This window comes from Schistocerca piceifrons, chromosome 7, assembly GCF_021461385.2.
Source record: "Schistocerca piceifrons isolate TAMUIC-IGC-003096 chromosome 7, iqSchPice1.1, whole genome shotgun sequence".
NCBI classification, from domain to species: Eukaryota; Metazoa; Arthropoda; class Insecta; order Orthoptera; family Acrididae; genus Schistocerca; species Schistocerca piceifrons.
This window is the reverse complement of record NC_060144.1, coordinates 425,663,237-425,807,415: the sequence shown is the minus strand read 5'-3', so window position 1 is coordinate 425,807,415 and position 144,179 is coordinate 425,663,237. Positions and strand designations below refer to the sequence as shown.

Below are 144,179 nucleotides of genomic sequence, written 5' to 3'. Positions count from 1 at the left end.
ATACTCGTTCGAGATGACTGCATTCTTGATTAGCCACTGGTAGCCATCCCATGGCTGACTAACTACCTTGTCGCGGAGTTGCAGGGCAGTCAGTTAACGAGTGACTAAGATTTAATGACTGATATCAACAAGGAGGTGAGCACAGCTGTGGAACTACCATGCAGTAGTTCTCCCTCAGCTACTCCAGAAACGTTCCATACATTCAGCTAAATTCCGGGGCCGACACAGTGTAATTAATGTACAATAGCTACTTGTGCACTACCAGAGGTGCCACACTGTTTGTAAATTTTCGGGTTCATTGAAAGGTATCAGTAGATAACCCCTTTGTTAGTTTTATTGTATGACAGAAACTATTACAGTATTTACGCCTACGCTGAGTCAATTATGGACAGGTTTTCTCACGAATTCAGTGTAAAGTCATAGGCCGAGTTGTTGTTGAGGTCTCCACTCCAGAGACTGGTTCGATGCAGCTATTCATGCTACTCTATCCTGTGCAAGCTTCTTCATCTCCCAGTACCTACTTCAGCCTATATCCTTCTGAATCTGTTTCGTGTATTCATCTCTTGCACTCCCTCTACCATTTTTACCCTCCACGCTGCCCTCCAATACTAAATTGCGTGATCCCTTGATGCCTCAGAATATGTCCTACCAACCGATCCCTTCTTCCAGTCAAGTTGTGGCACAAATTTCTCTTCTCCCCAATTCTATTCAATACCTCCTGATTAGTTATGTGATCTACCTATCTAATCTTCAGCAATCTTCTGTAAAACCACATTTCGAAAGCTTCTCTTCAGAAATGCTTTCCTTGCCATTGCCAGTCTACATTTTATATTCTCTCTACCTTGACCATCATCAGTTATTTTGCTCCCCAAATAGCAAACATCATTTACTACTTTAAGCGTCTCATTTCCTAATCTAAGTCCTTCAGCATCACCCGATTTAATTCGACTGCATTCTGTTATCCTCGTTTTGCTGTTGTTGATGTTCATCTTATATCCTCCTTTCAAGACACTGCCCATTCCGTTAAGCTGCTCTTCCAGATCCTCTGTTGTCTCTGACAGAATTACAATGTCATCGGCGAACCTCAAAGTTTTTATTTCTTCGCCGTGGACTTTAATTCCTAATCCGAATTTTTCTTTTTTTCCCTTACTTCTTGCGCAATATACAGATTGAATAACAACGGGGAGAGGCTAGAACCCTGTCTCATTCCGTTCCAGACTACTGCTTCCCTTTCATGCCCCTCGACTCTTATAACTGCGATCTGGTTTCTGTACAAATTGTTAATAGCCTTTCGCTCCCTGTATTTTACCTCTGCCACCTTCATAATTTGAAGGAGAGTATTCCAGCCAACAGTGTCAAAAGCTTTCTGTAAGTTTACAAATGCTAGAAACGTAGGTTTGCCTTTCCTTAGTTTATTTTCTAAGATAAGTCGTAGGGTCAGTATTGCCTCACGTGTTCCAGTATTTCTACGGAATCCAAACTGATCCTTCCCGTGGTCGGCTTCTACCTGTTTTCCCATTCGTCTGTAAGGAGTTCGCGTTAGTGTTTTGCAGCCGTGGCTTATTAAACTGTTCGGTAATTTTCACATCTGTCAACACCTGCTTTCTTTGGGATTGGAATTATTATATTCTTCTTGAAGTCTGAGGGTATTTTGCCTGTCTCATACATCTTGGTCACCAGATGGTAGAGTTTTGTCAGGGCAGTCTTTCCCAATGCTATCAGTTACCACTAACCCGTCCTAAATCCAGATTTGCCTATTAATTACAGAGGAATTAACAATTTGGCTGAGATAAAAATTCCTACCATCTACCCGTTTGATCTCTTTTTCTTGACGCAAGTGTAATGAAATTTGTCTTAAGTAGTTATTGTAGGGAACGGACTTACCATCAGATGAAATCATCTCACGCATTGTGTCTTCAGTGCCATCTTTTGCGAGGACTATTATTGAAGAACTGTCGTCACATTCTTGGAGCTGTGGGGATGTACTCCAAAATATCTGTGGGTATTTACTCCGTTTCACCATTTTCTGACAAATGTGCCAGTTTTGAGTGGGGACCAACTGAAAAAATTATTTCCAAGAGAAAGTGAAGCTTAAATGCAGTAATATCAACGAGTAACTTGTTGACTCTTCTTTTAAGATTCTACATCCCATAGTGTTTAAGCATATCATCATAAAACTTACACACATGAAGTAAAAAACCTATTTACCTCAATTTCTCGTCTCTGGAGCGACTTTCTTGGACGGACTTTCGTCGAATAGTAAGTCACAATAAAACAAACGTGCGACCCGGTGGTCGACATCCGAATCGATGACTGTCAGTCTTACCCTATTTTACTGCAACAGTACGTGCACAACATCAAAGAAACATTCAACTCAGGACTTCTGTTTTACTAGAAGATCAAGGGATGTCATGCAGTTGTTTAGATATTAGTCTTGAATTACGGAGATGCACGATTACAGTACATGCACCACCATTAACATGTAGATTGTCCAAAGTTTTCATAAGCTAATTTAGGTAAATACTGGTGCGGTGTCGCTATGGTTAGCAAAGGATTTCCTTTCCCATCAGTTCAAGCTTGTAATCCGCCTCTCATGAGACATACATCGACGGGAGTCGTGGAAATCATCTACACTCCGCAAGACATAGGTACGATGTCAGGTGAGACGAAGGGAATTCTGCATGGAATGAACAACAGCCGGTATTCCTCTGAATGTAAAGTCTCTTATTTTTCGACGAGGTCATTTCGTGAGATTTGTGTAAGGAACAAATATTAATCTAGTCTTTCACAATATTCATCGTAAATTTCTTCGTGATGCGTAGCGTCCCTCTAACAGTGTCTCTCACTGGAATTTTATGAGCATCTATCTGTACGTGCCGAGCTTGCTAAACGAACCCATGACAAAACACGCCGCTCTTCGTCGGATCTTTCTTATCTAGTGCGCAATATATCGAGGTTGCGTATTGCAAGTAATTTTTTTCGTGGAATTGTTTAACGTCCTTATCATGGTTTCAACGAAATGTAGTCTCGCACCCTGGGACGTTCGCAATTCTTTTATACGCCTTTGAGTATAACCATTACTGTCAAACATGCAAATAAATCAGAAATACGTCCGGCTGTTATACGTAACAAATTGGAAATGAAACACTGATTTTGACTATATAAAAACAAATCATAATCAACTTGAAATCGGTACTGAGATTTGCAATAAAATATTTAGTTTCAATCAATTATTCCCTGTCTGTTTCATTTGGGAATGAGTTAAGTTTCTCATGCAATTCAAAATTTGCAGTTGCTGATAATGTGGGCACAGACTTTAGTAACTGGTATTTCGTACTCACAAAAAACATCAGAAACTTTGACATGAGAATTCACCGGCTATGTTTTCCGCTTACCACAGCCGGAAAGTAGAGTTGGTACAATGCTTATGTGGCGTAGGTGCTGCACAATCTGACAGAACTTCAACTGTGCTACCGTAGCTGCAAATTTCCCTCTACATGAGAGCCCACTGGACCGTAGGCCGGTTATAGTACTCGTGTTATATGCGCATTGGATTTTCCTTTAACTGTCTGAAGTGTATGTCACTCTTTGTCCCACTTGTTCCCAGTACTCCTCCTGTAAATTGGTAACTGAACCAGCTGGCGTCTTCTTTCCCTACTGATGGTTTTGTGTGAACGTTGAAAGCGCCCTTTAGAAATGTGTTTCGCGTTATTTGTAACTCCAAGATTTGCAAAGCCACTTGGATGAGTCAGTGACTGTGTATTCACTGTTTACGTCGGTGAGGGAACTCACACCTCCAGCTGTGTAGTGAAACATACTTAAATGCTGTATTTCGAAGAAAGAACCCTGTTGTACAATAAGGTAGAGAAGCGGTTAGGATTGGTGCTCGCACGGCCCATTAGACGTGGAGAAACACTTGGATTGCTGTTTGTGAAGTTGGACTTCCGTGCATGTCAATGCAGCTGTTCGAGTGCTCGGCGAAAGTGGCCGCTCTCTTAATATATGTGTTAAAATCAGGCCTAGAGTCCTGTGCAGTACTGGAATAGGCATTTCTGAATCCATTATCTTCAACAATGGAGAGACTGTTGATTGGTAGCTTTTTCAACACTGGCTTAATTCTACAATACATGTCTTTCAACTCTGCAGATGTGTTTTCATTGTACGCGAGATTAGATCTCTTTGTTGCGATCGAGGATCTTCCTACTGTACGAGGATCAGTGTCGGTGTATCATTAAGTCTCTTGTGAATATACGTCGTGTTCACGATGCCTTCCACACATTCAATAATAGTGCGGGAATTTTAGTATATATGTGGGGTTCCTTTTCTATTGATCTTTGAAAATATACACTCCTGGAAATGGAAAAAAGAACACATTGACACCGGCGTGTCAGACCCACCATACTTGCTCCGGACACTGCGAGAGGGCTGTACAAGCAATGATCACACGCACGGCACAGCGGACACACCAGGAACCGCGGTGTTGGCCGTCGAATGGCGCTAGCTGCGCAGCATTTGTGCACCGCCGCCGTCAGTGTCAGCCAGTTTGCCGTGGCATACGGAGCTCCATCGCAGTCTTTAACACTGGTAGCATGCCGCGACAGCGTGGACGTGAACCGTATGTGCAGATGACGGAATTTGAGCGAGGGCGTATAGTGGGCATGCGGGAGGCCGGGTGGACGTACCGCCGAATTGCTCAACACGTGGGGCCTGAGGTCTCCACAGTACATCGATGTTGTCGCCAGTGGTCGGCGGAAGGTGCACGTGCCCGTCGACCTGGGACCGGACCGCAGCGACGCACGGATGCACGCCAAGACCGTAGGATCCTACGCAGTGCCGTAGGGGACCGCACCGCCACTTCCCAGCAAATTAGGGACACTGTTGCTCCTGGGGTATCGGCGAGGACCATTCGCAACCGTCTCCATGAAGCTGGGCTACGGTCCCGCACACCGTTAGGCCGTCTTCCGCTCACGCCCCAACATCGTGCAGCCCGCCTCCAGTGGTGTCGCGATAGGCGTGAATGGAGGGACGAATGGAGACGTGTCGTCTTCAGCGATGAGAGTCGCTTCTGCCTTGGTGCCAATGATGGTCGTATGCGTGTTTGGCGCCGTGCAGGTGAGCGCCACAATCAGGACTGCATACGACCGAGGCACACAGGGCCAATACCCGGCATCATGGTGTGGGGAGCGATCTCCTACACTGGCCGTACACCACTGGTGATCGTCGAGGGGACACTGAATAGTGCACGGTACATCCAAACCGTCATCGAACCCATCGTTCTACCATTCCTAGACCGGCAAGGGAACTTGCTGTTCCAACAAGACAATGCACGTCCGCATGTATCCCGTGCCACCCAACGTGCTCTAGAAGGTGTAAGTCAACTACCCTGGCCAGCAAGATCTCCGGATCTGTCCCCCATTGAGCATGTTTGGGACTGGATGAAGCGTCGTCTCACGCGGTCTGCACGTCCAGCACGAACGTTGGTCCAACTGAGGCGCCAGGTGGAAATGGCATGGCAAGCCGTTCCACAGGACTACATCCAGCATCTCTACGACCGTCTCCATGGGAGAATAGCAGCCTGCATTGCTGCGAAAGGTGGATATACACTGTACTAGTGCCGACAATGTGCATGCTCTGTTGCCTGTGTCTATGTGCCTGTGGTTCTGTCAGTGTGATCATGTGATGTATCTGACCCCAGGAATGTGTCAATAAAGTTTCCCCTTCCTGGGACAATGAATTCACGGTGTTCTTATTTCAATTTCCAGGAGTGTATATACGAGGTGTGGCTAGAAAAAAAAAAAACCGGACTAGTACTGGTGAAACAATAAAACGAATGCAATAAGGCTGAAAGTCGCGTGGCCTGTCACGTGACTCTCGCTCCGCCTACTGCTCGAGTTTCAACTGCCTCCTGCACTCAGTCTGCCCGTGGCGTCTGTTTTAAGTAGTTGACGTTTTGTCTGTGCGTCGGAAAATGTTGAGTGTACAGAAAGAACAGCGTGTTAACATCAAATTTTGTTTCAAACTAGGAAAATCTGCAAGTGAAACGTTTGTAATGTTACAACAAGTGTACGGCGATGATTGTTTATCGCGAACACAAGCGTTTGAGTGGTTTAAACGATTTATAGATGGCCGCGAAGACACCAGTGATGACACTCGCAATGGCAGACCATTGTCAGCAAAAACTGATGCAAACATTGAAAAAATCGGTAAACTTGTTCGACAAGATCGCCGTTTAACAATCAGAGCAGTGTCTGAGTTAACAGGAGTTGACAAGGAAAGTGTTAGGCAGATTCTTCATGAAAGTTTCAACATGAACAAAGTGTGTTCAAAAATGGTTCCAAAGTGTCTCACAATTGAACAGAAGGAACGCCGAAGAATGATTTGTTCAGACATCCTGGAAAACATTGAAAGTGATCCCACCTTCTTACAAAATGTTATGAATCGTGGTATTTTACTTACGATCCCGAAACTAAACGCCAATCGATGCATTGGAAAACTCCTGGTTCTCCACGACAAAAAAAAGCACGAATGTCAAAATCGAAATTCAAGGCAATGATGATTGTTTTTTTTTTGACATCAAAGGGATTGTGCACATTGATTGGGTACCAGAGGGACAAACAGTGAATCAGCATTACTACATTAGCGTCCTGGCTACCCTACGTGAGCGAGTACGGAGAAAACGGAACGATTTGTGGAGAAAAAAGTCATGGATCCTTCACCAAGACAATGCCCCAGCTCACAGTGCGTTGTCGGTGAAGACGTTTTTGGCAAAACACAACATTCCCATCTTAGATCATCCACCCTACTCACCTGATTTGGCCCCCTGTGACTTTTATCTTTTCCCTAAACTCAAGTCAGCTTTGAAAGGAACTAGATTTGAGACTGTTGAAGCAGTAAAAGAAAAAGCGACGTAAGTAATGTATGGACTTACCGAAAATGATATGCAGCATTGCTATGAACAGTGGAAAATTCGTATGGAGCGGTGTAGAGACCGAGGAGGAGAGTACATTGAAGGAGATAACATGAAATTGTAAATAATTGTAAATAAATGTTTTTCCCAGCATCAGTCCGGTTTTTTTCTAGCCGCACCTCGTATTATTGAATTTCCACGTCATGCAATGGAGGACATGTGTGACCCCTGTGTGTGAACTTTCGTGATAATTTTTTGAATAATGACATGAATTACTTCTCAAAGGTCAAATTTAAAATTAAGTTTTCCGTAAATATTTCTAGACGTTCCGATTTTTGTGCTCATTTTATGTGTGCTTACATGTCTTTTGTTGATACGAGTACAGTTCAGTGAAAACAACCTGCCTTCAGCAGAATTAATAGACCAAGAAACTGATTTCAATAGACAGATTATCTTCGTAATTTGCGCAACAGTGTTACGAGAAGGACAAATTGCTACTCGTCATACAGAGGAGTCTTTGAGACGCAGAAAGGCACAACATCTTAGCTTTCGACCAACAGGACTTCTTCTGTAGCAGAAACCACACACTAATTCACACAAGCATAGCCTACACACACATTAGCACTGTCCCTGGCCGCTGTGTCAAAACACATCGGTCAGAAACAACTGTCCTTCAGAAGGAGTATTTTGGCCGCAAGCTATGGTGTATAGCATCTTTTCGTTGTGGCTGTCCAGGACTCAACCTCTCCTCTGTGTGGTGAGTAGCCATCTACCATTTTTATAATTATATTGTATTCTAAACCTGGGCTTTCTTCTTTGTACGCAACTTTTAACCATTATAAGGAAGATTTGTACCGCGTGTTGCAGTCCTGAGTACACCAAAAGGTTGTGTTAGAATGAGTCAATAGTTTTAGTTATAGTTTTGCATTATCTTAACATATGGTAGAAGCCCCCATTGCGTGGCGTCATAAAAGCATGCCTACTATCTAATACTTCACTAACACAAAATAGATCACTTAACTATTCACTCATGGGTTAAAATTTCCTAAAACAAGACGGATATTTTCAGGGCGCTTGAACCAGACTCATATTATTTATGTATCCAGTTCAAGGGCTAGCAGGTAGTAGGCAAACTTTCAGTGATACACGTTAGATTTCTCTAGGTGGTTTCTTCCAAATATTTCACGCTTATTACTACTTTCGGTGCAACTCAACAGTGTTGGCTTTTCCGCCCTTTCATGCGCTGTATATTACTTTGTTTATGTGCACCTTGCTTTGAGACTCCATCTTCTGCAGGCCTTCTCCTCTTTACTACAGTTTTCTGACATTTGAGACGTTCCTATGTACAACATTGTCACTCGTGAATGACCTCACCGTGGTTCCTACGTTATAAATCAGATCAGACCAACCGCCCTATTACAAAGGATTATTCACAACATTACTTTTAGATAAGACGATTTCATAAATTACTTCAAGATCGGACGATTTCTTCCCGTTAAGAATAACATATGCAGTTCTATCTGCTAGAATCCATCATACAGCTGGTAAAGTGAACCATGAATTCTTATATTGTTTCATAATTCACAGTGCGACAACTTATACAATGCTTTATTCAGATGAGGGAGCACGACGTTGTAGGCTTGCTTCCTTCCGTGTAAAGTGTGGTTCAGACAACGACGTCGCTTGTAAGAAGAAGTGTACGACTGGAAGACGGAATAACGTCAAAGGTATGAACATAAAACGGAAAGATTTGAAGTACAAATGGACAATATTTCGATGATAATCTCAGCGAAGAAATCGACTCACTGCTTTTCCTTTTTCCGGAGTGTTTGGGTGTTCTGTACACTGATCTTAAGCTGTGTCATCGTCGTTTGGTAGTTCAGTCGCAATCAAAAATTGTGATGGATTATGAGTGAACTCTAAGAAATGTAGAACCCTAGAAAGGTAATACGTGTATTAATGAGTCAGGGTGTCCTGAACGCTCTTTCAGTGGAACAGTTTAGTTTATAATATGTAATCAACAGTCTACAGTCAAGTGAGGTGTTTCTGACAAACAGCCACCATGAATAGACGTATTTTTTGTATAGTGTTTTAGAGTATATTTTTCATATACTTACAGATTTTAGAAGTATTGTATTATGCAGAAACGCTTCTGTGGACAGGTTACCATCGATATCGGTCGAGGAGGGACGTATGAAACGAAAACAGAAGAAAAGAAACAGTCTATGCTGAAATCAATTGAGGTGGGAGCGACGCATGCTCTTTGAGGGTTGGCAGGCACAGAGAAAGTAATTCCTTTCTCTGAAGGACAAAGTACAGGTGGAAATCTTTTGCGCCGGGAACAATTCTGTTTCGACAGAACATCCTTCACAGTAGAAACAGAAATGTAGAGCTGTTCTGTTTCTACGCATTTTATAATTACAGGAAAAATACATGCCGATGATTTCCCAACACATTTCAATGGTTAAAGATTTGACTTACAAACATACAAACTTTGGTTGAAATGCAGAAGCTGCATTTGCAGTAGACACACATGCGAAGACATCTATAACATTACCTTCATAGTTAGTATAAAATGCAGACAAATAATAAAAATGAGTGGTACCTTCATGTGGAAATTGACTTTGATATGACAAGTACGGCGTGTGAAGTTACTTCCATTGTAAATCGCTGATGAAACAGAAGTTGGATACATCCTTATTATCTGGCACAAAAATAGTATGAATGTGTACAAGTTATTACTATTATTCCTATAATTATGCTTTTCAACTGTCCACGACATACACAATATGTATCAAAAATAAAATACCATACCTGTTGTTTCATTCTGAGTTCCATACAGTGTAAAACAAAATTTAGACTGAGTCTTACTACTCCTCCTTTTAAGAGTTTGTAGCTTCATTGCCACGTTCGCACTCCTGACATTCCGAGAAGCGATTCATAGAATGTTACCCTTTTGTAAGTTATCAGTCTCTCTCTCATGGTTACGTGCCCTTTGGCAGTTCTCCCCAGGAATTCGAATGATGGACTACTCTCGAATATTTATCCAAAAGAGAAATTATCATGGCATCTTCTCATTATTCCGATGATATTCGACTAAAGGCTTAGTGTGGCAAACATTCAGTCTTGATCCAGCATCATGTAGGAAGCATGAGAACAACGCAAAAAGATAAGTAACTGAACCAAAGCGTATACAGAGTTAGTTTCACTGAACTCCTTATCTCAGTGGGATAGGCCACTTCATCGGAACCATTTGCGAAGGTGCTCTCCACATTCTCTGTTCCTTTGCTTTCGGAGTACGGAGGTAGATGGGCAACGATGACCTTGTTGTTGACTACTAATCGACATATCGTAATAATGTAAGGGCACTGATATCCACTATTCACACTGGCACTGTACTCTCAGACAAAGAAAAGAAAGACACGCCATGAACGAATTATCTCTATGACCCTATGAGACAGAAATCTATAAGTTAATGTCAACTACCCATCAGTCCTCTTCTGCCTAGTAGTGCGTCAGATCGTCGAAATACAGTGTTGGTCGGAGGGCCCTACCATTAATGCTCCAAACGTTAATTGGGGAGAGATCCGGAAACCTTTATGGCCAATGTAGGATTTGGCAAACATGAAGACATGCAGTAGAAACTCTCACCGTGCCTGGTGAGCATTATGTTGCTGAAATTTAAGCCCAGGATGGCTTAACATGAATGGCAACAAAACGGGTCTCACAATATCATCGACCATTACACCCCAGACCATCACTCATGTCTGTCGGGCCGTATGGCTGGTGACAGTCAGAATGATATTCCACGCGGTCCAGAGCGTCTCCAGACATGCGTACACTCATCATCGAGACTCAGTTCGAAATGGGAGGCATCAGCGAAGACTCCAGCCAATGAGATTCCAAGACAAATCTGCTCAACACTACTCCAAACGGACATCTTTGTGTCCAAAGACCAATGGTAGTCGGCGCTAGGGGCACCGTGAGCTCAGCCCCTTCCTGTGAGTCTTCTCTGTAGGTCGACCGCTTTCCTGCTGAATTTGCGTTCGGCCATTGTTCACTCATTCCTGCCAACATGGTCGAACAGTGACGTAGCCCCTATTTATATGTAGAGCGAAAGTATATGAATTGCTTTGACTGCATGGTATACAGAAAAGGAACGATCCGGAGATGATGATTGTATCAACAGTACAACACACCTTGCCATAAACCAGTATTTGTGGGGAAATCGTTTCTGATTAACTTTCCTGAAATGGACTGGCCTGCCCAAATTCCCGACCGGAATCCAACGGAACACCTTTGTGAGGATGTAAGTCTGCAGGCTTTTGTGGCCGTTCTCAATAAAGTTAAAATCTTCTGGGTTGTCAGGCCGTGTCATACGAGGATTCGAACTTTAATAATGGGAACTATTTATCAACAGCTTGTACAAAGCAGATACGTGCCTCAAAGTATTACTGACCTTCAAAGTAGTCATCAGAATTGTGTATAACTCGTTGCCAGCGATGTGGAAGTAGTAGGATACTCTTAGCAGTGTCAGTTCTGTTGACAGTTCGAGCGGCGCGGTCTGTTGCCCGACGAATTTGTAGCAGTTCTGAAGCGAACGCCGTGAAGTGTTTCCATCAGTTTAGAAATCGAATTAGCCGGCCGCGGTGGCCGAGCGGTTCTAGGCGCTTCAGTTCGGAACCGCGAGACTGCTATGGTCGCAGGTTCGAATCCGGCCCGGGGCCTGGATACGTATGATGTCCTTAGGTTAGTTAGGTTTCAGTAGTTCTACGTTCTAAGGGACTGATGACCTCAGATGTTAAGTTCCATAGTGCTCAGAGCCATTTGAACCATTTTTTTTTAAATCGAGTTGAACTTAAGAGGACTTGAGCCTGGGGAGTGCAGTAGGTGGTATAGCACTAAGCAGCCCCATCAGTCAAACAAATCAGTAACAGCCTGCACTGTACGTCCTTGAGCGTTGTCCTGCAAAATGGTGGTCAGGTCATGCAGAAAGTGTCATCACTTCTGTCTCTAAGCTGGTCATAGGTTGTGTTCCAAAAATGAACAGCATAGAGACAGAAGTGATGACACTTTCTGCAGGACCTGACCAACATTTTGCAGGACAGTGCTCAAGCAAGTTCAGTGCAAGGTGTTTCTGATTTGTTTGACTGATGGGGCTGCACTACCCTGACTGAAGACCTCGTAAGTTCAACTCTATTTCTAAACTGAAGGAAACACTTCACGGCGTTCGCTTCAGAACTGCTAAAAATTCGTCGGGTAACAGACTGCGCCGCTCGAACTGTCAACAGAACTGGCACTGCTAAGAGTATCCTACAGCTTCCACATCACTGACAACACCTTATACACAATACTGGTGACTATTTTGAGGGTCAGTAGAACTTTGAAACATGTATCTATTTTGCACGAGCTGTAAATAAATAGTTGCCACTATTAAAGTTCCAACCTTCGTATTTCCTCTAAAATTCTTCTGCTGGGATGTTCTTCAGGATCTTCCGGTGTCCAACACGGCTAAAATACTGTCAGGAAGCAATGTCGCGTCCTTTTATAAACGGGAGTTTTCCCACGTTGGCACTGGAGAAGTGTATTAGTTAAAATTCTTGTGGCTACCATTCGTGGGTTATCGTCATAGGCTAATATTCCCGCGCTGATGTAGAAAAAGGGGCGTTATTTGCTAAATTCTTGTGTATACTATTGGTGGCCCATAGTCGTCGGATAGAAAGATACTATTCCACACTGTCGCTGGAGAAGGGTTATTGATTGAAATTCTTCCCACTGCTATTGGTTGGCAGTCATTACTAGCTAGATACGAAACGGACAGAGCAAGAGAGGGGAAACGTTTACCAAAATTATTATTGTTCGCCGAGTTGACTTGCTGCGCGTTGTTTATGTTGCTCGCACACAGGTGCCGCAGTCCGCCTGCTTACCTGGGTGGTAATATGATTGCCTCCCATGCACTTGGCCCGGGCTGGATTCCCTGCCGGGTCGGAGATTTTCCGTGCTCCTTGACTGGGTGTTCATCATTTCATCCTCGTCCACAAGTAGCCCCATGTGGCGCCGAATGAAATAAGACTTGTACTTGCCGGACGAACACGCATGGGACATCCCGGCCAACAATGCCATACGATCATTTAATTTTTACGGCTGCCTTATATTCACTTCCTTGATGGCGGGAGCCGCGATGCCGGAAGCATATAGCCGTCGTCTCTATTGAAATTACACGAATTCTTGGAGATTTCAACCGCTTTTAGGACATTTCTTCTATAAATATTTGTTTTCTTAGCCAGCACACGTACTTTATTGAAGTCGGTATCAGAGCCACAGTTCTCATGATGTTCCGCTACCGCCGATTTTACGATTAGTTTCAGGCGCGTGTGGCTTTCCAGTCCTTAATACGTTTTTTAACAGTTCTTCCCGTTTCGCCTGTATACAATTTGCCGCAGTCACATGTCACTTGATAGACGCCTGCATTTTAGAGGCAATCAGGTGCATCCGTTTATTGTCGGAAAATTTTTTTATGTTATTTTGGCTAAAGAAAGATAATTGATGACCATTTTTCTTTAAAATTCTGCTTTTGCCGTCACAGACCCCAGAAACGAACGTTAACATAACCAAGTGAGAAGGCGGTTCCTCGTGATTCTCATTGCGTGATTAATATTCTGCCTATAGGCTCTGTCGATTGAACAACTATCATACCCATTTGCCTTAAATTTCCTCTTTAAAAAATCCAACTCCGATTCCAGGTTGTCGTCATCGCTGACACGGAAGACACGTGAAGGCAGACTGTTGAGCACTGCTAGCTTCTGGGCTGGGTGGTGGTGCGAAATGTAATCTATATACCTGTTTGTGTTAGTCGGATTTCTACACACTCTGTGACCTACAAGATTATCAGATCTTCTGTAGACCAACACATCCAGAAACGGGAGAACGACCTCGCTCTTAACCTCCAAGGTAAATTTAATTTTGGGGTGAATTTCATTTTAGAAATTGTTCAAAATGGCTCTGAGCACTATGGGACGCAACTGCTGTGGTCATAAGTCCCCTAGACCTAAGAAATACTTAAACCTAACTAACCTAAGGACATCACACACATCCATGCCCGAGGCAGGATTCGAACCTGCGACCGTAGCGGTCGTGCGGTTCCAGACTGTAGCGCCTTTAACCGCTCGGCCACCCCGGCCGGCTTAGAAATTGTGGAACGCATGAAGTTCTTCTTCGCAGTGTGGCCATATAACGAATGTATCGTCCACATAGTGCTTCTTTGAAGCGTTCTTGTTGGCTCCGCTATGTAGGCTACCCTTTAAAAGGAAATTCGACACTGGTCTCTGACAGTGTTCTACCAGTGTTGGACACCGGAAGATCCTGAGGATATCACAGCAGAGGGATCGATTATTTCACAGGAAACATGACGCGGCCAAACATCCCAGAAGATTTTAACTTTCGTTACCTTTGTGAGGATCTGTAACGTCGACTTCGCTTCAGACCCGTAGCATCCAGACTACATTTTCTATGCAAGATGGCCGCCTGATCTGTTGTATCTTCTTGTCGGCTCCGTGTTTTCGTGTGGCAAGTGCCGCTTTTGGGAAATGGTTCCTGTACTCACAAGTAGTGAAAGTGCCAGTTAATCGAGTGCGCGCTTTCTCGAACAGATATTAAGTACACTAGTGGCCATTGAAATTGCTACACCAAGAAGAAATGCAGATGATAAACGGGTATTCATTGGACTAATATATCTTGCTAGAACTGACGTGTGATGTCATATTCACGCAATTTCGGTGCATAGATCCTGAAAAATCAGTACCCAGGAAAACCACCTCTGGCCGTAATAACAGCCTTGATACGCCTGGGCAGAGCTTGGATGGCGTGTACAGGTACAGCTGCCCATGCAGCTTCAACAAGATACCGCAGTTAATCAGGAGTAGTGACTGGCGTATTGTGACGAGCCAGTTGCTGGGCCACCATTGACCAGACGTTTTCAATTGGTGAGAGATCTGGAGAATGTGCTGTTCAGGGGAGCAGTCGAACATTTTCTGTATCCAGAAAGGCCCGTACAGGAGCTGCAACATGCGGTCGTGCATTATCCTCCTGGAATGTAGGGTTTCGCAGGAATCTAATGAAGGGTACAGTCACGGGTCGTAAGACACCTCAAATGTAACGTAAACTGTTCAGAGTGCCGTCAATGCGAACAAGAGGTGACCAAGACGTGTAACCAATGGCACCCCATACCATCACGCCGGTTGATTCGCCAGTATGGCGATGACGAATACACGCTTCCAATGTGCGTTCACCGCGATGTCGCCAAACACGGATGCGATCATCATGATGCTGAAAACAGAATGTGGATTCCTCCGAAAAAAATGACGTTTTGCCATTCGTGCACCCAGGTTCGTCGTTGAGCATACAATCGCAGGCGCTCCTGCCTGTGATGCAGCGTCAAGGGTAACGGCTGCCATGGTCTCCGAGCTGATAGACCCTACTGCTACAAACGTCGTCGAACTGTTCGTGCAGATGGTTGTTGTCTTGGAAACGTCCCCATCTGTTGACTCAGTTATCTAGACGTGGGTGCACGATCCGTTACAGCCATGCGGATAAGATGCCTGTCATATCGACTGTTAGTGATACGAGGCTGTTGGGGTCCAGCACTGCGTTCCGTATTACCCTCTTGAACCCACCGATCCCATATTCTCCTAACAGTCATTTGATCTCGACCAACGCGAGCAGCAATGTCGCGATACGATAAACCGCAATCGCGTAGGCTAGAATCCGACCTTTATTAGACTCGGAAACGTGATGGTACTCATTTCTCCTCCTTACAGGAGGCATCACAACAACGTCTTACCAGGCAACGCCGGTCAACTGCTGTTTGTGTATGTGAAATAGGTTGGAAACTTTCCTCATTTCAGCCCGTTATAGGTGTCGCCACCGGCGCCAACCTTGTGTGAATGCTCTGAAAAGCTAATCATTTGCATATCATAGCATCTTCTTCCTGTCGGTTAAATTTCGCTTCTGTAGCACGTCATGTTCGTTATGTAGCAATTTTAATTGCCAGTAGTGTATAAACAGGGAAAGAGAGTGAATTAAACTGAAAAGTAGGATCTGTCGCAGGCAGCTTGAAGGGATTGTCTCTCTCCCGTTGGTGCAGATTGCGCGTCGGTGCTTGCTTCTCTGACGTCCCGACAAGCCACACCCGACGCTTAAGGCGCCACTCCTGGCGACTCAGCGGAAAGCGATTTAAGTCAGCGGCGCGGCTTGGCGTGGTGAGGCGGTGCACTGCAGCGTATTCCACATCAAATGGACAAACAGATGTAGTCAGTGTGGCTATCCGGAAAGGAACGGTGGCGACTGACACAGCTAATTCCAATGATAATGTCGAACGGAGAACCACAACAATTAAAGGAACAGAGAATATACAACAGCGATCCGATTTGATGACAAGTATTGAACATGAATTTTCTGGGCAAAAAGTGGCAGAGGCAAGAGCAAGCGAAAGAAAAGTCGAATTAAACGAGAAAATATCGCAATGTGTGATGGAGCAGGCGTTATTAGTTGCCAGGTTGGAACAAATACAAAGAGAAAACGAAAGCTATAGAAAAAATTCACAAAATCCAGCGAAAGCGTTTGCAAGTGCAATGCTAACTGTGAGTTAGCGAGCACTGCGCTCTCATTCAAATATATGGTCGAAAGCATCAGCGGACAGGAACTGTGAAACGAAGAAAGTCGTACGGGACTGTGTGCCACAAAGGGCGCAGATTCACCACGAGGTGGGAAAACTCACAGGCGTCTATTGTCTATTGAGGTCTAAGCGCTGTAGTGAGCGAGTGAGACAGACGAGAACCTACGTCATACGGAAACACAGTAGAAGGCGTTTATAGCCAAGGAGATGTAGCAGTGCGAAATATATCGGACCTAACATCGGCCATAAACGGAAACATTTATGAAAACTACTTAATTCTGTAGTAATGCAGGGAATCAAGCCACAGTAATTTTAATCAGCCATCCTTTATAACTTTTCATGGTGATGCCTAAAAAATTGAATATTGATCATATCTATAATAGTTTAGGATTTGCTGTTAAAGTAACAAAGACCTGAATGCTAAAATCGGAATGCTTTCATATAGAACCGCACCATTAAAATGACAAATGTTGTAAATATCAACTCTGTAACTCTATTTGTATAAAAGATATAGTAAATTTAAATTATCAGTATTTTCAGTTAAGCATCAGCTCATCATTTCCTCCACACAAAATACTCTGAACGATGGTAGCATGGCACCTTATTGAATCATTAGGTAATAGAATATTTGTTGTAAAGTTTAGTGCATAACAGTTACTTTTGTTCTTTATTTATTCATCAGAAAGCACATTGGTGCAAGGCTATTGGCTATGACATTTAAAGTTAAGAAGGAAATTATATTGGTTTCATGTAAAAGAATTTAACCTTTATAATGTAATGGCTATTATCGTTCCTTTATTTAGAGCGGTAAAGTGTTAGAGCTTTGATTGTTTAAATGTGTTATAATGTAAAGTAATGTAGAATAAGCTGTAGCCAGTCAGATGGACGGCTTCAGGATAGGGAACTGCGCCAGTCAGTTGAGTGAAGATGTTCGGCGCGTGGGGAACGCGGTCGGAGACGGGCTGTGTGCAGTTCTGGTCGAGACACCAAACGGGACAGTTCGGATGCAGACGCGAAAGCAGGCAGCTAGGAAGTGAAACGACTTAGAAAATTACACGTTGTGTGGTATCTCCGGACGTAGTCTCTAAACGGTGAGCAGCCACGCACCTGGTGTGAACTCTTACCTTTTTGTGTAGATAACTTGTATTTCGCGATGAGATTGTGAATGATCGAACTGTGTCAAATGGATACGCGCTCGAGCGTAACAGTAACTCTAAATACGATCACTTTCGCTATTGGTTTGCTTTCTGAATAAACAGTATTTTAACCAAATCACAATTGTGTGGCCTAAATCATTTACAGGTTGTTAATTTAGTTCTCGATATTATTATCACTGTTTTATATGTTATGTTAACTTTGTGTTTCGCAACCTTGCAATCAGCCAGACAATTTAACCAAAGGGTCACAAGTGTCTAATTTAGGGCTTCTGATGCGACAATTGCGGTTCAACACCTAGACGAGTTTGAACCAAGACATTTCGACGAAGAGGAACCGAATGTGAGCCCGAATATTTTTGGGATGTTAGCTTGCATAACGACGCCACCTAGCAGAGATGCAAGGAAAACAGCTCCGACAACTAAAATAGCGGCAGCGCAAAAAATGCAACAAAAGTCAAGAACAAACGAAGAGGAAAAAGTAGTGGAAGAACAACTAGCGACCCTAATAAACCCCACCAAAGAGAAAATTTGTATAAGGAAGATCAAGATAAGCAATAATATAGTTACCGAGGAACCTGAAAGAAAAAATGACACGGAAGAGATAATGAACAACTAAAAGGTGGAAGCGACACTGAGCGGTGAACAGCCTAAGGAAAAAAGACCTTTAATGATACATCACGACACCCCAGAGGACACAGATACAAAGGTACTAGAAGACACGATATACACGCAGAACCTTGAAAATGAACTAAGGAAAGCTTCGAAAGCGGCTGCACGATCCGATCCGGAACAAGACCCAGGGGAAGAAAAGTGCTCCATAACGTTACTGAAGTGAGCCCTGAGGCTAGAAAAGCTCTCATGAAGCGGAAAAAGGCATGCTTAGGTTTCATTAGGTTTCAGTGAAAGATTATCCAGTAGGGAAGCGGTGCGGTCAATGCCAAGACCTCGGTCATTTGTCAACATATTGCGATAAACTTGTGGGGACACTGTGGACATTGTGTGGAAGTAGGCCATGTCAGGAAACACTGCAATAAAATCAAACAAGCGGCAGTATGTGTTCCATGTAAACATAGGGGTAAAAATGCACAGGGAACAGAAAGGAATGCCACGTGTGTGACACCCTCCTAACAAGGTTCGTTTTAAGAAGGGATTATACGCTATGTGATCAAAAGTATCCGGAAACCACCAAAAACATACGTTTTTCATATTAGGTGAATGTGCTGCCACCCACTGCCAGGTACTCCATATCAGCGACCTCAGCAGTCGTTAGACATCGTTAGAGAGCAGAATGGGGCGGTCTGCGGAACTCACGGACTTTGAACGTTGTCAGGTGAGTGGGTGTCACTTACGTCATACGTCTCTACGCCAGATTTCCACACTCCTAAACATCCCTAGGTCCTCTGTTTCCGATGTGATAATGAAATAGAAACGTGAAGGGACACGTACAGCAAAAAAACGTACAGGGCGACCTCGTCTGTTGACTGACAGAGACCGCCGAGATTTGAAGAAGGTCTTAATGGGCAATAGGCAGACATCTATCCACACTATCACACAGGAATTCCAAACTGCATCAGGATCCGCTGTAAGTACTATGGCAGTTAGGCGAGAGGTGACAAAACTTGGATTGATGGTCGAGCGGCTTCTCATAAGCAACACATCAGGCCGGTAAATGCCAAACGACGATTCGCTTGGTGTAAGCAGTAAACATTGGACGATTGAACAGTGGAAAAACATTGTGTGGAGTTACGAATCACGGTAGAAAATTTGTCGATCTGATGGCATGCTGTGGGTATGGCGAATGTCAGCTGGCAGTGTGTGTAGTGCCAACAGTAAAATTCGGAGGCTGTGGTGTTACGGTATGGTCGCGTTTTTCACGGAGGGGACTTGCACCCCTTGTTGTTTTGTATGGCACTATCACAGCACAAGCCTACATTGATGTTTTAAACACCTTCCTGCTTCTCACCGTTGAAGGCCAATTCGGGCGATTGCATCTTTCAATACGATCGAGCACCTGTTCGTAACGCACGGGCTGTGGCGGAGTAGTTACACCACAATACCATCTCTGTAATGGACTGGCCTGCACAGAGTCCTTACCTGAATCTTATAGAACACCTTTAGGATGTTGTGGAACGCTGACCTGCCAGGCCTCATCGACCGACATATATACCCCTCCTGAGTGCAGCCCTACTTGAATGGGCTGCCACTCCGCAAGAAACCTTTCAGCAACTGATTGAACGTATATGTTTAGGGGAGTGAAAGCTGTCATCCAGGCTCAGGGTGGGCGAACACCATGTTGAGTTCCAGCATTGCCGAAGGAGGGCGCCACGAACTTGCAAGTCCTTTTCAGCCCAGTGTTCGGATACTTTTGATCACATAGTGCAGGTAGGTGTCTCATAACAGTAGAAATCTATGAGGAAGCTAATGACTCCACCAAGTGACGTGTATGTAAGAAACGTAAATCACCATCCAGGAGGAAGTGTGACGCCGGAAGACCGAGGAGCTTCTGGCAAAAAGTGAGCAGTGAGTTCCATAGAACAGACCATACGACACAGACCGAAGAAGAGCATCATGCACCTACGAAAAACCAGGAACGAAGTTTACGGCGAAAATTCAGAACTATGCTGTTCAACAGAGAGGCAAGATCAGAGACCGGTTTAGGAGTGACATATGATACAGGCGAAAAGGACTTGGTGACACGAACTCGGCACCTGTACGCAGAATGTGACAGCACAGTCTGAGAAATACATTGCGTTACCTGCAGAAGTAAAAAAAGATTCGCCAATACAGGAAGGGGAAAACCTGGAGAAGTTATTGAAGCAGGTTTCTGCTAGAAGATGAAACATTCTCCTTAGATAGTGTTCACAAGCAACAAAAACAGTACGAGACACAGAGCCAGCTCGTACAGGCAGCAAATACCTTGTACAAAAAAGTAAACAATAAAACACAGACCAGAACAACTCCGTTACAAGTTTATGAAAGCAAAGAGAATTTTTTGCAACCCATTAGACTGGAAGAGAGGATAACGATTACTACAGCGTTAAATCATCTAGCAAGGTATAAGCATCTAGGGTGGGAATCTATTACTTTTTCCATAAATGATTTCGTAGACAGAATCCACCTCAGAAAGAACATCCTCCCAACACAAGGGGGGAATCCGGAGAAGTAATTGAAGCAGGTTTCTACCAGATCAAATGAACCATAGTCCTTAGATACATTTTATAGGCACTTTGTGATGGCGCATGGTCATTCGATTACATGCGAGTAGGGCAAGACTGTTGAATATATACCTGCAAACCCTAAGGGAGATAAAGACAGGACATCTTAATGCCATGAGATGTGTCAGCGTATTGCGTGAGGCTGAAAGAGTGGCAGAGGAATTGCAATTATATGTATTATGCCTCCAAGAAACGTAAACGAAGGTCAATAACTGCCCAGGTAGGCACGCAAGGGCAGCGTCCTGTGGCAGCAATTATACACTACAAGCCATTAAAATTGCTACAGCAAGAAGAAATACAGATGATGAACGGATATTCATTGGACAAATATATTATACTAGAACTGACATGAGATTAAATTTCACGCCATTTTGGTGCATAGATCCTGAGAAATCAGTACCCAGAACAACCACCTCTGGCCGTAATAACGCCCTTGATACGCCTGGGCATTGAGTCAAACAGAGCTTGGATGTTGTGTACAGGTACAGCTGCCCATGCAGCTTCAATACAATATCACAGTACATCAAGGGTAGTGACAGGCGTATTGTGACGAGGCAGTTGATCGGCCACCATTGACCAGACGTTTTCAATTGGTGAGAGATCTGGAGAATGCGCTGGCCAGGGCAGCAGTCGAACATTTTCTGTATCCAGGAAGGCTCGTACAGGACCTGCAACATGTGCTTGTGCATTATCCTGCTGAAATGTAGGGTTTCGCTGGGATCGAATGAATGGTACGGCCACGAGTCGTAACACAACTGAAATGTAACTTCCACTGTTGAAAGTGCCGTCAGTGGAAAAAAGAGGTGAACCAGACGTGTAACAAATGGCACCCCATACCATCACGCCGGCTGATACGCCAGTATGGCGATGACGAATACACGCTTCCAATGTGCGTTCACCGCGATATCGCCAAACACGTATGCGGCCATCATGAGAGTGTAAACAGGACCTGGATTCATCCGAAAAAATGACGTTTTGCCATTCGTGCACACAGCTTCGACGTTGAGTACACCATCGCAGGCGCTCCTGTCTGTGATGCAGCGCCAAACACGTATGCGGTCATCATGATAGTATAAACAGGACCTGGATTCATCCGAAAAAATGACGTTTTGCCATTCGTGCACGCAGCTTCGTCGTTGAGTACACCATCGCAGGCGCTCCTGTCTGTGATACAGCGTCAAGGGTCATCGCAGCCATGGTCTCCGAGCTGTTAGTCCATGCTGCTGCAAACGTCGTCGTACTGTTCGTGCAGATGATTGTTGTCTTGGAAACGTCCCCATCTGTTGGCTCAGGGATCGAGACGTGGCGCCGGCCAGAGTGGCCGAGCGGTTAAAGGCGCTACAGTCTGGAACCGCACGACCGCTACGGTCACAGGTTCGAATCCTGCCTCGGGCATGGCTGTGTGTGATGTCCTTAGGTTAGTTAGGTTTAAGTAGTTCTAAGTTCTAGGGGACTTATGACCACAGCAGTTGAGTCCCATAGTGCTCAGAGCCATTTGAACCATTTTTTTCGAGACGTGGCTGCACGATCCGTTACAGCCATGCGGATAAGATGCCTGTCATCTCGACTGCTAGTGATACGAGGCCGTTGGGATCCAGCATGGCGTTCCGTATTATCCTCTTGAACCCACCGATTCCATATTCTGCTAACAGTCATTGGACCTCGACCAACGTGAGCAGCAATGTCGCGATACTATAAACCGCAATCGCGTTAGGCTCCAATCCGACCTTTATTAGAGTCGGAAACATGATGGTACGCATTTCTCCTCCTTACACGAGGCATCACAAGAACGTTTCACCAGGCAACGCCGGTAAACTGCTGTTTGTGTATGAGAAATCGATTGGAAAGTTTCCTCATGTCAGCCCGTTGTAGGTGTCGCCACCGGCGCCAACCTTGTGTGAATGCTCTGAAAAGCTAATCATTTGCATATAACAGCATCTCCTTCCTGTCGGTTAAATTTCGCGTCTGTAGCACGTCTGCTTCGTGTGTAGCAATTTTAATGGCCAGTAGTGTAGTATCACAATACTGTTCAGAACACGTAAGGGAAAGTGGCGTCCTCCTTTCCTTGTGTTTTCCATTCACTGAGAAGATCGACGAGAATGTGCTAAGACGACGGGTTCTTAGTCACCTAGGAAGAACTAAGCCTCTATCGTATTCCACTGATGCTAATGCGAAATCTGTATAGTAGCATAGTCGTGTGACTGATGATGGTGGAAGATAATCAGAAGAAGCCATTACGGAACTCAACCTACAGTTATTGAATGCACCTCACAATCCGCCATTGTTTAGTAAGAATTACCTGGGAGAGGTACGCGAGTTATCCTGTCCTTCGTAGTCCTACGCGATGAAGTACAAAAGTACGTTGTTGTTGCAAAGTCATTGCTACAGCCCTATTTCGCCCAAGTAGCATCATAATTAAGCCACTGCCACCGAAATAGACCCGTATCGCTAAGACGGTTTATGTGGCGATAGTGCGCTTGGTTCCCATTGACGGCGCCTATTCAGCTTGTCTGTGCTCGACAATGGCGACCTTGTTCCTACTTCGCTGTGGATCTGTGCGATATCAAAGGTCGACGCGCGTGTCCTGAAGCAAACAACATGCTGTTTCAAATTTTATTGATTACTAGTTTCGGCTAACAATATAGCTATCTTCAAATCATAAAAAAATCGAGAATTTTTGCGATCTTAAGTTTACTAGATCTTAACTGATAATAGTAATCAACCCAAATAAAGAAAATTTGATGTAAGTTCTAGACTTCATGGGTTTTCAATCTCTAACATAGATAAATGCTTCCGATTATGGCCAATTTCTGCTGACTAAGGAGTGGAACGAGCCACGACACTGGAGGAAGCAACACAAATGACCCCACAAACAAACAAACGTATGACCCGCCATTGGTCATCGGCTATACAGCTCAATCACTTAGCGTCGTAAGCCCTCTGGAAGAACACTTTACTTAGGCACTGGATATTTAGTTCTTATTCAAGCTAAAACGAAACTTTGATACACGCTAAAGCTTCGAAAGTCATAAATGCCTTTTCAAATGAATGAATGAATGAATGAAACCCACGTAACTCTTCTATCAAATCGCACTGACAGTCGTTTCCACTGTTCCTACCAGGCGTGTTCAAATGGATATGACGATCCCAGAGCTAGCCAAGGCGACATAGCAGCGCTCTTAGAAGTTAAATTCGCCGTTAATTAGAGGGCTTTTCATCATCTGCAGACCACAAATATAAAGATACAGATTTTCTTTTAGCTTTTTTATTTTTTGTTTTGGAAAGTTTATACAATTTGTGTAAGTGACGGTCAAATGAAAATGCGACAGATGTAAGAAAAAGATAACCCTGTATTATTTCAGAAGCAACCGCCATAACTGTTATAAATTTATCTTACTACGAGACAAGGCGGTCAGTGCCTCCAGGGAAAATAACTTTGCGGTATCCTACGGAGCCATAATTGTATTCACCTCTTCGTATCAGGCAAATCAGCGGCCCGAATTTCTTTCTTCATGGATCTACATCATGCAAATCCCATGGGGAGAAAGTTTGTGGTAAGTTATTATGGGCAAAACTGCTAAGGTCATTGGTCCCTAGGCTTTCATACTACTTAACTAACTTAAACTACCTTACTCTAAGAACAACACACACACGCATGTCCGAGGGAGGATTCGAATTTCCGACGGGGAGAGCCTCAAGAACCGTAGCAAGGCGCCTGACACCGCGCGGCTATCCGGCGTGGCAACCTCCCCCATATGAGGCGAGATTGAACTGTATAGAACATGTGTAGGGCCTTCCCAGCCTAAAGCATGCAACGTAAACATCCTTGGAATTATGTTGGTGGCGTTATCGCGCAACAGAATGATGTCGTCCATCAACATTCTTGGCCATATGGACTTGATGGCGCGCATCAATTTTTGCAAAGTGTCCACGTATCACCCCGTGCGTTAACTGGGCCGTCCACACGTTGCCAACGTCGTTTCATGCACGTTGCAGAAGTGTCACTGGGAAGCTTTTATACATACTCCATACCGTCCCTATCTCCGCCCATAAGAATTCCATATCTTTGGAACCCTGAAGAAATTCTTATCTGCCGATTTGCTTCGGAAGAAGAGGTGAACAATCTTAGCTTTGTAGACAACCGCAAGGGTTTTTCCTTGAGGCCACTGACCGTCTCGTCTGAGAATGGGATAAATGTATTAAGAGCTATGGCGATTATTTTTGAAATAATAAACAGTTTGCTTGCATTACATTTTACTAGTTTTCGTTTGACTGCCCCTTACAATTTATTTGCTACAAGTTGATTATAGTTAAAGTTCAACTTTCAGATCGCTGTAGAAATAACACCAATGGTGAGAACGACGTCAAACTGCAACGGAATATTATCGGAGAAGGGAGAAAACGTATGGCAGAAGAAAAATAAATAGTTACAATATGTAGCAATTCATATCGCTGTAAGCATCACAATTTAATAGTGGTCGACTACAAGTGACAAATTGAGCCGTGCATGGCTCTCCGTCCCACGATTTGGTATTTTACACCCTGTTTTAACGTATTTCCATCTCACAACGTTGATTTAAATTACTGGCGTTACTTAGTTGCTGTTTTGCCTGACCGTCATCGGCGCTAGTAGCGCGTATCGATATGTCCCCTCTGGTAGGATCTTTGCTAGGCTGCTATTACTTCCCCGTTGTCATCTGTCGTGGAGCCAGTCGGAACGTGCGAGGAGGAGAGTTCACGGCGGCAGTTCGGCTCGTGAGTTGGGCCCTGGCAGTCAGTTGCAACGCGTCTGGAGCGCAGCCCGGGCCAGCCAGTCGCCGGCTTGCAGCAGCAGTGAGCCCTGCGTGGACATCGCCCGCCCCACCGTTGCCGCCACGCATCACTTAGGCCGGGCCTGGCTTTTGGTGGATTTTTGGTCGGTCGGTTGGTCCGAGGACATCTTTCCGCAGCGTAGTCGACTGAGACGCTGGCGGTCTCTGCGCAATGTTGGAGTCTGTCTGTAGCTGTTCGATCGGTACGAGCATCGTTGTACGCCGATCCAGGACGTGAAGGTTGAGTCGTTTGTAGCACTACAACGTTGGTTCCGGCGTTGCTGTTGTGGAGGTTTTCCTGTGAGCAACAACGAGTGAAGTGTTCGAGATAGCAGCTGGCAGGTGGAATTGATCAGATTAATTTACCCATACTCAAGTACACCAGCGGAATTTTCTGCCTTGTGGCCGCTAGTATTCTGGTTACCTGCCGTGGCCGCTAGCGTAAATTCCGGCAGTGTTCATTTTGGGTGAAGTTAACCGTATTATCTTGTTTCATACTTAAGTCTACCAGTGGAATTTTCTGCCTTGTGGCCGTTAGTGTTCTGGTTACCTGCCCTGGCCGCTAACCTAGTTTTTAGACAGTGTCATTTCCTCACCTGTTGTTGCTGCTCAACGTGGTGTGTAATTTCGGCAACTCAGTACATATACGCGTTTGTTTGGGAATAGTGATATTTATAATTTTTTTGGGGTCTTGAATTCTCGTGTACTCCATCGTGGCTAGCAAGCGGATGGTCGGTCAGTCCGTGACTGTCCCTTAGTTGGGTTCGCCTAAGTGAACGAGGGCAGACCGACCCACTGGTGACTCCTGAGTGACGTTTTCTTAATTATCCTTTTGGTAGTGTTAATGTTGTTGTAATTTAATTGTATTTTATATTTTTAATTTGGCAAGGTTAGTTGTGGGCCTTCAGCCCTGGAAACATATTGTCAGAGTTTCCTTCAAGTCCAAACATTATCACCTTCTGCTCTCGAAAGGTTATTGTAATTTCCTCTGAAATTTTTTACAATTTACTGTGGGCCTTCCGCCGATGGTGTTGCAAAAAGGAAATTTTTAAACTTAATGTATTGTTTTACCGATTGTTGCTATATATATATCCTTAATTTGCCGAATTTAACTTTGCGGCCTTCATCCATCTTATTGCATTTGGTTATCTCTTTCTGTGCACCTTTTGGGCCATGAGCCCTGTTTGCATCTTAAAACATTGTGGCCTTCTATCTTCAGAAATCATCTTAGTAAATTTGGAATTTTGAAGATTTAATCTGATGGCCTTCAGCCACTCCGCATGCTGATCTCGTATATGTATACTACACTCCTGGAAATTGAAATAAGTACACCGTGAATTCATTGTCCCAGGAAGGGGAAACTTTATTGACACATTCCTGGGGTCAGATACATCACATGATCACACTGACAGAACCACAGGCACATAGACACAGGCAACAGAGCATGCACAATGTCGGCACTAGTACAGTGTATATCCACCTTTCGCAGCAATGCAGGCTGCTATTCTCCCATGGAGACGATCGTAGAGATGCTGGATGTAGTCCTGTGGAACGGCTTGCCATGCCATTTCCACCTGGCGCCTCAGTTGGACCAGCGTTCGTGCTGGACGTGCAGACCGCGTGAGACGACGCTTCATCCAGTCCCAAACATGCTCAATGGGGGACATATCCGGAGATCTTGCTGGCCAGGGTAGTTGACTTACACCTTCTAGAGCACGTTGGGTGGCACGGGATACATGCGGACGTGCATTGTCCTGTTGGAACAGCAAGTTCCCTTGCCGGTCTAGGAATGGTAGAACGATGGGTTCGATGACGGTTTGGATGTACCGTGCACTATTCAGTGTCCCCTCGACGATCACCAGTGGTGTACGGCCAGTGTAAGAGATCGCTCCCCACACCATGATGCCAGGTGTTGGCCCTGTGTGCCTCGGTCGTATGCAGTCCTGATTGTGGCGCTCACCTGCACGGCGCCAAACACGCATACGACCATCATTGGCACCAAGGCAGAAGCGACTCTCATCGCTGAAGACGACACGTCTCCATTCGTCCCTCCATTCACGCCTGTCGCGACACCACTGGAGGCGGGCTGCACGATGTTGGGGCGTGAGCGGAAGACGGCCTAACGGTGTGCGGGACCGTAGCCCAGCTTCATGGAGACGGTTGCGAATGGTCCTCGCCGATACCCCAGGAGCAACAGTGTCCCTATTTTGCTGAGAAGTGGCGGTGCGGTCCCCTACGGCACTGCGTAGGATCCTACGGTCTTGGCGTGCATCCGTGCGTCGCTGCGGTCCGGTCCCAGGTCGACGGGCACGTGCACCTTCCGCCGACCACTGGCGACAACATCGATGTACTGTGGAGACCTCACGCCCCACGTGTTGAGCAATTCGGCGGTACGTCCACCCGGCCTCCCGCATGCCCACTATACGCCCTCGCTCAAAGTCCGTCAACTGCACATACGGTTCACGTCCACGCTGTCGCGGCATGCTACCAGTGTTAAAGACTGCGATGGAGCTCCGTATGCCACGGCAAACTGGCTGACACTGACGGCGGCGGTGCACAAATGCTGCGCAGCTAGCGCCATTCGACGGCCAACACCGCGGTTCCTGGTGTGTCCGCTGTGCCGTGCGTGTGATCATTGCTTGTACAGCCCTCTCGCAGTGTCCGGAGCAAGTATGGTGGGTCTGACACACCGGTGTCAATGTGTTCTTTTTACCATTTCCAGGAGTGTATATATGTTACTTGTAAATTTATCTGTGTGTCATGTCTTTCCAAAATTGAACTTATTCTGAAGCATCTGTTTGGAGGCCTTCAGCAGCGAAGCAAATTTAATTCTTTCAAAAGTGTATTTGTGAACTAAATGATAATAAATTACAATTGTGAAATAAATCCGACCGCAACTCCCTTGGCCCTTTCCATAATCGTAATTACCTGTTAGTCCTGCGTGATTTAGCCGGTGTTTCACAAATGTATCATAGAACAATGCCTACGTGTACTTTTGACGTTAAGCCAAATGTTAATACTCAGTGTGCATGAGTGTACAGGTGTGATACTCTTTGTTACGTAAGCCTATCCACCACGGCAAGGCCTTATTACGTCGGATGGGAAAAATCGGTTTTTAATAGTGCCGAGACCAACAACCGCATAAAAAGCGTCAATCACATCAGTTTTTAATCGTCCTGAGGCCAAAAATCACACAGAAAGCACAAATCAAAACCAAATACGATTTTTAATTTCAGGTTGACTGGCGCAAAACGTTTTCAATGTGCTATCCACCGTTTTCTGCACCAAGTTGAAATCGAGAAACATCATGTCCCACAACTGATGAAGTTCTTCTGGGTCACGTTCAGAATAACTTCAAAGTAGCTAAGTTAGCCATCGGAACACTGACCACAAGATCTTTCAGATAGTCCCACAGCCATAAGTCACACCGATAGAGGTCAGGCGATCAGGACGGCGAGGCTGTAGGGAAATGGCGGCTGATCTATGTCTACGTGATTGCTCTGCTATTCACAATAAAGTGCCTGGCAGAGGGTTCAATGAACCACCTTCGATCTGTCTCTCTCTACCGTTCCACTCTCGAACGGCACGCGGGAAAAACGAGCACTTAAATTTTTCTGTGAGAGCCCTGATTTCACTTATTTTATTGTGATGATCATTTCTCCCTATGTAGGTGGGTGCTAATAGAATGTTTTTGCAATCGGAGGAGAAAACTGCTGATTGAAATTTCGTGATAAGATCCCGTCGCAACGAAAAACGCCTTTGCTTTAATGATTGCCACTCCAATTCACGTATCTTGTCCGTGGCACTATCTCCCCTATTTCGCGATAATACAAAAAGAGCAGCCCTTCTTCGTACTTTTTCCATTTCATCCGTCAGTCCCACCAGATACGAATCCCGCACCGTTCAGCAATACTCCAGAATAGGGCGGACAAGCATAGTGTAAGCAGTCTCTTTGGTAGACCTGTTGCACCTTCTATGTGTTCTGCCAATGAATCGTAGTCTTTGGTTTGCTCTACCCACAATATTATCTATGTGATCGTTCCAGTTTATGTTATTTGTAATTGTAATCCCTAAGTATTTAGTTGGATTTACAGCACTCAGATTTGTGCGACTTACCGCGTAATCGAAGTTTAGCTGATTTGTTTTAGCACTCATGTGAATAACTTCACACTTTTATTTATTCAGGGTCAATTGACCCTTTTCTCACCATGTAGATATCTAAATCATTTTGCAAGTCGTTTCGATCATCTGATGACTTTACAAGACGGTAAATGACAGCTTCATCTGCAAACAATGTAAGACGGCTACTCAAATTATCTCCTATGTCGTTAATATAGATCAGGAACAATAGAGGGCCTGTAACACTTCCTTGGGGAACGCCGGATATTACTTCTGTTTTACTCCATGACTTTCCGTCTATTGCTAAGAACTGTGACCTTTCTGACAGGAAATCACGAATTCTAGCATTTCCGAAATTGCGCTTCAGCAACTGCTTCACTGGATTTTCAATGTGCGGAGGTGCGGCATCTTGCATAAAAATTATCCCATCCACACATCCACGCACTTGGAGAGCTGGAATGACGTGGTTGCGCAAAAGACACTCATAGCGCTTACCAGTAACGGTACAGGTAACAGTACGGGAAGCACCCATCTCTTCGTAAAAATATGGCCCTATGATAAATGATGCCGTAAACCCGCACCACAGAGTAACCTTTACAGGATGAAGTAGTACTGGATGATACGCGTGTCGATTTTCCTTTGCCCACGTTCGGTAATTCTCTGTATTAACATATTTCGTAAGATGTAAGTGGACTTCGTCTGTCCACAAATTCTTTTACGGCGAATCATTGTCCATATCCATTGCGAGCAAGGAATTCCAAAGCAAGGGTCTCTCTTGCTGGCAGGTCAAGTGGAAGCTACCCGTGCACATGGGTAATTTTGAATGGATAGCAAAGAAGGTTGTTTCGTAGGATTTTACGCACCGTGCTCACGGGTGTGTACGTTGTTTGGGCGATTCTCCAAGCACTAGACATTTGCACAGCACCACTTATCTCCTCCTGCATTGCTATGGCCACTACTTCCACTGAGTCGAATCAATTCGTTTCCTCCCCCTACCGGGTTGCACACCAAAAAAGCCCGTCTGTCCGAATTTCCGAATCATTTTCTACAGCTCCAGGGCAGTCATCGGAGCCACGCCATTTTTCAAATCCTTCAGTGTCCGGAACTTCTGCAGAGCAACGTGCGCACAGTCATCATTCTTATAATACAGCTTTACAAGCAGAGCGCGATCCTGCATTGAGAGAGTCATGGCAAACGTCGCAGACGCGAAAGGAGGAAAATCCGTGTACCCAGCGTGTTTATACCAACTTCAATAAGTCGTGCGCGTAACAGGTGTTTTCATTTACGTATTCTGACACATACAGAGCCATCCATTCATCAGCTTTCACGCCAAGAGTTGTTCCCAGTCACAGGGGCGATGGGGAATAGTATGAGGAAAATTCTCTGTGTGCACGTGCAAAAGGCCTAGCAAATTCCTAACAGAAAACATCAGCCATCTCATTAGTGTAATAGGGGGGCGAAAGCTGGTAGTTCAAGCTGTAGCGTCAGAAGCCAGCTGACATACCTAAAAGCTGTTCCCTTTCTGTTCGAACACATACTAAAACATGACACTGACACATTCAAAACTCACACCTTTGCTCGAATCTAAAATTATCCACTGTGAACCAGTCCCGCCCACTTTGTACCATGTTGGCCGACTTGGACCCGGGCGTTAAAAACAGAATCACATCAGGCGATATGCATTTTGTGGGTGGTCTATTGTGTGTGGCATAAGAGACGTAAATAGCTTTGAGGTGGTCTATTCTTTAATAATTTTAACTGGTAGTTTTAATATATTAGATTTTATGAGTCATCAACTTTATTGGCGGTGTATTATTATTTCTTTTACTCTGACCTTAGCTTGTTTTGATTCTTGTTCAGCTGAAAGTAACCGAACTCCCTTTGATTTTGCTGAAAGGGAGTCTGAGTCAGTTCATGGGTTTAATGTTGAGTACGGTTCAGGTGGTTTTACTTTAATTTTTTGGGTGGAATATACTAGTATTGTTTTTATAAGTATGTTATTAGCCTAAATATTCTGAAGAGCTGTTGGTAAACCTTTCGGGATGTGAGACCGTGGTCCAACAAACTCTTCTGCTCCTGACGTTTCGTCCAGGACTGCGCTGGACATCCTCAGAGGCGCACCTCCGCTGAGTCTTGCGTGGTTGAAGTAACACGTGATGAGCACAGATAATCCTTGTCAAAGATAAAACTTAACTCTCTATTCATAAAATACATTTTCCTTTGACACCCATAGTTTGTGCCATCAATTTTCCCACGTACGAAATAATGAGATACCTGGCAACTTGTTTACAACCATATATTGGCAAAACTGACTCATATGTAAAATACTCGTTCTTTTTATGGAGGAACTTGAAGTACTTATTCTGGCTGCTGAAGATATTCTTGTAAGTATTGACACTGTGTGCTCATTCACTATGATTCCATTTAATGAAATTATGATTTTCATAACGGACATTTTTCAAGGAGATTTGATTGCTCTTTTTAGACATTGCCTTACTTCGAGTCATTTCCAGTGGGACGAAGAACGTTATGAGCAACTTGACTGCATATCATTGGGTAACCCATTAGGTCCCGCGATCGTTAATTTATATATGCATAAACTCGAACAGTCGGCTCCGGACAAAGGAAATTACAAACCCTCTCGTCGGTATCGGTATGTAGATGACGCATTTGTGGTTTAGTCCCATGGTAGAAAGGCTTTGGACGAATTCTTTGATCATCTAAATAAAATTAATCCAAAAATCCAATTGACCATGGAAATGTAAAATGATAACAGAATATCTTTCTTGGATGTTTTAGTTATGAGACTGTCCGACAGAAGTTTCGAACATAAAGTTTTTCGGAAAGTAACACATACCGAAAAGTCTTGTCGTTAGAGCCGAATACCTGATATAAAACACCTGAAGCAGCCCTTCGAGAAAAATGGCTGCTCAGGGGAAGAGGTAAAGAGAATTTTGCGACCAAGGAACAGAAGACCGAATGATAAGGATGGACCAGAAAGACGGTAAAATACAGTTTATCTCCCTTTTATTAAAAAAGTAATGGATCAGGTCGGTAGGATTTTACCGAAACATGACATCACACCGGACTTTAGATCAACAAAAGAAATAAGTACAAAGAAAATAAGTCAGGTACACTGATCTACGAAGGATAAACGCCCTCCTCCGTCGACGTGTTGTATACAAAATTCCGTGCACGCATGGTATAGTTTACCTTGGAACTACCGAGAGCAGCGTAAATACACGGCTAAAAGGGCGCAAAAGTCTTTGCCGACTAGGAAAAATAGGTAAATCAGCTGTAGCAGAGCACGCTGTTCAGCCAGGAGACCACGAAGAGAAGACTTGTGAAACATAAATTTTATGTACAACGTCAGATGACTATCCACAACTATGTAGAGAAACCACTGAAACTTATATGCATCAGTATAATTCTAATATGAAAGAAGAGGCAATGAAACTTAGTGAAATATGGACAGTAGCTCTGCAGAATCACTAGACAATTGTATCTTTGACAATACGACAATCGACAGTTAAGTTTTTGGCTTTGACAAAGGTTATCTCTGCTGATCACGTGTTACTTCGATCACGCCCTCCTTCTCTACAGTATATATGTCGCTCTCGGACGGACCGGTCAGTCGGCTAGACTCAGCGGAAGAGCGCCTCTGAGGATGTCCAGCGCAGTCCTGGACGAAACGTCAGGAAAAGAAGAGTTTCTTGGACCATGACCTCACATCCCGGAAGGTTTACAAGCAGCAATGTCATTCCGTCGTGAAAGCCTTCATTCTATTTTTAGGAGCTGATTTTTATTCGTTTATGTTTTTTATTAAGCTGGCTATTATATCTTTTATCGCCTTATGGAACCTGTGGTAAAGTCCAGATAACCGAAAGAGGGGAATGATGCCCGGCTGCAAGCATTCACCCTGCTGCAGTATTCCTCTGGTTCGGCAGATCTCTCCTGTCAGTGTAGTGACGGCAATAGCCGCACTGCTCTTAAAACGTGGTCACGCCCGCCTCGTGTCGGGGCCGATGCGCTTTATTACCGGTCGATGGTCACGTCGTCTCGCCTGTGCTGAAGCACACATACACACACACACACACACACACATACCACGCAGATACGAAGAAGTGATTATACTGCGGACACACGCCTGAGCGAATAAGGATTTGATTACCGAGGCAGTGGAATAAACGTGCCAACAAACCGAATATTCGTAATTGTGGGTCTGTATGCAGACCTGATCTGGCCGTCTATGCAGACCTTCGTGGATATGAATCTAAATTTCTGCAGGTCGATATGAATCTAAATTTGGACAGCTTCGTAGTTAACTTGGTGACCTACATAGCTCTTCTCTTTCAAATATTGCTTGGTACGTTAAAGATGTTGGTGATCCGATGTCAGTGCGTAGGCTTTTACAGCTAGAGACAGTTTGAGTAAAATCCTGTGGGGCATTAGGAAAAAAGCCTATATTTCAGAGCCGTCACGAAATCCAATATCGAAAGCCAATGAAGGATTCCACTTTACACTCTGTAGCCGTCTGCAAATCTCGGCGTCAATGCGGCAACGTTTAAGTTGTGTGCTCTCAAGTGCCGGAGCATGAATACTAAGTTCTAATGGGGCAACTTACAATCGAACAGAACGTGGACTGTAGCTGACCTCTTAGTACCTCAGACGTCCGTGAGTTCTTTTCGACATTCAAAGACACAGCAGCCGAAAGTTAGAGACGTTACTGAAATAATTAAACGCCTCCACAGCATGAACAGAGTGAGTATTCTGTGAAGTTTCGGAATTTTATGCAGATAATGTTGACTTCTTGCCACACTATTTCTGTTGGCAACCGTCCTGTGTCTGCGAGCACTTACCTGAAGATGACTAGAGAGCTGCCAGGCGAAATATAGTGGCAACAAGTCAACGTGATACAGTTGCAATCCCGAAACTTCATAGACTATTCACTACGCCGGTAAAACTTCAAGAATCACAACAGAGTGCGTGGTTGAAAGCTGCCTACGGCTTGGCTGGCAGCAATTGCAGTCCAGTGGGTCACGTGTGTCCATCAGTCATCAGCTGCTCAAGACCAAGATTCTCAGGAGAAGCAAGAAGCCACAAAAGAACTGCCGTGTGGTTCTGTCATTTCACTACAGAAAAACGCAGACATATGATTTTTACCGGCCAGTCTTTTCCAAGATTAAGAGAAGTAAATATCCTGCTCTACAGTCATCCACGTAGAGGCGTCTGTATTTTGAACTTTACCGTTATTCTGCAGCATAGTGATATAGGTTGCAACGTGACAACCGAAACAGAACAGTATAAAGCGACGATCATCGCCAGGCATCAACACTTTAGCGATGATGAAGGAGATAGCTGCAGTGACAGACGAAACATAGTTTTAATAGCTGTTTTTGATTTCAAAATGATGCAGCCTAATGCCCAAAATGATTTTACACACATATTGATAACCTGATACACTCTAGGCAATGGTGCTTAAGAAACTATAAGTAATGTACGTTCTTCACTCGGAGAGCGTATGGAATCACTAGTTGTTATAAGGTGCGACCAAAAAGTTTCGGTTTAAGGATGTTGCTGCAACATATATGCAAGACAGAGCGACTCCAATGAGGGAATATAAGTACGGACACATGGGCAAGGGTTCAGTGTTGCATTCATGTCTTTCCGACCTACGTGTGATAAATGCAGATCTATGGGCGACACCGACAGACATCCATATGACAATGAAGAATGTGTGATAACGAAACAGCCCATAGCGCTAATGCCGAAATATAATAGTTCTTATCTCTGCCCTTAATGCCTTCGGTCACTTAAAAATGGCCTGGAAGAGTCGACGTTTCCTGTCGGACGAAGATGTGTAGCAGGCGGTTATGGTGTGCTTCATGCAGCAGTTTCAGGAAACGGAGATCATTAACCTGTTGCATCGGTGGGATAATTGCCTCAAAACGCACGGTGGTTTTTCCTGATTTGCATACCAATTACAGGCTGTACGGCCTTCTAACGGAAACTGTTTGACCGCCCTTACACATATATTGAGAAGTCGTCACATTTACCGTCGACTTTTTCAAGCTACTTAATGCATATTTCGCAGTTAAAAGAGAATTCACTGTTGTACTCACGAAATTTCTATTAACAGCCGAAAAAGTAAAAAGCAATCTCAGGAGATAGCACAGCAGCCTTGAGTCCAATTAAACTGGTTAAATTTATTTTCGAAATATATTCTATAGAGTGACAGCAATCAAAATCACGTACAGCGAGTGGCACGGTGTACATCGTACCACTATTTGCAGCGGAAAGTCATGACAATGAAAGCTGACAAAACACTGTTACGTTAGAGATAAGTAACAAAGACAGCTTTTTTATAGTTCTATTGCCGCGTGCGTTATTTAGTCTATTACCAGCAGATAAATGAGCAGAGCTTTCAACTCCATATTTAGCTTAATGTCAGACCAAGAAAGAAACACATGTTCACATAACATGCTGTAACCATTGCTCCTACTGGTTGTTGTCTTTGCACATTATGCGTTTTTATCTATCGTTACTGAGGTTTTCACCTGGAAAGTGAACATTTTTGTACCTATTCACTCTAGTAACGGATGTATTACAGATACTTTGTGTTATTCTATCAGTAACATGATTCGCTGTGAGCGCGAGAGGGTAATGAATTGAATGAACAGTTTACTGGAAGACGAAAGTATTAGGCAGAAGCAAAAATTAGATTAATAATAAATTTAATATTAAAATTGGGGAGTAGCCTGGAGAAAAAATGAACGAGGTCTTCTACATAGGCTACAAAATAACGATTGACGAACGAGTTCATAAGAAGTAGATCAACACAGGATAGTAGGGAATTTCGTGCCAGAAGAAGTCTGTTGAAGTTTAAAATAGGTCTTAACTTGAGAGACGTCTCTTACAATCAAAGTCTCTTGTATGAGAACCATACTCAAAGAGTTCGACATGTATTCCAGAAGGAACTAGTATGTTAAAAGGGACTAACGACGCACGCTACTGATATTGTCAAATTTCTTCCATTTCTCTGTCTGATCAGCAGATCACAGTATTTGATCTGAGCAAGATATGCAATTAATTCCATATTTGACATCAAAAATTATTTCAATCTTACGTCAAACGTCAACTATGTATTGTATTTCCCATATTCAGGGTGTGTCACTAAATTTTGCCACCAAGAATAACTCCGAAAGTAAGATAGGTGCTGAAAAGTCGGTGGGCCAAAAATTGCTTGGGACAACGTTGGCTATTTGTTGCTAGGTGGGGTCGCTTCGGAGATATGAAGGACAATTTTTTTTTTTAATGGGATGCTATGGTTTGGTACTTCTTTTCTGATAGCGGCTATCAAGACAAATCCAATGTTATGTAACAGTAAGGTCTTAGAAGGTCAACGAAGGTCACAAGTCCGCAACTCGTGGTCGTGCGGTAGCGTTCTCGCTTCCCACGCCCAGGTTCCCGGGTTCGATTCTCGGCGGGGTCAGGGATTTACTCTGCCTAGTGATGACTGGGTGTTGTGTGATGTCCTTAGTTTAGTTAGGTTTAAGTAGTTCTAAGTTCAAGGGGACTGATGACCATAGATGTTAAGTCCCATAGTGCTCAGAGCCATTTGAATTTTTGAAGGTCACAAAGGTGGCATGACGTCCTTTAACTGAAGATGTAGAAACAGACCAAAGAATCAGTGCAATGCTGCAACCTTCTTATCATGGATTGAGTGGTATTACTTATCACATTGAGACTTATCGAAGCACATGACCTAACACTCCTCTCTCGCATATCTTCAGGGGTAGTTGGAACGTCTTTATAAACAATGTCTTTTACGAATCCCAAGAAGAAAAAAATCCAGAGGCGTGAAGTCTGACGAACGAGCCGGCCACGACACATCTCCGTGTCCAATCCAACGTTATGGGAATCTGCAACTCATTTCTAGCCATCAGCAAAAAATGTGCCGAACACCCATCGTGTTGACACCACATTCTTTTCCTTGTTCCTAAAGGTGTTTCTTCCTATAACAGACCTAATGTTTCTTGCAGGAATGTGGTGTACTTCCTACCATTAAGATTTCCTTTGATGAAATAAGGGCCTATAATTGTGAGCTCCAGATTCCCACACCATACATTCACGACCACAGTTTTCGTGTGCAACTTGGTGCGGCCAACATGGATTTTCAGTTGCCCAATAATGCATGTCATGCTAATTAACATGTCCATGGTTGGTGAATGTAGCCTCGTCAGTAAATGGAATCAAATTAATAAATGTGTCATCCCACTGAATCTGAAGTTGAACCCGTCGGCAGAATTCAATGCGACACATGCAATCCGTACCAGTTAATTCTTGATAGAGACTGATCTGGTAAGGATGATATTTATGGTGATGCAGAACACGAACAACACTACTACTCTGTCTCATGGCAGATTCCCTTGTGATCTGACGCAAACTAACACAAGGATCTCGATCCACGGTGGCCAAAGTACCAAATTCCGTTCTTGTTTGTAACTTTCCTTAGCCTGATTTGTTTCCAATGCGTTAAAGATCCAGTTGACTCAATTTATCATACAGATACGTAAATGTACGACGTGTAGGGTGAGTACGTTGAGGATATCTTTCTCTAGTTCTCACTGAATTTCGTTGGCATTCTCCGTAAATGAGAAGCATATCGACTTGTTCCTCGAAGGAATACATCATTTACATTCGCTTGATTTGACGATACTAGTCTTACCGTTCCTATTAGTGTTGTATTGTGAAACCATCTAATGGTGTTTTCTTATCAATGGCACGTTAGATTGATACTCCGTATTCAGCGAATATTCATTATTTGCACGATATACGAGAGAGAAATATCAGAGCATGTGCTTAGATAAGTGCCAAAGTGATAACGAATACCTCTCAATCCATGATAAGAAAATTGCAGCACTGCAATGATACAAATGTTCATCACTTTGTACACCTTTTGTAAATGGACGTTCATGCCAACTTTTTAACCTTCGTTGACCTTCAAAGACCTAACTGTTACACATCATTGGATTCACCTCGATGCCGCTATAAGAAAATAAGTACCACACTACAGCAAAAAAAAAAAAAAAAAATTAAATAAAAAAAAATTTAAAAAATTGACCTTCATATCTCTGAAGCGATCCCACCTAGCAACAAAAAGCCAACGTTATCCCACGCAACATTTGTCCCACAAACTTTTAAGCTTCTCTCATACTTTCAGAGTTATTCTTGGTGGCAATGGTAAGTGACTCACCCTGTATGACTGTCGCCCTGAACAACTGCATGCTTCAGACGGAAGAATGTAAATCATTCAACACTTCAAAAATAGGGCTTAATTATTTCACTTTGTATGATCAATAATGTACCTCATTGAAAAGTATACAGGGAATCCACATACCAGAGTAAAGCATGAGACAAACTTTACAAAGCTTCATGTATCTACCGCCGTTTTGACGAAAATATGTAAAGTCCGTTGTTTTCTGCGGAAAAAACGACTGCTGTAATCATGTACCTAGTTGGAGATCTGGTTTCCTATCTATCTACATGATAATCCGCAAGCCACCTAACGGTGTGTGGCGCAGCGTAATGTGGTACCTCTAAGCGATCCCCCATTCTCTGTTCTACCCGCGAATGACGCGTGTGAAGAATAATTGTCAGTAAGCCTCTATATTAAATAGAATTTCTCGAATTTTCTTGTTGTGGTCATTTCGCGAGAGATACGTTGGACGAAGTAATATATTCTCCATCTGCTTCGGAAAGTGGTCTTTTGAAATTTGAAAGCCATTACGTGATGTACAACGCCTATCTTGTAGCGTCTGGCACTGGAATCTTTTGAGCATCTCTGTAACGCTCTTGTACTAACTGAACGATCACGTGACGAAACCCGCAGCTCTTCGTTGGATTCGGAAAGCATCACTCGTGAAAATCAATTTACCCTTTTCTCACATCAAACACAACCATGCCCGAGGCAGGATTCGAACTTGCGACCGTAGCGGTCGCGGGGTTCCAGACTGTAGCACCTAGAACCACTCGGCCACCCCGGCCGGCGTGGTAAGTTTCATCGTCAAGCAAGTATTCCGGAGATCCAACGATTTCTTTTGTTTCCTATGCTGCTTGCTTTATGCACAGAGTGAAAACGATGGCAAGTAGACAATAACTCTGTCTCACTTCTTTGTCTGTCACTATTCTCCATTCATTTCTTGCTTCATATCCTTCGAGTCTTAGAACTGCAGTCTCATTTCTGTACATTTTTAGAAAACTTTCGCTCCCCGTGTATCATTACTGACGCTTTCAGAATTGCGCAGTGTTTCAAAAAGTGTCGTACTGATGTCGTTGCTGCAGAACTTACGTATCGTAGCGCGACTATTTTGTGTGCAACGTAGAGCGACTACAGTGCGTGCATATAAGCACCGACATGTTGACTGATTAGTGTGGCATTCTGTCGTTCTCGTGTCCGTGCAATTGCGACATTATTACCAATGCGTCCAAAAAGCAGCAACTTGTACTTATTCTTCTCTTGGGTGCCTAAGGAAAAACACCGGAAGACATATGTCTGAGAATGAAGATTGTGTATTGTCTTTCGGAAACCACCGTTATAGAAAGTTACCCCAGCTGAAGTTCTCCTGATCTCTCAACCTCGCGATTATCTCTCATTTGGTTCCTTACAAATGTCCTTGAAGGGTCGACGATTCCTGTCGGAAGAGGATCTGCAGCAGGCTGTCACGAACTTCTGCGCACGGAAGGACACGGTATTTTGCTACACTGGTATCGTCGACCGCTAAGGTGGTTGCCTCAAAGCTGACGGTGATTTTGCCTGAATGGCATGACAATTCCGCAACTCCGGACTGTACGGCCTTCGAATACGTTTTAGATCGCCCTTTGTACTTATAGCAGTGAGTCACGGACCATGAGGCGAAATTCGTTCAGGAACTGCTAGCTGGACGACAGCAAAGAAGAGATGCATGGTGGAAAATAGAAAAAGAATAAAATAAATCAGAAAACTGACTAGAGTGAAAGAGGTAATTATGAATGTAATGAAAATTACGTAGAGTTTACTTGCAAATTTAATAGGACAATGCGTGTCTGTTGAGTTTTACCACTCTGAATGGGAATGAGTTTCTATGGTGAAGAGGGAAGCAAGTCCCGTTGAAGCCCCGTGCTGGCCTCATTACCTGGCGAAGAACGAAACCGCTGCTGAGTTTCTGGGGCACGTGGCGGGCAGAGCTACGCGAGAGTCGCACGCAGCCGTGTTGTACGACCAGTGCTCGCCAGTCGTTCGCCGAGTGAGTTACACGTCTTACGTTGAAATCGTCTCATTCTGAACGGTGAGTGGGCATGTGCTGTTAACGTCACTGGATACCATGTCGCTGTGAATCGCAGGACAACGTCTCAAGGCAAACTGGCAAACTCTTTTCAGCTTTTCTGAGAAAAGATTTCTGCTCAGTCAGCTGTTAACGTCTCTGGATAACATGTCGCTGTGAATCGCTGGACAACGTCTCAAGGCAAACTGGCAAACATTTTTCAGCTTTTCTGAGAAAATATTTCTGCTCAGTCACTTTCTACTTTTGGAGAATTCCAACACACCATACAACGTGAGTCGCGTAAGATGTAATTTCCCTGTTATTTCATGGTTTAAAGCATCTAAACTTAGTTGTCGGTAAAAGAGGTTCTGCAGAGTGAAACGAAAGTGTATTATATGTCACTACCCTTAACTCCTATATGCGATATGTAGGAAAAATGTGGTTGGTTATTAATATGACGATATAGTGTTTTTAACGCCATTCAACAACCCTCGAAACGAGGAAACCAGAGATTAAAACGAGTCAGGAAGAATTTTCAATCTCCATCGAAGTGCGCACTGATTTGAAACTTCCTAGCAGGTCTGCATCGTTCTGGGACTCGAACCTTAGCGCTTTTCCTTTGGGAAGCAAGTACTCTACGGAGCGAGCTGTCCAGGTAAGCTGTCGGCGAGAATACTTCTTCTCTAACGTCTAAACGCCACACAATTTCACCTACATATCTTGCGTAATTGGCACGCCAGCAAGAAAGGATATTGCGGAGAAACGGACATTTCTCCTTCCAAGCTCTAAAGCAGTGCCGAAATAAAAAACTGTGACTTCATTTTACTTGGGGCGTGATGAGTATGCTCGTCGTTACCAGCAATGAGTTACAGAGAAACCTGTATCTTTCATCGTAGTGACAGCGCACCCAATTTATCGCAGTTGCCCAGATGAGTTCGATGTACGTCTTCTACGTGAAAAATGTCCCATCTGCATCTATCATCCTTATCTTCCTCTCACTAAGACGGAGTTGCGGTTTATATTACAACGAAGGAGATAAAGATTTGCTATTCAAACTATCTTCCGAAACTGTAATATATTTATTTAAAAATCAGCAACCTATTGCACAAAAGAAATTTAATATCCAGGTTCCTACTGCAATTCTCCAGAAGATTTGGCGAAGACATAGACGAAAATAACTACAGTGCCATGCTGCAAACAGTGCTTATTTTCGGCTCTCGCTAATATACGATAATTCTAATCTTCTAAGGAAGCGCACTAGGTGCCTGAAACCAGGAAAGAAATAAAATTTATTTTATAGTTGAGTCAGGAAACTTTGTATCAGAGAAACGACCATGGTAGTATTAAAATGTAGTGCTGTATTGGAGGTGAATAAGTCGCTTCAAAACATACAGCAGATGAAAAATTACTTTATTACTCCAACTGCTCACTGGACGCGATCCGGATTTGTTTCCAGATTTTCAGATGTAGCAGATGAAGTAAAATGAGAACAAATTTATACACACAATATGAAAAAATATGACAGACACTAACAGAGTACAAAATTCAATACATGGAAACCAACCGAAGTCCACAGAGGGTCACAGGATACGAGCGTCACAAGATGTATATGTAACGTAAACTAAGACACTACCAGCTATCGAAGAAAGACGGAGGGAGACAGAAGATAGTTGGACATCAGAGGGCAGGGATGACATGGTGGCGTCATGAGTATAGTACCTAACATTACGTATACAAAAATGTCAAACCACATTCAACAAAGATTAAAAACTTAGTACTAGCAGGAAACATGAAATTTACAAATATCAACGGATAAGTTTTTGACTCATAAGGTGTACATAAGCACACATAACAATCATATACAAATCTTAGATTCCACGTGGAAATGATGCTGGCAGTGAACAAATAGGAAAGAAAAATGACTGGGTCAAATATTGCAAAGACGACTATGATTTATTACTAACTGATATTTATAACCATTGCTGGGTAAGGGATTTCCAAATGTAAACAAAGATTGACTTTATACGCACACAGGTGAAGGGGCTGCACGAACAGGTTACGTAATTTTAGTAACAGTACTGAAATTATGTGAATATTCATATTTTAGCGGCTCAATGGCTGTTCCATAAATTATGTTTACATGATGAACGCACCTAGTGTACAATAACAAAGACAAATTATAATTCATTGAAATGGGACGGTTTAACTAAAAAGTTGTTGTGACAGGAGAAAGTAATAGAGGGTCATGGCGTGCAGATATAAACCAAAGTGACATAAGATTGAGAGATTGAGGAATGTGTGTGTGGTGGACGTGGGGGGGGGGGGGGGGGGGGAGGAAAAGCGCGTGGAGGAACGTTAACAAACCAATTTGAGTAACACAGTCATTTTTCATCGGCTGTTTGAGTTTTTTGAAGTGACGTACTTAGCTCTAATACAGTACTGCCTCATAAAATTTATTTTGTGCAACTGGTTGCTAATTTTTTCAACAATTATAAACATTTACGTTAGCTGTGTGGCATATCATTCCTGATTCAGTGCTTTTCATTGTTTGCTACTGGCAAGAATCGATTTCTTGAGCCATAATCATAGAAGAAATCGTTTGAGTAGATGCGTCTGATGTTACTTTAATCGTTTCAAATGCATGTTACGAGAACTGTCTACAAGGTAAAACCGGTAACAATCGATAAATTTTCGGAAGCTGTTCAGGTATACTTCCTAAGTATTTTCGCATTAGGAACTCTGTTCTCTTCGGTGGCATATTGTAGAGTAATTGCATTTTGTTTGATTTGTTGCCACTATGAACTTTGTACCTGTATTACAATGTATCACAAAAAACTGGAAATGTAGACGTCATATGCTGTGTGTATTACCAGGAAACAAACTAAGTCCTGTCAGTCACATTACTTGCTGTTGGCAACAGAAATGCCCATTTTAGTCTTCATCCTCAAGTTTGCATGAAGTAGAGTACCGTCCAGGGTTTCATGTTACTGTAGAGATGTTTACTGGTGAGGATAGTTGGTTTTTAGGCATCTCATGTACAGGTTCACTGAATGAACGAAAGAGCGGAACAGTGGTGTCACAGTGCTCTGCTCCCACATCGACGGCAACCGCATCATAGTACTACTTTATCGGTACCCAGACACACAAAAAATCACAATTCCTCCCCAGTTAGAATGAGGGCATGTTGCAGATTTATCCACTGACGTAAAGATATTATGACAGAAACAATAAATCATAATTTGATTATTACTCTATAACCACTACCCGGAAACAACAGTTCGCATGGACTAAAATGGTCAGTTTCAATCTTTAAACCATAATGCACCTTGTATCCCTAGAGACAAAAAATACATTGTCTATTAGCTGAAACAGTGCACTGGTCACATCTGTCCATAATAAGTGTAGCAGAAATGATCTCCATGACTACCGTTCAATGTAATAGACATTTCTTTGTTGTAGAATCTTAAAATACATTGTTAACTCTAACTCGACGATGTTTTTCGAACAGAATAATCTCCTACGTGCCAGCCAGAATAGATACCGAAAACAGCGATCATATGGAACACTGCTCGCACTTTTCTCACATTACATACAGAAAGCCACGCATCTAGGCTTCCAAAAAGCATCTGTCTCAGCAACACGGATATTATCGAAACAACGATCGTATGAGGTTATCAACCGATAACTGAGACTTGATTGACGATATCTTGGTATGATGGCGCAAAGTGTTATCCTGGATACAAAGTCATCCAAGATGTAGAAATAACTCGAAGGGTGCCCCAGGGAAATGTATTGGGACTCTTGCTGTTCATACTGTATGTTAATGTCGTAGAAAATAAAAATAGAAACCACACCCGTTGTTGATACGATTATCTGTAATAAAGTACTGTCTGAAGAAAGCTGCACAGATATTCACTCGGATCGTGTTGAGATTTCACTGCGGTCCTAAAAATGTCAACTTCTTTAAATTGTAAGAAATATACAATTGTTCATTTCTTGAAACGAAAAGACTTGGTATACAAAGACAACAACATCACTGAGTGACGACTGGATTCGGTCAACTCACACGCGTGCCTATGTGCAACAATTTGCTGGTACATGAAATGCAGCGATCACACACGTTCAGTCGTAGGTAAAATAGGTGCTAGCCTTCAGTTCCTTGGTAGACTAACGGAAAAATCCCATCGATTAGAGATTGCTTACAAACCACTCGCGCCATACATCCAAGAATATTAATCAGATGTGGAAGAACAGTACCTAGTAGTGCCAACAGGGGATACTGAAGAGCAGTATGAATAGTCACAGAAGTTCTTTGATTAGTGGGAAACAGTGACCGAGATATTGAAGATAGAGAACTGCCAGATCCTTCAAGATCCTGTGATATTGAGAAAGCCTGCTTACAGTGCTTCAAGAATAAGGTTTAAGTCATGAATATAGGAATAAACTCTCTAGGATTGTACTGCATAGAATGCCTATTGCCACCGAAATGATCGTAAGGACAAGATTAGGCTAATAACAGAGCGTACAGAAACATTTACATGTATTTAATGTGCCAGCGAAAAACCTAAATATGGCCAAAATCAATTGTTTGCGAGATGGAAAGGATTTTCAACAGGTAATGATGTTTAAATACCATGTCACTTAACTGTTCGGCGATAGAAATGTCGAGAAGGCAGTTAGAGAACAAGTAACAAAAAAGATAAAAGTGGCAGGGTATCTGAATGATAAAACTGAACCGCTCTTTTCTAAAATGGGACGTTTCACGACTGATAAACCATTCAGGAGAAGGAAAAAAATACATTCCACAGCAACTGTTTACTAATTTAATGTCGATTTTCTTCCGCGGTGTGAAACCATTAATATTCTGGATTCTGTAAATGTAATATTGCCTGTCCTCAAAAGTATTTGTAACTGATATCGTGATTCTTATCACCGGTAGTTCTCCCCCTGTAGGAATAAATATTTAAGAAAATGTATTCTACTGCACTTACTGAAGTTACATGAAACTAAGAAGTTACAATTAATTAGTTATATACTTTCTAGCGCAATACATGGAATCTAAAGTAAATACGTGTGCCCTGAATGTAGTATTATGCAGGAACATGCATTATTACCACATGTAATTACGTTACGAAGCACTTTTAAACGGTAACTAAATAATCTAAAATTTCTCAATGCTTTTGAATCTAAAGCTCTAAATATTTTTAGGAATAATAATATAACTCTTAAATATTCAGAAAATTGTACTCAGTTCGGACACAATGAAAACAAAATATGCAACAAAAAGTGATAGGCCACTTGCCGACAAAACTTTCATACGTGTATACAGAAGTCAATATAAAACATATTAAAATGTGACTGACCACTTGCTGACAAAACTGCCTTACGTTTATACAAAAATGAATACAGAACACATTACCAAAGACAACTGGGTAGTTGTTCAAAACTCTGAGCAACTCATCTTAATATTACCTGTCGTATAGTTAATTACAGTTTACTACCAAATCCATCAACGGGTTAAGTATAATTCCAGAACTGAACCATGTTTATTTCTTAAACGTGATAACTCCAAGAGTTTTTCTGTGTTAGAAACAATTAGAAACAATTTTTATTGATCTATGAGTATGTCATTTAATTTATGGCTTTGTATGTCAGCATTAATTGATAAATTAGACTATGTGGCAGTCCTAAGCTCATTGACTATACTATCGTAATATTTTTATATCTTCAGGTAAAATTGTATTTGTGCATCGTTATTACACATTTTTGGTGACAAATGACATTGTTGGCAAGGCACTCTTGACATAAATATTCTTCGAAGTTCTTATTTATGGTTACGTGGGTGTATATTCTTTGTTAATTTGATACCCTATTTGCAGATCACTTTTGAAGAATTGTTCTCTAATTATTCCATGTGATAGTCCACTGTTGTTATCGTTTCACATTACTGTGACTATGAATAATTCTGGTTGCCTTTGTTGAAGGTGTTTCAGCAATTGGGTTTAAAAATTAGTGTACTACTACGTTGTATTTTTCCCCTATCAGTCCCTAAATTGGGTCAGTTCCTTTTACATGTGTATATTAGCATGAATTGGATATTTGCAGTGTGTCATTAACCTCATTCTGATAGCTTTGTTATATTTTATTGGAATTGTGTTACTCTTCAGTCTTTACAGTGATAAGGAATACTGTTACCCTATAGTAATTAAGTATGAAAGAAAAAGAAAAAACCATCCATAAAGTAATTTTAAATGTTTAGTACTTTGTCTTCTTGAAAATATTGGTTAGTATACATATTTACTACAAGACGTTCAATTAACATTACCTTCACCCATGGATGTAATATTTTCGTAATCGTTGACATTTGGATTGTTTACTATGACTTCTGGTCCCGTAATGGCAGTGTATGTCTCGTGTTGGTGGTCTTCAGTTAGTTGCTCTTCACATAGATATCATACTTGTAATATTCGAAATGAATGATATTCTTAGTTTTGACTTGAAATGTTGACTGCACACTAATTTTGCAAGTTAATGTATTTTATTGTTGTACTTTCGAAACACTCTTGTGACTGTTTAAAACATCTCCTTTCTGAATATGACGTGATTTTTGATTTTTTATGATGGGTAGGACCACTAACATGGTCTATGGCCAAAATAAGTGTGAATAAAATATTAATAAAGTCACCATTTGTGTTTGCCATTTATACTGCAGTGCTTACTCTTACGTACTCTCTAATGGAGTACATTTTGTAAAGCACGGTCAACTGAAAGCGAGACAAATGAAAGAAAGTTGCATATAAACTTTTTACCATCAGTCAAGCCCTCACTTGACGGTGCTTTATAAACTGGACTCCATTAGTGAGTGCGTAAGAGGAAGAACGAATAAAACAAACACATAGACAGGATAGATGAACAGAAGAGAACTCAGTGACTTGCTCGTATAAAGAAAAGAAATTATTATGTGTCTAAGGAAAGGATAACGTGACACCATCAAAACGGGTCTGACGAACTGAAGGAATCAGACTATCCAATGAAGGATGGAAGGAAGGAAGGAAGGAAGGGAAGAAGAGAAGACAGAGCACACAGAGGCACTCTAGCAGTCATTCTTCCCAAGCGCCATACTTGAACTGAAGGGGAAGAATACCTGACAACTGTTACAATAGGAAATACCATCTGCCATGCACTTCAGAGTGGTCTGCTGAGTGTGGAATTAAATGTAGATAAAACTGTAGAACCGCTTCCGAAAATAAATACTTGAACTGAACATGAAGAAGCCCTGGTAACTTCTGTAATGGGAATGGCATGCGCTTTAGTGTGTTTTGCTGGATGTGTATTTAAATACAGATAAAGCTCTAGGATCAGTTTCGAAATTTTGTCAGTGGATTTCCGGTGCACAGTTTATAAAGACACTGTGAGGTATCTCAATAGCCACGAACTGGAAGACGGCCGCTTGTCACTGTGAGCCACGACGTCTACTGTACACAGAACGGTTGCGGCTATTAGTGCCGCTTAGCCGGCGCCAGCTAAGTGGTCGGGTTGACTGCCGTCCCGTTGCCAGCGGCGGCCCTCCTTCTCGTCACACCGACAGGAGCGCTCACAGAGACGTCATTAGGGGATCCCGTTTCCTGTGGAGCACATCCGTTTGTATAAAAGGCACACAGGAAGCGAAGGACCCTAGCGACCTAGCGAGCGCTACCGAACTGCCGAAGTGATTGGGCTGTTCGGAGCTAAGTGAATTTCGGAAAAAATAATATTCACACAGTACAAAAGAAAACTGGGTGAAATATCTGTCGTACAGTAAGCTTAACAGCTCATGCATTTAAGCTGCCATCAAGAATAATACGTAGAAGAATGGAGAGGAAAATTAAGAATCTCTAAGACGATGAACACTTTGGCTTCAGGGAAGGTAAAAGCATCAGATGGGCAGTTATGATGTTGCACATGACTGAAGATATAGCAAGAAGTTTTACTGGAAACTAGCCTTTCCCCATGGCTTCACTCACATATTTGTACTCACTCCCTCCTCCCCCACTTGTGTCCACCTCTTCCCCCCCCCCATCTGTCAGCCCACCCCTTCCTGCCATATTAGTATATCTCTTTCCCCCACTCTCTCTGCTTCTTCATCTCTTGGATCATTTCCTCCATCCCCTCTCTCTGACTATATCTTCTTCCACTTCACTGTGACCATATCCTCCTCGCTTTCTCTCTTCTCATCTCTGCCTCCCCCTCTTTCCTTACCACTTGCCCACTACCCCTATACACCATGCACATGCCTCACGCATTTACCCCACCTCCCCTCTCTCTGTCCATTTCCTCCACCCCATCACGCTGTCCATCAACTCCTCTGCCACTTCAATCTACAACTGGCCATGCTCATCGGAATATGTAGCCCCTGCAATACAGTTCTGTAAAGTAAGTTGGTATTACTCCCACATCACACCTATCTTTAACAGCACGTTTTAGGTCAGGCGCTTGAAAATCATTTATTTGCCACTGACTTACAGGTCTCTACGTGAAGCACGTCAATAAAACAGGCTTATACTACTACAACAAAACAAGTCTCTTGTGCAGGGCGTCCTATGCTTCTGGACCCAGAATACAGTTTTTTCCACATGACACATTATCTGCCCTGTGAAACTGGTTGCTTTGGTAGAGTAACAGAGTTTCCACACAATATTGCCTTGCTTCAGGGCAGCCTGTATGCCACTCCTATTGGAGCTAGGATATTATAAACCTCACAGTTCCAATACTCAAGATGTCGTTTCTGTGCTGAAGTTTGGTACAATTGATTCAGGGGTTCGCGAGGTGACCCCAGTTGTGCACACAAACATACATGCTGCTTTACGTATATAACATAATACATTTATTTTAGACTATGTGAATGAAGTTTGAGAAGTAGATTCGTTCAACAACAGTTTCCACTAACATTTCTACGATATCCGTTCAATAAGCCTGACAATGCTACACCAACCTCACAATAAACGTCATCCCTTAAGAGATTTGTTGTTGATGATACGACGTTGTTTGAAGGGAAACAGCTATATTCATTCATTGAATCCATTTGAAAGTAATGATTCTTATGTTGACAAGACGTCTTTGATTACTGTTTTAAAAGGTCTAGGTGCAATGCATCACGCATTTGCAATAGGGTACTACAAGAGCTAGGGATAAACAGCTGGTTTTCATACTCCAGTTAAAGTATTTTTCATGACAAATTACTTCTATTGTCCACAGGAGTATTACAGCACTATCTTGTTGTGTTATGAATTGATTAGTAGAAAATACTATCCTCAAACTATTCAAGATACAGGTATGATTAGTACCGATACATAAAGTATACCATATTCATACGGCACTAGCAAAAATTAATATTTGCAAAAAAATAAATACGCCATGTTATTAAAAACTTACTGTGTTATAAGTAATAAATGAAAAGCACCAGTTTGCTTTTGTTCTACAATATTACTTTTATTGTTAACTGGTTTTCGGCTTACAAGTCCATCTTCAGACATTTACTGAGTACTATTACCAAAGAAATTAAATGTTAGGAAACAACATTGGAAGAGAATTAACACATCTAGAGTGAAGTAGAAACATACAGTAAGTAACATCTTTGCAATGAAAAAGTAAAAACTGAACATTACATAAATAACAATGGAGTAGACAGGAAAACCTTTAGCACAAAATAGGAATAGCATGCCTACATAACAGTTTCTATTAATAAACAAAACTAATAAAATTAGTACTAGACGAGGCTGCATCAGGAGGTATGAAACATGGAGAGTGATACACAACTAATTAAAAGAAGAGACAGTTATCAATGTAAATACACAATAGATAATAAACTTAAGCAATATTAATAAGATAAACAGAAACAAATAAATTCAGGAAAATGGAGCTGTTTGAGGGAACTTACAGTTTGAGAGTGTGGTGGTATTGCATTATAGCATTAACATTATAATCAAAGCAGTGGCTGTGTAACAGTTTTCATTAAATAAATGAGCAAAGTAAAATATGAACAGTATTTGATGAGACAACTACAAGGGGTGTTAACATGGACAGTAATACAAGTAACAGTTAAAAGAAAGCCTTAACTATTGAAACTAAAGTCTTTGTGGAATACAAAAACAACTTCAACAAAACAAAACAACTTAATGAATACAGGAAAAAATGGGAATATGTGGGAAGAGAGAGAGAGTGTGGAAAGTAGTGAACAACAAAGATGATTATATAAAGTTTATGAAAGGGGAAGTGTTGAGCTGTGTCTGGTCATTTAGGATGAGATCTGGACTGTGAGTAAGATGTTTGTTAATTTCCAGGGCTTCCAGCAGGTTGCGTTTCGCCTTTGTTTGGTAAGTGAAGTACATGGGACACTGGCTGGTAGTCGTGACTCTCACTCAGTACATGCTCAGCAAATGCAGAGTCTGAATTCTGTAACATCCAGCTGCGTTCAGGTACAGCCAGCCTAGTTGATATGTCTCTGCCTGACTGACCAATGTAAAATTTGTCACAATCAGAACAGGTGATTTTGTATACCCCACTGTTGGCTAATAACTGGATCTTGTCTATGTATTAAAAACACACTGGGCTGTCATTTTCCTGACATAGTAGGAAAGCCTATACTTGCAGTATTTCAGTGCTTTGTCTACAATCTGTGATACCTGACCTAGAAATGGTAGTGTACACCATTTCTTGCAGACAGTGGATGGGGAAGCAAGTGGGCATAGAGGAGGGGTTTAATTTTGCGTTTTTGTTTCCTGTGCAAGATGTGGTCAATAAGAACTGGATTGTAGCCATTAGCTGTGGCAATAAGTGTTATTGCATCTAACTCTGCTTTAAAATCATCTCTGGACATGGGGATAGATATGAGACGGTGTACCATTGAGTGGAAAGCTGCATGTTTGTGAGCTATGGGGAGTTGTGAGCAAGAAGGTATTACTGTGTCTGTCGTTGTTGTTTTTCGGTAACTTTTGAAATTATATGTGTGTGTGTGTGTACTGATGTCAATGGTAAGATCTAAGAAGTTTATGGATTTGTTGCCAATCTCCATAGTGATCTGGCTATTTTTATGTTGACTATTTAGGTTTTTCAAGAATGTGTTGAGTTGTCTTTTAGTACCAGTCCACATACACAGGACATAATCCACATATCTAAACCAGTATTTGATGTTTGCACTCAAACGTTCTGTTTTTAGAAACTTTTTTTCAAAATGGTCCATAAATATTTCAGCTAACAGTGGACTAAGAGGGGAACCCATAGCTAAACCATCTAATTGTTTATAAAGAGTCCCTTGGAACTGGAAATAGTTCTGTGTGAGAGATATCTGTGTGGCCAGTCTCAAGTCATTCAATGCCACAGGACTGACATTAGACTTGTGCAACAGCTCTGTCAGAATATCAAAGCATTCTACTATGGGTATGTTAGATAACAAACTGCTGACATCAAAGGATACTAATTTATCACTGTGTGAGACAGATATCCTTTTTTTAACTTGTTTACTAGGTCCACAGAGTCTGAAATACCATGCTTTGGTTTGAATTTAGTCTTGCTCTTAATTAGGACATCCAGTTCACTGGCTAGTTTGTAAGATGGAGCAATGAATGAATGATAAAGCTGGACAAATAGGAACATCTTGTTTATGCAGTTTAGGAAGCCCATACATTCTAGGAGGCACTGGGTTCATAATAGTTAACAGTTTTGCTTCAAATTCACAGAATATGCTTTTGCATGAATTGATTGCATATTTAGCACCCTCTTTGAACAATTTAGTTGGGTCTTTAGGAAGGACTTGGAAGCCTGTGGTATTCAGGAAATCATTAACTTTATCCACATAATCACATTTGCTCAAAAGCACAATACTGTTGCCTTTATCGGATGTTGTGGCAATGATACATTGGCGTTGTAATTTCTTTTTTAAGGACTAGTGGGTGTGAAAGTCAACAGACCGTGGGATGTTCCACACGAATTTGGTTTAGTGCACTAAAGGCAATCTATTCCTATTTTGTGGTAAAGGTTTTCCTGTCTACTCCATTGTTATTTATGTACTGTTTAGTTTTTACTTTTTCATTGCAAAGATGTCACTTACTGTATGTTTCTACTTCAGTCTAGATGTGTTAATTCTCTTGCAGTGTTGTTTGCTAACACTTAACTTCTCTGGTGACAATACTCAGTAAATGACTGAAGATGGCCTTGTAAGCCGAAAACCGGTTAACAATAAAAGTAATATTGTAGAACAAAAGCAAACTGGTGCTTTTCATTTATTATAATGTGGTTCTACCAAGAACCGACGGAAGATTCTGTTAATATGTGTTATAAGTCGTTAATAGAGGAATTTCACTTGGATTCATAGTTACTTTCTATTTTGTAATGGATATATTTCATTGGTTTATCGTTCCAACTTTTTATAGTTCAAATTAGATAGTCTTGATGTTATATTATTCTGTTCCTCCCATAGGCAGCCCTCAAGAACAAAACGAAAATGAATAAAATACATGATAATGGGAAAACAACCCCTAAAAATTTTTATGTGAGTTAAATAGTACAATGAATATTGAATAAAGTCAGTAGTAGATAGGCATTACATGAAGACTACTATACTAAATTAATACATATTCATTATTACTTCTTTAAATTGTCTCAGAGATTGATATAAACTCTAATGTGCGGTACATCTCAAGTTTTCTAGGAGGTTAAAACTGTGAGCAAGAACTATATTCCAACAGAAATGTTCAGGTAATTTGAGTTCAGTCTGCTCCTTCTACAGCATATGTTAGTGACTGTACAGCATTAAATATGTCGGAACTTTCCTAATGTTCAGTGTTCTCCCTTCAAGTACTACGTGCGTATCATCTGTATGTAAATACTATTAAATATAAAAATTTCAGGTTTTCTTTTTGATAAAGGGTTTGTTACAAGCTATATCCAACAGTTGATAAATAAAACTCTTTTGCAACTATGTATCGTTAGCGAAGATGTCGTTCAGGAAATAATTTTTGTATGTAAGCTATTGTGCCACGCTTTAATAATATCCATGGAAATATGTTGTTAATCCTCATGGAGGCACTTTTTCTTTCCTTCAGGCCGAAGATGTGTGTGTTGCGATGGATTATCTTCACGACCGCGGCAGCGCTGCTGTCGCTGACTGTAGGTCCTGCTGCTTCTAGCGAGAGGAGGTTGTCTCGTCACAGACGATATGCAGTCTTCCCTGAAGGCAGCACCTGGTCGGTAAGGCACTGTCATTGTTACTGACCTGCAGCTAAGTACTCTCTGTACTATACTAGTAACTTTGGTGGTGAGTAATAGCATGACAGTGCAGGTGTGCGATAGCCACGACGAAATAACGATGCTAAACACTTACTGGACTAAAACATTTGGAAGTACTTTAATCTGTTTCAACTGCCTATTTCTGTGTAACAAGAGAGACCTTCTTCTGTATGTTAAGAGATGTAAACTGCCGATATGCATAATTTTCGAAAATGTGTTCCATATTCTGCGTGATTTTTATATGGGCCAAACCAAGAAAAATAAATCATCTTAACAATGCTCAAAATGCGTACCTTGAGATCTTCGAGCAATCAGAACGTGAACATGTGCAAGCTCCATGTACTTGAAAGGTTGCGATTAGCGGTATTTGGTCAAAAATTCACTCGGAAGAAATTTTTATAGTTAGGTGCAATCCATTGTAATAGATATGAATGCACGTAATAAACGATCACAGTGAAAAGTATACAATCCTTGTGAGGATTTATCACAAACAGGCGAACCGCTTCATCCTAGGGTAAGTGCCTTTTTAAAACGCTTTATTAGGTCGCTATCTTGTCCGCTTGGCGCAAATTTTGCAGTTGATTTTAAAATAAGTTTTTCGATAAGTAGGAAACCTGAAACTCTGAAAATAGCTCAGAAAAGGATGCCAATTCAATATCAGCTTGCTTTCTTTTTTGGTGTGTGGCGGAGGGTACTTTGTTTGCCATTATCATTTTCCGACGAGCCATAGACCTGAAACTCTCAACGTAGAAGTGGACAACAATTCAGCATTAACTCGCTTTCTTCTGTGGTGTCTGGCGAAAGGTGCTTTGTTTCCACAATCATTCTGTAAATGACTTAGAGCGTTGATACTTTCAACATAGCTCAGAACGCGATATCAGTGCAGTATTAAATTGCTCTCGTCTCTATTGTGTGACGTAGGATACTTTTTGTACCATCAGTGTTTACTCTTTTTTCTGTTACACTTGCGAATGTTTCGTGGTAAGAACAGTTGCTGTTAAGACATTGTGAGTCCGAGTCTCTCGTTCGAGGTCTTCTCGTGAGAGGATTGTGCGAGCACACAGTATATTGGTTGACTCAGACGAAAATAAACTGAAATAATCCTGAAATTTACAACATGTATCTGTTGTAATCTCGTGGAAGTATTTGAAATCGATTAAATATTTGACACATACAAGACTAAAAATCAGAAAATAATTTTTAAATAAAACCTTTTTATAACGACGCCTACTTAAAATGGACTGAATGGCATAAAATAATTTCCCCTAGACTTGTATATATTCTTTACCCAGTTCTGACAGTCTCGAAACTTTCTGCTTGTGAATTTTGAGTAGCTGTGAAAAATCTTTGGTGCTTGCAGTACCTAGTGGATACTTGAATAGGTCGTTCACCTTCTTACTATCTACTGCATGCAGCCCAAGTTTTTCGTTTTAAATTCTAAAAATAATTTCGTATCCATTAAAAACTCACACGCACAAATTACCATGACTATGTGTATTGTGTTAGAAATTTGTATGGGGCTCTGATAAACTGTTTCTCACTTTTAGTTCGGTTTAAAGTCGAGTTACAAGAAAAGTTTTTAGTCTAAATAATTATTGGTGTTCACTCAGTACAGTCTTTATTCTGAAACTTAGTGGGCAATGTTGTCTGTTGTGGTGTAAGTGGGATGAGTTATCCAGTCCCTCGACTAGAGATGAGTTAATAATTCTAGAGAAATTTGTACTTTATTTAATGTCTGATTATTCCATATATCAATACAGTGGTTGCTGCCATGGTGGAGCTAGCATCATTCATGACTACATTACGTCCAAATGGTGAAATGGTCTGCTGCATGTGGTTTGCAATACGCGCCAGCTTCCGGAGACATTGAGTCGGCCACAGTTGAACTAAGGACCCTCAGAGACCGTCCGATGTGTGAGGTGTTGGCAGCCACTGATTGGCTTTGCTCTAATGAATCCCACTACACCCGTAGTCATCGCTGCTCAGTGAGGGCCGGTGTGGACTAGCGGTACGTTTGATCGATAACCGTGGTGGTGGTGGTTAGTGTTTAACGTCCCGTCGACAACGAGGTCATTAGAGACGGAGCGCAAGCTCGGGTTGGGGAAGGATTGGGAAGGAAATCGGCCGTGCCCTTTCAAAGGAACCACCCCGGCATTTGCCTGAAACGATTTAGGGAAATCACGGAAAACCTAAATCAGGATGGCCGGAGACGGGATTGAACCGTCGTCCTCCCGAATGCGATCGATAACCGTCCAGAAGACTGCGCTAGTAGAATACAGGATTTCAAAGAATTTTGCTGGCTGAGCCAAAAACTTTTGTGTTGTTCCATCAGTGTTCTGGAATATGGGAGTTTGACGTACCATCAATTACGAGGTTATTTAGAGACAGAGCATGACGCTCGATGTAGGAAAGGATGGGGAAGGATATCGGCAGTGTGCTTCACAAACTAATAATCCTGGCACTTGTCTGGTCTGATATAGGGAAACCACAGGGGAACAAAATCTATACGGTCGGACAGAGATTTGGAACATTGTATTCCTCAATTGAAGTAAAGTGTGCTAGCTGCTGCTGCAGAAGGCAGGATCGCGTCACATACTTGGCTGTGGAACTGTCACACTATGCTGCACAGTGTAGTTGTGCGGCGAGTCAGTGATAGCAGAATGCAGGTCTGCTGGTTTTCTGATGGCCAGACAGCAGCAGCTAATACTCATCTCACAAAACATTGCGCAGATGTGACATTTCGACTTACGAGCTGTATAGAAGACGGAAAGAGGTGTCTGTAAACCGTCCTGATAGTACAGTTCACAATACGTGAGGCGAACGTGACGTTTCAAAACCACACCATTCCATTCAGTTAGCGAGAACTGGAGGTTAACCATTTTCTTTATTGCAGGATGCGTTAACATCGAAGTTAATTGTTTATAAATGTGTAAAATTCAGCACTGGAGTGTAGCAGGTGCAGAAGTATGAAAACGGAATTAGGTTGCAATAATGACACATCTGTTGTTTGAAACTGATCGACTATATTTTATTCAAAATAATCTCCATTGCTGTTTGGTTCAAATGGCTCTGAGCACTGTGGGACTTAACATCTGAGGTCATCAGTCCCCTAGAACTTAGAACCAGTTAAACCTAACTAACCGAAGGACATTACACACATCCATGCCCGAGGTAGGATTCGAACCTGCGACCGTAGCAGTCGCGCGGTTCCGGAATGAAGCGCCTAGAACCGCTCGGTCACCGCGGCCGTCCCATTGCTGTTTATACCTTTCTCCCACCTCTCCGGCAGGCTATGTATGTCACTCCAAAAAGGTCTTCTTTTGAAGCTAACCAGTCAGCGCGCAATTTTCGTACATTTTCGTACTAATTGTAACGTTGTTGAGCGAAAGTGTATCCCAGTGATGCAAATAGACGATAATCGGACGGAGCCAAGTCTAGAATAAGCTGCATGCCCTAATATTTTCCAAGTGAACGCCTCGATCGTTCCCCTGACCTGCTTTGCTGTGTGTGATTGGGTCTTATCACGGAGTAATAAGACTTTGTGCTGCTTTTTGCATATTCCGCTCGTTTTTCACAGTAATGGTCGATTTAAATCGATCATTTGCAGTTGGCAGCGATCAAAGTTAACGGTTTCACCAGATTTTAGCAGCTCATAATAGATTCTATCCTTTTGATTCCACCAACACAGAGCATTGTCTTCTTTCCTATGCGATTTGGTCTTGCAGTAGATGTCGATGGTTTGCCTGGATTCACCCATGATTTAGAACGCTTAGGATCCATTTTTAATCAACTGTCACCTATGCAATGCAGAAAGGACCTTCTTTTGTATCTGGCGAGCAGCATTTCACAAGAGGTCTTTCGATTTGCTTTCTGTCTTTCACTCAGTTCATGCGGAATCCATTTTCCCACTTTATGCACCTTTTCCTTAGCTCTCAACCGAAGAGAAACGGCTTCCTGCGTAACATTCAGTTGTTATGCGAGTTCTCGTTGAGTTTGAATATCATCTTCATCCAATAAACCCTGTAATCCGTTGTCTTCGAACTTTTTCCGTGGTTTCCTGCACTCGTCGTATCTCCCATCACAGTCACCACTTCTGAATTTTTTGAACTACTCGGAAGACTGTGTTTTCCCAAGAGCATGTTTGTCGAAAAGTTCGACAAGCATTCGATGCGATTCTTTAGCAGTTTCATTCAAATGACAACAGAAAACCAATGTTGTTAGTAAATCGTAGTTCGTAGGCACAAAAGTTGGCATGTTTAGGCGTTTGAAACAGATGCCGATGTATGGAACTTCCATCACTGTGTGCTGACATTCGACGGCAGCCGTGACAGGTAGCAGATAGCGCTACAAACGCGGTCTCACCGGCTTTACCCTGACGACTAGCACCATCTACAGGGAAACTCCGGCTTCATACTTCTATACCTGGTATTGGCCTGTGTATGAAAGAATTAGTTTCGAGACTTGATGAAAAGCTATATTAACTAATTTTCCTAATACGCCTTCATCAACACCGAGTGTGAGATGGCTCGCTGCTTCACAAGAAAACCCGAGTCAGCACTAAAGACAGTTAACGTATATATTCAAAGTCGTTCATTACGGTTGATTAACAACACCAGTTTGTTTATAGAAACTAGAAATTCTAGTCTCAGGCGTTCTACTGTAATTAAATATGGTGAACAGCCATTATAACGGACAAATTAAAGAAGTTTTTCATTTAACTTATATTCGGTTGATAAATGCTGCTTCAAAACAACAGCACTTTGAGGGTTTGTGGAAAACGCGTTGGAATTTATACCATTTGTTGTAATAAAGTGACGAAGCACTTCATACTGGTGGCTAAAGACGTACTTCAGTTGTAGACATTCTCGAAGTGTCCTAAACGAACTACGTCCTTAACTTTGTCGACGGCAGAGTCTAAGTTATAATTTAATGTGTTTGCAACTCTATCAGTCTTTTTTATGGATGTGTCAGCCATGTCTCTGTTGCAGAATTGCGGCTGCGACTGGTTTTGAAGGCAAATCGGCAGACCGGACTGCAGAAATGTGTTTTCCACTTCCATTGCTGAACACCTGTCGTGTCTGCAAAGTCGAAGACCCGGGCTCAGCTCTCAATAGTGAAAGAGACTGATTCTTAGTTAGAGGCTGAAAAGGAGCTCAACGATGGCAATTGAGAGATTACTTCAATACAGTGTAATGCACCCAACATCTGGAACTCTGACATTCTCTGGGCGATCATTGTGTTTATCTCATGCCCCTCCACTCCGAATGATGCCAATGACAGAGAATGTCCATAACCAATTATATCACGGGGCGTGCGGGTTCAAAAATGGCTCTGAGCACTATGGGACTTAACATCTGAGGCCATCAGGCCCCTAGTCTTTGAACTACATAAACCTAACTTACCTAAGGACATCACGCACATCCATGCCCGAGGCAGGATTCGAACTTGCGACCGTAGCAGCAGCGCAGTTCCGGACTGAAGCGCCTAGGAAAGCTCGGCCACAGCGGCCGGCAGGGTAGCGAAGTACTTGTGGCGTGCACATGGGGCTTTTTTAGGTTAGGTTAGTGCTTAGAGCCATTTGAACCATCCGCTACCCTAGTAGCCGCTTCCTGCGTGTAGTGCACGCCTAACCTATTACGGGAAACCCTACCGTTCTGTACCCGATAGCGGAGGTCGAGAAATTCGCATCCGATGTCGTGGTAGAGCCGTTTGAGCCTCTGGTTTAGACCTTCCAGTCTTGTCCAAACTAGAGGACCACCATCAAAATTGGGTACGATGCTGCAAGTAGACAGCTTAGCCTGCACCCCGAGTGCGTTGCTAATTGTCTTCACAAAATCAGCCAGCCGGAGAAAGGAGCCGAGGATGGCCTCAGAAACCAACACCAAATGTGTCACAGGTCTCGTCACTGGCGTCCGAAAGCCACCCCAGCTTCGAGCATTAGCTAGAAGCTTGTCGACAGTAGCCATCGCAGCTTCCAGCTGTTTACGGACAGCAGCCAACTCTCCTTGTGTCCGCTCACAACAAGCACAGTGTCTAGCCATATCGTAGTGTGTATAAAATAGATATAAGGTCTCAAATTGCGCTACTGAGTTTGAAAATATACCAAAGGAGAAGAAAGTAACACTAAAAGTTGGTGTGTGTATTTGTCACTGAACTCTGAGACCGTGAGTTATTAAACAGAAGTAAATCTCTCTACATGGAAAACTTACACTAGGAAGACTCCCTACACAAGAATATTCTCAAGACTTAAGCAAAATCAAAAAAATGCGATTAATTCTCTAAGCACTAGTTTACAAAGTAAAATACACACGTACAAAAAAATGGTTCAAATGGCTCTGAGCACTATGGGACTCAACTGCTGAGGTCATTAGTCCCCTAGAACTTAGAACTAGTTAAACCTAACTAACCTAAGGACATCACAAACATCCATGCCCGAGGCAGGATTCGAACCTGCGACCGTAGCGGGCTTGCGGTTCCAGACTGCAGCGCCTTTAACCGCACGGCCACTTCGGCCGGCTACACACGTACAGTTAACTTCTTTGCAGAAGGATGTGAACAGAAAACAAAGACTAAATTAATTTACAGTTTATCACGCAAGTGCTGCTGCTGTTCTGCTGCTGGTTCTCTCGGCTCGGCGGCTGCCGCTACACTCTTATTCTATTTCTAGTGACTTTGAGCTTCCTGTTGCCAACTGGATCCAGCTGTTTTTCTTATGTTTCTGTCCCATATATCCGGTGGTCTTCCCCTCTGTGTTTTTTGGTAAACTGGGATCAAGTCTAGTATTTGTCTTGACCGTTTACCATCCTCTCCTCGAGCGACACGCCAACCCGCTGCCATTTCAAGGTATTTATACTTTTCATTATGTCACTGAACTTCGTTCTACATCTCATATCTACTGCTTTATTTCTGTCTTTCTATGTGTAGCCCAACAATGATAGCTCCATTTCTGTCTGCGCTACAATTAGTAATATAGCATTGAACTCACTTGCCCTGAACTCACTTAATGTCCATGCCTCACAGACATAAGTTATTACACGTAGTATAATTTGTTCAAAAACTGTTTTCTTCGGGTCAGCCTAAGTGATGATGTCTTACACGAACCATCATGATAATAGAATAAAACGGGTGACCCACCGTTTTTGGAAATCCCACCTGTTTGAGAAATATAAACCTGACGTACAGGTTTTAGAAGAATTAAATGATATGATTTGTAGTTTGTTTAACGCAAGTAATATTGGAAACACAATAACTGTGGAGTGATCAGAATTGAGAATTGTCATTAATCAGAGGACTGAGACGTTTTCTACATTTTGTCTGATAAACAGACAACAAATTGACTTTCCATAGCAGTAGATAATGGGAACACAGCCATGTGATGATTTATAGTTATTAATAAATTGGTCTCTGGCTGCAATGGTGGTTCTTAAAGTCACTTATTGCTTTGTTACCATACACGTTTGTTCATGACGAAGTAAATGGATGATGTTTGTGAAGCGTGGCATGCACACTTGTTCTCCACATTACATTCAAATATAATTAGTAGCCAACATTATACAATGACACGTTAAGGAACGTAAGACAGAAAAAATTACCATATTCATATTTTATCTGTGATTATGAATAATTGTAACTTCATATAATAGTACAGAAAATTTAATTAGATCCCACAACAGCTAGGGGTTCGGCTGGTTGTGACATACAGTATACAATAAATGCTGTTATGCTGAATACGCAGTGTTGCAATGTACTTTTGGAATATTTTGCTAATTGAACTGGTGGATCTGAAGAGAGTGCTGATATTTCTGATATCGGTTGTGCACTAAAGAAATGAAAAACCACCTTTGCGAGCAGAGGCTAATTTACTTATAATTACAAGAGAACTATTAGTTCTGCGATGCATTTTTCTATAGGCTACGTACGTTAAAATAGTCGTATAGTTTAGACAAGTAATATAGTTATTAATAAACGCTATTTTTCTGCCTTTCAGTTATTGTGCTCCCAGGACTCTTCGCTATGTGCGCCATTACATCTGTCGTATGCTCCTTGTTGCCACTGTGTCCAGATTTCTTTGTATGTAAAAGATCAATGAGGAACTCCCAAAAAGCTATCGAAATTTACCTGAGGCATGCCTTACAAATTAACGCCTATAACTGTTGTGAGAGTGATTTTAAATTAAGAATCTGGTAATCAAAAGCATGAATTATCACCTAAAATTATTTGAAATAAATGGTTTTAGCTCCGTAGTAAGTTGCTTTTGAGAAGTACAATTTTTTTTTTATTTCTTGATGGTTAATAGTGTTGGACACCTGTGTCCATTTTCGAACCATCCGTATCGTAAGTGTGACGAATAGAAGAGGCGATAGCCCTTGTGCCAAAACTCCCCCTGCAGTCATGACGAATGCGGCACTATGTCAGACTCAAAAACAGTAAACGCTATATAAATAACAGTGGTGTATATTCTGTTGTTGCGTCTCACGTGGTGCCGCATTGAACATCACTGTGGCACATGTCTCCGAAACCAGCCACCGAAAAGAAATAAAAAGAGATACTTCTCAATGTCACTTACAATGGAACTACAACAATTTACTTCAATTACAAGACAAGTTTCGGACCTAATTATCATCTGCAGCCTGCTGTAAGTTCGTAAAACTATTGACTGAAACCGTGTCTTTGGCGGTTACGTTATAATAAATCAGTAGCCAAATGTACATTCAATTTATTCTTAACCGCTTTCTTAAACAAATGCAAGAATGACTGAGAGTGATGTTAACTTTTATTTGCTGTAATACTGAAAAATAACTACTGTCCACAGTTAGCTTGGAAATGATTCGTTTGGTATTTTGAGTGACCGTGAAAAGAAAAGCAGTTTTCTTTCAGAAGAATTGTACACAGAAATTTATCGGACTTCGTGCAAACAAATGAGTGCCGGTTCTAATGAACGTAATAAGTAAATGGAAATTATGCACAAAATGGCGTTTGAAATTATCTTGAACCAAACGAAAACTTCCTTATTTAAATATTCCACTTTCACTGTAAATACTTAAATTTTATTGTGATTTGGAAATGAAAAGTTTTCATGAAAAAGACGAAATCGTAATGCAAGAAATATTTTTAGACATCGTAATGTGTATTTGATCTACGCCTGAAAATAAGACCCACGTTCAACGACAAAGCTCAGCGACAAAAGGCGTCGATCAGGCGATACGGAAGGAATGTCTCTTTTTCTTATTGCTGTGTCGTACATATAATAAATCAATTAACACCTTCTTTACAAACGATAATATTAACTGTCACAAAGTTCTCGCAGATAAAGGATTGCCAGTAATTACGTGTAATTTGTCATTACATAGATATTCATCTGGATAAATAAAATTTTTGAGTATGGTTGTGATGTCTCAACCTGATTCAAAATTATGTTCGTTTCTCACGCCGTCTAATAGCTCAAGACATGTTGAAGCTATATGCTAGATTTGCAGAGCTCTCTCTCTTTTCAGATAGCGTGGTGTCTGTCCGTCCAAGCACTCACGGGGGAGTACAGCATTTACACAGAGGGGTTCGCGTGGGCGGCAGCCTACGAACTCCCAAACAGCACCTTCGTGGAGCAGACGTATCTTAAAAAGAAGAAAAACAAGTATCTGTTGCCAGCACCAGGTATCTTTCGGCGTCACCGCAGGGATCTATACAAGACAATGGAAAAAGTCATAGAAAGGTAGGTGGCCACAGCAATAATGTTAGTATCGAATGCCTAAATTTCTGGTTTTTCGTTGACAGCTTTTTCAAGGACAATAGAACATCCATTACACTGCGATACGAGGAGTCGTCTTTGATCTAGGTGTGTGTAATTATTTCTTTAGATTAGCATGTGTAATTATTTCTTTAGATTAGCACACCCCGCTTGTCGTAGAGATTTATGTCTCCTTCATTGCTTCAATTAGGTCACATTTGCGACTAATCAGCTTTTCTAAAATCCAGTCAATAATATAACATATATGACTAATATATAATATTAAGTCGCGTGAAGTTACTAGCAGTTGCTTGATGGAAATATCCTAGGGATATGCTCACGACTCTCACTATGAAAGTATTACATACCCTTACGTTCAAAAACACTTAATTTTCTTTATGGATACTCCATGAACAAAGGAAAAACTGTATTTAGTTGCGAAACTGGAGTGACAAGAGTGAAACGTAAGCTCTTCCACGTACACGATGGTAGAGACAGAACTTCGTTAGCAACGATAGAACATCAAACTTGTAGGCTAAGAGTTACATTTTTACCAATTATTGGAACTTGACTGAAGATAGTAGATACTCTTTATCTACATCCATGGTGTTCCTCCTCTGTTTTTGGAGTCAAGTGGCTACCCCAGCTTTGGAATGTATCGATAAATATAATGTATGTCCTGCTGTTATTTTTATTTTTCAACTTCTAGCGTTTTCTCCAGTATTGCGAAGCATTCGCTTACTGTTTCAGTGTCAGTCTAGTCAAATCGCCGTTAATGTAACCTCATCTGACACTGATGGAAGGCAATCCAAAACCTCGTACTGCTTCTGATTCTACTGCTAACTTTTCATTTATTTACTTTTTAAATTCATTCGTTATCCGTTCCGCTGTAGAGTACATACTGACTGCCGCTGCTTCTCATTTTAGAAAATTATGAAAAGATTATTAACACAAATGATATACATCTTATGATATGATGATGGTGGTGTTGGCTCTTTTGCTTCCAAGGAGGTGCTGATAGTGAGTTTGGTGTCGTAGCTGACATTAAAGTGGGCATGTCTATGCCACGGACTAGTCAGTATGTTGTTGTTGTCTTCAGTCCTGAGACTGGTTTGATGCAGCTCTCCATGCTACTCTATCCTGTGCAGGCTTCTTCATCTCCCAGTACTTACTGCAACCTACATTCGTCTGAATCTGCTTAGTGTATCCATCTCCTGGTCTCCCTCTACGATTTTTACCCTCCACGCTGCCCTCCAATACTAAATTGGTGATCCCTTGATGCCTCACCCCGAACATGCCCTACCAACCGATCCCTTCTTCTTGTCAAGTTGTGCCACAAACTCCTCTTCTCCCCAATTCTATTCAATACCTCCTCATTAGTTATGTGATCTATCCATCTTCAGCATTCTTCTGTAGCACCACATTTCGAAAGCATCTATTCTCTTCTTGTCCAAACTATTTATCATCCATGTTTCACTTCCATACATGGCTACACTCCACACAATTACTTTCAGAAACGACTTCCTGACACTTAAACACTTTCCTTGCCATTGCCAGTCTACATTTTATATCCTCTCTACTTCGACCATCATCAGTTATTTTGCTCCCCAAATAGCAAAACTCCTTTACTACTTTAAGTGTCTCATTTCCTAATCTAATTCCCTCAGCATCAACAGATACCCCTCCGTTGTGGTTGCACCTACGGTACGGCCATCTGTATCGCTGAGGCACGCAAGCCTCCCCACCAACGGCAAGGTTCATGGTTCATGGGGGTAGGCTGGTCAGTATACAAAAATCAAACTCGACGCTGAGTGCTCAAAATGTAGGGAGCGAATATTACGACTTCAGGTAATTTGAGCCCAAGCAAAAACATTAAATCAATATTAAGACAGAGAAACTGATACCGAATTCTAGGTCCATAACAGACAGGTAGCAGTTGTACCCGACGACAATCAGCGGAACGTAGAATCCATCGACGAGAGAGAACTGCCGATCCTGCCATGATGTGCTTGTGTTTTAGCCTGTAGAGTGGTAACATTGCTCCCCATGTAACCTATTGAGACTGAAGAATGAAAAATTGCACGTAATGCAAATAATACCGCCACCATTCTTTCCCATCGTTTCCTTATCACTGGAGTGACGGGATGTTAACATGAGAATTCCTGGTAACTTAAATCTTGGCAGGTAGTGAGGAGGAAGTTTTAAATCTAAAGCATGATTTATGAATGTTCTACAGCTCTATTTTACTTCGTTAACTATTCCGGCCTACAAATCTGTCCTCTGTCTTTAACTGATTGTAGTCGTCGAAGAGGATTCAGTAATGTCTAACAGCTCTGAAGAGGGTACCCTAAAATATAATAAACATAAATATTGAGGTGCAAAGATGGGGTAAATATTATCCTAGACACTGCAATAGTAACGTCTTTAACGTTAATCGGTAAAAAATATAAACGGAAGAAAAAATGCAAGTATTAAGTCTAAAGATCGAGAAAACAGTGTGCATATGTGTGCATGTTGGTATGGATCTTTGGACGGGTAAGGGGATGCGAGTTTTAGTGGATGTAAGTGCATGCAAAAATGAGATGGAAGAGGAGGAAGAAAATATGAGCACAGAAATACCCTGGATTGAAGAAAAGATGAACATCTGATAAAACTACGTTATGGTCTATATCACAATTCCTATTAAATAACATCTACATCTACAACTACGTAATTACTCTGCTATTCACAATAACGTGCCCGGCAGAGGTTTCAATGAACTACCTTCAAGCTGTCTCTCTATCTGTCCACTTTCGAACAGCGAGCAGGAAAAACGAACAATTAAATTTTTCTGTGCGAGTCGTGATTTCTCTTATTTTATCGTGATGATCATTTCTCCCTACGTATGTGGTTGCCAACAGAATGTTGTCGCAATCGGGGGGGGGGGGAGGGGGGGGGAACTGGTGATTGAAATTTCATGAGAAGATCCCGTCGCAACGAAAAACGGCTTTGTTTTAATTATTCCCACTCAAATTCACGTATCATGTCCGTGGCACTATCTCCCCTACTTCGCGATAACAAAAAACGAGCCGCCCTCCTTCGTATTTTTTAGATTTCATCCGTCAGTCCCACCTGATGCGGATCCCACACCGCACACCAGTACTCCAGAATAGGGTTGACAAGCGTGGTGTAGGCAGTGTCTTTCGTATACCTCTAGCACCTTCTATGTGTTCTGCCAATGAATCGCAGTCTTTGGTTTGCTCTACCCACAACGTTATCTAGGTGATCGTTCCAATTTAGGTTATTTGTGATTTTAATCCTTAAGTATTTAGTTGAATTTACAATCTCCAGGTTTGTGTGACTTATCGCGTAATCGAAATTATCACTACGAACTGTGACCATTTGGACAGGAAATCCCGAATCCAGTCGCATAACTGAGGCGATATTCCACAGGCACGCAGTTTGGTTAGAAGACGCTTGTGCGGAACGGTGCCGAAAGCCTTCTGGAAATATAAAAAAACGGAAACAATTTCACCTCCTCTGTCGGTAGCACTCATTATTTCATGAGTATAAAGAGCTAGTTGTGTCTCACAAGATCGATGTTTTCTCAATCCTTACTGACTGTGTGTCAAGAAATCGTTTTCTTCGACGTAATTTATAATGTTCGAACACACTATACGTGCCAATACTCTACAGGAAATCGACGTTAGTGATATGGGCCTGTAATTCAGCGGATTACTTCTATTTCCCTTTTTGAGTATTGGTGGACTTGAGCAATTTTCCAGTATTTAGGTACGGAACTTCCTGTGAGCGAGCGGTTGTATACAGTTGCTGAATATGGAGCTATTGTATCATCATACTTTGAAAGGAACCTGACTGGTATACAATCTGGACTGGAGGCCTTGTCTTCATTACGTGATGTAGCTGCTTTACTACACCGAGGATATTTACTTCCAAGTTTCTCACCTTGGCAGTTGTTCTTGACTGGAATTCAGGAGTATTTCCTTCGTCTTCTTTGGTGAAGGAGTTTCGGAAAACCGTGGTTAATAACTCTGCTTTAGTGGCAATGTCATCAGTGACTTCAACGTTGTTATCGCGCAGTGAAGGTATTGATTGCGTCTTGCCACTGGTATGCTTTACATATGACCATAATCCCTTTGGGTTTACTGCCAGAATCCGAAACAGAGTTTCATTGTGGAAATTATTAAGAGTATATCCCATTGATGTACGCGCTGTACTCGAACGTCTGAAAAGCTTTGCCAGTCTTGGGGATTTTGTATTCTTTTAAAATTGGCATGCTTTTTTCATTGCTACTGCAACAGCGATCTGACCCGTTTTGTTTACCATGGGGGATCAGTACCATCATTTATTAATTTATGTGCTATATATATATATATATATATATATATATATATATATATATATATATATATGTGTGTGTGTGTGTGTGTGTGTGTGTGTGTGAATCATTCCACATCTTTTGTACGCTTCCGTGTTCATATCGGTGGGAATGGAGACTGTCTCTTAAGTACGCGTGAAGTGCATTTTTATCAGCTTTTTAAATAGATGTACTTTGCGTTTCTTTGTGATGGTAATAGCTGTTATGGTATTCAGCCTAACAGCAACTGCCTTGTGGTCGTCAATCCCTATATTCGTCATGATACTCCCTATTTGTCCAGGATTATTTGTTCCTAAGAGGTCAAGTATGCTTTCGGAGCTATATACGAGTTGAGTGGGCTCATGAACTAACTTTTCAAAATAATTAACAATCACTATAACAAAAAATTAATGCTAGATAATATTAATTAATAAAATAATTTATTACATACACTCTCTGTCCAAAGTCTGCGAGAGTGAAGAGCAAGCAATGTCAGCGCAGAAACTGCAATGGCAGCTTGAAGTAATAACTGTAAACAAGAGACGTGCAAATTACAAGTCCATTCTGCCTAGGCAGAGTTAAGTAGCGGGAGTGTAACCACGATGCGTCACCGCTTTGTGTCACAAATCGCAATCCAGCATTATCTCCAAATCAAGGATTCAACACATTCCCCAGAATGTTTTTAAGATGAGAACAGTATGGGAAAAGTTTGAGCTGAACACTTTGATTCTGCAAAAAAAAAAAAAAAAAAAAAAACGACGCGTGAGTATCAGCAGTCATCTAGTAAAGATTTTTGCTGAGAGGCCTACCTATGGACTTATATGGATGAATTGAAGGTACCACAGCTCCCCTCCCCCAAAGCCAGCCCATGCACTTAAGGCGCTGTCAGTTCTGGATGGTATCAACCTTGAGTATCCGGTTACTTATTCTCTCTACTGACATTCCTCCCAGCCCCATCCCTATGGACATATAAGGTTCTGGCTAGCCCGTCCTCATCTTCTATAATTAGAGAAAATATGTGAGATGTGTCATTCTTGTTCAGTACAGCACAGTGAAAGGATCATCATGAGGCATCAGGGACAAGCCACCACTCCCAGGTAGTATGTAAGTGCAGTTACACCCATGATCTTGCGGTAATGTATTTGACTAATAATCAAACGACCTCAGTCACAGATTTGAATCTCACAACTGCTCAAATTTTTACCATAAATGATATTAGAAATTATGGCCAAAGTCTTTTGGAGTTAGATGTCATCTTAATTCTGCCAGCAGCCTTGTCAAAGAGGGTGGAACAGAGAGGCCCCCTCTTGTTCTTGCTTAAGGGAACTTCCTCTGAGAGGCGTAATATTCAGCAGTGTTGAACGGCTTGATGACGCAGAAGGCAATGGAAATCACTGCATTGAAAACACATGATGCGTATCCAGGATGTGTGGCCTGTAACTGATAAAGTGTCACGATAATTTCTCCACTGGCAAAAGATACCGCAATAGTTGTCCATTCGGATTTCCAGGAGAGGACTGCCAAGGGGGAGGTGAACATGAGAAGTTCGTTACGAATACAGTGGTAGGGCAGAAAGTGAGTTACTGTGAGCAGTGTTATAGTTGTTCTCATCAGCAGCGACAGCAGACAGACACCGCCAAAAATAGTTCAGTTATACATGCCGACGCTGCGAACAGAAGATGAAGCGATGAGATATGAGGGTACCGAACGGGGAGTTCAGAACGTCAAGAGACTAAAAGTCGTGGGAGATGGAGTGAGGTTGTAGGGTAAGGAATGGAAGAAAGATTTATGAGAAAATATGTGCTTGGCAATAGGAATGAGAGAGGCGAAAAACTGATTGACTTCTGCAATAAATCTGAGGTAGTAATTATAATTATTCTGTTCAGGAACCACAAGAAGAGAAGGTGTACATGGAGAAGCCCGGAAGGTACAGCAAGATTCCACTTTTATTAAATTGCGGTCAGGCAGAGATTCCTAAACCAGATATTGCGTTGTAAGGCTTACCCGGGGACAGATATAGACTCAGATTACAACTTCGTGATAAATGAGTAGTCTCAAGTTCAAGAGGCTAGCCAGGAAGGGTCAATGAGCAAGGAATGAAGACACATGCTCAAATATCTCTGAGGCTATTGATACTTTTATAATGAGTAGCTCGGTAGGCAGTGCAGTTCAAAAGGAATGGAAATCTCTGCAAACGACAGTCATAGAAATTGGATAGAGAAGTGAAGCTGCAGAGAAAGTATCTGCGAAGAAAGAATGGACAACAGAAGATATACTTAAGCTCATAGATGACAAAGAGGAGTACAAATAGATGTAGCAAAATATAGAATTACAGAAATACAAGTCAATTACGACTCAAAAAAGTAAGAGGGGCTGGGAAGAAAAGGCGAAATTTCTGCACGAAAAATGTGAAGAAATCTAGAAAGACATGATTGCCAAAAAGACTGACTCACCATACGTGAAAGTCAAATCAACCTTCGGTGAAATTAAAAGCAAGGGTGGTAAAATTAAGAGGGCAATGGTAAGTCCGCTATTAAATGCAGAGTTGAAAGCAGACAGGCAGAAAGAGTACACTGAAGGTCCCTGTAAAGGGGATAATTTCTCTCATGACCTGATTGAGGAAGGGACACGAGTGCAAGGGGCAGAGATAGAGGCTCCAGTGTTAGAATCAGAACTTCGAAGTACTTTAGAATACTTAGAATTAAAGAGAGATGCTTAACAGTCCATCGGAATTTAGAAGAGTTGCCTAACAGTCCATCGGAATTTAGAAAACAATTTGGGGGAAGTGGCAAGAAAACGTCTACTCACGTTCATGATGATGATGTTGTTTGCTTTGTGGGCCCTCAACTGCGGGTTCATCAGCGCCCGTACACCTTGCCAAACTGTAAACAGTCCAATCTAGCCACTTTCATAGTGATGATGGAATGATGAGGACAACAAAAATACATGATCCCCGGGCAGAGAAAATCCTCAACCCAGCCGAGAATCGAACTCAGGACCCCTTATCCAGAGGTAGCAACGCTATCTGCTATATCACGAGCTGTGACTACTCACGTTCATGAGTAGAGTGTAAGAGACTTGAGATTTACCAACAGAAATTCAGAAAAACATCCTCTTCATCATTCCGAAGACAGCAAGAGCCGACAAATGCGAGAATTATCTCACAATCAGCTTAAGAGCTCCTGGATCCTTGTTGCTAACAAAAATGATATACAGATGAATGGAAAAGAAAATTGTGTACCTGTTAGATGACAATCAGTTTGGCTTTAGGAAAAGTAAAAGCACCAGGAAAGCAGTTATGACATGGCGGTTGATAATGGAAGCAAGACGAACCAAAAATCGAGGAACGTTCTTAGGATTTGTTGATCTAGAGAAAGCTTCTGAGAACGTGAAATGCTGCAAGATGTTCTAAATTCTGGAAAAAATAGGGGTAAGCTATGGGGGAAGACGGATTTACAAGAATCTAGGGGAAACAATAAGACTGGAAGACCAAGAACGATGTGCTCGGATTAAGAAGGATGTAAGGGATGTACTCTTTTGTCACTACTTTACAAACTGTACATCGAAGAAGCAATGACGGAAATAAAAGGAAGATTCAAGGGTGGGATTAGAATTCAGGGTGAAAGGGAACCAATGATAAAATTTTCTGATGACAGTGAGATCCTAAGTCAAAATGAGCAAGAGTTACGGAATGTACTGAATGGAAGGAACAGTATAATGAGTGCCAATCATGGATTGAAAGTAATTTGAAGAAATAAGATCGTAACAAGGAATACCAGAAATGATGACAGCGAGAAATTTAACAACATAATTGGTGATCAACAAGTAGACGTTACATGATCTGCTACCTCTGCAGCAAAGTAACTCATAAAACACGGTGACTGAAGGGCATTAGAAGTATACTAGTAATAGCAGAAAGGGCATTCCTGGCCAAGAGAAGTTTACAGGTGTAAAACATAGGTCTTAATTTGAGAAAGAATTCATAGGAAGAATTCTAAGAAAATGTGACCCATCGACGAAAGAAGTAGCTTACAAAACGCTTGTTCGTCCGATTCTTGAGTATTGCTCATCAGTATGGGACCCTTACCAGGTTGGATTAATAGAAGAGATAGACATGATCCAGCGAAAAGCAGCGCGATTCGTCATGGGGACATTTAGTCAGCGCGAGAGCGTTATGGAGATGCTGAACAAGCTCCAGTGGCGGACACTTCAAGAAAGGCGTTACGCAATACGGAGAGGTTTATTATCGAAATTACGAGAGAGCACATTCCGGGAAGAGATGGGCAACATATTAGTACCGCCCACATATATCTCGCGTAATGATCACAACGAAAAGATCCGAGAAATTAGAGCAAATACGGAGACTTACAAGCAGTCGTTCTTCCCACGCACAATTCGTGAATGGAGCAGGGAAGGGGGGATCAGATAGTGGTGCAATAAGTACCCTCCGCCACACACCGTAAGGTGGCTCGCGGAGTATAGATGTAGATGTAGATGTATTTGAAGCACAGCATTGAATAGCAGCAAGAAATGGTATGTGGGGAAACCTGGACAAAAGAGAATCGAACCATTTGAGAAGTGGTGCTACAGAACAATGTTGACTATTAGTTCGAGACAAAGATAAAGAATGAGCAGGTTGTCTACAGAATCGGCGACGAAAGGACCATTTGGAAACCGCCGACAATGATGGGACATCTGTTAAGATATCGGGGAATAACGTCCATGGTGCTAGAGGGAGCTGTACAATGTAAAAATTGCAGAAGACAGAGATTGAAATACATCCAACAAGTAACTGAGAATGTAGGTTGCAAGTGTTACTTTGAGGTGAAAAGTTTGGCTCAGCATAGAAATTCTTGGTGGGTCGCATCAAACCTGTCAGAAGACTGATGACTCCAAAAAGTACAATTAACCTTTCGTCTCTTTATTAATTGCTGTTTATGACTTTAAGGTAATATTTTGCAACGTTAGTGGTTCTCCAAATACATGCCTCTCCATACTGAGATATGTCTGTAAACACAATGTTACAAAATTTTCACAGTCCATTATTTAACAGCAAACATACTCGTAGCGAATATTAACTGTTTAAAGAATTACAGCGACATCCCGGGTTAAATAATTTCTGCAATGAATTATTTGACAACAAATACATACTTGTCGAGAATCAAATATTGCACAAAATATGTCGATGTGCTGTTTTTTCCGCAATTCATAATTAACAACAAATACTCCATTGTTGACACTTCAAATATTAAACAAGTACCAGAACGAGATATTAAAATAAAAAGATACTAGCTACATGCCAAATCTACGTCATCGAAACTTTATTAGTATTGTAACGTCATACTGCATGTGTCATAAAAGGGTGAGTTGTCCTAAAGGCAGAAATACAGCAATATAATGCTGTCAGGACATATCTGCAAAATTCCGGCAAATATTAATAAAATTCATGATGTTAGAGCATCTGAGAAAGCAGTGTGTGGTGGAGGTTCAGCTGTGTTACTATTAGAAGCAATTAAAATTGTTTATTTCGAAGACCATGCAGTCCAAATCGGTAACGCATTCAGTCAAAACTTCCGTGAGCATTGAGAAAATCATCCAACCGACTTACCACGTTAAAGATAGCCGTTTGATAAAGTACCGTGTCCTGCTCTGTGATGAAGTCCGTTACTACCTGCTGCGAAAGGAATCATTGACCATTCAAGGCCGTCTTGAGGGGACCGAAGGTGCGATTATCACATGGTGAGAGATCAGTACTACAGGGCGCGTGCTCGTGTGTCTTCCACTTGAGGTGGCGTAGCTTGAGGCTGCGCTGACACGTTGACCTGCGTCTAGTGTCGAATCCGCAACGGTAATTTTCGACAGGCATGCTATCCCATACATATTAACGTACTATAACACGATATTTAAACAATGAACTCTTACTACACACTAAATGTCTCTAATTTTATGTTGTTCGTCTTTTCGCCATCTATATTTAACAGGAAGTAGTACATTGTTTGACTCTTGTACGAACTTGCGCTCGCTGATATTCAACAGCAGAGCACATCACGATGTAGAACGCATTTATAATAGCGTTTGCCACCTGAATTGGCTGCATATCTCCTTCCCACTATCGTGCTTCCTAACGAACTTGCAATGTGTTACTATTCATAGGAACTTATTTATTTCCTCCTGGCTGATACAGATTCCATACCGAAGAGCAATATTCAAGTACAATTTCGTCAGGTACTTCCTTTGCCGATGGACTACATTTCCTGATGACTGTTCCACTGAATCACAGTCTGGAATGTGCCTTACTCGTGATTAATCATATGTGGTCGTTTCACTTTAAATTACTCCAACTGCTTACTTCCAAATGTTATAAGGAAGTAATTGTTTCCAGTGCCTGTTCTGCAATTTTGCAGTCAAACATTAAAGGGTATTCCTGTCTACATATTGGCAACTCGTTATATTCGTTTATGTTGAGGGTCAATAGCCACTCCTTTCACCAAGTGTCGAGTCTAATATACGCTCACATTTTGTTCGTTTGGCGGTAATGAGAAGTGCATAGATTGTTTTCTGGAGGCCGAGGAACACTGCATTTACCTGGGCGCGTGCACCTACTGTTCCTGTGTGTTGTGGTCGAACAGACCGATTAGGGTTCCACACGATAAGTTGGAATGTTTAACACAACAAGCAGTGCGTTACTTAATTAACAACAAATACGGACTTGCTAAGCATCAGCTCTGCGTAATCCCCGCACAATTAATTTATGACGCCATAATATTAAAAATCAATGATACAGGTAATCAGATGTACTCGTACAAGCATCTTTGACTATTTACATTGCTTTGACTGAACTTTTCAAGAAGATGCATGTAAATGCTTGACTCAACAACTGTCACATGTTGCTATAAATAAAACTAATGCTACTCACCAAGTCCTGGTTCTAAATCAAGCTGCTGCCGTCTCCCCACAGCCGCAGAAGCACCTGTCTCGTGTACGCTGTATGCTGTCCGCCCCGTCACTCCTGTCTGAGAAAGAAGCCCAACACCAAGTTACACAAATTATAAGAATCGTCCAGGCTGTGTAGATTTACCGCAGTCTCAAAGCATGGCAAATTACAGATGTTGGTTGGCAGTAAAAGCCGGAAAAACCTTCTACACAAACCTGATCAATGTGGAATCACTGATCTGTCTCGCTTTCGTTAATGGTCAAGATTTGCTTTCTCCGACAGAGTAATCGCACCTGCTGGCTTCCTCTACGTAACACACACTACAGCTTGTGGGGTGGCGTATTGATTTTAACGAAAATAAGAAATTATTGAATTTATTCGTTCGTCTATGTCTTTTACAAGAGCCTGAAAACTATTTTTGCGGTCAGCCAGAAAGCGATGGAGAACATGCTAGCCATAGTTTCTAGTCTGCAAGTCCTCATGATTCTTTTTCTCACTAAAAGAGGTGTTTCTACTCTCCATTTACTCAGCAGAATCAGGAACTGTGATTATAAATTAATGTTTTGAGCTCTAACTGATTCATATATTTAATAAAATTTCACACGCACAACACGGTAATACTCCAGATAATAATAATAATAAAAATGTCTCTATCATAAACAGCACTATGAGCAGTCAGAAGGGACCTCAACGTAAGATCTCATGAAATGATAGTTTGCCCTGATTTTTAGTAATCAAAGTTAATTGATAGCCCAGTGGAAAATAATCTCACCATTGACGCGCAGTTTCGTTAACATTACGGGCGGCACAGAAACAGTCACTTCCGCGAAGTCTGAGCCATCCAGGACGGTGTACAGTTCACTTCCTGTTTGTTCCGAAAACATGGGTTTAGTAGCAGAAAAGCTGTGACGTCACCCGAGGCAGCGCTTAAGCTGGCGTTTGACTCACGCAGACAAAGTGATAGCTCGTTGCGAAGTGTGTCTTTATTTCAGAAAATCTAAGCGATCCAGGGCGGTGTGCAGTAGCAGTACTCGCGAGCTCACTTCCTGTTATTACTGAAAACATGCGTTTAGTAAGAACCTCACTGTGACGACATCAGAGGCAACGCATAAGTCCATGTTTGATAGAAGCGGACCGATTGATAGCTGGGTGCGAAGTGTATGTGTTTAGAAATCTAAACGATCCAGGAAACGATTTCACTGACGCAGACCTATGAGAAATGGGTGCGAAGTGTGTGTGTCACTGTCTCCCAGGTGGTATTTATATACAGACGCAGCGGACGATCAAACGGAACATCTGCCGTCATCTGCTCTAGCCGTAGCTAGCAGCATCCAAATGTCTGCTTTCTAGGACACGTATTATTTAATAACTTGATCATCAATCAATTTACAATTTTCGTAATTTTTTATATGAGTTTACTCCACACCATATTACATACGAGGGGCTAATTTAGCAGATGCATCCGATTCTGATACCCTCATCCAGTTTCTGATACCTCTCATCTATTAACACTCTGTCCATTATAAGCCGCATGTTGTGTTAAAGCTGTCCCATAAAATATAATACTATGTACCTGAAAGTAGGCTACTCTGTTCACAGCAATACCATTGCCTGATTTAAATCTGAGGCTCCCGTGGAAGACCTGAACAAACATTCCGGATTAAATTTGCTTCCAATTGTTTTTCAGTAGATCAGCTGGCAATTCCGATCTTCCGATCACTTTGCAACTGACTTTTATTCCTCTTTAAATTTCCTTAGTGAGGTCGATCTTCATTTCTTTCACATTGCTTCTGATTTCATGTAGCCGTTTCCACGTGGGAAATCTTTTTCTGGCTGTCCTCATCGTCGAAAAATCTCTTCCACAGCCCATTTTCATTTATCCGAAACAGGTATTTGTAATGTATCATTCCGAATTTTTTTACATTTGAGCTTCGTCCCTCAGTTTCCGTATAAGATCACCATTACTTCTTTACGAATAAACTAAAGTGGTTTCAAAATTTTTGTTTCAGTTCCTCATCTCTTGGTTAAACTGTAACGCAATGCCGGCCGCGGTGGTCGAGCGGTTCTAGGCACTCAGTCCGGAACCGCGCGACTGCTACGGTCGCAGGTTCGAATCCTGCCTCGGGCATGGATGTGTGTGATGTCCTTAGGTTAGTTAGGTTTAAGTAGTTCTAAGTTCTAGGGGACTAATGACCACAGCTGTTAAGTCCCATAGTGCTCAGAGCCATTTGAACCATTTTTTGTAACGCAATGCTGCAAAATAGTTCCACACTTTTTTCCAATCTCCCGTCACTTTCTCAAGAAAAAATTAAATCCATAGACGCCCGTTTGGCGTAAGAGTGAAGACTTCCTGCAGTTGTTGGCGACTGTTTCAGCTCCTTGCTCCATTATTACTATTACTATTTTGCGATGTCTACTAATTTTATATTTTTATTCTGGATTTTCTTATTCCTATATCATAAAGGCGTCAGGCTAGAGAAGTATAATTTTGCTCACCGCTTTAAAATATTTCTCATACGTACCGTACTCCACGCCAAACAGTAATTACAAGTAAGTACAGTACACAAATAAATCAGGACATTATGATCTATGCTGCAAGTGCCATTACTGGATATTGGAAATGTTTTCCCATCCCACAGCCGTTAGACTACTTCTGAGATCGCTGCTCACAGAAACCATGAGTCGATTGCTCGTTGACATTTGCAGCTTCATATGCTGTACCTAGGTCCTGAAGGTTTTTGTCTTCCTTGACAACCAACAAAATACTAAACCATATTTCTTATCTCCAATAGACGCCTGACATGACTGATAACAATTTCACTTGCATAACGAAGTGACCGAGGACCAGACCCACATTGCTGTGATGGCCCTGTGAGTGAAGCCTTGAGATCTGTTATCAGCTTGGATCAGAATTACCCCTCTGTCAAGAACACGATCGCTTACTGTGGTGATCTGTGGGTTCGAACTGCAAACGGATTTGAAATAAACATCAAGAATGTGACCAGACTCAAACTAACTTCTTGTCCTTAACAGAGTGACTTTCCACTTTTCCTTTGAGATACGGCTCGTTCTTAATTATGTAATGTTTTTAGGGGACAGTGTAGTACCTGAAAGATAGTGTACCTGGTCTCTGTTTCAATCCATTGGCTGATTTTAGAATCATATGAAGGACCACTCCGTAGAACCACCATAAGCAGTTTCCGACGTTTTCTATTGTCTTTGTGGTGCTGAGACGTGAGGCTATGTTTAGTGCAGCCTTTGTAAATTTTACGAGTTCTGCTTATTAAGTGATGTACAATATATGGAAGCTGCTTTGAGGATTTTGCTCTTCAGTTACAGAGTTTCATGATGATTAAAATACTGTATATAATTCGTCAGTCGTGCAGCATCTTGTGCCTTGAAACGGAAAAACTTTTCTTCCGTGGAAGACGTGATCTGTGCAAATGAGCAGAGATTTTTAATCTCTTAATAGTTTTCCTTATATGGAAAATGAACATTTGTGTTAGTCCTCTTTCAAAATGTTTTTAACTTCCAATTTGTTTTTGGTAATACTCCTGCTTAATTTTATTTCACTTACTGATTACTGACGTGTATCACAAAAATGAAGTAATACTGAGACCACTGAATACAATATCGTATTTCGACCGCAACATTTTTAAATTTGACCAGAATATTTTGTTTATAGGTACCTTTCTATGATGTATTTTGGAAAACTTTTCACATTTGTTAAAAAGTTATTAACTTATTAATGCGGTGTGATTTTTGCAAAAGCTGTATAAGACTGCAGAACACCTGAAGTGAACACTGTTATCTCAAAATGGAATAAGAAAATATATTAAACTGCTGCGACAGTACTGGCTAGAGGCAGAAGTCTGAAAAATTTATCAAGATGCAACAGTCTCTCCTTCGCTATATAAGATTTAGATTTTATAATCAATGCAGCTGGTTATGCAATAATATTTGTAGATTTTAACTGTGAGTGGGTTATATTTACGGTACAGAGATCAATAATGGCACTGTATCTCAAAGACATATGTAAAGCGTATTTCTACCCATAAATCCAATTTCTTGATTGTTAGTTTACTTCAGTTTAACCTTTGCGCTACGTCTGTGACTTATATTTATTCATTACTTCCGTATAACACAGAGAGCGGAAGGAATATCAGATGGCTGTGAAACTGAAACAATATAAATTCGTGTTTTGTGAAATACCAACAGCTCTGTTTCTACATTATAGTCAAGTTTCTACATATTCACAGAGTTATAACTCTACATTAATTTCAGTTCGGGAATTCAATGAAACGAACAGAGTGAAAAGGGGAAAGACGTATCATCAATCATGCTTTGTGCAGTGGCCTTGTGAGTATATTAGTATACACACTCCAAAAAAAAAAAAATCACCTGAATTAGACGGAAATTCGTCATGTTATTACATGTAGAGGCAAACAAATGATTACAATTTCAGAAAACTTGGTTGATTTATTCAAGGGAGAGAGAGAGAGAGAGAGAGAGGGAACTTTTCAAATTGAGCAAGTCAGTAACGCGTTGGTACACCTTTGGCTCTTACGCGAGCAATTATTCGGATGGAATTAATTGACAGATCTGCTGTATGTATTGCTGAGGGATATCGTGCGAAATTCTGTCCTTCTGTTCGTCAAAACCCCCAGACGTATCGAGGGCACTGCCCATAATGGCCCGAACGTTCCTAATTGGGGAGGGATCCGGCAGCCTTACTGGACAAGGTACGGTTTGGCAAGCACGAAGACAAGCAGTAGAAAATCTCGCCATATGTGGTCGGGCTTTATGTTATTCAAATGTAAGGCCAGGATGGCTTGCTGTTAAGGACAATAAAACGGGGCGTAGAATATCGTCGACGTACAGCTGCGCCGCAAGGGTGCTGTGGATGACAAAGAGGTTCTGCTACGAAACGAAATTGCATCCCAGACTCTCACTCCTTGTTGTCGGGCCCTATGTTGGAGGAAAGTCAGAGTGGTATCCAAGCACTGTCTGGGACGCCTTAACACACATCTTCGCTGGTCACCAGTTCCCATTGGGACTCATCACTGGAGGCAACACTACTCCAGTCAATGAGATTCCAGGCTGAAGACGTGTCTCGAGAAGCGCGAAGCAACAGTGGGTCTTCGGTTCGTTGGTATAATTTTGGGAAGATGTGGTTCATCTGTAAACGAGACCGCTTATAAAACATTAATACGACCTATTCTTGAGTACTGCTCGAGCGTTAGGGATCCCTATTAGGTCGGATTGAGGGAGGACATAGAAGCAATTCAGACGCGGGGTGCTAGATTTGTTACTGGTGGGTTTGATCAATACGCGAGTGTTACGCACATGTTTCAGGAACTCGGGTGGGAGTCTCTAGAGGAAAGGAGGCGTGCTTTTCGTGAATCGTTACTGAGGAAATTGAGAGAACCAGCATTTGAGGCTGACTGCATTACAATTTTACTGCCGCCAACTTAAATTTCGCTGAAAGACCACAAAGATAAGGTAAGAGAGATTAGGGCTCGTACAGAGGCATATAGGCAGACATTTTTCCTTCGTTCTGTTTGGGAGTGGAACAGGGAGAGATGATGCTAGTTGTGGTACAAGGTACCCTCCGCCACGCACCGTATGGTGTATTGCGGAGTATGTATGTAAATGTAGATGTAGATACCATATTTAAAATTTTGTGGTAAGGTCTTATGGGACCAAACTGTTGATGTCATCGATCCCTTAGCTTACACACTACTTAATCTAACCTAAACTACCTTAAGTTACGCACAACACACACACCCCTATGCCCGAGGAAGGACTCGAACCTCCGACCAGAGGAGCCTCGCGAACCGTGAAAAGGCGCCCTAGACCGCGCAGGTATCCAGCGCGGCGGGATACCAAACAGTCCTTCACTCTAAGGCCCGACCACCATGAGCGATGTCTGAGGTGTCATTCCTTGGCTGTCATCAGCGGTATTCATACAGCAGTATGTCGTCGATATTCTACGTCCCTTTCTATTGCTCTTCAAGGCTATGGGCTTATATTTCAGCAAGATAATGAACATCCTGCGCACGGCAAAGTTTCTTCCGCTTGTATTCGTGCTTCCTACACCCTACTTTGGTCAACAAGGTGCCCGCATCTCTTCCCTGCTGAGAACATTTGGAACATTATGAGCAAGGCCCTTCAATCATCTCTGCATGTCCACGATGTATCACTCAAATTGGACACAATGTGGCACAATATCTCTCAGGACATTCAACAACACTAGCAATCAATGCCAAGCCGAATAACTTCTTGCATAAGGACCAGAGGTTGACCACCTTGTTATTGATCCGCTCAGTTTATTATGCTCTTTCTCTTCAATAAATTATTCATTATTTATTCTGAAATTTTAATGGTTGTCTGTCTGTACATCTGTGTCATATCTATTGATTTCGGTTCCACTCGGATAATTCCTGAATTCCTTAGAAGTGCACTGTTATTTTTTTAAGAATGTATGTGGTTAAGGGAACAATCGGTAGACACAGAAAATGAACCTGTTATACTTGTTTCGTGTTTCCCTTTCGCCACCAACACTTCCTCAACATCTAATCGCATCTAGTGGTTCTAATTTTTATCGGGTGCACGTATTATCGCCTATATTTGAGAAAGATAAGAAATGCTAGAGTTCGTTTCGTAGAAGAATGGTAATTTTCTTTTCTTTTCGGTATTGCATGTAATATGTGTACAGCCCACACTACGTATGTTATAATACGAGAAAGCAGAAGACCGTTCTTTATTAGTGATTTGTCATTTTTCGTAAGCAGTGTCTGGTACTGCAGAACGTTAGCTTGCCACAAATGTTTACAGCAGCATACACTAAGCCAAACAAACGAAAATGTCAAATCTTACCTTCGACTTTATCCTACGCTGATAATATTATGATTTCTTCTTGTACAATACGGAATATGCACCGCTCTTTCAGGTAGGGTATATCACAGTTCATTTACACAAGGCGTGAATGTAGTAAAAACAATTATCAATTAGTGTCCATGCTTGGAATGTTCCAAATTGAGCAACAAAATCTAGACGAGGTGGAAATTTTCAGATACATTGGGTCTGAATACAGAGAAATGGTGGAAGAGCTGTCATTCAAGGGATGATGGAAATTGGAGGACAAACAATGTAAGGGCAGAATGAAGGCAAAGATTTAGAAGACTGTCACAGAAATATATGACATTCAGTATTCGCCACGTGAATGTGAATGCTCCGTTGCTTTACGCAATTTTACTTCTTGATCACTTTTTAGACAAGCCTATTAAGAACGTAAATATTGATTTTTAGGGCGTCATCGGAAAAAAGTGAATATCGCTGTTCGCTCTCCAGAGGAGGCAAGTGATCGCGAAAACAGATGTATGGCATTAGGAAGAAGAAGATCTTGTTAAAGCGAGTAATCATTTAGAGGAATGAAAGAAAGATGAATACGTAGATGAAGGGCCAGTTGCATCCAGTTGCTTACTGTATGTAGGCAGTTTTCAGAAACGAATATAGTTGTGATTCTTATAGCTCTCCCGAAGCATCTACATGCTCTATATACATGAACGTTCTCGCGGACAGGGTGGCCAGTAAACTGCGGCTGTTTCCTAATGATGCTGTGATGTACTGGAAGATGGCATCATTGAGACGACTGCAGGAGGGTACAAGACGACTTAAATAAAATTTCTAGTTGGTGTGATGATTGGCAGCTAACTTTGAAGTAAGAAACCCTATGTAAATGCGGCTGAGTAGAAAAACTAACGCGTAATGTTCGGATACAGCATTATTAGTGTGCTGCTCGACACAGCCACATCGATTAGATGTGTAGGCGAAACGTTACAAAGAGATATGAAATGGAACAAGCATGTAGGGATTGTAGCGGGGAAGGTGAATGGTCGACTTCGCTATGCTTGGAGAATTTTACGAAAGTCTGATTCATATGTAAAGTAGACAGCACATAGGATACTATTGTTGGAGTATTTGAGGTACACATCCGGCAATATTGAAGGAAGACATCGAAGGAGTTCTGAGGGGTAGGCTCGAACAACAAGCAAGTACTGCATGGATGCTTCGGAAGCTCAATGCAAATACCTGGAGGGAAGGCGACTTTCTTGCCGAGGAACAGTATTGAGAAACCTTACAGAAGCAGCATTAGAAGCTGGCTGTAAAAAGATTCCATCGGCGCCAATGTACATTTCGGGTAAGGAGCACGAAGATGAAAGAAAATAAGGCTCTTACAGAGGCATACAGGCAGTCGATATTCCGTCGCTCTATTTGTAAGTGGAACAGGAAAGGAAATGACGGTTAGGGGCAAAGTCACCATCAGCTTTTGGAGTATATACGTAGATCTAGAACTGTTCGTTGAATACGCCTCGGGTGCGCAGCCGGAACGCGCTCTATATATTTGCACAATATTTCTTGGAGACAATTGCTCTACTTCGTCAGGTGGTGGTTGCTCATCACCTCCTGACTGCTGGTACCCACTGCTGCTTCCTACCTACTTGCTGGCGGTGACCAACAGTGACGACGTGGAGCGGTAGTCTCGAAGAAATGTTGCGCTATTTACACAACGCAACCCGACTGCCGACGTAAGAGCCAAACTTCTTCTCTTCATTCTTCATATTCTGCACTCCATTGGTGATGCAGTTTTGCCTCTTCCGGCTTCAAACCGTATCTGTCCCTCGTATCCTTGTTCCTTTCGGACAACTTTTTCCCTAAGGGCTATAGTAGAACACTATTCTTTTGGACCTTCTTCTTTCCCGTTCTATCAATATGCTCTCTCCAGTAATTTCCATAAATGATATATTTTGCTTACAATGAATTTATTCGTAGTTTTCGTCGTATTTCATCATTTAGAGAGGCTTATGGTGAACGAATATATTTACTGCAACGGTAACCCTCCTGCAATTCAATCATGAAAAGAGACGCGTGCAGATGGGCTGTGACCTAGATATCACAATCACGTGAATAATAACATTTCCTGTTTCTGAGAAAATTCATTTATTTCGTTCACAATAAAACATTCTAATTTTTATTATATAGTTAATGAGGTAACAGAGTGGTCGTGATATTGCAAAAGGAACATTCAGAAGAGGTTTTTGACAAGAGAGGTGAGAGACGATGATCTTCCATGACTTCAGCCCCGTTAAATATTGTGAATCAAGACTGGAATAATACAGGAATAATGAATGTAGGAGGAGAGAGAAAGAGCTAAAGTTATTAAATATGTAGGTCGCAAAGCGGCCTTACAAAGGATGAGAACAATGTCTTCAGAAAATGGCCTACGCTAAGAGAAAACAGAGGAAAACTCAGATGTAGACTACACTTCAACCGACGAAGGACATCTGTACTGTTTATGATAAGGATGAAATGCATAGTTCGTTACCCGTAGTTATATGTTAGTGAGAGAGACTTTCGTGTAGACACAACCTTGAGAGCTACAGTCATGACGCATGTGGTTTCAGCGCCGGTATCGATGGACACTCATGCGTGCTGCGAGCTCTCTGTGAGGCCGCTCAGAGGTTTGTGCCGGGCGAGAACACTATTGGCGAGGAGATCGTCAGCACCATTTTCAGGTGAGTAACACAGCCCGTTGCATACAGTTCAGCCAGCCGTTGTGGCCGTGCGGTCCTAGGCGCTTCAGTCTGGAACCGCGTGACCGCTACGGTCGCAGGTTCGAATCCTGCCTCGGGCATGGATGTGTGGGATGTCCTTAGGTTAGTTAGGTTTAAGTAGTTCTAAGTTCTAGGGGACTGATGACCACAGATGTTATGTTCCATAGTGCTCAGAGCCATTTGAACCAATTTTGTGCGTACAGTTCAATCATATAGACCAGTCAAAACTTCTTGAAACACTTGGAATAATGGACAAATTCCTGCTTCGTTCGTAAGAATTTTAAATCCAGATTGATATTGTTTTCTGTAGTCAGTTACCTATCTTCTGCATCCATTGACTAAAAACCGTCTGTACCTATATAGCGGGCAATACCACCGACATTATTTCGGAGCTTTCTCGTACATATTTGCTGAATATAGTAGTTTTAATGACCTGTCATCTCCGGTGGCTCTTTGTAGGGTAGTAATGTAATTATAGTTTGTATTGTATGTTAACCGTGGGCCTAAAAACGATGGAGAGGCTCCGTCCCCGCCATAGCCGCTGTGGTCCATAACCCCACGACGACCAACGCAGTCCACTTCACCCCTCCGTCGCCCCACACCGAACCATTCTTTCAGGTTTATTGTGCGGTTCGGCACCCGGTGGATCCCCTCTCCCCCCTGGGGAAAGTCTCACACTAGACGAGTCTAACCCATATGTTTGCGTGGTAGAGTAATGGTGGCGTAGGCGTACGTGCAGAACTTGTTTGCGCAACAATCGCCGACATAGTGTAGCTGAGGCGGAAGAAGGGGAACCAGCCCACATTCGCAGAGGCAAATGGAATACCGCCTAAAAACCATCCACAGACTGGCCGGCTCAACGGACCTCGACACAAGCCCGTCGGGCGGATTCGCGCCTTGGTCCAGGCGCTCCTTCCCAAAACGGAAAGCCGTGCATTAGACCACACTGAAAACCGAGCGGGCAATTACAGATTGCCCGGTTTTATATTCAAATTACAGCTGTTTCTCTGGAAACCCTCCACAGGAATGGAAAAGGCTGTGACATGTTATCACTAAAACTTACAATACAAAATTCAAAGTAACGCAAATTTGTTAAGGAACCAAAAGTATTACAATGTGGTTGCTATCGCTGCGACAATAACTCAGCATAGTATTGAAGCTGCATTCACTTAACCAAAAGAAGAGCTGCATACCGGAGCTGTAGACGACCATTGCTGAAGGCAGTCTCGTGGGCGAAGAGTGAAGTGGGCTTAATGTTGCCAATAGCAAGTACTGTGAGTGAAAGAAAGTAATAAAATCTTCTCGGGCTCCAGGCACATCGGGTAGTTAAAATCCCTCGAGCTTCCTAGTGGTCGATGGCTGCCGTGTCGCCCTGGCCTTGTCGCCTTGTCACTGCATAGGCCCGCTGTTGGCTGTGACATCACTGGTGTTCTGTTCCTCGTCCAATATGGTAATATTTGAATGGAGCAAGATTATTTTCAAAGTGTCGCTGGCATCACCTACGGTCGAATTTTGCAGTGTTGTGCAGATTTTTTCTGTGCAATTAGTATGTAAAGATAAATGAGGGAAATCAATAAAACAATATGCAGATAATCCATAACAAGTCAATGAAGGCCAGAGGTCCCACATAGCAAATGAAACATAAAAGTTTTCCGAATAATGTACCAAATTTTGTTTGTGGAGATGGAGTTCACCATGCATTGGTCTGATTAGTCATGAGAAGAAATAGCGACTTGTTGCACCGGATCTGGATTAAGTGGGGTCAGCCTGGAGGTTGAGCAGACATTGGCTCAGTTTAATAACATTAATTCACTAAAGATACAATTATGTCTACTAACAAAACAATGTGGCCCGCATAACACAGGCTGGCAGAGCTTGGTGATATCAACGACCTTCCCCAAGTCCTCGCTGACTCGGAGCTATGACACCAGCTCCAGGCCGCTCCAGTCTTGCTAGCGCAGCGCCTCGTGCTGTGACGTAGCGGTGGAATGCCCTTACTTCGGCCGCACGTGGCTGGCGGCGCCCGGCTGGCCAGCCAGCTCGGCGGCGGACAGCAGGCCGCTGCGCGTAGGAGGCTCCGGGTTGGAGTCCCGGCGCTGTCGGCACGAGAAGCGTTCTCGTGGTGCCGAGTGTACGCTATCCCACTCCGGCTTCTTCCCTGCCCCTCCTGGTGGCTCGTCCGCGGTGGACGGGCGGAACGGGCTGCAGTTCCCCAGCGTCGTCGGCTCACCCGGTTGTGACGGCGGATGCACAGGGCCTAGGCCCCACACGATCTCGCCGACGGCTCACTGATGTGGTCAGCATTGGCGGCGAGCGAGTCTGCCGCGATTTCTGCTAATCCTGGGTTGATGACTGACAGCGGCAGCAGAGAGGACCAGAGCTGGTACTGTCCCCTCACGTCTACTGCTGGATGGGCTGCCCTTACTGCAACATCTCCTTAATAAAGATTAACATGTCGATCACCGAGCTGAGGGCTATGCAGCATCCCAGTACACATCTATCTGCAAGTCTAACTGTGAGTGCCTTGTTGCTATCAAAGCTGGCGTATTTAAAGGCAGCACGAGCAACGTCCTGACGTCATGCTCGTTTGTAATGAACGCATTTGTTCCACTTACACTGCTGATTTATCTGTCGTACTCGCCCCTTAGGTGTTCTTGTGACACAGTTACATGTTGTTACGACAGACTTACGCGAAGTTATGAAATGCAGTACAGCTGACGCTATACCTCTGTCTTACACTCTACGAAACTCTCCGTCTAACACAAACGTGCATGCTAAGCAATCCTCTCTCGCCTGTTGTGTGTAACCAGGACACTGCCCCTGCGTGACGACACATTCCGATACGTGTGCAATCCTGTTACCTCTTGGCTGACCTACTGCCTCTGGCTCTCGGCATAGGCAACGAGACTTTGACAATATTCCACTTTTCCAACTCTTTACTATTCTGCGACACTACACCATACCTTTTCCCAGCACACAAAATCGGCCAACAACCTTAATAATTGCTGCTTATGGCCCTCTGCCACAGACAGGGGCTACAATATATATAGATTTTGCAATTATCCATGACACACTAAAGTAAATCTCAGACATTGTGAAGAACATCAATGTAGCATATAACTGAATATTGGTCAACAGCTATTGACACCACCAACTAGTTATTACGACAAGTTACATATCAAGCACCCTATAAAAATACCCACACACAAACACACACTTATATCACGATAAACTCTTGGACAATAAAAGGAACAAATTGATCAGTAACACGAAACAAATTATAGAGTGACTTCCTTTGTCCGAAAGGCCATCAAGGATACAGCCATGCTGAACAGCGTAATACGTATAAATTGCTGTCATGGCACGTAATTTAACAAAATCAAAATGCCCCTTAATTTCACAAAAAAAAAGCCCAGATGCATAGTGTGCCATTAAACTACAGCCATACTTTGAACCACGCCAACCACGGACATCCATGCAAAACACTGCTTGTACTTAGCACTTTACACTGCACTGTATGACTCAGCCAACCAGCATTGAAAAATTTGTTACTGAAGTACACAGGTAGTGCTCCTCTTGACATGCGGAAGCCTCTGTGTCCGCCACCACAGAGATCATTGCCCTCTTGCCCAGGCAATGACACCAACTGCTCCACTAGGTTTTTGCATCCACTCAGCAACCATCCCCCATGCTGACTGGTAGTGATGTCCCATCGACTGCACCATCAGCTGGTAAAGGCTTCCCATACATGGTTCTTCAGATAAATCCTTATGCACAGCCTTCCACCAGCTGAATAACACTTCGTCCATAGCTGCTACTTCCGCCCCATGTGCTACAAAAGCCCCAGACTCCCACTCTGCTGTCCACTAGTAAGTGCAGTCTGAGCCCCAGATCCAGGTCACCGGCCTCAGTACATTCCACCCTGCACTAACTGATGACGAAGCACTGCATGCTATCCAACCACACTCACGATGATGGCTTCCAGGAGCTATATCACGCTCGAAGGGAAGAAGGTGACTGCTTCTTCTTGTATTTCACTGTTCCACCAAGGCCCGTATTGGCCCCAGAAGTTCCAAAAACGCCGCCAGCAGCACGCCATGACCCAACGCTAGTGCTATAGCAACAAAACGCCGCCAGGCGGGTGGGTCAGGAAATTACACACATTACAAATTCAAGCTTATAACTCCTCCCGCCCACCCTTCCCGCAAAACCAGTCTCCAGCCCTCCAACTGATGAGGACAACACACTCATATAGACTGCAGTTAAAACAAGAATAATATACTTACCAAGAGTAATTACAAATACGCATGGCAACAGCATGCCATGCCATCATGCAGGCACCAACAGTACCCTGCCCACCCAAACATGCTATGGCAACAACAGCCACTGACAAACAAGTACTTTAAAACGATTTTACCAGTGACTGTGCAACAATTAGGAATACCTGAAGAAACTAGCTCTGAGGAACGGTGCCACATTGCACGAAACAAATCCTGACCATATTGATACCTAGGAAGGTCTATCTCGCTAGCCAACACTAAACATGCACTTACCACTAATAAAAACCTCTGTCCTAATCAACCACACTAAGGGTACAAGCTTCGTTCTCCTGACAGCAACTACCCTCAAAACCTTGTAGCAAAACGCATACTGAGTGGCCCTAACCAGCGACATGCAAACCAGGTCCTGACAAGGCACTCCACCTTACAGGAATAGCAACACTAACTCCTCATCAAGGATGACTAACCTAATAGAATAAGTCTTACTAGCTGTGTCGTTGAGCTCTCCCACCATCAACTGCGCTGGTTCACTCATTGCCTGTCTAAGCTCCTGGGATAGCTCTTTACTGCAGTTGTAGAAACCTAGCAGTGAACTGACAACTCATAAATGAACTGTGACCGAGCGGTTCTAGGATCTTCAGTCCGGAACCGCGCTGCTGCTACGGTCGCAGGTTCGATTCCTGCATCGGGCATGGATGTGTATGATGTCCTTAGGTTAGTTAGGTTTAACTAGTTCTAAGTTCTAGGGCACTAATGACCTCAGCAGTTGAGTCCCATAGAGCTCAGAGCCATTTGAACCATTAAGTCTAGGGGACTGATGTCCTCAGATGTTAAGTCCCATAGTGCTTAGAGCCATTTGAACCATTTGAAACAATTAACTTATATTACTTTGAACATGCAGGTGCAAGTAAAGCCATTAACGAAATTTCCGAGAAATGAGGAAACAGAAATCTGGAAACAGATTTCGCGTGCCACCATTTTTAGAGGAGATGATAATTTACTCAAATTGACGGCAACCGTTAAAAAATACTCCAGGTTTAAAAAATCGTTCTTCTTCCTCATGAAGGCGTAGGAATATTGTGAGAACTGTCTTTCCGACTGCTGGGTGTCAGGCGGAACAGGAAATTTGTGTCGGGAAAAAGAGACGTGGCCAGCTGCTATGTCTCAGAAAGTATACTTTGGCACCTGCCCTCTTACATAGTTCTCAACGACTCTAATTTGTGAAGTCGTAAACTAACAGGAGTGTACCACCAGTGAAGCTGTGGAAGGTCTGGTCGTCATCAGTTAATCCTCAATCAGTTTGAGCTTCGAGACAGATCAACAGCTGCTCTTTCGTCACCGTCATAGACACCCCTCGCAGGTAGTAACAGTTTGGCTACTTATTGCCTATAACAGCACGTAGCAATATCGCTTCAGCACACTATGTTAACGCAGCGAACGCAGGTATGTTGCTCTGAGACAGCAAAACAACAATACCAAGTATGTGGTAAAGGTTACCGGCACTTCCCATTTGTCACCTTGATCTATCTCATTTCAGTACTATCTATCTCTCTGTGGCTTCATTGCAGTTCCTTATATCTAGCTACGATTTCAATGCTGTGCTCTGTGTCGTTTATCAATGTATAACGCCAGTTACACAGAAGCTGCAGGAAAAATATGAAAAAAATCGAAAAAGAATTATCGTCCGAAGTACTGATTCAACGTACAGAAAATGAAAAAACCCTCGATGAAATGAAAGGCAAAGGCGGTAACATTAAGAGTACAACGGGAATTCCACTGTTAAACAAAGAGGAGCGAGCGAACAGATGGAAAGATTACATTGGTGTCTCTAAGAAGGAGGCGACTTGTCAAATGACGTGGCAGAAGAAGAAATTGCTGTTTATACGGACGACTTTTCAAATTGGCTTGCTTTATATATGAGACGGGCGACGCACCATCACAATTTCTGAAAGTTACCATCCACACAATTCCGAAGATAGCAAGGGCAAATTAGTGCGATGACTACTGCACAATATGTTTCACAGATTATTCATCCAAGCTGTCGTCAATAATAAAATACAGAAGAATGGAAAATAAAATTGAGGATCTGTTAAATGACGATCAGTTTGGCTTCAGGAAAGGTAAAGGCACCAGCTAGTGGGATTTGACCTTGCGCTTGATAAACGAGGCATGACTCAAGAAAATACAATACACGATTTGTCGATCTAGAAGAAGCATCTGACAATGTGAAATTGGGCAAGATGTTCGAAATTCTGAGAAAAATAGGTGTAAGCTACGGGGAAAGACGAGTAATGCACAGTATGTACAAGATCTAAGAACGAACAATCAAATTCGATGAACAAGAACGAAGTGCTTAGCTTAAAATGGATGTAAGACAGGGCCGTAGTCTTTCGTCCCTGCTATTCAATCTATACAAAGAAGCAGCAATAATGGAAATAAAAGAAAGGTTCAAGAGTAGGAATAAAATCCAAGGTGAAAAGATATCAGTTGTAAGTTTAGCTGATGACATTCCCTTACTCAGTTAAAGCGAAGAAAACTTAGAGAATCTGTTAAATGGACTGAACAGTATAATGAGTACCGAATCTGAATTGAAAGTAACGTGAAGCAGCAGAAAAGAAAGTAGCGAGAAATTTAACATCGTAATTGGTGTTAACGAAGTACCGGGTGATCAAAAAGTCATTATAAATTTGAAAACTGAATAAATCGCGGAATAATGTAGATAGAGAGGTAAAAATTGACACACATGCTTGAAATGACATGGGGTTTTATTAGAACCGCAAAAATACAAACGTTCAAAAACTGTCTGACAGATGGCGCTTTATCTGATTAGAATAGCAATAATTAGCATAACAAAGTAAGACAATGCAAATATGATGCACTTTACAGGAAATGCTCAATATGTCCACCATCATTCCTCAACAATAGCTGTATTCGAGGAATAATGTGAACAGCACTGGAGTTATGATAGGCATTGGCGTCGGATGTTGTCTTTCAGCATCGCTAGAGGTGTCGGTCGATCACGATACACTTGCGACTTCAGGTAACCCCAAAGCCAATAATCACACGGACTGAGGTCTGGGGTCCTGGGAGGCCAAACATGACGAAAGTGATGGCTAAGCACACGATCATCACCAAACGACGCCCGCAAGAGATCTTTCACGCATCTAGCAATACTTTGGCTTTTTTGTTTTTTTTTTTCTTGTTCTATTAACAAACCATGTCATTCCAAGCATGTGTGTCAATTTGTACCTCTCTGTCTACATTATTGCGTGGCTTATTAAGTTTTCAAATTTATACTGACTTTTTGATCACCCGGTATATAAAGTTAAGAAATTCTGTTACCTAGGCAGCAAAATAATCAATGATGGACGAATCAAGGAGGACATCAAAAGCTGACTGTCACTGGCAAGGGAAGCATTTCTAGCCCAGAGAAGTCTGCTAGCATTAAACGTAGGCCTTAAGTTTACGAATAAATTCCTATGAATGTGTGTTTGGAGCATAGAATTGTATGGTAGTGAAACAAAGACTGCGCGGAAACCGGAAAAAGAGAGAATCGCAGCATTTCGGATGTGATGCTACACAGGTGTTTTGAAAAACAGGTGGAATATTAAGTTAAGGAATGGGGAGTTTCTTGCAGAATCGGGCAGGAGACGAGTATATTGAAAACACTGACTTGAAGGAGGGACAGAATGATGGGACATCTGCTAAGACATCAGGAATCAGGAAAAAACTTCCATTGTACTAGAGGGAGCTGTAGAGGGTACGAACTGCAGAGGAAGACAGAGACTGGAATAAATCCAGGAAATAACTGAGGACGTAGGTTGCAATTACTACTCCGAGATGGAAAGGTTGGCGCTGGAGAGGAATTCCTGGCGAGCTGCCGCAAATCTGTTAGAAGACCGATGATCCGAAATAAATAAAATAAAATAAAATGAGATAAAACTTGATAAAAAGGCTTTACTCTGCTGAATATCATTTTTTGCTTGAAATATATCAATATTTGGATTACTTGTTATTTCTTTCCTATTAGTTTGCGTTGTTCACCCGCCTATCCTGATACCCACCAAATCAGTGTCATCTTGCAAGTAAAAGAGTTACCTATATTTTATACGATAGAATACGAAATATGCAATCAATTTAAAAGCCTGGTGACATGTTAACATTTACCGCTCCAACAGACTGGGGAAAGCTGCGTTCATTTTTGCCTCATGGAATTGCTAGAGCTGTGGAGACACTAATGTGAAGGAGACAGAACTTTTAACCCTTTCGTGGGCAAAATTATTGAGCAGTTCCTTTTAATGAATGGAGAGCAGATAGTGGTTAACAGATAGTTATATTTATCATACAGAATACCAAATTTGCTCCAAGTGTGAAAGTGAGGTCACACAACAAGGTGGGAAGTATTCTTCCCACTGCCCTTCCTTGGAGTTAAATGACAAAAACAACTTTATCAATATATGCCATATTTATTTGATAAATTTACTTCTCTCGTTACAATGCTTGTTCACAATTACTTGCCATGAAATTTTCGGAAACATGGGTCTATGCAAAGTGGTATTTGACAATATGTACAAACACAGCGAGTGCTCTTTTCCGCAGCTTTGGTACTACAATAACGGCACGCGCAGTAGGTTTCTCCTAAAATGGGTTGGTGCTCCCCTGCAGCCACATGGCGAAAATCTTCAGGTCCTTTACCCCTTTTTTCCAGAAAGACAGGTTTTTGTCCACGCCTTTTTTGGGATGAGAAGACAGCGATCAATTGTCTGGCTAGATGGATCCTGTATGTGAGCTGATCATGCTGTCCACTTTCTCTTTTACATATTTTCCACAGTATAAAACTGTTCACTGCAGCAACGTCCACCAGGAAATAAAATATTATGTGCCACCATTTTACAGAACGTCTGCCAATAGCATACCTTTCTCGTAATTGATCAAACTTTTTGACGCCACCCATTAATTTGTTGTATTCTGCCACAACTTCAGGACAAGAAATCTCTGTACTAGTACCATCCTTGTTTTTCCTTTTCACTGTGGCTGTTTCTCATGGGTCATGAATTGAGGACAGGAAAGTGACTGGACTGTTATCCATTCATTTTACTGCAGCAATGGCTCCTTTTGTTTCAAACTGGAATTCTCCTCGTTCCAATTTTACGTTTTCCTTCATAAATTTGGGTTAATCAAAAGTATTCACCTGACACTATAGGTCTGAGGAAAAAATCATAAAATGTCACGCAAACAGCACTGAAACGCTCCTCTACAGAGCAACACTCAGGTATACAATGCCTCTGCGCGGAAGTACAGCAAAAACAGCGGGAATTTCCGATTGGAAGTAGTACCCTAAACTGCTCACTAGGTGGTAGCATCGTACAGAGGTGGGAACTGTGAATCCCACGGGTCTAGGAGCGAGTTCATTGTAGTGGAAGCATGTTTCACACGGCTCACGACAGGGTTAAGGAAGAAGGTGCATTCACCTCTTAATTTTATAGAATCAACAAGTGTTAAACAAACACCTCACGTGACCATTATAATGTAGTTTCTAGACAGGAGGTTCAGCAAGTAAACAGCGCTTCGCTGTCGACAGGTGGCCTGGAGCGCGCACCGCCTCCTGGGAGCCGGAGGAACACCATGCGTACGAGCGCGCCCAGCGGCGCGGCCGCTCCACGGAGGCCGTCGACTGCGAGCTGCTGTACCCGGCCTGCCCTCTCTCCCTCGTCGACGTGCTGCTGTACGGCCACATGGGCGACTAGGCCGCCCTTGCCTGACGGACTCACACTTCTCTGCCGCGCACGTGCTGGCAGCTGCGCCACGACCTACTGGAACAATTTGGTGCGATTGGAAATCGGACCAGTTTCTCAAACTTGTATCTGGACAGTCATTTGGAAGCCGCGACTGCTTTTGACATAAAAGCCAAACTGAAACATTTTATTCGTGTGAGTTTTATTTTCCCCGACAATGACTCTACATCCGCAATCCCATAGTGGACATTCTCTCTGTCTCTCTCTCACTCTCTCTCTCTTTCTCTATCTACTTTTTTTTTTTTCTCAGAGTAGCACTTGCAACCTATGTTCTCAGTTATCTGGACGATGTATTCCAATCTCTGTCTTCGTTTACAGTTTCTACCCTCTACAGCTCCCTCTAGTATCATGGAAAGCGTTCCCTGATGTCTTAACAGATGTCGTATCATCCTGTCCTTTCTCCTTGTCAGCGCTTTCCATACATTCCTTTCTTCTCCGATTCTGAGCAGAACCTCCTCATTCCTTACCTTACCGGGCAACCTAACTTTCAGCATTCGCTGCTGTACCGCATCTCAAATGCTTTGATTTTTTACTGTTCCGGTTTCCCCACAGTCCATGTATCACTACAGTACGACGCTGTATACCAAACGTACATTCTCAGAAATTTCTTCCCCAGATTAAGGGCTATGTTTGATTGTAGTACACATCTCTTCGCCAGGATTACCCTTTTTGCCTTACCTAGTCTGCTTTTGATCTTCTTTTTATTCCGTACGTCATTGATTATGTTTCTACTTAGGTAGCAGAATTCCTTAACTTCATCTATTTCCGGACCATCAATCGTGATGTTAAGTTTCTCGCTGTTCTCATTTCCGCTTCTTGTCATTACCTTCGTCTTCCTTCGATTTACTCTCACGCTATATTCTGTACTCATTAAACTGTTCATTCAGTAGAGCATATCGTTTAATTCTTTTTCAATTTCACCCAGGATATCAATATCATCATCGGATCGTATTACTGAAATACTTTCACCCTGAATTTTAATCCCACTCCTGAACTTTCCTTTATTTCCGTCATTGCTTCTTCAGTATACAGATTGAAGAGTACGGTCGAAAGATTGCATTCCCCTTTTACACCATTTTTAATCCAAGCACTTCGTGAACATCCATGTTAAGTTTCCTGCTGTCCTCATTTCTGCTACTTCTCATTACTGTCGCTGCCTTCGTTTTCGATTCTGATAAGAACAACGCTATCACTGATCTGTTCACAGTAACACACTCTTTGCCCTACCTTCCTATTTATGACGAATTCTACTGCCATTCTACCATTTTCTACAGCTGACCAGAAGTCCTTATCTTCTCTTCATTTCACTTCACTGATCCCAAATATACCTAGATTGAGTCTTTGCATTTCCCTTTTCAGTTTTCCTAGTTTCTCTCTCAAGTTCAAGATTTTGACATTCCACTCCCTGGCTAGTAGGACGTTATGCTTGTAGGACGTTATCATTTTCTTAGTTATTCAATCTTTCCTTCATGGTCACCTCCTATTAGCGGTCCCATCCCGGAGATCTATTCCGGAATCTTTTGCCAATGGAGAGATCGACAATACACTTATTCAATTACAAGCCACATTTCCTGTGGATACACGTTACGTGTCTTTAATGCAGTGGTTTCCATTCCCTTCTGTATTCTTATGCCGTTGATTATTTCCCCTTTAGGGACAGTTTCCCATCCTTAGGACAAGATAGTGCCCTGAATCTCTGTGCGCTCTTCTACCCTTTTTGCCAAGGCCGTTGTCAGAACCAGGGTGACTTGTTATTCAGGATGACTTCAGCCGCTAGTGCTGATTATTAAAACTAATGAAAATTTAATTAGGGTTTCTTGAATTGTTATTTGTTGTACTCACCATGTACAAGACGTGCCACCAGAAGAGAACACTGAGACTCGCTAGAAATAAGTATGTGTATCATCAACAGCTCACAGACTCATATCAAGATCAAAAACAGCGTGTGAAACGACACGAGCGGTGAAAGAGAATAAAAGTCACTCGCCCACATAATACATAAATTTATTGCTTATCAACTGACAGGCCCGGCATTGCTAAAGTATCCAATTTGCTAATTTTTTGTTAGAAACGGAAACAAAAAATGAACTGTGTTTGTAGCTTAATATCTAAAAGATTTCATTTCTATCTATTCATGATAACTTCTATTAATTTATGGAACAATAGTACAAGGAAATGAGCATAATGTACCAATCCATAAGTACAGTATCCAAATTAAGAAACATAGTTTGCAAAATATAAATTCTCTGTATTGTTTGTTTATCTCACAACCTGATCATAAACAATAATTCTAGTGACATTTCCATGCAGCTGGATGCAGCAGCTTCGCGTTCTACAGCGCGATTCTCTTAAACATCCCTATGGCCACTCCTCTTCATAGCTCCACAGACAATTATGTTCTTTTCACCCACAGCCGTTTATGCTTCGCAGCTGAAAGCTGTCAAAAGCGCTGCCAGGTGCCAGGGATTTTGTTAAGCTGACTAGACAGCAGGAGTGTCTCGGTATTAAAAAATAAATGTATTAAAGCTTCATCCATGATGCGGATTTCTTTGACGCATCTAACTGCATATGACGTCCTATCTCTTGAAGAGCGTGTCACTCAGTGACATGTATGTGAACCTATATTCAACGGCGTGTGTGGATACTGTTGCCGAAATATCTTGCAAACACTGTTAGCAGCAAAGGGGTAATAAATTTAAACGTCTTGCGACTGCATTAGTTTTTCACGCATCTCATTGTTTAAGACGTGATATTTCCCGAACCATGTGTGGTACTGTAATAGAATTTTGTAGGTGCATTTGGCAAGGAATGTGGATACTGTCTGAGAAACTTATTGCCAATGCAGTTAGTAGCACATAAGTAACAAATGTAAACGTCATGTACGATTGGCTTACTTCTTTCACATCTCATTGTTTATGATGTCATATCACCTGAAATATGTTAGATGGGTGTTTATTACCTCCACAACAATTGTTGCCTGACAGTAAGGGATATGTGTACCAAGCATGGTAGAATTCATTACAGTTATTTAGGAGGAACGTGGAACATACACACGTACGTACACCCAGTTCTATAGTAGGTAAGGATATCGACTTTCTGAAAATAAATGAGACAGTAATCTTGGTCCAATACCTTGTGTGTTGTGTAACTTATGTGTAATATATCAGTGTTTAACACAAAAACCCATTTGCTTTATGAAGAAATTACTTCAGTATAAGTTTTTAATGTTGTGTATATATGTAAGTGCCACTACATATAAATGATACAACCATGAGTTCTGTTACTAATTGCTAAGTATCGTGATCAACTTTTCTCTTTTTGCTAAGTGTTCCTCGCTTAACGTAAGCATATGCAATCTTTCTCAAACTCTTCCAGAAAATAAATCGTGGTTTTCGACAGCAGAAAGATTTTAAAAAGACTATTATTCTATTTCTCAAATTAAAATTCATTCATCAGTAGAAAATTTACTTTTAGTGTACCTAATCGGTTTTGAAAAATTAAATTTTCATGTTCAAAAGCTTAGTGTTTGTTCAGCAAATGTCAATATCTTCTTCATAGAACCATAATTTCATGACATCTCAAAAAATCTATATACTGTATGTCATTATTGTAAACACTACAATTTACAGTAACTGGATCACGTTTATGTGTACGTCAAGCTTCACATATTGTATATGATTACTGTAAATTCATGCTGACAGTGTGCAATAACTGAATCACGTCTATGAATTTGTCAAGTTTGTATGTGATCCAGGTCAGGTAATTCGTCAATCTGCGTTTGCAATACTGTCATAGATTATGTACATTCAGAGTAGCATCATGCTTCTATGAAGAAGAACTTGACATCTACCAGAACCATACTAAGCTTCTGAAGATCATAAATTAATTTCTTAAAACTGATAATGCATATTAAGATATGTTTGTCTCTGACGAGTGAGTTTTATTCTGAGAAATATATAAAACAGCTGAAAATTACAGCCATGAATAAAACAATAAACTAATATTATATTTCACTACAGCAATATAATTATGCACATAATAGTGTACAACACCAACGCTAAATTTAGAACGTGAGTAATAGTTAATGAATACCACAATAATCCAAACAATTTAGGACTGCATACCGATGAAAATTTAATTAAAGTACTAAAAGATTCTGAAAGTTCTTAAGTATACCTGTGTAGGCCCGCTTGCACTTTGTATCACTGCAAGTGTTATAACAAACACACCAGAATGTGTACAAACTCTGGTTCTTATCATTGAGTACTATATGGAATTATATTCTGCAGCAGGTCATCTAGATTAGCTAAATAACTTTTTTATTGGCAACTTTTATTACACAAAAGAATTCAGAAAGTTTCTTTTTTTGTAGTGATAGAGCATAGCATATCCCTGTTATTCAACAAAATGCTATTTATTATGTGCACTTATTGGTATGCAGAAACAGTTAAAGTAAGGCATACTATAAATTGTTCAAATTATTGATGCAACATGTAAGTGACAAAAAATAGACAGCTGAAAAGTAGAATATAATATAGTGGAATTTGGTGAAGGTTACAGTTAAAACGTCTTCATATTAACTCGGAAATATAATTGAGGGATAAGTGTTAATAGTTGATTAAATTTGTATGTTACAGTTGGGGTATTGTGGTCTATAGCAGGTTTCGGCTGTTATTGACTATCTTCAGATCTTTTGAATTGTAATACAGTATAAGTTGTCAAGACCACCACTGCGTCCGAACGCTTCAATTTTAAAATATGAGTGAGCGTTTGTTGTTTTGCACACTATGCTAACTAATTCTAGAAAAACCAAACTGCAGAACCAAAGTGAAAATATTTTCTATAAGAGTAACGTAACAATTTGTTAATCACTTAGCACTGTCGAAGATTAGTATCATCCTTGTTGTCATGAAATTACAGTATCAAGGATCGATGTTCGACTCATACACAAAGTCTTAGTATCGATGGAATGTCGTTATGTGGGGAGGACGGTGATATTTGCATGTGTAAGTTATATGCAGCAAATCAACAATGAGCAAGCAAGTTCTTCATAGTCACTGTCCACACATTTTTATGTGTCGCACACCAACGAAAGATTCCAGACCTCTCAAACAGGTGAGATATTTTGAAAGTAGTATAAAGTAGCTACCTGTAACCTTCAGTACCCTCTTGCATTTCATTTATGTTTGCTGCAAAAATACAGTGTTGTAACGGATAAAAAGGTGTGCTTTTTGAGACCTAAGCTCAATTTGAATCCAGTAAAATTGAAGTATGCTGATTCTTGAAAGTTCGGATCGGAAGCAAGCCCATCTAAAACACACAGACAAGCTACAGCTAGCATATTTTTATGGTACAGTGTGTTACGTGACATAAACCACAGGCCATTTAGTTCGAAAGTAAATTTGCTCGCCTAAAAGTGGAAAATTCCGAATCCTCTTACATGCGCTATTTTATGCAGCCGGTGTACAAAAACTTACTCGAAATCTAAGTTACTTTAGTTTTCAAGTCACTTTCAATTCAGTTTCAAACTTATCCTTCGAAATATTGAGTTCGGAAACGTCTATAAATATTCGTATTGTCCTCTCCAAAAAAATTACGTTTACCAAAAACGTCTGTCCGAATCATGTGTTTGTAGCTTCTACAATGTCAGCTTAAACTGGAACCCACTACACACACTGCTTGGCAAAGACTGACCACACCAACTGCTTGGCATTGACTGATAGACAGCTCCACAACAATTTGAATACCTTTCATGGGGACGGCCATGTGAGGGAAACGTTTAACTTTCTCTCAGAGATGTTTACATTACTAGCTGAGAAAGATCCCATATATAATACAAAACTCTAATTATTTGTAGAATATGGGGATTTATGCTATTGTCAAATCTCTCCAATCTCTAGTGAGATTTCCGTGAAAGTTCCTGGCACATTAAGAGTGTGTGGCCGGACCGAGACTCGAACTCCGCACCTTTGCCTCTCGCGGGCAAGTGCTATACCGACTGAGCTACCCCAGCAGGCCTCACGACGCCTTCTCACAGCTTAAATTCTGCCAGGAGAGCTTCTATTAAGTTTGGAAGGTAGGAGACGAGGTACTGGCAGAATTGAAGCTGTGAGGACGCGTCGTGAATCTTTCTTGGGTAGCTCAGTTGACAGAGCACTTGCTCGCGAAAGGCAAAAGTCACGAGTTCCAGTCTCTGTCCAGCACAGAGTTTTAATTTGCGAGGAAGTTTCATATCAGCGCACACTCCGCTGCTAAGTGGAAACCTCATTCTTGAGTTTTTCTTGTTACGAGTTTTGTAAGGATCCTCTACCACTGCAAACCCGAAAGCAATTGATATATTTTTTTAATAGTACAACCACAGACATTGACATTTCACAATTACAAACTTCATTTAATAGCTTGGAAAATATTAAAGAATCATCAAACCCAGATCTCAGAAAGAAATTTTTTTACTCCAAAACCGTTACTATTAAAATATGGAACTTGTAGTTTTTGTATTTTGGTAAAGCTCAAATTAGAAAAATCTCTATCTTCTCTTAAACCATTAATTTACTGTACTAGTCTCAAGCTTTTACATTTTAATACACTTGAAATAATTTGATTGCAATTTTTTATATGTCGTAATTAGCAGAAAATTTTAATGATGCTGTATCTCGAAATACTTAACTGCAAAGCCAGAGATAAGTTCACACGTACGCTTCAACAAGCGGGCTCGGGTTCTCCGTTGTCTCAGCGAGTAAGCTAATTTATCGTACTGCTGTTGTGCAACAAGCACACTTCCTTCCTTACAGCATGAAGAAAATGCTTGAATTGGAGGAATGCGCAGCAACATTTTCGCAGGATACGTAGTGCCACGGATCCAAGAGAATACCAGCAGGCAGACAAAAGATAGTATACAGTAATGGTATACCATCGGCGGTACATAGTGCAATGTGTCTAGCATGGCTGTGTAGGAGGTAGTGTGGAAGAGGCCATCCAGCATAATTTACAACAAAACTACCCGTTGCTGGGTGATCATTCTCTGGAGCTCTACAATCATCCAAGGAGGCACTGTTAGGGCGACAAAGCTTCAGCGTATACCGTTCCATTCAAGTCAATGAGACATAACTTTCAGGCAACGAGAAGGTAATTCCAAACGGATTGTCTCCTAAGATTGCAGTTATTCTTCCACCATACCAGCACCGCTCACAGCGTAGAATGATCCACGGATGAGACGTGGTTTGATATGCATTAAGATACAGACGCACATACACTATGTGATCAAAAGTAACCGGACAGCCACAAAAGAATACGTTTCTCATATTAGGTGCACTGTGCTGCCACCTACTGCCAGGTATTATATATCAGCGACCTCAGTAATCATTAGACATCGTGAGAGAGCAGAATGGGGCGCTTCGAGGGACTCACGGACTTCGAACGTGGTCAGGTGATTGGTTGTCGCTTGTGTCATACGTCTGTAAGCGAGATTTCTACACTTCTCAACATCTCTCGGTCCACTGTTTCCGGTGTGATAGTGAAGTGGAAACGTGAAGAGACACACACAGCACAAAAGCGTACACGCCGACCTCGTCTGTTAACTGACGGAGACCGCCGACCGTTGAAGAGGGTCGTAATGTGTAACAGACAGACATCTATCCAGAAAATCACACGGGAATTGCAAACTGCATCGGGATCCACTGCAAGTACTATGACAGTTGCCCACCCGGTTAGCTGTGTGGTCTAACACACGGCTTTCCAGATTGCGAAGGAGCGCCTGGTCCCCGGCATGAAGCCGCCTGGCGACATGTGACGAGGTCCAGTGAGCTGGCCAGTGTCGGTATGGTTTTTAGAAGGTTTCCCATCTGCCTCGGCAAATGCGGGCTGGCTCCTCTTAAACTACGTCTGCGACTGCTGCGCAAACAAGTTCTCCATGTACGCGTACACCAACCCACCATTACTCTACCACCTAATGGGTTACACTCGTCTGGTGTGAGACGTTACCTGCGGGGGAGGGGGGGGGTGAGGGGGAAAATCCACCAGGGGCCGAGAACCGAGAACCGCACAATACCCCTGAAAGAGTGGTTCGATGTGGCACAACAGAAGGGTGCCGTGGACTGCGGTAGTCGTCGTGGGGTGTGCACCACTGCGGCTGAGGCGGGGACGGAGCCTCTCTGTCGTTTCTAGATCGCCGGTTAACAAACAATGCAATACAATGACAGTTAGGCGGGAGGTGAGAAAACTTGGATTTCATGGTCGAGCGGCTGTTCATAAGACACACATCACACCGGTAAATACCAAACGACGCCTCGTTTTGTGTAAGGAGCGTAAACATTGGACGATTGAACAGTTGAAAGACGTTGTGTGGAGTGACGAATCACAGTAAACAACGTGGCGATCCGATGGCAGTGTGTGGGTATGGCGAATGCCCGGTGAACGTCATCTCCAAGCGTGTGTAGTGCCAACAGTAAAATTCGTAGGAGGAGGTGTTATGGTGTGGTCGTGTTTTTTATGGAGGGGGCTGGCACCCCTTGTTGTCTTGCGTGGCACTATCACAGCACTGGCAAGATTGATGTTTTAAGCACCTTCTAGCTCCCCACTGTTGAAGAGAAATTCGGGGATGGCGATTGCATCTTTCAACACGATAGAGCACCTGCTTATAATGCACAGCCTGTGGCGAAGTGGTTATGTGGCAATATCTTCCCTGTAATTGAGTGGCCTGCACAGAGTCCTTATCTCAATCCTTTGGGATGTTTGGGAACGCCGACTCCGTGCCGGGCCTCACCGACTGACATCGATACCTCTCCTCAGTGCAGCACTCCGTGAAAAATGGGCTGCGATTTCCCCAAGAAACCTTCCAGCACCTGACTGAATGTTTTATCGTTCCTCTTCTCCTTAAGCTTCTTCTTTAAACTTGTCACTCGAGAGTCTTCTCTGACGTCAGCATTCCTTCTCCTGTGGGGTAGTGTTACTCAGCTAAGCTTCTTAAGAATCGCTTCTACGACGATGGTATTCTTTGTTCATTTCTTCTTACTACAGCTCATGACTCACTTCCACACGTCGTGTTTCGTATTGACTTTCGCACTGAGAACTACTTAGAACAGGATTTCCCAAGCTGTTACTATTATATAACGATGTGAATCGTAGTACGTGAATAGAACACCTAGTTCATTTGAAGATTAATAAAAATTAAAAATGGGAAAACTTTCTTTAATCGGTGATAACTTCAATTTTAAATCATAGTTAATAATCAGGTACATTAAAAAATTAAAAAAAGTAGTTAATGTTGTCAAAATGACGGGGAGAAAGAACGTCATGTTGTTAACAGTTTTCCACCGAACACCAGTGTTCTGAAAAACACAGTTTGGGAAACCCTGTTACACATTGTTCCGATGGTGAAAATAAATTTTTCTATTTGGTTTTGTAGATGTAATACAGTCACAAATTACAAGGTATTTTCTAAGCAGTCGAACGATTATTTTTATTTCCTAATCGTTTCTTGTTATTCTGTTGGGGACTGGCTACTAGCGCATGGAAGCCATAGCCCATATTTCCTTCAGAGATACTATAAAATTTTGCATCAGCATTTGGTCAGTATATGTATCAAACATAATCTGAGACAAACTGCATCATTGTCTTACTCCAAAATTTGTCCTGGTCCTAGGTAGCATTTTTCTGTTAACTTCATCGAAAGCTTTCACATAGTGTATGATTAGAAAAAGTGTGTCTCTATTCACATCTCCGTGTTTCTCAATGATTTATCTAACAGCGAATGTATTATCTGTGCTCCGTCTACATTTCCTGACGCCCGTTTGCTCTTCTAACAGAATATTTTTAACAATTACTGCTAGTCTGTGTGTACTATTTTAATATATACACTGAAGGGCCAAAGAGACCGGTACACCTGCCAAATGTCGTGTAGAGCCCCCTATAGCACGCAGAAGTGCCGCAACACGACGTGGCATGAACTCAACTAATGTCTGAAGTAGTGCTGGAGGGCACTGACACCATTAGTCCTGCAGGGCTGTCCATAAATCCGTGAGAGTACGAGGGGGTGGAGATGTCTTCTGAACAGTACGTTGCGAGGCATCGACGATATGCTCGATAATGTTCTTGTCTGGGGAGTTTAGTGGCTGAAGAAAGTGTTTAAACTCAGAAGATTGTTCCTGGAGCCACTCTGTAGCAATTCTGGACGTGTGGGGTGTCGCATTATCCGACTGCAATTGCCCAAGTCCGTCGGAATGCACAAAAGACGTGAATGGATGTAGGTGATCAGACAGGAATGCTAATGTACTTGCCACCAGTCCGAGTCGTACATAGACGTATCAGAGGCCCCGTATCACTCCAATTGCACACACCCCACATCATTACAAAGCCTCCAGCAGCTTGAACAGTCCGCTTTTGATATGCAGTATTGATGGATTCATGAGGTGATCTGCGTACCTGTACACGTCGATCCGCTGGGTACAATTTGAGACTCGTCCACCAGGCAACATGTTTCCAGTCATCAAGAGTCCAATTTCGGTGTTGATGGGCCAAGGCTAGGGGTAAAACTTCGTGTTGTGCAGTCATCAAGGGTACACGAGTTGGCCTTCGGCTCGGAAAGCTCTTATCGATGATGATTCGTTGAATGGTTTTCACGCTGACGCTTGTTGATGGCCCAGCATGACATCTGCAGTAGATTGCGGAAGGGTTGCACTTCCATAACTTTGGACGATTTTCTTCAGTCGTCGCTGGTCCCGTTCTTGCTGGATCTTCTTCCGGCCGTTGCGATGTCAGAGATTTGAGGTTTTACCGCATTCCTGATACTCACAGCACACTCGTGAAATGGTTGTACGGGAAAATTCCCACTTCATCGCTACCTCGGAGATGCTGTGTCCCATCGCCCGTGCGCCGACTAGAACACCACGTTCAAATTCACTTAAATCTTGATAATCTGCCAAGGTAGCAGTAGTAACCGATCTGACAACTGCGCCAGACGCTTGTTGTCTTATATAGGCGTTGGCGACCGCAACACCATATTATTTGTATTTGAATACCAAGCCTATACTAGTATCTTTGGCGCTTCAGTGTATGTATTTCTTATCAAGTCTTTAGAAGAGATATTCCCGTGCAGTTATTGCAACTACTTCTGTCTCCCTGTCTCCTTTGTTATGAAAAATTAATATTGCAGCTAATATCCTGTCCACAGGACTGTTATTATTTATCCAACATGTATTAATGTACTTGGGGAATCTGGATTCTAGCGCGGTAGATGTATGTATAAACAACTCTGTGCTAATCTCATACTGCCCAGAGTTCATTTGACACATCGCAATATTTAATTCCTCCATTTAAATTCTGTCTGCATGAAACAGACGGCCGTATCGAATGTCACAGAACTAAAACTGATATGCTTACGTGTTTAATTTTGACTCAAAAAATGTGTGCGGAATGCATTCGGCACACACCCAGATCGACTAAATCCAGGACTCACATTCACTGTTGAAGGCACGCTGTACACCATTCATCTAGCTTGCAATGTACATCACGTGCATCCAGATGCTCTTTTATGAACAGGGGTATCAAAAGAATAACCCCAAAAGAAAATTTTATTGGAATACACCAGGTGGCAAATTCTTAATTTCTCACTTAGTAAATATTCGTATTCAATGTGTGCTCAAATCAGTATCGGTAGACGGTGGCCATATGTTGTAACTGGGAATCCTGCAGTGGCAGTTCGTCTCAAAATTTTGAACGCACCGCATGCCCCAACTGCGACAACAGACACTGGTGTGTCGGTTTTTTGTTCTACCTCGTGCAAAACTAAAACATACATTTCAAATATTGCAATGGTTTCAAGAGGAGTAAAACACCATGTTTCTACGAAAACATTCATCACAGATGTCAGTGACGAGCAAGGCGGTCCACTGTTGATATCATACATTAAGCTACAAGAACCGAAAAGTTGACACGAATGTCCTTAATTTTTATGGAAAGCTTATGTAGCAGCTAACTTAGAGCATGACATTTTGAAACTAGATGTTTTGGTTTCCATTTTCACTTAAATAGAATTTAAATTCCGTCGAAGAAATATGTGTCAGCTAACAAAGACAGTCACTCAGAATAAACTCAGATCATCGGCAGACTACCTTTCTCCTAGCACCAACATTCTTTGGAAATGTTTGAGTAAAACACGCTTATTGGTTACTATAGAAATAAATATTCCTCTGAACCATTTTAAATGTGCATCACGCAACTCACATTAGTGTTACTACTAGGATTACAGCACACAGAAATTTAAAACCATAAACTAGCGTGGTAGATGAAAATTACCTCACTGAGATGGGCATTAACTTCAAACGCAACTGACCCATGACATGTTCTCGAGCGCGAAAGGTTCTAGACTATGGCGGTGATTTCACTACCAAGGGAGACTTGTGAGCAAGTATCACTGACTTTCCAAGTGATGTCACTGATAAGTTTATTACAAAACTTAGTGTTTGCAATGCATATACTGGGCAAGGCCACTACAGAAGGCTGGCACAAATTTAAAAGAGGTTCCGCAAACGTCCCTGCTATTGTATCATAAATAAGTGGTTGAGGCCCCGTCGTCTTTATTTCTCAGACTGCTGGTAATTTCTGCTCGAATCTCCTTGGCTATTCATGTCGTACAACACAGATCAAAACGAAAATTTCTGTTCCGACACTGACAATGTTGAGTGTTCATGGAAAAAGTTCAAGGCAATCTTAAAATGCGTTTTAGACAGGTACGTGCCGAGTAAAACTGTGAGGGACGGGAAAAACCCACCGTGGTTCAACAACAGAGTTAGGAAACTACTGCGAAAGCAAAGAGAGCTTCACCGCAAATGTAAACGCAGCCAAAACCTATCAGACAAACAGAAGCTAGACGATGTCAAAGTTAGCGTAAGGATGGCTATGCGTGAAGTGTTCAGTGAATGCGAAAGTAAAATTCTATGTACCGACTTGACAGAAAATCCTAGGAAATTCTGGTCTTACGTAAAATTAGTAAGTGGCTCTAAACAGCATATCCAGACACTCTGGGATGATGAAGGCATTGAAACACAGGATGACACGCGTAAAGCTGAAATACTAAACACCTTTTTCTAAAGCTGTTTCACATCTACCTCTATGTCTACATTTATACTCCGCAAGCAACCCAACGGTGTGTGGCGGAGGGCACTTTACGTGCCACTGTCATTACCTCCCTTTCCTGTTCCAGTCGCGTATGGTTCGCGGGAAGAACGACTGTCTGAAAGCCTCCGTGCGCGCTCTAATCTCTCTAATTTTACATTCGTGATCTCCTTGGGAGGTATAAGTAGGGGGAAGCAATATATTCGATACCTCATCCAGAAACACACCCTCTCGAAACCTGGCGAGCAAGCTACACCGCGATGCAGAGCGCCTTTCTTGCAGAGTCGGCCACTTGAGTTTGTTAAACATCTCCGTAACGCTATCACGGTTACCAAATAACCCTGTGCCGAAACGCGCCGCTCTTCTTTGGATCTTCTCCATCTCCTCCGTCAACCCGATCTGGTACGGATCCCACACTGACGAGCAATAATCAAGTGTAGGTCGAACGAGTGTTTTGTAAGCCACCTCCTTTGTTGATGGACTACATTTTCTAAGGACTCTCCCAATGAATCTCAACCTGGTACCCACATTACCAACAATTAATTTTATATGATCATTCCACTTCAAATCGTTCCGCACGCATACTCCCAGATATTTTACAGAAGTAACTGCTACCAGTGTTTGTTCCGCTATCATATAATCATACAATAAAGGATCCTTCTTTCTATGTATTCGCAATACATTACATTTGTCTACGTTAAGGGTCAGTTGCCACTCCCTGCACCAAGTGCCTATCCGCTGCAGATCTTCCTGCATTTCGCTACAATTTTCTAATGCTGCAACTTCTCTGTACACTGCAGCATCATCCGCGAAAAGCCGCATGGAACTTCCGACACTATATACTAGGTAATTTGTATATATTGTGAAAAGCAATGGTCCCATAACACTCCCCTGTGGCACGCCAGAGGTTACTTTAACGTCTGTAGACGTCTGTCCATAGAGAACAACATGCTGTGTTCTGTTTGCTAAAAACTCTTCAAACCAGCCACACAGCTGGTCTGATATTCCGTAGGCTCTTACTTTGTTTATCAGGCGACAGTGCGGAACTGTATCGAACGCCTTCCGGAAGTCAAGGAAAATGGCATCTACCCGGGAGCCTGTCTGGGTCTCATGAACAAATAAAGCGAGTTGGGTCTCACACGATGGCTCTGAGCACTATGGGACTTAACATCTATGGTCATCAGTCCCCTAGACCTTAGAACTACTTAAACCTAACTAACCTAAGGACATCGCACACATCCATGCCCGAGGCAGGATTCGAACCTGCGACCGTAGCTGAGCGCCTAGAACCGCTAGACCACCGCGGCCGGCAATCTCAATGTTGTCCGCAGCTCGTGGTCGTGCGGTAGCGTTCTCGCTTCCTGCGCCCGCGTTCCCGGGTTCGATTCCCGGCGGGTTCAGGAATTTTCTCTTCCTTGTGATGACTGGGTGTTGTGTGATGTCCTTAGGTTAGTTAGGTTTAAGTAGTTCTAAGTTCTAGGGGACTGTTGACCATAGATGTTAAGTCCCATAGTGCTCAGAGCCATTTGAGCCAATCTCAATGTTTATGTTGCTGCTGTGTGTCACTAGTCCATGGTGACGTTCACTTGTTTTTATATCAGTGTGGTGCAATGTTATACATTCGTTTACTTTTACTCTTCATAACTCTCTCTCTCCCTCTCTCTCTCTCTCTCTCTCTCTCTCTCTCTCTCTCTCTCTCTTTCTGTCTCTCCTTCTCCCTCAAGATCTCTCTCTCTCTCTCTCTCTCTCTCTCTCTCTCTCCGTGTGTGTATGTGTGTGTGTGTTTGTGTGTGAATTGCTTTATCTTTTGCGTCGTCTTTTTTTGTATATATCCTTTAATGTATTAAATAGTGCGCCGTTGTGTAGTTAGGTGTGGTCGCTTGTAATCTTTTTTCTTTTCTGCTACTACATTCTGTACTTTGAAGTTTTCTACTATTCTAAGCTTTTGCTGCACGCTGCGGCTGTATTTTAATTTTTTTATATCAGTCCATTTCAACTGAGTGGTTGTTGTTGGCTACTTAGTGGTCCAGAAATATGGGTTTGGCACCATACCCTTTCAAGGCACTGAGGTCCACAAAATATATTTTAACGTTTCCTGATCGTTGCCCTAGACAAGATTTTCATATAAGTTGGTCTATACCTGATCTGTTGAAATGGTCTGTTGATGCTTCCTAAGTTTTGAGAATTTCCTGCATGGTCTTCTCTGTTCTGCATCCCGTCCGGAGATCTGAAAATTAGTACGCCCGCACCATATTGCCTATCAACCCGATAATACCTTCGCTACCAAGTCGATAGTGCTCCAGGAACCTTCCGCACAAAACATGGCGCCAGGTGTGTACGCGTAATGCACTCAGGAGCCGTGTCGAACGAAATCACTTTGGTAGTCAAGGTGTTACGATTTGGGGAGGCAATACGTTGCGGAAGTCCAGACCTTCAAATCATTGAACAACGTGGATTCACCAGTCAATGTTATTGTGACTCTGTAACCTTCCCCATGCTCGTCTTTTCAGATGTCCATTCTACCCTGACTTTATTTTTATAGATGACAATGCACGACTAAATGGAACAGCGCAGGTGAAGGAGCTCTTGAAATCTGAAATGAGAGGATATTCGCGAATGGGCTGGCCTGCCGATTCACCCGAGTTAAACCCCATCGAACAGGTCTCGCACCCGTTCTGAGTATTCCAGCAGGTCCACATACATCAATGAAAATCCAGCAGCTATCAACCGCGTTGCTGGAATGTCCTACCACAAGAAATCCTGACCAATCTTGCGGCCAGCAATGGAGCACGTTGGAGACCGTGCACAGCCGTCCGTGGTGATCGCACACCATATTAAGTATGATGTCTCGCCTGTTCTAATGTCCAGCGAACCAGCATATATCACGGTGACCTCAGTGTAATTATTGCCCTTATATAAAAGTGCCATTATCGTTCGTCCCATTGCGTGTTGGTTTCTTGTCACTTCTGTACTGTACTCTAGTGTACTGTACTATAGCAGTTCTTTCCATGTACGATTCAAGTTTCATCGAGCTATGTGACTTGGTAATGCCACATCATGCGTAAATTACTATCGTCTTTTATTTATGCACATCAGTCTATGTCACTTTCCTATGCGCCATAATTTACGCCCTTCGAGTCTTTCACTCTGTGAGCCGAACGATCAGACAAAATGCCCATGCGTTGCTTCTCCAGGCGCCAGAAACTCAATCCATTCCAAAGTTGACAGGGCATCAAAGCGCCACCTGTTATACGAGGGTCACTCCAAAAGAAATGCACACTATTTTTGTAAAACTACAGTTTTCATTCTGCATCTGTGAAAGTTTTACAGTGTGTAGATACATCCTTCCCGCTTGTTTTCAAACTTAGTTCAACCTGTTCCCGTGAGTGGTGCCGTCAGAGCATGTCTTCAAGATGGCTGCTACACTTGACGTTCGTCAGAAGCAACGTGCTGTCATAGAATTCCTGTGTTGTGAAAACGAGACAGTGGGAAACATCCACAAGAGGTTGAAAAAGGAGTATGGAGATGCTGCTGTCGATCGCAGTACAGTTAGTCGGTGGGCAAGCAGGTTACGTGTTCGACCACATCGGCAAAAGCAGGATGTTCTGCTGTTGCACGCCAATGTACGGCCACATGTCAGTCAAAAAAACCATGGAAGCGATCACAAAACTCGGATGGACGACACTGAAACACCAGCCTTACAGTCCTGATCTGCCTCCATGTGACTATCATCTCTTTGGGAAACCCAAAGACTCTCTTCGTGGAACAAGGTTTGAAGAAGATGGCTCCCTTGTGCACGCTGCCAAACAATGGCTCCAACAGCTTGGTCCAGAATTTTACCGTGCAGGTATACAGGCGCTGGTTCCAAGATGGCGTCAGACAATTCCTAAAGTATGGATCTTCAACTGTAAAACTTTCAAACATGTAGAATAAAAGATGGATTTTAAAAAAAAGTGTGAATTTAATTTTTTTGTTTTGAGTGATCCTCGTATATCGTCAAGTACAGTTGGTAAATGGTGGTACAGAGTAAGATCAGATACAACGCAGGGATATCGATATCTCTCTACCATTACGCCAGCAAGGCTATTTGGCAACATTCAGTGAGCGAATGACGTCCCTTTTTCCTTGTATCTTACAGACAACTTTTATCAACACAGAGCAGGATGTCTTCTGCTTAGGACATGCAAGCGCGTTTACTAAGTCTGCCTAAGGGGGTCTTTCAGACGTCGCTCTCATAAAAAATGACTTTGACCTTGATTATAGACTAAACCTTAGCCAAACAGGAAAGTGGAAGAGGAATTTACTACTGGAAAGTATCTATATTTCTTGCGTGTGACATTTCTCCCTGTGTGAAACTGTCTAATCGAGTAGCTACCGTGAGATGCTGCGAAAGTGCTTTCGTAAATATAGGTGACTGACTGACTAGCCTCGAGCGAAGTGGTGCTGGGAAAGAAAGAGAACTCGTATTCGGCTCTAAGTTCAGATCTCAGTCCGACCATCCGGATTGAAGTTTTCCGTGATTTACCGTCCTATTTTCATATGTTTCCTAAACTTAAAGAGCACCTTCGACGATTTCACTTGGACAGTGATGAAGCGGTACATACTTGGGCGAGGTTGCAGCTCCGTCAGCAGAGTTAACATTGTACAGTGACAATATCAACAAACTGTTCTCTCGTTTGAAAGATATTTGTTCATCGAGATGTAGATATGTAAAGATGAAAATAAAGATTTAGATTGTTAACAACGTTTATTATATTTAAAAAAATACTTCAAGAGTTTTCGCACAAAAGATTCGGTAGCATTACTTTTCAGCACACTCTCATAACTTCGCAACCTGCTGCCAAAAGAAGAAGGAATATTTTACATGTTGTAAATTGCTGTCACGTTGTGACAGTGTGGGTACGTAGCATGCATACTGTTGTGCAAAGACCTCTGAAGGTACAATAGTATTTTTCCAGATATGGAATAAGGAAGCTGAATAACATGTAACTCATCACTCTCAAGACAGTGGACTTGTTGCTTTGGAGCACTGTACATTGTTCTCCACTTGTTCTTGTTGCAATTATTTGTCTCCGTAGCTACATTAAGAAATAGACTCAGCGAGCAAGAAGCGAATATACCTTGCAGTGACTGAATAAACTGAACGTTGGCCTGCTTCAGACAATTTTCATGCTATGCATTCATGCACACATTGATAAGCACATACCTCTCTCAAAGCACCGATAGTTATTTATCCATCAGCTAGAGTAGCTTATCTTTGATCAGGAACTGCAAAGCATGTCTTAAACAAATTATCTAAAATCTGAGGTGAGGCAGCCAATTAAACTGCCTGTCGTGCAGAATTGGTTAGCGAGAAGCCTCTTAGCCAGTGGACAAAGGGACACAAGCTGGTGTTCGTTTGCTGCTGTGAACACACTCAGCCCTTCGGCATGATGCCGTGGGGTTGTGGTGACCTGTTCACAACAGACCGTTTCTCTTGCGATAAAGAAATGTACGTGAGAAACGATAAAGTTCTGGACTGCGGAGAGATGTTTGCTTCCTTGCGCTGTATTTGCGTAGTAGTACTTCGTGCAAAATCAGATTTACTTAGACGTGATAATCTGCAGTCGTATTGAAAGTGGACAAAAAATTCGTTCTTTATTCGAGTTAATAGTTTCGTTGTAACACGTGAGAATCCATATACTATTTGTATTCAGTCGTCCAGGGATGCAACTCGTTTCTCCTACTGCTTTTCGACGCTAGTACAGTGGGCATTAATGTTAATGTAGACTGTTAAATGTGTGACCATGTTAAGTCACGTGATTCGTTGAATGGCACTTGTATGTGAAATATGAAATTTGGTATTTACTTTATGAACAGTGTAATAATTTTGCTGTCAACCCATATTAATATTATAAATGTGAAAGTAACTCTATGTGTGACACATTCACTATTAAGCCGCTGAACCGATTTTCATAAAATTTGGTTTCGAGCTTGCTTCAACGCTGAGAAATAAGATAGGCAACTATAGAAAGTGTGTAGTAGAACATATTTATCTATTTGAAGATCATAACGCGAATTAGGGAACAATAATTGCTCTTTCATACAGCTCTTTCACTTTTGAAATTTATCATTTCTAAAAATGCATTTATTCGTGGACATATTTTACATATTATCATTCAAAGTAATCAATACAACGCTTACTGAATTCTCAACATATAAAATCCATACTTCCATTCTAATACGATTATTATTAATTGCGAATATAGCTCACTCTGCTACGTTTTCACGATTCTACCGCTGAATCGATTCCATTGGTATTTGGTATGGAGATAGATTCAAACCTTAGGAAGACGATAGGTTTCTTTAGAAAGTTGCAACTTTTTGAGTATTATTAACGTTTTTAAATATGTTATACGTGAGTGGCATGCAGCCTATACTGGCGTGATGGTCGAAGGCTCTTACTGTCTGAGATTATTCCATGAGAGTGCAAATTCAGTATTACGTGCGCTTGGTTTATGATATTAAGTTCCTACACTACCTAGCACAACTGGACTATATTGGTACAGGTACAAGAATAAAATCAGACGGTAAGCGCGAGAACCGTATTTAAAACTATTACTGTAAGCCTCGCAAATGTCAGTTTGATTTAGAGTTCAAGCTAGGAATATTACTCGAACCGAGCAACTCTCAGAGTCATCTCACGTCCGGTGGGACTTGGATTCAGAGTATCAGGCAGCCGTAAGAACTACAGAGACATTAGAACAGTAACAAGCCCCTAGCTTTTAGACATTGAGTGTCACGCGTCTGTTGTAGCTTCGAAGACGTTTGAAGACTCATAACTACGGTGTCATTTAAAGGCTGTACGACAAAGAGAGTGTCTTACCTTTATATGCGGAAAGTGGGAGGCTTTTCGTGAGGCTGCATTTTATTACGATCTATTTTAATCAAAAATTAGTCATCTTAGGGGGTGGATCAAAAATGTAGGCATCATCAAGCATTAAAATGGAAGAGGGAAACTATGGCTTGTGTTGCTCTGGTGGCAAAATCTAAAATCCAATACTAGGTAAGTCAGAGAAACCACTAAAATCTCTGCTTCTGCCGGAATGTAAGGCATCGAGGCAATTTTAATTATCAAATAATTAAAAAATATAATGCAAGCCTAAAGATTAGACATACAGCAAAATAAAAAAAAACACATTCTTATATACATACATACATACTGGCACTGCTAATATCTCTCATAAACACGTCTCTACAACACTGTATACAAAGACATATCGCAAAATTATTAGCTTACTTACTCAGCACCACTCATCATAAGAAAACTACTCATATGAGAGCGAAGCAATAGGTAACAGCTAGTATTCATAAAATATTTGATTCAAACCATTTCACGTGTGCTATTTTGGATTTACTTTCCCAAACGAACTGTTTCACTTGGACTATATTTCAAGCAGAGGCAGAATAAATTTTCTTCAGAAGTAATAGTACGCTTTTATTTATGAATGAAATTTTCTGGGTCGCCCAGGGTGGCCGAGCGTTTCTAAGCGCTACAGTCTGGAACCGCCCGACCGCTCCGGTCGCAGGTTCGAATCCTGCCTCCGGCATGGATGTGTTTGATGTCCTTAGGTTAGTTAGGTTTAATTAGTTCTACGTTCTAGAGGACTGATGACCTTAGAAGTTAAGTCCCATAGTACTCAGAGCCATTTGAACCATTTGAAATTTTCTGGTAGCTTATAGCTAATGAAATACTTGCCCTGACCATGAAATTTTGTTAGTACTTCCTTACACTTTTCCTAATTTCGCCGTTGGCAATTACTGGAATAGTGTTGATGGAAATTTGATGCGTAGTAAGACTTAATTTATACTTTTTGTCAACAGTATTCTGCTCCTTTGACACTGGCGGAATGGCGAAACAGATAAGGATGTGATAAAATAAATATTTTATGATTAAGCTGAGAATTTTATTATAAATTCAGGACATGACCGCCAGGTCTCTTTAACCTCTTTTGCAATATGTATCCTAGCCAGGTATGTTCGTGCTGCAGTGGAACTTCAAGGAATGTTGTTTCATCGATAGATGCTTCGATTTTTGCAGTCACACGAGTTCAAGTTTATTCAGCTTAGTAGATGTTCTAAATAAAAACTGCGAAGACTTTCTATTGCAGAAATTGCGCCTCTAAACTGTAGTTCACACTCACATATAGTGAGTAACTATATGAGGTCATAGTTTCAGTTTTGTCTTGGTTTAGCTTGTGTTAAGTAATAATTTATTATTATGTTGCGCTATGAGAAAATTTCTTGTCAGTACGAAGTCTAAAATAAAGTTAGAATACGTATGTTCACTTATGAGTCATGCATCACATGAAAGGGTAACGTTTTAGGGAATTGTGCCTTTTATGTATACACAGGTTACAGTTTAATGTTTTCGAACTCAGTGGTTCGAAGATAAATATTGGTGGCACAGACATTAGGAAATGAGTTGCTGGTTGTTGCTAAGAGCTGTAGTTGAAGGGATAGAGATAGAAAAGACTCACAGAGACAGAACTGATTATAAGAGGCAGATTGACAACGACGTGGGACACAACTGGTCGGCATTAATGAGGAGGATATCGGACCAGAGTCTGGAAAGGAGAGAGACATCAGTTTAATTCAGTGTAGTTATTGATACTGCTAAAATCATGTGATTCGTAAATCCATATGAATTTCGTAAGATATTCTACATCATTACAGGCCATAGATTGATGTAGATCCTCTATATCTATGAGGAAAGTCGTAGAAAAGAAAGGTCGCTGTTCTGGATTAACTGGAAGTAAAAACCGGTAATTTGTACTGGAAGTATATTTACCTTTTTAAAACATACAAAACGGCCTGTTTCCGCAACCGTATTTAATTCATTTGATCTAGAGGTAAGAAGTATAAAACCATCAGCAAAAAGAAGAAGGTTTAAATATTTCCCTTTAAAATTTCCCATCAAATTTCGTTTTAGCAGTCTCAGGGTCTAAGGCTAAGGAGATATTTTACTACAGCGTTAGTACCTGATTTTAAAATTTCTGAAAACTGTTCCTCCGAGGTAAGCAGCAGTTTCGCAAAGTTATCCTGATTCTTACTGGAGTCTCAGCACGTCCCACTCTTTATTCATGAATTTGGAGCCGTTGCAGTACATTAATTCCAGCTCTGCTCTGAGTTCCGTGGCAGTGATTTTAAGTAGCTTCTCCTATTGTTCCACTTCCAATGGCTAAAAGTCTTGTAGAATTTTGATGTTCATTCGAAGCGAACGCCTTTCTTCCGTCGTTTATTTAACGAGTATGCTGTGGTTGTAGGTTGCTGAGTAAAAGTAGAGTTGTAATTAACTGTCCCTAAATAAACCAACAAATTTAATTGGTTCTCAGTATCATCGAGATTTTGTTCTATAGGCCCTCCTGAAAACCATGTGGCCTAGATACATACTGTGTGTATCTTACTAACTTTTATTTTGTGTCTGATTCGTTCAGTTTCCTGTAGAAGGTTTTTGGGCGTCACAGCTCATATTAATATTTTATAGATACGTTGCGAAGATTAGAATTGAATGATTCAACTCCTCTGAATAGTCATTATCAACCACTCTTTCTTCCCCACTTCCACTAAATTTCCATGTCATCACCTTTGCAGCAGTAATTAGAAAATGATCTAATTACGGGGGAAAATCGCTGGTGCATCCACTGCAAATTAAATTTGGACACTTGTTCGATTGATAGAAGCAAATATCCGACCTCAAGGTTGCTATACATAACCATTCACGTTAACGTTCAATAGGCAGTATTTCTTCTGGTGGGGAATCTGATACGATCTGTAATCCCTTTGCTTATTGGCAGTACCACTTAACCTCGATCAGAAGGCACTTGGAAATTCGCGGCAGAATACCTCAAAATATGAGGTCTGAACTGTCCGATCTGTGTTAAAGAGCATCTGTGGCTGCTAAGGAGAAAACAACGAATTAACACCACCTTCATATTGATATGAAGGTAATAGGATTTTCAAAATTTTGACGTCATCTAGAGATGGCAAGAAATTATACTCGTAAGCCCTTCAAACAGTCTCCACGACTAAATATTCATAAAAGGGACTGTTTGCTAGATTATTCTCCATAAACTCAAAGTTTTTTTCACACATTTGGTAGTCTCGCCACTAGGCGGGATGGATAGACGGACATCCTAATCGTTGGACCGTTTCTATCAAGATCAAACATGTAATTATATAATACGTTTGAACATCCGCTGAGAAATATTTTATTTATTGTTGGAACACGTTTAAAATAAAATCCTGATAAGAACGAAAATCGAAGAAATTTTAGTTGAGGGGAAGATAAATAATAAAATTGTAGATGCATTAAGCACTAAATAAATACAACATAACCGGTAGCTAAATTTTAATTATCCAGCTCAGTAACATCTCTGCAAGGCAGAATACGCTAACAGCTGTAACATCGCTGGTACAGCTTGTAAACTATCAGCTTGTAAAATGCAAATGCGGAGTTCGCAAAGAAAATTTGCATCCCATGTGTACAGGTATGTGGGCATACAGCACAATTTCTAAAACTGTTTCTTTCGACTAATCCATCAAATTCAGTTGCAATTAAAGTGATACAATTAAAGAATTTTTAGAATCCTCTCGGGTGTAATGATGTTAGGTAACTGTTGTGGAGATATGGTCGCTGTCACATCGTCGTAGTGTCAGTTGTAATATGTGTTACTGTGGTGGTTGAGTGGTTATTTACCAGGTCCTAGCGTTTTACGAGCATTGAATGGTTGGTGCAATACCTTCAGGCTCCGTTATGTTCTTTGTATCTTATACAAAAAGTTCTGCTGGTCACTACTGTTTCACTGAATTTGGTAAATGCCAGACTTTTAATGTATATCGGTGCCATCATCTTATTTCAAACTGCTCTGTCTGGATTTGTTACTTTATAAGTTAGTTTTATTCCTTTGTAGCCACTACGTAGCTCCATTCTATTAATGATAGACTCGTTCGTATTCCTAATTTTCAACTTTATTGTGAAGCAATGAGCCAGAAAATAACATAGAACATCTAAGAACAAAACAAACACAAAGCAAAGAGTAAATGATTATTTGCACACTAGAGTCTTTGCCGCTGCCCCTGTACTGTGCACACGCAACTATATGTCTGCGTGCTCCCACACAGCCCCCACCCTGAAGAGCGGAGCTCCAGGAATGTGCGGAAACTTTTACCGGACACTTGTGCGAATTTTCTGCTGTACTTCCTCCTTCGTCGTATCCTCTCGCGGCCTCATCCGGCTCGCTGTCCTACCATCCGTTGCCTCCTGCAGGGGTCCCTCGTCTTGCTGCAGGCCCGCCTCCTCTTCTTGTCTTACATCTTCTAGCAGTAAGTGAGCCGGCTTCACCCGGTCTATTGACACAGTAACACTCTTATTGCGAACTAGGATAGTCATGGCCTAGTCCGTAGGGTGTAGTACTTTACAAGGTCCCGTATATGGCAGCTGCAACGGAGTTCCGACTGCGTCGGTTCGCAACATTACATGCGAGGATTTGCTCAATTCTTGATGTACTAACGACAGCCTAACGCCATGCCGTGTCACTGGTTGTGGCCTAAGCTCGGATAGTTGAGCCCTTACTCACGCTACAGTCTGGAACCGCGCGACCGCTACGGTCGCAGGTTCGAATCCTGCCTAGGACATGGATGTGTGTGATGTCCTTAGGTTAGTTAGGTTTAAGTAGTTCTAAGTTCTAGGGGACTGATGACCTCAGAAGTTAAGTCCCATAGTGCTCAGAGCCATTTGAACCATTTTGAACCTTACTCACGTTAACAAGTACGGTAGGTCCGTCTCGCCTGTAATCTTCTGAAAAAACTCTCCGGGTATGCGTAAGGTTTCCCCGTATACTTATTCCGATGTAGATGCTCCGAGGTCAGGTTTGAAAACGGTGCGTAAGCCTATTAACACTAGTGCCAATGCTGCTGGCCAATTCTCGCCATGGCACATTAACGCGGCCTTAAGTGTTCGGTGCCACCGCTCTACCATGCCGTTGCTTTCCAGGTGATAACTTGTGGTACTGTGACGGCGCAACCCGCATATGTTTGCCAGCCCCAGGAAGAAGGAGGATTCGAACTGACGTCCTTGGTCCGTCATGACATGTACTGGACATTCGCACTGTACTATCCACGTCGTCAAGAACGCCCGACTGACTGTCTCTGCAGATATGTCTGAGATGGGGATTGCTTTTGCCCATCTCGTAAATCTGTCAAATGCCGTCAATAGATACCGATAGCCTTCGGACATTGGCAACGGTCCAATAATATCCAGATGCACATGTTCGAAACGACCGCCCGTCAACTTGACCCACTAGCTTCTTCACGTGGCGTCCCACTTTACATCGCAGACAATCCAGACACGTCTGCTCCCACTTCAGACAGTCTCTCTTAATTCCTGGCCACACGAAACGCTCCGTCATTAATTTCACACTAGCTCGGGGTCCCGGATGAGCCAAACTATGTAACCCTTCGAATACTTCCCGGCGCAAACTCTCCGGCAAAAAAGGTCTAGGCCGTCCCTGTGAGGTATAGCACCATAACTGTATTGTCTCACCTTCTGGACACAATTTTCTTAACTTCAAAGCGGTGGGCGTGCTCTGCCGAAAAAGTTGCAGTTGTGCATCATCCTTCTGCTCTCCCGCCATTGCAGCATAGTTCACCGAATACTTTACTGCCGCAACTCGTAAGAAGTAATCTGCCACCATATTTTCTGTCCCGTTAAAATGTCGTAAATCAGTAGTGAACTGGCTTGTATATTCCAGTTTCCTGAATTGTTTAGGTGACAAAGTATACGTACGCTTGCAGAATGCGGAATTCAGCGGTTTGTGATCTGTAAACATTGTAAATGGTCTGGCTTCCACGTAAGGCCGGAAATACCTTATGGATTCGTAAGCAGCCAGCAGCTCTCTATCATACGCACTCCAATTCCGCTGTGGGTCTGTGAGTTTCTTGGAGAAGAATCCTAAAGTTTGCCAGTGACCAGCAGTCCACTGATGAAACGCTGCCCCAATCGCCACCTGACTTGCGTCAACAACAATAGCTAGCTTCGCATCTTTCTCTGGGTAAGCTAGTAAAACCGCTAGCTTTAGGCTTTCCTTGATCCGCTCGAACGCGTGCTTCATGCTTGATGACCATTGTAGCTTCTTATTTTGCCCGGTGTTCGTGCCCCCCAAAGCCTTCGTGAGTGGCGCTTGTAAAGCAGCAGCTCCTGGCAGATGTCTGCGATAAAAACTTAAAACACCTAGGAACCACCGCAACTGTTGCAAATCTAACTGGCGAGGCATCTGCTGTATAACCTTGACCTTCTCCTCCAAAGGACGGACGCCAGCTGCTGAGACTGTGTGACCCAGGTAAGTCACCCGATCTTTACGCAAACTGCATTTAGTGTCATTCACCACTACACCATAAGTGCGTAGCCTCTCGAAAACTATCCGGAGGTGCTCTTCGTGGAGGGCTGCTGTCGCTGAGAACACTAGTATATCGCCTAAATAGGCGAAAGTGAAATCTAGCCCTCGCAGCACCTCATGTCTGTGCAGCGTTTTTTAAACCAAATGGCCTGCGTAAAAACTCGAAAAGACCGAAAGGTGCAGTGACTGCGGTCTTCGGTATGTCGCTGTCAGCCACCGGTATTTCGTGGTACGCTTTTTTTACAGTCGACTGCACTGAAACATTCAGCTCCGGCCAATTTATTTGTAAAGTCGCGAATGTTGGGAACCGGATACCGATCAGGTATCGTACGGGCATTCAAAACCTATAATCACCACAAGGTCTCCAACTTCAGTCTTTCTTCCGCACTAAATGTAAAGGAGAGGCCTATGCACTATCAGACCATTGTATCACTCCCATTTCCAACATCTTTTCGAACTCAGCTTTTGTGTCTGCAAATCTGTCTGGGGCCAACCTTCTCGGTCTGACGGAGACCGAAGGCCCGGGCACGGTGTTTATGTGGTGAACTGTATGATGGGCCACCATGGCTATCGGCTGCGCTGACGATTCTCTAAGTCGGCATACTTCTGTAGCTCCAACCGAACCGTGTACCTTCTCTGTGATTATTCCTACAAGACCCTGCACCACCTCTTTGCCCCTTCTAAGCTGCGATAACCGAATGTCCACCGTAATACCGAATGCATATGGACAATCTGCTCCTAATATGCACTCTACCACATCTACACAGTCCAGTGACAAATAATACTAAATTCGCTTCTTTGACACAACTGCCATACGTTATTAAGTGCTGTTTATTTGCAGCCTTGAGGCAAAATCATATGCTCTCACTGAGGGAAGTACATTTCCCCTTTGACCACGTGCTGACATCAGACCCCGTGTCTATCAAGTAATAGCACGAAGAAGTCACATCCCAAACTTATAGTCGCCGAGATACCGTTAATAAAGAAACATCTGTACTTACAGTCTCCATGTTATTTACGCGGCGAGCGTGACTGCACGGTAGAATGTACTTTGAGGCTCGCTCCCCGAATCGTCGGTGATACCAACACAACTGCTCCTTCCCGGCATCTCCGCTGTCCTTATGTGTCGGCAGGACTTCCGAACCGGTAGCTCTCAACGAGTCCATCTGCCTCTGCAGACCGACTAGCTGCTCCTTGATTTTTTGAAGTTGTGGACCAGTAACAGCGCGCCGCTGCTTATTAATCGCCGCCGCTTCGTATTCTTCCGTCGTCGCCTCCACCTTTGCTATACTGAGAGAATTTGTTGGTTCAAACGTCGCATGAACCCTGTCGGCGAGTTGAAGTACTGCTTGTACGCCGGCCGCGGTGGTCTAGCGGTTCTAGGCGCCCAGTCCGGAACCGCGGGACTGCTACGGTCGCAGGTTCGAATCCTGCCTCGGGCATGGATGTGTGTAATGTCCTTAGGTTAGTTAGGTTTAAGTAGTTCTAAGTTCTAGGGGACTGATGACCAAGGATGTTAAGTCCCATAGTGCTCAGAGCCAGCCAGCCACTGCTTGTATATCGTGTCTGTCGTTCGCTGCCACAGCTGCTCTTACTGCAGACGGAAGCTGTGTTGCCCAAACGGAGTGAAGTGTAGTGTTCGAAAATTCATTTTCCGTCACGATTTCACGCCAATGCCTCCAATAATCGGAGGGAATTCTGTCACCTCTACGTTCACCTCGCAACACCTGGCAGATTCTTCGATCTAGCCGTTTAGTAAGCCGCCCTATTAAAAAGCCCTTCAGTGTTGTTGGCCCGCATCTCGTGGTCGTGCGGTAGCGTTCTCGCTTCCCGCGCCCGGGTTCCCGGGTTCGATTCCCGGCGGGGTCAGGGATTTTCTCTGCCTCGTGATGGCTGGGTGTTGTGTGATGTCCTTAGGTTAGTTAGGTTTAAGTAGTTCTAAGTTGTAGGGGACTGATGACCATAGATGTTAAGTCCCATAGTGCTCAGAGCCATTTGAACCAGCCTTCAGTGTTGTATATTGTTGCGTTTCCGGCGGGCGTCTAATTATCGGTTCAACCATTATCGCTGCGCTGGCATCCAGACTGTTTGCCGCTATCATGAACTTTTCCCGGTCGTCAGTTACCCGATTATGCATGAATGCCAGTTCTAACAGGGAGAACCAAAGTTCCGGTTTATCGGCCAGGAACGGCTGTGGGCGTACTTTCATGCGTTGTCCCAGCGAATCTTCCTCTCGTTTAGATGTTCCTGGTGTTTGTCCTGGTAATATCACTGTCCCGCTCTGATGAATCCATTCCGTGGTGTTGAACGTCGTTCCATAATTCCCGAACCTGACCGCGCAGCGTACCGTGCTGGTATACTGATCGTGCTGTAGAGCTTCTGCCGTTTGGCGTATGTTGTAGTTTACCTTCGTTGTTCTTTTCCTTTGCCTCTTGCCGTACGTGTTCTTTTGACTAGGTCAGCACTTTGTGGCCACTAAGTAGCTCCATTCTGTTAATGGTAGACTCGTTCGTATTCTTAATGTTCAACATTTTTGTGAGGCAATGAGCCAGAAGATAACATAAAACATCTAAGACAAAAACAAACACAAAGCAAAGAATAAATGATTATGTGCACACTAGAGTCTTTGCCGCTGCCCCTGTACTGTGCACACGCAACTATTCGTTTGTGTGCTCCCACACCTTGTTTCTTTATGATATTACCAATTTGGTTTGTTAGTTTGTTTCCTGTGTGATTGTGCTTCAGATTGTCTGTTAAACTTTAATGTTATGTCCTTATCATGAAGCAATGATGCTGTGGGTGTGTGTGTTTGTGATAAGCATTATGGGTACTCGGATTTGTGTGGTGTGAGGCTTTTCTATGTTTCTTGATTTTCTATTCAGTTTTATAAACCAAGATACTCAGTATTAATTAGCCTTTACTATTTAGGTAACTATTAATTGCTCCTAATTGTAACTGTGGTGGTCTAAAGATACTCTGTGAAATCTGGGGAGCGTCTCTCAGAGAGCTACTGTGTTTTTGGGACTGTGGGTGGTTTTATGGTTGATGTAGTACTGTGTCTGTCGTTATTGTTTGCGTGTAAGCACTAAATGAGTTTTGATTATTTTTCTTTGTGATTGTTATACCTAGAAGTTCATATTTTCTGCTTGCTCTTAATATAATGTAAATTTTATTCTTTTGTATAGCGTGTTCCTCTGGGCGTGTATTGTGTATATCTTAGTTTCTGCTTTATCTGCCATCCAAAGCATGTCATCCATGTGCCCCAACATTATGGGAGATTGTATTTTATTCGTACTGTTACTGAAATCTGGTTTCCTCTGTTCTGTTCATGACAATATTTTTTTCTTAACCACAAGGTAGCTTTTGGCCAATAGCAAGGTATAGTAGTGTGAGTAGTTCTAAGATGTGTTCCTGTGGTAAATGATTATAAGCATCTACAGCTTATTCTATGTTTTGGTTGTATCCTTAACTGTGAATGAGGAATATAAATTTCCTAAATCAAATAAGAGCAACATAACTACGTACGGAATGTATACATCTTTCATGTGGTTCTTCACTTTTTCTATGTTTTACACGTCCTCTCATTTCGAATTTTCAACCAGTCATTTCAGAAACTGTGTAACACATTAAATTAATGTTTTTCTCGAAACATAAAATACTGTTTTCGAAAACCAGTCATTTCAGAAACTGTGTAACACTTTAAATTAATGTTTTTCTCGAAACATAAAATACTGTTTTCGAAAGAAATTATGACACTTCTCAAAAGTTGCTTCGTCGTTTTTAAAGAGTATAGCTTGTGGAGAGTTACAATATAATCTCGTAGTAGATCAGAGTGACTAGAATTACAGTTTTACTAAAATTAAGTCAAAAGTATGTGAAAATTGATCACTGAAAAACACTATTTTAATCAACTCAATAACAATTTTACTTTCAAAAGCAATGATACATACAAACACTGATTTGTTCAGCAAACGCACACAAATGTATGACATTAGTAATATATTGCCTTAAACAATGACTGTGATGTCCATTATGTCTCTACACAGATGAAGGAGACCATTACAAATAACATGTACAAGAGGCCAGATGTACCGTGGCAACTGGAGGTTCTACCAATTACTACACACCCATCGATCTATACTGGAGATTTTAATAGTCAGTACGGTCACTGGAACTCTGCAACTGACAATGAGTGTCGTATTGCGCTCAGAGACTGGTCTGAAAATGAAAATCTACACATGGTTTATGATGTCAAGGATTTCGTAATTTTCGAATAGGCCGCTTGGCGAAGAGATTACAACCTGGATCTCTACTTTGTGTCCCGGGACTGCAGAGGCCACCGAGTGTCTACATCCAGAGAAGTCATACCTAATATCCCACACAGCGAGCACAGGCCAGTAATCCCCGATAGGGGCTCTCTGCCTCAGTAACGAGATCTGTATCGCGACCAAGATGGAATTTCCGCAGGACTGATTGTCGAAGTTTTGCTGGCCACCTAGACAAATATATCTGTTTTATTCCATCAGAATCTAAAAGCTACCCTCGATTCGCCGGTGCTTTTCTTACTGCTGCTAAGAAGTTTATCCCTCGTGGGTACAGAATTGAATATAGACCAGGCTGGACTGAACACTGTGAACAACATTATGAACAGTATAGCGAAACTTCAGACATTCGAGTAGAAAGGCATGCAGCCTATTGCGCAAGCTTGACCGTACCTCCAATAAACCGAGGTAGAAATCTGATATTTCAGGTAACCAAACCGCTAACAGTATAGTGGAAACATCTAGATCATTCCTTGACAAACTTCATAATTCCGAAATAAAACAGGAAATACCCGTGAGCTAAAGAGAACCAAAATAGTGGCAATTTTGAAACCAGGGAAACCAGCTAAACGCCTCCAAGTTTCAGACCAATTTCCCTTTTGAGCTGTACTTATAAACTTTTGGAGAGTATAATATAATAAAATAATGGAATAGATGATAATAAAATGTTGGAATGCGTGGCTTTTTAAAATGTATTGAATTAATGAGATTAATTTTTCGGCATGAATGACAAGCACAATAAGCTGAGCTATGCCAGGAAATAAGTTCGTATTAGTTCATATTATTTTGCAGGGCGAAGTAATTTCTTTCTCCGCTGTAGATTTGTGCTTACCATTCTTTATAATGCTACGTTTGGTCGCCGTGTTCACCTTTGAAGTCTTGACCGTGTTCCCATTAAGCTTATCGGATCTTCGTAATTTACCAAAGTACACAGGTGGGCTTCAGTTCTTGTAATTATTGTACTATTTGAAATAACAACTCACACGACCTCTCTGTTAATAAAACAATACTGTATTTTTCTAAACGGTGCACACATGATGTGGTGTCACCGCCAGACACCACACTTGCTAGGTGGTAGCCTTTTAAATCGGCCGCGGTCCATTAATATACGTCGGACCCGCGTGTCGCCACTATCAGTGATTGCAGACCGAGCGCCACCACACGGCAGGTCTAGAGAGACTTACTAGCACTCGTCCCAGTTGTACAGCCGACGTTGCTAGGAAAGGTTCACTGAGAATTACGCTCTCATTTGCCGAGACGATAGTTAGCATGGCCTTCAGCTAAGTCAATTGCTACGACCTAGCAAGGCGCCATTTATCCTTTGCTATGTATCTAATGAAGCATGTACAGTAACAAGACCAATGTTCACCAATTGTGGATTAAGGTTAATTATTCCAGAAGCTACGTACTTTTCTTTATTGCATTCATTACGTATCCTGTTTCAGACCTCACGCCATCCTGCGTGAGCTTATAGCGTGCGTTTCGGCTTCCTCAAACAACACGGTGTTGGTACTTCTGCCGACACTTCACATGAAATGCATACTCCTCACTTATTCATAGCGACCCAATAATGGCGGTCTACAATTACTCGCTAAAAATGGCGTGCTTCTCACTCGTTCACTAGCTGAGCACGAATCCTTCCTTCCTCCTACTGGTACTAGAAAAAAAATCCTCTGTTTTTCAACAATTGAAAGTCAAAAAATACATGACGGTAGGGATAGACTCATGATGGGCTACCGCTTCATCTTCTCTCTGTGCCTTTAAAGGTGACGAAAACATAAAGAAATTGCGAAAGGTTTATCACAAATGCCCCCCTACTGTATACTGTCGGAAATAAGTCTCTTTATTTAGGGAGACAGTATGCAGTAGCCATATTAACCTTGGGGCTCATAGTTCAGTCAGTTGGTGCACGTCAATGGAGTTTTAATACCCTTATGCTACTACAAGTATATCTACAAAGCTCATTTTCTCGGCAATTACAAATTCATACATATAAATATATTCACATATACTTATATCACGTAATTACATTCACATATATTCATATTACATATCGCACGTCCATGGCGTGCTAACGTCGTAGTCTCTTATTTCTCCTTACATCTGTTAAGCAGTATTACCAGGGGGTAAATGTTACATTTCTTAAATTGTCCTTTCACTATATTTTAATAATTGTTTTTCTCCTTGGCTTTTGGTTCATTAGCCATTCTGAGAAGCTGTCCTTTCGGCACACGTTATCTCATTGTTCGCTGCATTTATGGCCAGCAGCAGCTCACTGTTTAACGCTCCCGACGCAGTGACGCAAGCGCCACGTAAGCAGCAGCACTGCCCGCGCACACACTGTAATGTCGCTCCCGGCTCATGTAGTCGGTGTTGTATATGCCCTCCAGTTCGGAGACTGGATACGACGGATTCAGCTTCAACGCTCAACCCGAAGAACACCAATACCTCATCTCACGCCTGGGCGAGTTTTTCGGCCAGTGACATTGAAGGTAAGAGCTGCACTGCAGGATTCTGCATAATCTTCCGTCGTGCATTATAGTTCAGCGGTTCTCACACCTCAACTCGTGGTTGTACGGATTTCCCCCGATATCTCCGTTGCACACGCATCACACTCTCTGTATTCAATTTGCTAGACTGTAGCGTTTACTCAAATTACGGCTGAGCCGTTATTTTCAATATTATTAGGCCTTAATATTTTTGTATCACTTCACACGTGCGAGTATTTTACTCGTCCGTCGCATTGCACTTCACATACATACATAAGTTGTTCTTCTTCAAGTATAAAATCTCACATAAAATTGATAATAGTGCATACACAGACATAAACATTGACAATAATAGAGTTGACACATAAATTTGCAATTCACATTCACATTTCATATACGGACTCCATGACATGCACCCTCTTACACACTAATATGTAAATCAGGAGGTATCTTTCATTTATTCTGAATATTGGCGTTTTCTACTCTTGTTTTCCAGGACCGACCTCCTGCGCGTTTTTACGTCCACAACTACACATAGAAAAGAAGAAAAGAGTACATACATACATTTTACATATACATCGACATTAACAATAATATAGTTGGCAAATATATGTCCAATTCACATTCACATTTCGTATATGGACTCTATGTTAAGCAGCATCTGACACAACAATAAGTAAATTAGAAGGAATCTTGCATTTGTTCTTAATGTTTGCTCTTTCTTGTTATTGTCTTGCAGGACCGACCTCCTGCGCGTTTTTACATCCACAACTACAATAGAAAATCCTACATACATATTTTCTTAGACTTCGACGTTGGCAATAGTAAAGTTGACACATAAATGTACAAGTCACATTCACATTTCCTATATGGGTTCCATGTTAGGCATCATCTATCTTACACACTAATAAGTAAATTAGAAGGAATCTCTCATTTGTTCTGAATTTTTGCTTTTCTCTTGACTTGCAGGCCCAACCTCCTGCGCGTTTTTACCGTCACAAATACACATAGAAAATACGTTCCAGCACTTCTCACTACATGGAAAACAGGATTCGCTAAGGTCTGCTTCAGAGAACAAGCTACTTCTAGGATTGCTATTTGTAGTGCGTCGTTAGTGTACTAATTCTATCCTTGGCATTTGATAAATCTTCATACTATGCATAATATTTACAAGTGCTCGTTTGTGAGCGAGTGTGGGGGATGTTTTATCCCTTGACAATCCTGACTTCATTACTGCTTGTTAATCGTCGTAATATTCCACATTCGTTAACACATATTTCAAGCCATATTTCTGCCTTATTGATTCGACGACATGTACATGTTTACCTTTGTGACGTGTGACCGATAATTTTACCGTATTTTTGTCATGTGCAGCTCCACTCATAATTCATTATCGCTAAATAAGAACGCGCATGTGTTAAAATAATGCTTTCGCTCCTGCATGCGTCAAGAACTCAGTGTAGAAAATTTTGTTCCACTGCATTTTGTGTTCATTCCTCATACGAATCGTGTATCATATTTTCATTTATATTAACCTTATAGTTTCTCGAGCTGTAACAGTTAGTCGCTAAGGAAATATTTTTCATACTAGGTTGTTTTACATTCTGATGTCTGTGTAGCAAATCACTGTGCTGTGGTGTGTTTTAAATGTTATCATGTACCATTGTTACTATCGACTTCACTGTTTCTTCTATACTCCTCACTGCTTTTTCGTGATGTTCGTTTTCATAATTACTTACCGTACATGCATCATCATACTTTGCTTTCCACACTCATACAACCATTCATTCTAAGACTTAAAACTATATAGTGTATTCTTTCTTACGTCGGCTTCGTGGCCCTTTCCTAGGTACCCTTGTAATATTAATCTTCATATTCATCGCCGTATACCCATAATTTTTCATTAAAAATATTCCACATAAATCGCCATTTATACTCATGTACTACCTACAGGGTTCTCACACTAGAACCACCGCACTGTTTATTTCTTCCCACAAATATAAATAAACTCGTATTACTCTATTACACTCTCATTCTCTTCCTAGATTCACTCCATGCACGGTACGTCACCACAAACGTAGATTAACTAATTAATACCTGCAATCGAATCTAATAAAAGCTTTCACTCTCGCTACTTCAAAATATTATCCAGCAGTGAAATTTCATTTATTTCTCCATATCGCTTTTGTAAACATACAGTACTTACCTCAGTTCTTTTGTTTTAAGTTCATGCAATTACGTTGTGTGTGTATTGGTTGGTGTTTGTATTTACTTAGCTTATCTCCCGCGTGTTGTTCAATTCATGTTTACAGCTTTATTTTGCTGATTATACTATAAGGTATCGTGTAATTAATAGCAACTAACATAGGTGAGTTCTGTAATAACAAATTTGTGGATATGTATTCTCCCTGTACATTAAGCTCACTACTTCTAATGTTATCTGTAAAGAAGTGTAGTTCTGTAGGTGTACAACTGCTCCTATCGCTAAATCTTGTACGATAAGTTATTTTATAGTTTACGTCTGTCACACGCACGTCTCAGTCACACGCATTTTTCTATGTTTATATCTCATTCTACCTTTCACATCGTCGCTCACGTATGTGTTGTATGTAAGTCGCTTAGTTCTTAAGTTATGTGCTAATCGCGTTCTTTCAAGCGTACATGTTGTTACTTCCCTTTTCAACTTGTCTTAATCGTGTTGCATATAGTCGGATAGGTCATTTCCTGTGTTTAGTCTCTTCTACGTTGAATACTGAAAAATAAGTATAACTATGTACGTTCAATGGATTGTGTTAAGTTCACAAATTTAGCGTATTCTACTTTCCTTATAGTTTACTTGCGTCAATGCGCTCATTTTCTTAAAGCTTCATATGCTTAACTTAATGATATACTCTTAAAATTAGTGCTCTTTACAGTATAGTCGCCGACTTAGGAACAAATGTCTCTATTTGTTTAGTTTGTGTTGCTCATCTACGTCAGAGTAACTAGCTGATAGATACCCCACTTCGTGTCGCTTCCGTTTTGTCCAGCTGGTTGCGCGGTGTGGATGCCGATTCGCTTAAATTCTAGAATGGTTTCCGTCGCGGTGCGCAGTGTGTCTTTGCGCGTCGTACATGGGACACTGAACTCAACCTTGCTTTTTGCCTACTTGGCCCCTATATTCAGCTGTTAGCCGCTTCGTATATAATTGTTGAAGTACGCTCTGCTTTAAGCGCGGCGCGGCAGCACGGCTCAGTATACCTCATCGCCCATGCCTCTCGCTTAAAGCTCGCGCGCTGTGAATTAAGTCTTAAGAAAGTACAATATCAAAATACAACGAAAATTTATTTTCAGTAGGCTGCATCTCACTCTCTGCATGTTGGATAGTAAAAGAAAATTGAACATTCCTTATTGATTAAGCAGGGTAGTAGAAATGGGAGAGGGCACCGGAAATATAAATATTGTACCCCATAGCTGGAGAGGAACCGAGCGCCAGTCGGTTTATTCGTCAAAGAGCGACAAACCTCCTACCTTCTTGTGTTTTACTGATGCAACGGATAAGGAGAGAATGAGATTAGAATTTTCATTTAATAAATTGCCGCAAATCTTTATGTGATACATGCCTTTTACTTTACCATTTTTTATATTTCCTATCAAGTAGCACCCCGGATGTGGCTTTTCAACAATGATATACGGACCAACACATAACAATTGCCATTTTTTATTCAATGCTTTTAATTTCGATGATTTCGGATGTGTTCTTAGTAGTACCTCCTGTCCAATCTGGAATTCTGTTACGTTTTTCAATTTCCTATCGTAAATTCCTTTCCTTATTTGAGCTTGCTCTTCCAATGTTATTAGCGCTCGCCGTACTTTCTCATCTAAGACTACGTCTTTGTGCCGTAATTTAGGTATAGGTTTTGACCATTCATCTAGCTCCACCTTTTCAAACATTAGTTCGCCCGGTGTGTGCCCTGTTGATGTGTGTGGTAGGTGATTTACTATGTGCTGAAACGGACCCAGGTATTCTATCCATTTCCTTTGGTTCTGTGGTATATATGTGCGGATAAACCTATTAAATTCACGGAAGCACCGTTCGACGGGACTTGCTTCCGGGTGGAACTTGGATACTAAAATATGACGTGTTTTGTGAATTTAAAAATGATTTCCATTGGTCACATGTAAAATTTGAGGCGTTATCAGTTAGGACTGCTTGGGGTTTCCCAATGCGTGGTATGTAGTCTTCCAGAATTCGCCTTATAATTGGCCCTGACCTAACTGTTTTGACTGCGTACAGCTGGAGATACTTACTAAAAACATCATACAGGGCTACGATGTATTTAACTCCGCCGCGGGCTTGGGGATAAGGTCCTGCGGCGTCAATAGATACAAGATCTCTTGGTTGCTTTGGTATTATTGGGTTTAGTACGTTAAGACATGTCCTATTCTGATGTTTGATCATTTGACACACCGCACAGCGTCTGATTACTTGCTCTATACGTCGCCTCATATTAGGGAAATAACAATACGTAGAAATTTTGGTGGCACACTTTAGCACTCCATAGTGCCCCCATGTGCGGTGCGTGTGTTGAATTAAGTTTTCCACATATTCCTGAGGTATGCACACTAACCACTTATCCATTCGTCGATCTCTTCTGTGAAAGAGGACGCCATTATGTATAATGTAATACTGCTCTAAACGTTCGTGTGTTCTAGCCTGCAATTTTTTCCTTACTTTGCTCCATCTCGGGTCTTCTTCCTGTAAACGTTGCATGTTTTTGCACATTTTAATATAATATGGTTTAAAAGTTCCATCATTTATTAAAAGCACCTTGAAGTCTGATGTTTGTTCCTCTAACTCGTGGAAATCGGTAAGACCTTGAGGTAACCGTGATAGTGCATCTGCCAAAACATTCTGTTCCCCTTTTATGTACACTATATCAAAATCAAACTCTTGGACATACATGCACCACCTCGCTATTCTCTTATGTAACAACTTGCACGTCAGGAGAAAGGACAAGGCTTGATGATCACAGTAAACTTTGGTAAGTTTTCCCCAAAGGTAATATTGAAATTTACGAAACGTCCAAACTACTGCTAACGCTTCTAGCTCAGTTACGGAATAAGATCTTTCACATTCTGTGAGGGTTCTACTGGCAAAACTGATGACATTGACTTCTTCCTTACCATCCTTTGTTATTACACTCCTGGAAATGGAAAAAAGAACACATTGACACCGGTGTGTCAGACCCACCATACTTGCTCCGGACACTGAGAGAGGGCTGTACAAGCAATGATCACACGCACGGCACAGCGGACACACCAGGAACCGCGGTGTTGGCCGTCGATTGGCGCTAGCTGCGCAGCATTTATGCACCGCCGCCGTCAGTGTCAGCCAGTTTGCCGTGGCATACGGAGCTCCATCGCAGTCTTTAACACTGGTAGCATGCCGCGACAGCGTGGACGTGAACCGTATGTGCAGTTGACGGACTTTGAGCGAGGGAGTATAGTGGGCATGCGGGAGGCCGGGTGGACGTACCGCCGAATTGCTCAACTCGTGGGGCGTGAGGTCTCCACAGTACGTCGATGTTGTCGCCAGTGGTCGGCGGAAGGTGCACGTGCCCGTCGACCTGGGACCGGACCGCAGCGACGCATGGATGCACGCCAAGACCGTAGGGGACCGCACCGCCACTTCCCAGCAAATTAGGGACACTGTTGCTCCTGGGGTATCGGCGAGGACCATTCGCAACCGTCTCCATGAAGCTGGGCTACGGTCCCGCACACCGTTAGGCCGTCTTCCGCTCACGCCCCAACATCGTGCAGCCCGCCTCCAGTGGTGTCGCGACAGGCGTGAATGGAGGGACGAATGGAGACGTGTCGTCTTCAGCGATGAGAGTCGCTTCTGCCTTGGTGCCAATGATGGTCGTATGCGTGTTTGGCGCCGTGCAGGTGAGCGCCACAATCAGGACTGCATACGACCGAGGCACACAGGGCCAACATCCGGCATCATGGTGTGGGGAGCGATCTCCTACACTGGCCGTACACCACTGGTGATCGTCGAGGGGACACTGAATAGTGCACGGTACATCCAAACCGTCATCGAACCCATCGTTCTACCATTCGTAGACCGGCAAGGGAACTTGCTGTTCCAACAGGACAATGCACGTCCGCATGTATCCCGTGCCACCCAACGTGCTCTAGAAGGTGTAAGTCAACTACCCTGGCCAGCAAGATCTCCGGATCTGTCCCCCATTGAGCATGTTTGGGACTGGATGAAGCGTCGTCTCACGCGGTCTGCACGTCCAGCACGAACGCTGGTCCAACTGAGGCGCCAGGTGGAAATGGCATGGCAAGCCGTTCCACAGGATTACATCCAGCATCTCTACGATATTCTCCATGGGAGAATAGCAGCCTGCATTGCTGCGAAAGGTGGATATACACTGTACTAGTGCCGACATTGTGCATGCTCTGTTGCCTGTGTCTATGTGCCTGTGGTTCTGTCAGTGTGTTCATGTGATGTATCTGACCCCAGGAATGTGTCAATAAAGTTTCCCCTTCCTGGGACAATGAATTCACGGTGTTCTTATTTCAATTTCCAGGAGTGTATTTGAAACAAGCACGCACCGAGCCCCTGATAACTAGCATCGGTGCTTAAACAAAAATCCAATTCCATATTTGGGTGTTTCAGGATAGGCGCGTTAATCAGCGCCTGCTTAATCTGCTGAAAATCATTTTCACATTCTTTAGTCCACAACCAACTGTGATTTGTACGCAGTAAGTTTAATAGTGAACTACTGTTCAACAATTGTTGTGGCAGAAACTTCCTGAAAAACGAGGCCATTCCTAGAAAACCTTTTAATTGTTTCTTAGTATAGGGTGTTGGGAAATTCCGTATCGCATCTAGTTTACCGGGGTCGGGTAGAATTCCTACTGGTGAAATAATATGCCCTAAGAATTTTAATTTTTTCCTCTCCGAATTCAGACTTTTTAAAGTTAACTGTGACATTGTATTCATCAAATTTTTGAAAAATCCTTTCCAAAATACTTACATGTTCATCCCATATTTGAGTTGCAATTAATAGATCATCAACGTAGAGTGTAACCTGGCTAAGCATTCCGGTCCAAGTACCCTGTCTCATGCTTCAATAAATACACCAGCGCTCACATTTAATCCGAAAGGCAGCACCCTAAATTGGTCGCTCCTCCCGGCATCTATGAAAGCTGTATACTTTCTACTCTCTTCATGTAATAAAATTTGCCAGTACGAAGCTTTCAAATCAAGGGATGTTAAATACTTAACGCCATGAAACTTTAATAGCTGCTCTTCTAGATTCTCTGGCCTTGTTCTTATAGGAACGACGATTTTGTTTATTTCCCTCGCGTCTAACACCAACCGCACCGTTCCGTTAGTTTTACCAACTGCGAGAATCTGACTGAAGTAAGGTGAGTGCGATGTTTCAATAACCCTCCACCTAATAATACGCTCTATTTCTTTTCTTACTGCCTCTTTCTTTGCCCAAGGGGTGCCATATGACGTTCTACAATATGTTTCATGCGGGTATACTTCCATTTTATACTCATATCCCTTAATAACACTAGGTTGTTTACGAAAAATGTTATGATATTTGAAGAGTAATTTTGTCAGTTCACTTCACTGTTCATTGTTAAGACAAGTGGATTTACTTATTTTACTGTCTACTATTTGCTCATCTAGGATCTCCCTACCAGCGTCATCAAGTTCCATCTCCTTTGCCATTAAGGATTGAGGGTACACAAGTTTAACATTAATGTCTGTTATCGGCCTAATCTGATTTGTCATTGTAGTTCTTATTAAGTCCAAAGTCAGTGTGCGCTCCCCTACATGAAATTGGCATTCCCCGCTGCCGATATCTATTTTTATCCCATATCTTCTGAACATCTCCATACCAAGTATACAGTTCACTATAAGTTTGTCTACCAACACTGCAAAATTACACCACCTTTGCTAATGGGTATGCTGGCATGTAATTTTACAACTTTAGATTTACTTCCCATCGCCGTTACGATCTTACAGTTCTCTACAGGTGGTGTGGGAACATTTACTTCCCTCGCTATCTCTTTGAACAAGCTAGTAGACATTAGGCTTGTCGACGCGCCAGTATACAAAACAACTAGTACATCTATGTTTCCCACCTTTACCTTTATTGTTGCTTGAATAATTTCACTTACCTTGCGTGTTGTTTCTTCCTCTTCGATAAACAAGTCTTCTTTCATTTCTGCGTCCTTATCATACCTTAAAAATAGATTCCGGATATGCTGTATGTGTAGGTTTGTTTCAGCGCCTGCTTCCTCCTTTCCGTTCCTGTTCGTTTTAGTGTTTAAGTCGCTCGTATTAGTACTGTGGCACACTGATAGTTCATTACCTTCTTCCTCTAGTCACGCTCGATTATTATTTCCTGGGGCCGATAAAGGTATTGTTCCATTTTATGCCGTCACTTCAACTATGTTTACCGTATGTTCGCGTGCTCGCCAGTTCGTGTCCCGGTTGTTTCGATTTGACTGTACGGGCTGCCTGTTATCTCTCGAATCCCTGTGTTGCATATTCCGGTCCTGGTAAATTGCGTTTCCTTGTCGCCTATTGTCGAAGTTTTCCCTCGAATTTCTATCGTCTCGGCCATTACCGTACCTATGGGGCTGATATGTAGTTTCGTACCCTCGGTTACCCTGTGGCTGATGGGTAGACCGATTGTACGGATTTCCGTTGTGGCGCGCCGGTGCATACGGATGCCATTCATTCATGCGCACACGACCGTTATAATTTCCAAAGCAATTGCCGTTACCGTAGTTCTTCCCGTTTGGGTTGTGCTCATTACCGTTACGAAAACTAGGCGTGGCTTGCCCATCCACATGAATCAGATCTATTGAGTCGAGCACTGAAAGAAAATACTCGAGATCATATTCGGGAACAGTTATTAATTTTTCCCTAACATTTGCAGGTAACTTGTTTTTTAAGATTTTCAGTACATCTACATGAGATATCGGATTATTCCAGTAACGGGTCTTGTTTAGGTATTTTTGAAAATAGCTTCTTAGCCCCCCGAATTTTGAATGATATGGTACTGGGTTAAATACCTCTCGTCTTAACCCCTCCTGGATAGCTGTTGACCAGTATTTATCTAAAAATGCACTCTCAAACTGATCACATGTCTCGCAAAGTTTTGACATCTCCGTAGCCCACAACAGGGCATCACCCTCGGTGTGTCCTATTACATATTTAATCTTTTGAGCTTCTGTCAAAGTCCTGGGCAGTACATTTCTAAAGGCTCGGACAAACACTACCGGGTTCGTTCGCTTTTTCTCATTTGAGAATACGGGAAACTGTCGATGTTTTATTAAGCTCTCATCCATTAACAACGCTGTCCAGCACGGCGGAACAGCATTTCCCTGCGGTGATGGTATGTTTCAGCAAAGTTTTTCCCGCTGCTCGCGTCGCGCGTCGACATGCGGTCGCGCGGCGTGGGTTGGGCATTGTTGTCCGCGCCACTTATTTCTCCCACTGGCGGATGGCTGTTTATCGCTCCGCTTACCGCCCCAGGCGATGATATTACATTACTTTGTTTGTTAACTATTTCGTCTCTTAACCGTTGTTCTAACTGCGCTGTTCACGTAAGCGTTTTTCTGCGAACGTTGTATTTTCGTCCTTTGCATTGCTCTTTACCGATTCATAAAGCTGCACAATGTCTGAGTTGATCCTCTTGTGTTCTAATTTGAGTAATCCTACCTCCAATGTGATTTTTTCTACATTTTCTGGCAGGTCGTCACAGAAAGAATGTAGTTTCGCTACTTCTGATTGTATATTGTCTAAGTTGACTTACGTATTCTTTTGCATTGCCTGTAAATTCTCTTGGGTTTCTCTAATTCCGGATAGTTCCTGTCCATACGTGCGTGTCAGTGTTTCAAATTTTTCGCCCATTATGCCTTTTAATTTCTCACCCATATCGTGAACCGAAATTTGTACTTGTTCATTAATTTTCCTATCCACCTCCGTGGAGATTTGTGAAACCCGCTGTGTGAACTTCGTGTCCCGTCTATTGAGTTCCGTGCGCAAATTTTTTACCTCGTCCGAAATGTGTGTTTGTATTAACCTTCTCGATCTCGGACTTTACTGTGGTCATGTCTGCTTTCATATTAGTCATGTCTGCTTGTATCGTTTGTAAGCTTAACATTTTAGTCTCTAAACCCGACATTTTTGAATTTATGTCTGATTTCATTGCATTCATGCTTGTTTGAATGGTTTCTGTTAAGGCTCGAAATAAGGCTTGCATATCTTCCGTATTCACTTCCGGCCTACGCCTGTCAGCATCTGCGTCCGTGCTACGCGTACGGCTCTCATTTAAAATATTCTCTTGCTTCGAGGTGCCGTTACTTACGTCTACTGTAATTAACGTATTGCTTGTAATTATATGTTCTGTATTCACGGGCGTCGAATGCAACAATGGCATGTCGCGCCCAGCCTCCAAATAATCACAGCTAAACGGTTCCAAACCACTCATTGTTGCATTTTGCAAATGAACACCCACTGCATTGGCATTCTGATTTTCGAATGACATTTCCTTATTGTTTTGACCCTCCATTATAGAAATCCTTACACCACTGCAGTTATCAAAATAAAAATATTCTTTTTTAAGATTTTACTTCCGCGCTACTTCTCACGCGAAAAAATGCATATACAGTTGTATGTAATTGTAGTCTCAACTGTTCTTCAATCAATATATTTTCCGTACTAATAAAGAAATGTCATTATCTCTACTTGACTACAATAGCGTTAATCTCTGAAGCTTTAGGTTCTGGATTTTAGGAAATAGGTGGATCGATTTTGTAATAGGTCTACTGGGAACGCATTATCTATATGCATTGCGCGGTCCTACCTGATTGTTGTCTTGTAAATGGTACTTCCTCTATTGTGCTTTGTTGTGAGCTCTTGGTATGGTCGCCTTCTTCCTTCTAATTTATTTGTTATTTCCTTTTGATAGTATTTCTTCAGTATCACATCACCGTCTCCGTCACATCATCAGCGTAAATGGAACATAAAGAAATTGTTAACATACATGTATATTCATTTTCCTAACAATACTAGTACTCACAGTTTTGCCCACTACGTACCGTGCCTGTCACCTGTCGCCACTTTATAATGTAATAAAATAATGGAATAGATGATAATAAAATGTGGAAATGCGTGGCTTTTTAAAATGTATTGAATTAATGAGATTAATTTTTCGGCATGAATGACAAGCACAATAGGCTGAGCTATGCCAGGAAATAAGTTTGTATTAGTTCATATTATTTTGCAGGGCGAAGTAATTTCTTTCTCCGCTGTAGATTTGGGCTTACCATTCTTTATAATGCTACGTTTGGTCGCCGTGTTCACCTTTGAAGTCTTGACCGTTTTCCCATTAAGCTTATCGGATCTTCGTAATTTTCAAAAGTACACAGGTGGGCTTCAGTTCTTGTAATTATTGTACTATTTGAAATAACAACTCACACGACCTCTCTGTTAATAAAACAATACTGTATTTTTCTAAACGGTGCACCTATGAATTACATACTCCTCACTTATTCATAGCGACCCCAAAATGGCGGTCTACAATTGCTCGCTAAAAATGGCGTGCTTCTCACTCGTTCAGTAGCTGAGCGCGAATCCTTCCTTCCTCCTATTGGTACCAGAAAAAAAATTCCTCTGTTTTTTAACAATTGAAAGTCAAAAAATACATGACGGTAGGCATAAGCTCTATGATGGGCTACCGCTTTATCTTCTCTCTTAGCCTTTAAAGAAGACGAAAACATAAAGAAAATGCAAAAGGTTTATCACAAGAGGCACATGTATAACAGAATTAGCGGCTTCATCCTAGAACATATCCCAGCTGAGCAAGCGGGTTTGAAGCCATAGAGAAGTTGCTGCGACCCAATACAGACCCTAACAATTATCATAGAGGCTGGTTTACAAGAAAAAGTGAAGACAGCTGTCTCATTCGTAGACCTAACCGCGACATATGACAGTCTGGAGAAAAGGGATGATATACAAATTACTAGAAACAATCCGATGCAAGAAACTGCAACTCTCGTCAACACCATCATAAACAGTTGAAATTTCAGTGTTTACTTGGGTGAAATTTTGAGTAAGGAGAGGATATTAAGTAATGGTCTACCACAAGGCTCCGTCTTAGCCCCCTAATATTCAAGCTATAGATACTCGATTTCCCCAATACCATGTCAACAAAATCCTGCTAAGCGCACGAGATCACTCTTACTTGTGGAACCAAAGGTCTAGGACGAGCGGAGACAATTCCTACAGAAGATATAGTCGTTATGAGCGCCTACTATAGAAATTGGTGACTTAAACCCGGTACAAGTAAGACTAATGTACATTCCATTTGACAAACAAACAAGGTAACACGGAGCTCACAGTGGAACTTAATGTAGACACTCTTTGCCATAACAAGTACCGTAAGTACCTTGGTGTCACCCCTGACCACACCCTTTCGTACAGAAAACATCTTGATAATACAGCTGCCAAAAACACGTAACAATAGTATTCAAAAATTGAGTGGAATGTCATGGGAAGCTTCAGCAAATACCTTGCGCACATTATCCATTGCGCTGGTCTTTTCAGCAGCCGAGTATTGTGCCCCGGTGCAGCTAAACAGCTACCATACCAACTTCATCGACGTCCATATGAACCACACTGTGCATTTAATAATTGAGGCATTCCAACCAACACCGATTTATTGACTTGCTCAGCTGAGCCACATCTATGCACCCGCAATCCGTAGAAGCGAGGCCTTGCTTAGGGAATACCGCAAGCTACAGGAGAATTTAGAATTACCTATATAGGAAGACGTACCAATTATACTACGAAATAGACTCCCTTCAAGAAACCCTGTATTACGGCAAGCAGAACAGCTAGACGGCAGAAATATCGAGTTGAGAGACCTCTAGCATCAGAGCTGCTAACTTATTGAAAATCCTGAAGAGCTTGAGTGGTTCCGAAAGTATAACTGCAGTACTGCTGACACAGAACTCGGCAGGAAACTGTGGGTCAAATTGACCAGAGCTCGCACTGCACATGGGCAATGTACAGACGCTCTTTACAAATGGGGTGTTACAGTCTCCGGTTTCTGAATGTGGGGCTCCAAATCAAACAATGAAGCCCATTAGAGATGAATGCCCCTGGCGTTCCTACCACGGGAGACGGAGCTACTTCATGGAAGCTGATGATATGGCTCTTGTATGGATTAGGATTTCTAGACGTTTGACTTTTAGTTAGTTGTATATGTAGTTTTTAATTTTCATATTCCTGTTATATATAGTATCACTAATGTTATAGACCGATGACCTCGCTGTCTGGTCTCCTTCCCCAAAACAACCAACAACCAACCAACTGATGTTATACATTTGCAATTTCAAACTGCATGTGAGCCATACGAATAAATAAAATTTAACATTAACACTAATTTGGGGAATCTAACATTTATTTTAAATTACACAACAAAAATAATCTTATAATATTATGACTTGTCAATGCAAATGCAAGACTGGAAACAGTTACTTTAAATAATCAATGACTGTCAAAAAGTTGAAGGTAAAATTGCTGATGTTGTTCGCGATTATACTGCAAGATCTTCAGGTCACCATGTTTAGTGTCAGTGATTGACAGCTGTCTGTTGTATGCCTTTGTGAATACAAGTATTTCGCCTCGCAGTACCCTGCATGACGAATGTTTGTTCCACTGCTTTGTTGATAACTGGTGATGCAACTACTGCCCCTGGATGCCGCGATCAGTACTTGAAATGCCTCAGTGTCGATAAATGGAATGCAATAATCGTGTCTCTTGAAAGATGTTCGTTTTACAGTGCATTTACTATCTTCCTATATAGAGAAGGCTACCAATCCTTGAAGTTAATTACGTCTTCAACGCCTATCATAGCAAATATGAACTTACCAGAGAGCTCTAACTTTACTATTGTCTCATATACTTCTATTGGAAGATAAAGTCTTCCGTCAATTGACATAAATCTCTTCACAACAGAAAATGATTGACGTTGGGGAGGAAAGAATGACTCTCTGGGAAAGAAGTGCTGGATTTGATGAAAATGCTTCGTTTCTTCAAGAGCCATTAAAATCCTTACTATGGTGTGATTTCTGTTTTGATCACATCTGCTGTCCCTGCAGATAAGCAGTTCTTTCACATCCTCCAGAATGTAATTATGTGTGTGATGCAAAAGGAAGAAGCTACTTCATTTTATCGTTTGTTACCCTGGGTTTCATCATAAAGGTAAAAATGACCATTTCCTGATTTTGCATCATGAATTTCGAAAACTTTGAGGGTTAAGTGTCAAGGTGTAAACAACTCCTGCACAGGAGTATTAGGCTGTGAAATATTCTGCAGGTAGTCAATGTAGTCATCTACATCTACATCTATACTCCGCAAGTCACCTGACGGTGTGTGGCGAAGGGTACCATGAGTACCTCTATCGGTTCTCCCTTCTATTCCAGTCTCGTATTGTTCGCGGAAAGAAGGATTGTCGGTATGCTTCTGTGTGGGCTCTAATCTCTCTGATTTTATCCTCATGGTCTCTTCGCGAGATGTACGTAGGAGGGGGCAATATACTGCTTGACCCTTCGGTGAAGGTATGTTCTCGAAACTTCAACAAAAGCCCGTACCGAGCTACTGAGCGCCTCTCCTGCAGAGTCTTCCACTGGAGTTTATCCATCATCTCCGTAACGCTTTCGCTATTACTAAATGACCCTGTAACGAAGCACGCTGCTCTCCATTGGATCTTCTCTATCTCTTCTATCAACCCTATCTGGTACGGATCCCACACTGCTGAGCAGTATTCAAGCAGTGGGCCAACAAGCGTACTGTAACCTACTTCCTTTGTTTTCGGATTGCATTTCCTTAGGATTCTTCCAATTAATCTCAGTCTGGCAATTGCTTTACCAACGATCAAGTTTATATGATCATTCCATTGTAAATCACTCCTAATGCGTATTCCCAGATAATTTATGGAATTAACTGATTCCAGTTTCTACCTGCTATATTGTAGGTAAATGATAAGGGATCTATCTTTCTATGTATTCGCAGCACATTACACTTGTCTACATTGAGATTCAATTGCCATTCCCTGCTCCATGCGTCAATTCGCTGCAGATCCTCCTGCATTTCAGTACAATTTTCCATTGTTACAACCTCTCGATATACCACCCATCATCAACAAAAGGTCTCAGTGAACTTTCGATGTCTTTCATAAGGTCATTTATGTATATTGTGAATAGCAACGGTCCTACGACACTCTCCTGCGGTACGCCTGAAATCATTCTTACTTCGGTAGACTTCTCTGCATTGAGAATGACATGCTGCGTTCTGTTATTTAGGAACTCTTCAACCCAATCACACAATTGGTCTGATGGTCCATATGCTCTTACTTTGTTCATTAAACGACTGTGGGGAACTGTATCGAACGCCTGGCGGAAGTCAAGAAACACGGTATCTACCTGTGAACCCGTGTCTATGGCCCTCTGAGTCTCGTGGACGAATAGCGCGAGCTGGGATTCACACGACCGTCTTTTTCGAAACCCATGCTGATTCCTACAGAGTAGATTTCTCGTCTCGAGAGAAGTCATTATACTCGAACATGATATGTGTTCCAAA

General features: G+C 42.1%; 1 protein-coding gene across 1 annotated transcript; it reads left to right on the top strand.

Moving 5' to 3' along the window:
- The first annotated feature begins 54,271 nt into the window (after positions 1–54,271).
- On the top strand, positions 54,272–95,107 carry LOC124805758. The gene is made up of 4 exons (XM_047266325.1): positions 54,272–54,409; positions 63,943–64,157; positions 84,931–85,041; positions 94,942–95,107. The coding sequence occupies exons 1-4, from the start codon at positions 54,272–54,274 to the stop codon at positions 95,105–95,107; spliced, it is 630 nt and encodes a 209-aa protein (XP_047122281.1).
- Positions 95,108–144,179: the final 49,072 nt, after the last annotated feature.

What these genes read in the sequence shown, in the direction of transcription:
- LOC124805758 (XM_047266325.1), top strand. Translation starts at nt 54,272, where the DNA reads ATGTGTGTGTTGCGATGGATTATCTTCACGACCGCGGCAGCGCTGCTG. An exon ending in CTGAAGGCAGCACCTGGTCG is followed by an intron (nt 54,410 to 63,942) that starts GTAAGGCACTGT and finishes CTCTCTTTTCAG; the next exon opens with ATAGCGTGGTGTCTGTCCGT. An exon ending in ATGGAAAAAGTCATAGAAAG is followed by an intron (nt 64,158 to 84,930) that starts GTAGGTGGCCAC and finishes ATGTGGTTTCAG; the next exon opens with CGCCGGTATCGATGGACACT.